Below are 144,179 nucleotides of genomic sequence, written 5' to 3' on the forward strand. Positions count from 1 at the left end.
CAGTGCCCTGCATCGCGGGATTGGCAATACAGTACCCCAGAACTGAACCGTATGGCAACCGGTGGCAAGGGAGATTGTTTGGAACGCTGGGTAGGTCTGCATGGAACAGCACCTTACCGTGTTGGGGTGGACAAAGCTTTCCGTGCTCCCGGCGTCAAAAAGGCAGGGGGTCTAGTGCTCGTTGACCCGGACGACCAGCATGTCGTTCTTCAGCTGTTTTGGCTGCGATTGGTCGAGGGTGACAGCGCTCAGCTGCGGGTAGCCTATGTGGTCGGTGAAGTCACAAGTCGTGGCCCCCATGAATTGCAGGTGCCCGGCTGGGGTGAAGGTGGTGACCACGATGGCCGCTCGCAATGGTCGCACGTGTTGGTCGGTGCCAGAGCAAGCGGCCAAGATGGCTGCCCCATGGGTCTCAAGTGTCTGTCGGTATTCGAGCCGGCGTCCAAGATGAAGCCCCCCACTGGTCGCACGAGGCTGGTAACGCGTCTGAAAGGGGCCTTCCGCGCAGGTACGCAACCACATTGTGGGGTCTGCGGGCCTGTGAGTCCATGCGTCGAGCTTTTCGATTTTGATTTAGTTTCTGGTCGTTTACGATTTCTGGGCATGAGTTCGGACCAGGAAGATTCTAGCGATGTGCCCCTTGTTCTCACAGTCCCTGCACGTCGCTGTGCGGACTGTGCAACGCTGCTGGGGGTGTTGACCCTGGCCGCAGAGGGATCACTGCGGTTCCCTCGGCTGGGCTGGCAGGCGCGTGGCACACGCATGTGACGTCATCGGCTGCGACGGCGCCAGCACTGATAGTGTCTACGAGGGATTCGCCGGGCCCGTGGGGAACGCACTGAGGCTCTGGTAAGCCACCTCTAACGAGGTAGCTAGACTTACCGTGTCCCGCAGGTCAGAGTTTTCCATCAGTGGTGCCTGATGTAGTTCAAGCAGACCCCAGCCACATAGGTCTCCCGGATCTGTAAGTTCCTGTGTTGCTCCGCGTTACATCTCAATAGCTGCTGTTCCTCACCAGTAGGGTCAGGGTTTCAGTTGCTCGTCCAGCTATTCTCAAGCACGTTGGTAGCGAGTCGTGAGAAGGTGTCGGGCGAACAGCTCGTTTGTGGGCTTTACAAAATGAGCCTTGAGGGTTGCGACCTCATATGGGTCCCGTTCCTCATTCATTACTGAGATTCGATGGCTCACCCGAGCGTTGAGGGATCGCAATTTGAGGGTCTCCATTGGAGGCGTTATGGAGGAGTCGAGGAAGGCCTCGAAGCATCAAAGCCAATGTTCGAATACCTCTTTGGCTTCTGGCTCACGCGCGTCGCGTTCAAGCTTGTCTGGCTTTAGAGCGACTTTCATGGTGCTGCCAATGATTAATGCATTGATGTAGTCAATTCACTGAGAGACTGAGAGAGCGGGTGAACATTGAGCTTTTTTAATCATGAACGTGCCTAGCTGGAGCCGGTTGTACAGATGAGTGCCACCCGCAGGTGGCCAGTCTATATATAGCCGCGATGAGGGCGGAGCCCACCGAGGTTACACTGCAGGGCCCGGAAGTAGCTCGCAGCACCACTTCCAGGTCATAGGTTTCAGTATCATGTAGACAGCTCATGCATTACGTGAATACATTCACCACACTTTCCTTCTGCTTTTATTTGTTACATGAAAATGATTTGAATAAAATATGTTAAAATGAATAAATAAATGTATAAATCTAGTATTACCAGCAGTGATGGGCACAATTCTTCTTATTTCAAAAAATATGTTTCTCCAGGTCAGGCAGTGTTTACTGCCTACCACCGATTGCCCTTCAGGAAATGGTGGTTATCTTCCACATTGATCCGCTCCAGTCCATCGACTGAAGGTGCTCATAAAGTCTTGTTATTGATGGAATTCCATGATTGTCGGACAACAGCGGAGTTGCTCTGACAGGACGCTTGAGGCTTCAAGAGAACTCATAAAAACAAAAGCATTTGGTTCACCAATGTCATTTTTGAAAGAAATCTGCCGTTCCTATGGTCTGACGTACGCCCCATATCAAAGCCACCTTATTTTATATGACCACTAAACTGGTCCGGCAAACCATTTCGTTCAGGGGCGATGGGGGATGTTTAACAGTTCATGGTATTTTCAGAAACTCCCACATCTTAGGATATGATAACATGCATAGAATATAATAGAACAGAAGAGGAATGAAGGCAAGAGAAGTGTAGAGAAGGCAAGAGGAGAGGAGGGAAGAGAACTTTCGGTGTGGAGCATGGAAGAAGTGATCACACACAAGGCAGCTCCTGCCTACGGTTGCAGAAAAGAGATCGCTTTAAACAACACTGAGTGAAATTTTGATGAAAAGGCGTAGCTGAATGTTAGAGGAGTACTTTCCCCAAGGAATGATATGTCTTTGTTTACCAGACCCGGCAGAATGCAGTGAGAGATTTGGCAGTTGCTGCATCAAAAACAAAAGCCTCTTGAACGGTTCAGGTGTGGCGGGGGGAGGGGGGGGGGGGACGGGCAAACCCAAAGGTATCAGCTTGAGTTGATGACCTTTATTAAAGCTGAATTCCAGCAGCAGAGGACAACTGTGAAAAGATCTCGCGAAGGCTATTGAAGAATCGGTGACTCCACTGAAGTGCTGATTGGAATTGGTGCAAAAGTGTCTGTAGGTGCAGTGGTCACAGATTCGAGAGATTCAAGGTGTGATATCGGACCATAGCGATCGTGTGGTGACTCTGGAAGCGGAAGTGGGGGTCATAGGAGACCGGTGTTAAACTGCGAAGGCAAATGTGGAGGAGCAGGAGATTGTACAAATAAGGCAGGGCCAACTAATAGTGTGACTGCCTGAAGTTGGAAGGTGTGAGTGCAACCAAGTTCGTCTCGATGATGCTGGAGTGGCTGCTGACAGACGGGATGGTAGATCAGGCGTCTGAAGTGGCCCGAGCGCATAGGCCGCTGAGGCAGAAGCCTAGAGATGTGGAGTCACCAAGGGCAGTCAGCGTCAGGCTCCACAAATCTGATGAGAAAAGAAGATTGTACGGTGGATCACGGAGAAGCGTACCTATGACTATAAGGGGAACAGGGCAGGGTCCTAATTTATCAGGACATTGAAGTACAAGATGGCAAAGGGACGGTAAAGCTTCAACAAGACCAAGGCGATGCTGTTTTGGCTGCAGATCAGGTTTGGGGTGCTCGAACGGCGAAGTTATGGGTGAAGTTCGGAGGCCGGGAATATTACTTCAAGACGCAGAAGGTGGCGAATACTTAATTAAGGAGCAATAACTGGGGAGAACAGAGCGGACAATACTAGGGAACCGGAGCGCTGGCACGGTGTAATGGATGGGAGCACATTTGAAGTGGAGGTCGGGATTGGGTAATATACATCTGTTTTTTGTTGGGGCGATGGGTATTTGCTCGTTACTGTTGTGAGGCGTTGGAGGATTATTTGAGGATCGATGTTCTCGTTCCCCCCTCCTGTTTTGTATGACTTTTTTCTGTTTAACATTTGTTTGTTTTGTGTTGGAGAAGGTGCTTGGAGTTCAGGAGAAATCTTTGTTTGCGTGGGTGAGAGGGAGGTAAACAGGAAATCTTTTCCTGCGGCTGAGCAGTGAGGGCGCAGGAGGATATCATTGATATGTGCTTTGGGAAGAGGCAGTTCGCTAGCACGTTATGCTCGTGAATTGAATTGAGCTGGTGTTGGGGAATTAGGGTGAGATTTATGCGACGTCGCAGGGAGTAAGAGATGGCATGATCATGGGTGGAGAAACGGACCATCTGAGATGGGCTAAGCACAGGGTTAAATTAAAGGGGCGAGAGGTAAGTGGGAAAGATGACATTCGGTAGAGGGGATTGCAAGCATAAGCCTCTGGTAAGTCTGGTAACGCGGAACATCCAGTGACTGAATAGGCTGGTTAAAAGTTTGCGAGTGTCGGCGCACCTCAGCAGCTTGGAAGCGAGGTGGTCTTTCTGCAGGAGAGGGAGCTCTTTGTTAAGGACAAGGTTAGGATAAGGAAGGAGTGGGTCTGGCAGGTTTTTCTCTAAGGGTTTGATTTGAAATCGACGGGTGAGGCCATTTTACTCAGCTAAAAACCAGGATTTCTGAGTGCGAAAGACGTGAGGGGTCGGTTGGGAAATATGTCATTGTGAATGGGGTATTGGATTGGTGTTGATAAATGTGTACGCCCCAATTTGTGATGATGTGGATTCAATGAGAGGGTTGCTGGCAGCGATCCTGGATTTGACGACATAACAGCTGATCATGGGAAGAGATTTTAACTGTCCGAGTGCCAAGAGTGGATAGGTCGAGCCCAAGGTCGATGACCAGGGTAAAAATGGTGGGGGAGCTTGCGGGGGGGGGGGGGGGGGGGGGGGAGGGGATTAGGCTGGGGGTTAACGGAGAGCATCGGTATTGTTGATCCATGGCGCTCTCATAAACCAGGAGGAAGGGAGTATTCCTTATTTTCACATGTCTATAATGTATATTCGAGCATTGATTACTTTGCAGTTCCTCTGGAGATTTTGGATGGGGTGACGGGACAGAGTATGTGCTAATATTTATGTTGGACAATGCGCTCCACTGGCTGGAGTTTCAGTTTAGATTGGGACGATAGGAAAGGCCGGAGTAGTGGTTTGACCTGGGGTTGTTGACGGATGGAGTTTTTTGTGATCAGGTGCCAGCGGCGATTAAGGAGTATGGAGTTGAATCAGAATGATGAGGTGTTGGCGGCCATTTCTTGGGAAGGACTGAAGGCAGAGTTCCGGGGGGGGAGGGGGCGGGGATTATTGCGTTTGAGACCTGTCTCGATAGGGAAAGGAGTGAGGAACATGGCCGTATCGTGAGCGAGATAGTGGAGTTGGACAGAGAATACAAGATAGTGCCTACCGTAGAGTGATTGGCCTGGACGAACAAGTTGCAGGGGCCGTTTGACAGTCTGACAACATGGAGGGCGGTAGTGCAAATACATGGGGTAAATTGGTTCAATATGAGCATGGGAGCATACAAGCTGCATGCTGGTGCACCAGTTGCGGAGGCAGGCTGCATCCAGGGAAATATTTAACTTACGGTCTGTAGCTTCGGATGCTGTGTGAGAGACAGGAAATACCATAAAATTTGCAGTGCAGAAGGAGGCCATTCGGACCATCGAGTCTGCACCGATTATTGGAAAGAGCACCCTACCCAATCCAAAACCCCCACCCGATCCCAGTAACCCCGCCCAACACTAAGGGCAATTTTGGTCACTAAGGGGAATTTAGAATGGCCAATCCACGTAACCTGCAGATTTTTGGACTGTGGGAGGAAACTGCAGCACCTGGAGGAAACCCACACACACACGGGGAGAACGTGTAGAATCCGCACAGACAGTGACCCAAGCCGGGAATCAAACCTGGGAATCTGGAGCTGTGAATCAATTCAATTCACCACTATACTACCGTGGTGATAAATGAGTCATTTAGAGGGTACTCCCCTGGAGTTCCTGAGGCGTATCCGGGAGGAGACGAGGGGGGCATGCGGTGGTGTAGAGACAAGCTGTTGTTTCCCCAGGTGGAGGAAGCAAAGAGACAAGCGTTAGAGGAGCCTTTCTGACGGACGTGCTGGATTGTATCAGTGAGATGAAACCAGGGAAGGCCACCGGAATTCTAGCAGGAGGTTGCAACGGACCTGGCACCACATCTGTTGGCGGCATTTCATGAATCACTGCAGAAGGCACGGCTTGCCGTAGCCGATGATGCAGAATGTGATCACATTAATTGCGGAAAAGGGAAAGGTCCTGTTGGAATGTGAGTCATACAGGCCTATTTCACTATTGAACACGGATATAAAAGTATTGCCTAATTTGCGGGCAGGAGGAAGGGGGAGTTTGTCCCCGAGGTCGTGGCAGAAGGACAAACAGGCTTCCCGATGAACAAGCAGCTCGTGAGTTACATGAGATTGCTGTTGACTGAGGTGATGAATCCGTAGGGCGCTCTGGGACCGGAGGTGGTGGATGCACATGGACGCTGAGAAGGCATTTGATTGAGTGTAGTGGAAGTACTTATTCTTGGATTTGGGAAGATTTTAGTTTGGGACGAGTAGAACGACACATGAATGAATGAAATGAATGAATGATTGTGGCATGTGTATGGTTGCTGTATTTGGCACCAAAAGCGAGGGTGAGGACGAATGATGTGAGCTCACCAACCTTTGACTTACACAGGGGTAGGAGGCAGCGGTGCCCGCTGTCCCCACTGCTGTTTGTGTTGGCGATAGAGCCATTAGCGATAGCTCTCAGAGGTTCCGCAGAATGACGGGTATTATGAGAGGACCGAGGGAGCATCGAGTGCTGTATGTTCCGTATCTTCTGGAGATAATGGGAAGGATTAAGGTCCTGCTTTGTTGGGTTGGAGGGTTCGTAGGGTACAAGCTGAATGAAGGGAAGAGCGAGGTATTCCCTGTGAATGAACAGGCGCAGCGGATGAATTTAGGGTGAATACCATTTACGATAGCGACGTTTCGGTTTAGTTACTTGGGGATTCAGGCAGCAAGGGAATGGACGGGGTTCCAATAGTGGCACTTAATGGAGCTGGTGGAGTAGGTTAGGGAGCATCTTAAGAGTTGGGATACACTGAACTTAAAGGTGGCAGGGAGGTTCCAAGTTATGGAAATGGAAATTCTGCTGAAGTTCTTTTTTTATCTTTCAGCTCTCCCTATCTTTATACCAAAGGACGTTGTGTCGGCGGTGAAAGTACCGCGGGTGGGGAGGATTCTGCTGCAGCGGCAGAGACAGCACGGGGGTTGGCGTTGCCTAACATGCTTCAATATTATTGGGCTGCGAATGCGGACAAGGTGTGGCGGTGGTGGGAAGGAGACGGGTTACCGTGGGTTACGATGGAGGATGAATCTTATAATGGGTCTACTTTGATGGTCACTGTGTTGCCAGCGTTGTGAATGGCTCCAAATAAGTATTCAAGGAGCCGGGCAGTGCCGTCCACAGTGAAGATATGGATTCAGTTGAGGAATCATTTTAGCATGTAAGGGATGTCGGTTCCAATGGCGCTGTGCGCGAATTATGAGTTTCAACCGGGGGGAATGCTTAGTGTATGCAGGTGTTGGAGGGAAGTGGGGCAGCTCACGGTGAGGGATGTCTATTTGGAGGAAGGGTGCGCCAATCTGGTGGAGCTAATGGAGAGGGTAGCGCTACCGACGAGGAGTAAGTTCAGATATCTGCAGGTTACGGACTTTGTGCGATACGTCCGGAGGGGGAATGGGACAACTCATCGCCGCCGATTCATCGCCGCCGACTCATCGCCGCTGACTCATCGCCAGCCCAACTCATCGCCAGCCAACTCATCGCCAGCCCAACTCATCGCCAGCCCAACTAAAAATTGTAATTCATGGTAAAAGCTGTCGGCGGCGGGTAACTTTTGAACGGCCCGCACCAAGCATTTGATAGATAGACCGGCCGGCGAACCAAGTTATATCACAGTTCAGACAGGTGGTATTTCAAATTTAATTCATGGTAAAAGCCGTCGGCGGCGGGTAACTTTTGAACGGCCCGCACCAAGCATTTGATAGATAGACCGGCCGGCGAACCAAGTTATATCACAGTTCAGACTGGATTAGAAACAAGACTTTTTGTTGACCTCTCCCTCTCAAGATAATTCGTGAATCTTTCAGGTGGTTGTTATTTCTTTAGTCGGGTTTCCAAGGCCTGGATCTTTATCCCCTCTATGCCAATTTAGCAAAATAAGCTTTGACAATTCCTTTATAGTTACGACAATTCCTTGACAGCTTTGAGAGTTCTTTCATAGTTCTTTGGCAGTTGGACTGTGTGTAAAAAGTGCATAATCATGTTCACTTTTAACAATCCCAAAGACCCCTCTGGAGGGGGCTGCCTCGGTTTACGGGACACAGACTTCTGGCGCAAATACTGCTAGCGAAAGTGGCAGCGGTTGGAAGAATAGAGGATATAGTGACTGAGCCAGCAGGCAGTCGAGTATGTTAAGGCAGTTGTAAAGTGGAAGTTAAATCGGAAGTGAAGTCAGGAGGGGAGATCAATTGGGTAGCATGGAGTGAGGTACTGCGGAGATAAATGTGACTTCTCCTGCGCAAGGATGACAGTTTAAGGTGGTGCACAGGTTGCATATCACTCAGAAATGAATGAACCCCCTGGTACTTTCAGGAGATAGCTGGTGAGTGTGAGATGTGTGCGCGGGTCAGAGACTCGCGCGCACATGTTTTTGGGTTGCAACATTTGGGAGGAATCTGGTCGTGAGTGTTCACAGTGTTAGCCAGGATAGTGGAGGAGGAGGCGGACACGGATAGATTTTTGGCGATATTGGTGGCCGCAGAAGCCTGAGCTCATGGAGATGAGGAAAACCAATGTCTTGGCCGCTTCGCTGATTGCATGGCGGCGACTTTTTCTGGAGTGGCGTTCGGCATCGCCACCAGGTGTACTGGATGGTTGGATGAACTATACGACTTCCTGCGATTAGAGAAGACGAAATATGAGTTAAGGGACTCTTCAGGGTTTTTTTTGGAAAGCTAGGGGATGTGAGTGCCCGTGTTTGAGGGACGTTCGTCGCGGTGCGGGGGGCGGGGTGGAAAGGGGAAATATCTGTACAGACTCTAACGTTCATTGTTGGGAAGAATGATTCCCCTGGTGCCTGTTCGCTGCAGCCTGTCTTGATGCATGTTTGTAATGAAACAATTAAGAAAGAAATGAGAAGAGAAGAGAATCCCAATTCGAGTCTCCAACAGAAATTTGAAAAGAATAGCCTATCTATGCCCACGATCCGACACAATCCCCGGATCACCACCTTACGTTATCATCGTCATGGAGAAGGATAGGAGCAGTCAGTATGGGAAGGTATTTAGTTTGGGGAGGGACTCGTATACAACTATTAAACAGGAGGTGACGAGCAGAAAGTGGAAACAGATGTTCTTGGCGAAATGCACAACAGTAATGAGTTGGTTTTTAAGGAGAATGTACGGCGCGTGCTGGACGTTGCTGCCACTGAGACGAGGACAGAATGGTAAGGTGAAGGAGTCTTGCATAACAATAGAAGTGGGGCTTGTAGTCAAGAGAAAGAAGGAAGCTTACATAATGTTAAGGAAGCAATGATGTTGTAGCGCTCTAGAGGGTTACAAGGTAACCAGGAAGCAAGTCAAAAATGGACTTAGAAAAGCTTGAGGAGAAATGAAGTATTAGGGAAAATACCACGGCATTCTGCACTCATGTGAGAAATAAGAAAATGATGAGAGTGAGAGTAGGGCCGATCACGGATAACGGAGGGGAATTGTGCCATGAGTCTGAGGAGATAGAGGAGGTCCTTAATTAATATTTTGCTTCGGCAAGAGAGGGAAATTTTTGCTCATGAGAACAGCGTGAACAAGGTTAATAGAATGGACCAGATTGATATTCAGAAGAAGGATGTGCCCGATTTTTAAAAAAAAGCATCACGATAGATAAGTCTCCTAGGCCAGACTGGATCGCCCCAATGTAACTACGGGGAGCGAGGGACGAGACTAACACACCATTGGCGATTATCATTACGTCCGCACTCTCCACTGGAGTACTACCGGATGGTTGGTGGAAGGCGTAGGTTGTTCCACTGTTCATGAAAGGCAATAGGACATGCCTGGGATTTACCGACCAGTCAGCCCTCCGTCTATGGTGGGCAAAATATTGGAAAGGGTTCGAAGAGACAGGATTTATGATTGGTTAGAAAAACATAGTTTGATTAAATATTGTCAGCCTGGCTTTGTGTGGTGCAGGGCATGCCTCACAATCTGCACTGAATTCTTTGAGGATGTGGCGAGGCACATTGATGAAGGTATGGGCCAGCGTAGTGTGGTGTGTATCGGACTTTTATGGAGGAATTCGTTAATGTTCTCCTACCGTAGCGCTCAATCAGAAAGTTAGGGGGCCTGGGGTACAGCGAATTGTGGCTGCCTGGATACGGAATTGGCTGGCCGAAAGAAGCAGCGAGTGGTGGTGGATGGAAAGTATTCCGCTTGGAGGTCAGTACTGTTCTATGTATGAACCTTGTGGCCAATCTACTGAACCTTTACATCTGTGTATTGTGGAGAAAATTGAGTGCTGGTGTGAAAACCGACGGGAGAAAGAGGTAAACACCACTTTGTCGCCGAGGCCAGTACCCGATCCATGGCGCTGTGAGTCAGCAGTGCCTTTCCACCATGTTCTCATTCTCGTTCGTATTTTCTTTAAACACTAATGCGGTAGAACTACACTGAAGCCACAATTGTAGATACAATCACTCAGGTAGCTTGATTTGAGATGTTGCGACTGAAATGCGTTAAATAGGACGTTTTGACTCTTAAAATGAAAACATACATAATGAGCTGAAAGATGATCTAACTGAACAACAATTTCAGAATTCTGAAAAATAAAACTTCAACGCATTAAAATGTCCTCCTGTTTCATTTTCGTCAAATGCAAACACGACTTGAAGCGGTGAACGGACATTGAAAACGACTGAACAATGTCAGCTTTCAGCAAGCAGGTGTAAACGATAGCTCACTTAAATCACGATTTTCCTTTGTGAGGGCATCTTTTTTCTAAGGACAAAAAAGAAACAAAGTTATATGTACACTTCGCTACCACATTGTCGAATCAATAACTGACTAACCTTTTTCCATGTGTAGTCATTAGTGTTACAAGAAAAAGTAGGCGATGACGTTCAGTTTCAACGGCTAAAAAGTTTAATTAATTTCATGATTACGTCGCAAAATGCTATTTTCGCACTGTTTTCGAAAACATGAATGTTTGATTTGTTTCAAAGGCTGGGAGGTAAATTGCAGCTTTCAGAAACTCGTTAATCAAAGTTTTGAAGGAATTTGTCACTGTGAAGTATACGTTGATGATTGAATGATGCTCAGTCAAAATGTGGAAGAACAAGCGCACCACTTTAAAAAACTGTTCCGCCGCTAAAAGAAGAAAGACGCGCAATGTATCTCGAAAAGGAAATTTCCCATGAGGGACATTTCGTGGGACATGGGTCAAGCGGCACCAAGTAATGCAAACATGAACTAATTCTTCTCCAGAACCCGCAAGAATAAATTAGATTTTATGTTTCAAGGAATGAGCGGACTCGATCACAGATCCATGCCAAACTTTTAGCTGTGTGGTAGCACGAATCACAGAACGCTAACAGAAGAAGAAACACTTAGATTGAACGGCAACTTGGCAAATCGCATTGATTTAAAAAAAAATTATGTTGACACTGAAAATCAATGTTCGTCACAACAAATTATAACACAAATAATTGTATCCTGGTTGTGTCTGCTTGGGGCATGAGTCTGGGCTTTTTTTTGCTATGGCAAGACGAACATGGCATTTTGAAAGGTGTTCACATATTCTCAAGATATTCATATTTTATGATTGGTATTGGCATTATAATGTTTGTAGATTTACTTTGACTGTAATTGCGTCCAAGGAATCGTATATAAGGATGACAACAGCAGAAAATTACTTTGAGGCTTTCGAGGGAAGTAAACCAGTTTGATCCAAGAGAATTTGTTGTTCCAATCATTCAATTTAAAGACATACCAAGAGGCGTGGAGCAAAAAGTTCATTGTGGAAGCTTTATCGGGAGTATAATAAGCATAATGTCAATTCTGGGTGGATTTCGCAAGGGTGTGACAAGAAATCGTCTTTCAATTTAGGAAGTTACATGCTGTAAATAGGGAGCCAGCTTTTAATGCTCTAAGTTAACAATGTTAACATTTGAGTTTGAGATGTGAATAAAAATAACAGACAACTAAGACGCCCAATAGGCCTTCAGATTCTCGACGTAATAATGCGATTCGATCTGCTCATTGACAATATTAGCAGGCCTCGAGACAGTACGTTGCTAATTTCCATATCAAAAACATTGGTATACAGTGGTCACTGCGGCACATAAATGATAACTTCCTTATTAAAGTAATTTTACAGATGTAGCCATTCAAACACAATAGGGGTTGAATGCAAAAGAGAGTAAAAAGTATAACTACAAACAAAGTCATTGGGAAAGAAGGATAGTTTTTCATTCAAGAATGATACAAGCGTGATTCCTCCGTGATTGGAACTTTTGAAGTCTGCTCTGTCTATCATTTGGAGACAGAAAGATTGGAGATAGTCAAAGAAATACGCTATTTGGTGCATTACCGAACCAGGAAGTACTATTTTCCTGACGTTGTCATCGTCAGCGGAATGAAATGAAATTAAAATCACTACTGTAGACAAGTAGGCTTCAAATTAAGTTAGTCTGAAAAGTCACTTGCCGTCACATTCCGGCGCCTGTACGGAGAGGCTGGTACGGAAATTGAGCCGTGCTGCTGGCCTGCCTTGGTCTGCTTTAAAGCCGCGATTTAGCCCAGAGTGATAAACCAGGAATTGCGTGGTTATAGTTAGTTGGATGTGATCCATAGAGTTAATTAAATTGGATGTCGCTTGGGAAAATACATATTTTTTATGTGTTAGGGGACTACTAGTAGTTTTTCAGAACGAGTGATAACATAGGAAAAGTCAATGTATTTGCTTAATCGAAAAATTATGTCTCAAAGTGTGAATTAGTCATTTGCAGTGTGCTTATTGTACTTGACTAAATATCCACGGTGGCGCAGTGGGTTAGGCCTGGAGCATCACAGCGCCAAGATCCCAGGTTCGAACCGGCTTTCGGTCACTGACCGTGCGGAGTTTTCACATTCTCACCGTGTTTGCGTGGGTTTCGCCCACGCAACGCAAAGATGTTAAGGCTAGGTGGAATGGCCATGCTAAATTGCCCCTTAATTGGAAACAATGAATTGGGTTCTCTAACTTTATATATAAATAAATATCCAGTGGTTCCTCTCTGGGGGTGTACATTTTTCGTCACATTATTTCAAACACCAATGCAATGCTCAGAACAAGTATTTAATTTTATTCCATCATGTCTTTGGGGCATTTCCGCCGATAATATTAGAGGGGTTCATAACATCCATTATTGAAATATTGGTAAATTGAATAACAACATACCATTTTTCTTCCGAAAAACTGGGCTCAACTGAATGCATGCTTTCATTACCGGTATATAATGACTCGCATATCTCTTTGCACTTCAGAATTTTCCAATCTGTCACTATTTAAATTCTGCTTTTACCATGAAAATGTTTCGCATTACAGATAGCCACATTACACAGCAACTGTCTCGTTGAAACATGTACGTTTTCTTAAGTGGTTTGTCAGCGTAAATTTCATAAGGATCCTTCCCCTCACAGAAGAGTCTAAGATCAGGCGTATTATGTCAGAATAAAGGAGTATCACGTTACGAATTATATTAGGAGGAATTTGTTCTCCCAGAAGTTTCGGAGTCTTTGGAACTTTTTATCACAGGGATTTGTGTGTGCAGAGTGCTTCAAGATGTTAAGTCTGCGTTGGAAACAAAATGATCAGTGAGTGTATGAAGGGTTACGGGGAAAGGGCTAGGAACATGGACCTGGAAATGTCAGTTCAGCCATAAAACCTACTGAATAAAGGAGCTTGTTCGACGGCCGAGCAGTCGACCTCCTGTTCCTATTTCTTATCTTGTTGTCCGTTTGTCAACACACACTCAATCCGTTCATAACAACATTCAAGTCTCTTTGCTTTGAACTCGTCAATTACAGTCCCAACTATTTTTCTGTCACCAGGAATCTTGGTAAATTATATTTCAGTGCCTCAACTGAAACGTGCAAAATAAATTTCAGTAGCTGCTCTTGTTTTCATGTGGTACTCGAGAAATAGATGTTGTTTTAATTGCTCTGCAATTCCTTGTAACATTTTTGTCCCTTCCATTTGTAAAGAGAAAGCGTCCGACATTTTGCCTTCATTTTTTACCAGACAGAAGATTAGTTTATAGGTCAAGTTGCGGGCCTTGCAGGTTTACGCTTAGATGCTATTAATTCATGCTTAAATCTAATTTTTTCTGAACATTGTAACTGCTCCCAAATCGTGCGGCTTGGTAAATTTCTTGCATTTTTGTTTTCATCTTTCCTCTTTGGATTCCATGCTCGCAGTGTTCACATTTGCTGCCTATGTTTGGATCACTTACTTGTTCATATGCCGCCAGAAATATATTAGCAATTTTAACCTTACAGGCAATAGCTCCTTATATAATCGCCATTGCCTACCTATTGTTATAGTATTAAACGGATTTAGCCAATCAGCAATACATGACTGACACGCCCTAGTACAGTATGTAATCTTCTTTCTGTCGAAACAGAAAATTCGTTTCCGATGACACAGCGAAAACGCCGCCATGACACATAGGTCAGGAACAGAAACTGTCATCGGAGGCCTGGCTGCATTCGATGCTGGCCGCTAGCAAGCACATTCAAGTGAACGCATTAATACGTTACCACTTTATGGTTGTTATGATTACCACTCACGTTTGCACAAAAGAACACGTCCAAACTGTGAAGATGCAATGAACATCACCCGACACAGCTCATCAACTTTGCACAGGACGAAGAAAAGAGAAAATAAGCCATCTGTTCAATCCTGAAAACTGCTGTTTCACCCAAGTGCATCCGATTGAAGAACAGGCTGTTACATATGAGTATCGTGTCAGCTATAATTAAAGATTGGGAAAGGCAGATCTTGGTTTCCTTAGATAAGAATACGTTGAGTTGGGATATGATTGAGGTGAACACAATGATGAACAATGCAGATAGGGTAAAATAATCTGAACGTTTCCACTTGGTATTGAGTCCACAACCAAGATGTGTAGGTTCCTGATGAGGTGCAGGAGTTTTTGGGTGAATGCGACAGAACACCTTTTCAACCATGAGTGTTTGTGGAACTCGCTGTCAAATGGTGGTACATGAAATGACCGTCACTACATTTCAGAAGCATTTCGATGGGCACGTGAAACGCCACAGCATATAGACTATGGACTAAGTTAGATTATCATAGAATTTACAGTGCAGAAGGAGGCCATTCGGCCCATCGAGTCTGCAGCGGATCTTGGAAAGAGCACTCCACCCAAGGTCAACACCTTCACCCTATCCCCATAACCCAGTAACCCCACCCAACACTAAGGGCAATTTTGGACACTAAGGGCAATTTATCATGGCCAATCCACCTAACCTGCATATTTTTGGAATGTGGGAGGAAAGCCGAACACCCGGAGGAATCCCACGCAACATGGGTAGGATGTGCAGACTCCGCACAGACAGTGACCCACGCCGGAATCGAACTTCGGACCCTGCAGCTGTGAAGCAATTGTGCTATCCAGATCGCTACCGTGCTGCCCTTAAGAACAAATTATTCTACATTCCATCATTCTACCATAATCCATCGATCTATCCAATAGCCGTTTGACTGCCACCAATGTTTCCGACTCAACTACTTCCACAAGCAGTGCATTCCATGCACCCACTACTCTCTCGGTAAAGGACCTACCTCTGACATCCCCCCTGTATCTTCGACCATTCACCTTAAATTTATTTCCCCTTGTAATGGTTTGTTGCACTCGGGAAAAAGTCTCTGATTGTCTACTCTATCAGTTCCCCTGATCATCTTATACACCTCTATCAAGTCGCCCCTCATACTTCTCCGTTCTAATGAGAAAAGGCAAAGCACACTCAACCTATCTTCGCAAGACCTACTCTCCGTTCCAGGCAACATCCTGGTAAATCTCATTTGCACCTTTTCCAAAGCTTCCACATGCTTACTCAAATGAGTCGGCCAGAACTGCACACAGTACTCCACATGTGGCCTTACCAAGGTTTTGTACAGCTGCATCATCACCTCACGGCTCTTAAATGCAAACCCTCTGCTAAGGAACGCTAGCACACCACAAACCGTCTTACAGATGTATCCACTTCAGTGGCAACTTTCACAGATCTATGAACCTAGACACCATGTTCTCTCTGCTCCTCCACATTGCGACGAACCCTACTGCTAAACCTGTATTCCGTATTCATATTTGTCCTTCCGAAATGGACAAGCTCACACTTTGTCCTAATTGAAGTCATTGATGAAAATCACAAACAGCAGAGGACCCAGAACTAATCCCTGTGGTACGCCACTCGTAACTCGGCTCCAGGCTGAATATTTGCCATCCACCACAGCTTGGGAAGGTGGAACTTCTATTGGTTAGCCAGTGCGTTATCCAACTGGCCAAATTTCCCGCTATCCCATGCCTCCTTACTGTCTGCATACGCCTACCATGGGGAACCTTATCAAATGTCTTACTAAAATCCATGTACATTACATCCACTTCTTTAACTTAATTCACATGCTTGGTCATATCCTCAAAGAATTCAATAAGACTTGGAAGGCAAGATCTACCGCGCACAAATCCGTGCTGACTATCCCTAATCAAGCAGTGTCTTTCCAGATGTTCAGAATACCTATCACTCAGTACCCTTTCCATTACTTTGCCTACCACCGAATTAAGACTAACTGGCCTGTAATTCCCAGGGTTATCCCTATTCTCTTTTTTGAACAGGGGTACGACATTCGACACTCTCCAATCCCGTGGTACCAACCCTATTGACAGTGAGGCCGAAAAGTTAATTGCCAACGGCTCTACAATTTCATGTCTTACTTCGCATAGAATCCTTGGATGTATCCCGTCTGGCCCGGGGGTTTTGTCTATCTTCAAGCTTTTCAAAATGCCCAACACATCTTCCTTACTAACAAGTATCTCCTCGAGCTTACCATTCTGTTTCACACAGTCCTCTCCAACAATATGCCCCTCTCATTTGTAAATACTGAAGAAAAGTACTCGTTCAAGACCTCTCCTATCTCTTCAGACTCAATGAAATGAAAATGAAAAAATGAAAATTGCTTATTGTCATGAGTAGGCTTCAATGAAGTTACTGTGAAAAGCCCCTAGTCGCCACATTCCGGCGCCTGTCCGGGGAGGCTGGTACGGGAATCGAACCGTGCTGCTGGCCTGCTTGGTCTGCTTTAAAAGCCAGCGATTTAGCCAAGTGAGCTAAACCAGCCTCTTAATACACAATCTCCCGCTACTGTCCCTGATCGGACCTACCCTCTCTCTAGTCATTCTCATATTTCTCATATATGTATAAAAGGCCTTGGGGTTTTCCTTGATCATACCCGCCAATGATATTTCATGCCCTCCCTTAGCTCTCCTAATCCTTTTCTTCAGTTCCCTCCTGGCTATAATGTATCCCTCAAGCGCCCTGTCTGAACCTTGTTTCTTCAGCCTTTCATAACTCTCTTTCTTCCTCTTATCAAGACATTCAACCTCTCTTGTCAACCATGGGTCCCTCACTCGACCATCTCTTCCCTGTCTGACAGGGACAGACATATCAAGGACACGTCGTACCTGTTCCTTGAACAAGTTCCATATTTCAGTTTTGTCCTTCACTGAGAGCCTATGTTCCCAACTTATGCACTTCAATTCTTTTCAACAGCATCGTCTTTCCCTTCCCCCAATTGCAAACTTTGCCCTGTTTCACGCACCGATCCATCTGTATTAAGAAAGTGAAAGTCACAGAATTGTTGTCACTATCTCCAAAATGCTCTCCCACTAACAAGTCTATCAGGTGCCTTGGATCATTACCAAGTACAAAATCCAATATTGCCTCCCCTCTGGTCGGACAATCTGCATACTGTGTGAGAAAAACTTCCCGGACACACTGCACAAACACCACCCCCTTCAAACTATTTGATCGAAAGAGTTTCCACTCAATGTTTGGGAATTTAAGGCTACCGATTACTAATACCCTGTGACTTCTGCACCTTTACAAAATCTGTTTCCCAATCTGTTTCTCCAAATCGCTGCTGCTATTGGGGGCCTATATAAAACTCCCAACAAGGTGACTGCTCCTTTCCTATTTCTGACTTCAGCCCATTCTACCTCAGTAGGCAGATCGTCCTCGAACTGCCTTTCTGCAGCTCTTATACTACCTCTAATTAACAATGCCACACCCCATCCCTTTGACCACCCTCCGTAATCGCATTGAAACATCTATAACCAGGGACCTCCAACAACCATTTCTGCCCCTCTTCCATCCAAGTTCCCGTGATGGCCACCACATCGTAGTCCCAAGAACCGACCCATGCCTTAAGTTCACCCACCTTATTCTTGATGCTTCTTGCGTTGAAGTATACGCAGTTCAACCCATCTCCGCCCCTGCAAGTACTTTCCTTTTTCGGTGCTCCATTCCCCACTGCCTCACTACACGCTTTGACGTCCTGATCATCGGCTACCTTAATTGCTGGACTGCAAATCCGGTACACATTCCCCAGTCAAATTAGTATAAACCGTCCCGAAGAGTAGTAGAAAACCTCCATCCCAGGATATTGGTGCCCCTCTGGTTCAGATGCAACACGTCTTGCTTGTACAGATTCCACCTTCCCAAGAGTGCGCTCTAATTGGCCTAATACATGAAGCCCTCCCTCCTACACCATTCCTGCAGCGACGTGTTGAACTGCACATTCTACCTATTCCTAGCCTCGCTATCACGTGATACCGGCAACAAACCAGAGATGACAACTCTGTCTGCCCTGGCTTTAAAATTCCAGCCTAACTCGCTAAACTCGTTTCTTACCTCCACACCCCTTTTCCTACCTCCGTCGTTGGTACCAATGTGCACCACGACTTCTGGCTGCTGACACTCACCCTTGAGGATCCTGAAGACACAATCCGACACATCCCTGGCCCTGGCACCCAGGAGGCAACATACCTTCCAGCAATCTTGCTCGCGTCCACAGAATCTCCTCTCTATTCCCCTAACCATTGAATCTCCTAATGCTATTACTTCTCTATTCTTCCCCCTTCCCTTCTGAGGCCCAGGGCCAGTTCAGTGCCAGTGACCTGGACACTAGGGAATTCCCCCGGTAGGTCATCCCCCCAACAGCATCCAAAACTAGATACTTGTTTTGAAGGGGAACGGCCACGAGGGATCTCTGCACTGTCTGACTGTTTGTTTTCTTTCCCCTGACTGTAACACAGCTACTCTTGTCATGTGCCTAGGGTGTGGTTACGTCCCTGTAACTCTTCACTATAAAGCCCTCTGCCTCACGGATGATCCTAACTTTCATACATCTCCAGCTCCCGTTCCCTAACATGGTCTATGAGGAGCTGGAGTTGGATGCACTTCCCGCAGGTACAGTCGCCGGTACACCAGTGGTATCCCTCATCACCGCAAACCTAACAGAGGATCATGCAACTGCCGTAGCCTCCATCCCCACTTACCTTCCAGAATATAGCTGCCCAGTGGACCAACTGGAACTCCGCCGTCCGACCCCTCTCACAGTCAGCTGCACTCTCTGTAAACCCCTGGCTCCCTTCTGGCTCTTTCCGGAAATGAAATGAAAGGAGCACCTTGCTCCCTCCTCAACTAGCTCCCTCAGTCACCAAACTTTCACTACAGCACTCAAATGCACCAAATTCAGCACTCAGTGCAAACAGTGTCTGCACTGTGGCTGGATCACATTTCTACTGTGACTCTCGCCTCTGAAAACTCGCCGAATCCAATTAACTTATGAACAAGCTCCAGCTGCAAGTACCTACATCTTGAATCTTTGTTTAAAGCTGATTGAAAATTAAACTTCCTCTAAACCAAAGAGCAACTTTTAAGTGAATTAACAAAATAAACGAAAGACTAGACTTCAGATAAAAATAAACCCTCAGTCACCAAACTCTCACTGTCGCACTCAAATGCACCAAATCCAACACTCAGTGCAAACAAATTCTGCACTGTAGCTGGAACACATTTATATTGTGACTCTGATCTCTGAAAACTGGCCTCATCAAATTAACTAATTAACAAGTTCCAGCTGCAAGTACCTACATGTAGAACATTTGTTTAAAGCTAATTGATAATTCATATTCTTCGAAACCAAAAAGCAATTTTTAAGTAAATTAACCAAAGAAAAGAAAGACTAGACTTCGGATAAAAATGAATCTTATACTCCCTCAGTAACCAAACTCTCTCTGTAGCACTCAAATGTGCCAAATTCAGCACTCAGTGCAAACAAGAGGTTCTGCAAGTTGGCGATGGAACAGAGGGGTTTATCAAGGTGTTTCATGGGCGGGACAGAAGTGATCGATCAAAGGACCACTTTCCGTGCTGCACAAAGCTATGCGTCTTTGATGACCAAAATAGGATCTTACTGGAATATTGCACTAAACCAGTAATGTTGCTCTGAATGTATGGTGCTCTGATAGAAACAGTCTTGCCTATTCTCATTACTTCAATAAATTATCAGCTCCAACCTATCGTATTCCCCTTTGCATACACTGAAATGAATTAAAATAATTTCGCAACTATGTTTTCAGAACACAATGGAGTCACTGTTTGAAAACTGTACGTGTGTCAGCAAGCAAAGTGGCCATGCATCGTCTTGGATTACGCATCTTTTGCAACATTTCGGAAGTTGATGATTCGCATTTGCAATTCTTGGGCTTTTGCTTGATTCAGAATAGACCTGATGTGATGTTCATTGATACACAGGCACTGAGAGATAATTCAAAAATCCTTTTTTAAAAAAGTGCCATTGACCGCTGCAAATGGCAAGCTACATTTTTCCAAACAGAATGCCACAATTAGAGAAGTATTGTTTAATTTATTGTGTGCAACTTCGGACAATTGTTTTCAGCGTTAAAAGGTTCGAGGTTCTCCAGTCATCTACTGAAGTCAGGAATAAATCGAGCGTTCCCAACTGCTGAGTAGCCGGCAATTTCGAGGAGTCGAGTGATATTGTAATGCAGAAGAGTCACAACTGAAATATTATTTTTAAAAGTAAGTACGTATTCGATAGAACAGATGACAAGTAGCTCTTTAGATACGCAAACTTTTCGCACCCTGTAGTTTGTTCAACGCGACATTAGGCAGCTAGGCAGTCTTGCCAAGCGTCATTTGCTTTCGGGCCGATTAGCAGACCCTATCTGAGGAGTGTTTGGCCCTCCTGAACCAGACGGTGAATTGAACATAAGTATGCTTTACTGGGCCTCTAACGCTCTCCTGATAGGTGGAGATTTCTGGGACTGTACTACAGCCCGAAGAAAAAGTGTCATCGGCCGGTTAAACTGATGAAGAGGTTTGTTCCGACCAGAATCGAAGGAAAAATGGTCGAAGGACAGTAGGTGCTGCAGACCCCTGACAGGCAGTATTGAATAGGCAATGAAGGAACCAAATCACAAGGAGATGAGTGTGTGTGGCGGGGGATGGGGCTGGGGGTGGTAGGATGGGGTGCATATTGGTGCACAAACACTTGATTGAGCCTTGATCAATATCACCATATCTCATGAGAGAGTTTCAATGCTCTGACAAGTATCCTATTGTCGGTGCCATTTCGATGTTGGCAAATATGTGTCCAGTGGGAAACTTTGAATGTCAGAAGTTCCATTTTCAATTAGATACATTTAGAGTTCGACTGGAACACACTCGCCGCCCTTGAAATACAAGTTAATTCCTGACAGACAGGTAGTTAAAGAGTCATTCAGATAAAGAAGCTTGCCCTTGCTTCTCCACCGTGGGACCATCTCTTAACAGCCCAGAAAGCCGATAGCCCCCGCCTCACGCACGCTCATTACTACGCAGATGTTGCACGCACAGCTCGGTACAGATATTAAAGTGTGTTAACTGTGAATAGAGCGAGTGCTTCTGCACACCATATTTAGGAAATATATGTAAAACTTAGTCGAAGGGCGTCAATGTAACAGGAACATGAAAGATCTGTTCGAATTATTGGTCCATCATTTGAGACTACAGAAACGATTCTTGATTTCTGATTTCAATCTTGCAGTATTTCTCAGATGGCCGGCTAGTATATTAAGCCAAGTCGGAATGCTGAATGGAATTATGTTCTGTTGTTTGGGCACTTCCGTCAAAGGACCATCTTCTTTTTATTAATTCGATTGCCTGTTTATTTGTTTCGGGTTTTTTTCTCTTTGCAATACGCTTCACTAAGAAACAGGTTCGCATGGTCAATTCCACTGGGAAATGCACCAACTTCGGTCTCTCGTGTTTAGCTGCAATAATGAATGAGATTAACAACAGGCGTGATCCTGCAAATAACAAATAACCTACTGCTTTGCATTTATGAAGGCACATTCACATCCTCGAGAAGATGTAGCATGTGGGCTGGAATGACACAGGGCTAAATCGCTGGCTCTTGAAGCAGACCAAGACTTCACGGTTCAATTCCCGTCGTAGACTTCCCGACAAGACGCCGGAATGTGACTACCCGGAGCTTTTCACAGTAACTTCATTTGACGCCCACTTGTAACAATAAGCGATTTTCATTTCATTTCATATTGCCATTCCACCTGAAACCAAACAGAATTACGTGATAAAGATGAATAAAATAAGACAAATATTGTGCTGTATTATTTTCCTTAATTGTTTTGTTTCGCGGACCGTCATCCACCCGCGGCAACTTAAACAAATGCTCTTGGATACATATCCTCTAATCGGATGATCAAAATATGAAAATATATAGCAAATCTCATTGAATTTCAGGGCATCCGCAAACTACGTCCAAATAATGTCCATTAACGTGAAAAGCAAAGACATGCTTAAAATACCTGTCTCTGCAGCGAGGCATTTATTCACTGTAATTCAGTCACAACATAAACAAATCCGTCAGCAAACTGAGATTTACAAAATATGGCCACAAATACTGTTCTACATTATTTGCTCGTTTTTTCCCGACAGTTTTAGCCTTTGATGATATAATGCAACTGCTGGGTATGGTCCGTTGGTATTATTTGCATTCAAATTAAAATATGTCACGTCGAAGGCCCTATTACTACACGATTTCAATTGGACAAAGTCATCACAAAATTAGTTACCTATGTCCTTAATGAATTCTTCCTTATCTGTGCAGTGCAGATTCGTGAGAATGTATTTAACAGATATAATTTCAAATCACACGTTCAGAGGTGAAATGAAATGCTCAGGAGGATAATTAAAAGCGATATTTGAGAGTCACAACACGCCGGCTCATCAGTGAACATACGGATAGTTTTATCCATTGAATATCGGTATGGAGAACCTTCCGCGGTCTTTGTGATGATACATTAAGAAACAAAACATACTGAAGCATTATTGACATATCACTGTGCCTGATTTCAGTAACCAGAAATGCCGCGAAGAGGAGACCCACATACTCAATGCCAGTTGATGTCTGCATTCACATATAACACCTTTGGAGTATGCTAACGGTTTTATCAGTCGTTGGCTAAATTCAGTGTCGTTGAAGGTTGTTAAAACAGCGTGCGTAACATAGGAGAGATGAAGAGGCAGTGGCGTGAGGTTTCAGTGATTGTACTATCAATCCCGTCAACAAAGGTAATGCAAAAGCTTTATTAGGGAAATTACATTGGTGGGGAAAAGAAAATAAAGCACGTAAATGTAGATGAAAACCAACATAAATTGTGTGACGGAGCAGATAATATTCAAAAGTCACGGGCAATGGAAAGCTGACAATTTTCGCATTCATACACGATCACTTTTTTATTCACACACCCTCACTTCTCTGCATTCATAATACTTTCACTTGGTTCTGTTCACATTATCGTTTTCAGTCGCTGAAATGGATTAAATGCCATGAATTCCATAGCATTCGAGCACCTCTATGTGTCAGTTGATACGAGAAATTCGCTCGCTGGGGTGTCAACACACATTTAACTGATATTTTGCCTTTAACTGGATTACCTTTCTCGCAATCTTTAAGTTTTTTTTCTGTCGAAAATATGTAACGGAATTAGAAATGTATTGGCAATAATTTATGCCCATTATTCCTGGTGTAAATCTGCGGAGTACAATCTTTGGGGCCATTTGCAGTTACTCACATTCAAATTAATTAAAGAGTTAACAGCTGTTACCTTCCTTTGAAGCATGTCGGGGATTCAACAAATAATTGAACGATCTTCCGTCAGCTCGGAGATTATAGACGACCAATGAGGCACTGTCCAGCACATTCTAATGATTTACTGTGCTCGATCTGCTGACCGATCTTTATCTTTCCTATAACTGACATTATGCATAAGTATGTTTCATCGATATTAAATTACACGTGTTAAGGTAACATTTATGTTCGTTTAAATGCATTGGAACACTTTACCTGGCGTTGCCTATGTTTGACTACAGATGCAAAGCACTTCAATTCTGTGGAATTGCTTGAGAAGGACACTGCGCTCACATAGCTACTTAAGTTCCCTTCTTGAATTGTCTGCCTCAACTATATACCTGCGAACATTTATAAGTGATTCTTTACGACGTCCCTCGCCACGGGAACGCATTGTCTCCAAAGCTCCGGTCAAAAGATTTTTTTCCAAACATCCTCAGATTCGGTGAATTTACGATTGGTGCAAATTCTCGCAAAAATATCTAATTGTCCGAGCGAGCGAGCTGGGTTTGCTTGAGTTTCCTGTCGCTCAGTCCAGCAAGGCTGGTAAAGCTATTCTACGCCAATTGGTCCACTTAACGAGGCCTCACGGGCGTCTCACCTTAAATTCCGGCTCGCCAGCTGATTCGCCAGCACTGCCCTCGCCAGACGCCTCCTTGCAACCCCCCCCCCCCGCCCCCACGTCTTACGAGGTCGAGCACCATTAAAGTTGTACTTGCATGGTCAAACGCAGCCATCTCGATACGATGGCGCCGAGCAGACCAGGACCAGAAGTCGGGGATACTGACTTGGAGAAGCTCGCAGATGCGTTGGTGGACAAGACGGATGTCCTGTTCCCAAGGGCTCATGTAGGCTCAGTCATAAGGTAGCCAGATGTGCCCGGGGCGAGGTGGCAGCAGCAGTCAGCTCGGGGAATGTGACCAGGGGCATTGGCCTCCCGTATCAGAAGAAGGTCAACGACCGACATCGGGCATCTGAGTAAGTAGTCAAGAACGCCGCCTCGCCACCCCCTCCCCCACCGGGTGTGTATCCACTCTACCAAACCCCCACGCGACTCCAACCCTCCCTTCATCGCCTTCATCCCTCCCCACAGCTAGCCCTTCAAACATCCCTCCACCTCAACACTCACTTCACGCACACACCCAAACGTATGACTAACGATGCCCTCTCTATGTCACCTCTGCAAAAGCTCTCCCATGTTCGACGGGGGGGGGGGGGGGCACGCTGCCGGTGAGGTTTCTGACTACAGAATCCTCACCCGCATGGAGTTGGCGGACGGCACAGAGGGGAGGAAGCACCGGGCTCCACCCGGAGGACATGATAAATGTGAGCACGGATTGCATTACTTGTTGACCTATTCCTGCCACTGATCAGATGTGCATTCTCCTGCAGGTGCTCCCCCAGAAGGAGCTGGGCTATGCCGGGCGGCATCCGCTGATGTCTCCCATGTAACCGCTTGGAGGACGGATCCAAGGATGCGGCCGTTACAGTCGTATCACAGCTGTCACCCCACCGTCCACCAGCGTAGATAGACGCACCTCTTTGGACAAATTCGTTGACAGTCTTCTGTGGCACAACACTGGTGATGATGCATATCTGCTGAAGGCAGGAATGCTGTGAAAATCCAGCAGTCAAAAGGCTACTGGATCATTGGAGCCAGCCGGGTTCCAGCCTGTGGCAGACCCTCTGGAGCAGGGTTACGCAACGCTGATGGAGACGATCGGGAGCGACAAATACAGTCATAGGGAGATCTCATCGACACTCTAGCAGGTCCATGACCGACTGGAGGAAACCCTGACGTAACGGGCGCAGGATATGGCACTGTTAATAAATTACACTGAGGCCACAACTTTTGTGGTGGCGATCGAAGTCTGAAGCCTGTTTCACTTCGTGGGTGGCATTAATAAAGGTGTCCAAGGTATCACTCAGTCGGTGTACGCCATGGCCGGGGACCTCGACTGAATGACCTCCTCGCTGGGGATGTCATCTCCCACCATTCTGACGTTGATGAGATTCTGTGGGTGATGTTCCACACTCAGATGGGAATGGCCGAGGCGCTGTGGAGCTTGTCGCAGAGGCAAATGGGCATTGCCGAGGCACTACCCTGTTCCAGTCACTGAAGTACACTGCTGAGTGGGTCGACATCAGCGTAGACATACAGGGGAACCGCCAGGGCTGGCAGAGGCAGGTGACACATGGTCGGCAGGGAATCAAACCAGTTGTGCCTCTGTGCCAAGTTGGACCCCAGGCCCCTGTCTGCATCCAGAGCAAGGAGGGGAAAATGGGTGCCAACACGAACCCGTCCCATAGGCCTACGCCGGTGGCCAGCAGCTCCATCGAATTCCACCAGTCTGATGAAGCCGCTTCTCTGGGTCAGAACAAAGGACATGGTGGCACGGCTGTGGGTGTGCCGGCAATAGGTGAGAAGGCACCCTCCGGCACAAGAGCCCCAAGAAGATGCCCGCCAGGTGCAACAAATGCGACGGGACGAATGAGCAGGTTGCCTGCCTCTACTTCTGATGTCATGCTGAGACGACACCGAGACGTGCTGGTGGGAATTCGCAGTGTTGGGTCCGTATGGTTGCGATGATAGATGGTTGCGATGATAGGCCCGGCCACGCCCTCGGTGACAGGCGAGAATAGCCCCCTGTGGTTTCAGTACAATCAAAGCAGCTTACTGTACAGCAGCCTCCGGCCTTGCCTTAGGTTGTTCGCCATTATCGTCGTCCAGCCACCGCTGGTCCGGCGAGTCATCATCCTCCTCATCTTCGCACAAATCCTCCTCCTGGGAGCTGGCCAATGGTTCCTCGTCACCAACCTACAGTTCGTCGCCCCGCTGATGTACCAGGTTGTGGGGGACACAGCAGATCACAACATTGCGGTCGGTGTGCAGCAAGACAACACCAGAGCGGTCGAGGCGTCGGAACCGCATCTTGAGGGGACCAATGCACTGCTCAGTGCAGTGAGAGCCCGAAGTGTTGCATTGGTCTCGATATACCGGGTCTCCAATTCGATCCTCAGTCTCCCTAATGGCATCATTACACAGATCCTCAGCGGATACATCTTATTCCCCCACAGTCAGCCCCCTATCTTTGGGTGCGGCTGGAAGAGGCCAGGTAATACCTCCTGCCCCATGATGTTGCTTAATGCAGCATACTAAGGGATGTATTCACAAAAGTGAGTGTGGCCAGAATTCGCCGTTCTGCGGGGTTACGTTTTCATGCTTGCAGGCCAACTCGGCTGATAAAGAAATGAGCAAATCAGATTCAGGAGCTGACCACTGTTGCCACAACTGTATGTCCTTTACCGTAATCATGGAGATTGATTTGAGCAAACAGTATGGGAAGATATTTAATTGAGCGAGGACAAATTATATTGTTATTATACAGGAGCTGAGGAGCATACATTGGAAACATCTGTTCTGGGGGAAATGCACAATGGTGATATGGTTGTTGTTTATGGAGCATTTGCTGCAAGTTCTAATAGTCTTGTCCCACAGAGACAAGGAGACAATGGTAAGGTGAAGGAACTTTGGATGACAAGAGAAATTGAGCTTCTCGTCAAGAGGAAGAAGGAAGCTTATGGTAGGTTGAGGAAGCAAGGACCATGAACGGCTCTAGAGGGTTGCAAGATCGCCCGCAAGGAACTCACAAATGGTCTATGGTGAGCTTCATTGAGCATAACAAGTGCTGGCGGAAAAGTTTATGGAAAACCCCAAGGCGTTCTACACTTATGTGGGAAATAACAGGACGGTCAGAGTGTGAGTAGGGTCGATTAGGCATGATGGAGGGAACATGTGCCTCGATTTTGAGGAGGTATGGGCGGTCCGAAATGACTATTATGTATCAGTATTCACGACAGAGAGACCTTTTTGCTCATGAGCACAACGTGACCCAGGTTAATAGACTCGAAAAGGTTGATATTAAGAAGGAGTATGTGCTGGACATTTTGAAAAGCATGAGGACAGATAAGTCCTCTGGGCCATACGGCATATACCTTTGGTTGCTCCGGAAAGCAAGGGAGGGAATTGCAACGCCATTGACGATGATCTTTGTGTCCTCATTCTCCACTGGATTATTGCGAGCGAGGCGAATGTTATTCTCCTGTTCAAGACCGGAAATTGGAAAATCCCTGGGAATTATAGACCAGTATGTCTTACGTCTGTGACAAGCAACATAATGGAAAAGATTCTGACAGATGGGATGGATGAATATTCAGGAAAACATAGTTGGATCAAAGGTAGCATGGTTTTGTGAGGGGGAGGTCATACCTCACAAGCCTCATTCAATTATTTGAGGATCTGACGAGACACGTTGATTGAGGTCGTGCAGTGCATATGGTGTATATGGATTGCAGTAAGGCATTTCATAAGGCTCCACATGGTAGGCTCATTCAGAACGTCGAGGGGCCTCGTATACAGGGAAATGTGACTGGCTGGACACAGAATTAGCTCGCTGAAAAGTGGTAGTGGAAGTTAAATATTCCACCTCGGTGTCGGTGACCAGTGGTGTCCCGCAGAAATCTGTTTTGCACCTTTGCTCCTTGTGTTTTTTATAAATGACTTGTATGAGGAAGTCGAAGGGTGGGTTAGTAAATAAGACACGAAGGTTGGTGGAAATGTAGACAGTGTCGAGAGCTGTTGCAGTTTACAACAGGACATTGATAGCATGCCGAGCTGGGCTGAGAAGTGGTAGACAGAGCTCCACCTAGATTAATGTGAACTGTTTACTTTTGGAAGATCGATTTGAATGCTTAATACATGTTGAAAGGCGGGATTCTTGGAAGTGTGGAGGAGCAGAGCCATCTTGGGTTCCACGTGCATAGTCACTCAATGTACCCATTTCGGTTGATAGGGTTGTTAAGAAGGCGTATGGTGTGTTGACATTCGTTAAAAGGTGGATTGAGTTTAAGAGCCGCAGGGTTTTGCAGCAGCTTTTTATTACCCAGGTTAGACGTCACTTCGAATATTGTGTCCAGTTGTGGTCGCCTCATTATAGACAGGATGTGCAGAGGATGCAGAGGTGGTTCACCAGGACGCCCCCATGGCTGGAGGACATGTCTTATGAAGAAAGGTTGAGAGAGCAAGGATCTTTCTCACTTGTGCGAAGAAGGGTGAGACGTGGCATGATAGAAGTCTGCAAGGTGATGCAATGCATGGATAGAGTGGATAGCCAGAGACTTTTATCCATGGCGACAATGGCTGCAACGAGGGGACATAATTTTAAGGTGATTGGAGCAAGGTATAAGGGAGATGTCTGAGGAAGGTTCTGTATACATGTTAGAACATAGAGCATAGAACATTACAGCACAGTACGGGCCCTTCGGCCCTCGATGTTGCGCCGACCCGTGAAACCATCTGAAGCCAATCTGACCTACACTATTACATTTTCATCCATATGTCTATCCAGTGACCACTTAAATGCCCTTAAATTTGGGGAGTCTACTACTGTTGCAGGCAGGGCGTTCCACACCCCTACTACTCTCTGAGTAAAGAAACTGTCTCTGACATCTATCCTATATCTACCACCAATCAACTTAAAGCTATGTCCCCTCGTGTTGGTCATCACCATTCGAGGAAAAAGACTCTCACTGTCTACCCTATCTAACCCTCTGACTATCTTATATGTCTCTATAAAGTCAACTCACAGCCTTCTCCTCTCTAACGAAAACAAACTAAAGTCCCTAAGACTTTCCTCGTAAGACATTCCCTCCATACCAGGCAGCATCTTAGAAAATCTCCTCTGAACCCTTTGCAAAGCTTCCTCATCCTTCCTATAATGTGGTGACCAGAACTGCACGCAGTACTCCAGGGGTGGCCGCACCAGAGTATTCTACAGCTGCAGCATGACCTTGTGGCTCCAAAACTCAATCCCCCTACTGATAAAGGTTAGCACACCATATGCCTTCTTAACAGCCCTATTAACCTGGGTGGCAACGTTCAGGGATTCATGTACCTGGATGCCGAGATCTCTCTGTTTATCTACACTACCAAGAATCTTGCCATTAGCCCAGTATTCTGCATTCCTGTTTCTCCTTTCAAAGTGAACCACCTCACACTTTTCCGTATTAAACTCCATCTGCCACCTATCTGTCCAACTCTGCAGCTTATCTATGTCCCCCTTTAACCTATAACATCCTTCAGAACTATCCACAACTCCACCGACCTTCGTGTCATCTGCAAATTTACAAACCCATCATTCTATACCCTCTTCCAGGTCATTTATAAAAAATGACAAACAGCAGTGGCCCCAAAACAGATCCTTGCGGTACACCACTAGTAACTGAACTCCAAGATGAACATTTGGGATCAACCAAAACCCTCTCTCTTCTTTAAGCTAGCCAATTACTGATCCACGCCGATAAATCACTTTCAATCCCATACTTCCGTATTTTCTGCAATAGCCTACCATGGGGAACCTTATGAAACGCCTTATGAAATACATATACACAAAATCAACTGCTTTACCCTTTTCCACATATTTGGTCACCTTCTCAAAAAACTCAATAAGGTTTGTGAGGCATGACCGACCCTTCGCAAAACCGTGTTGCGTATCGGTAATCAACTTGTTCTCTTCAAGATGATTATCGATCCTATCTCTTATAGCCCTTTCCAACGTTTTACCCACAGCCGAAGTAAGGCTCACAGGTCTATAATTACCAGGGTTGTCTCTACTCCCCTTCTTGAACAAGGGGACAACATTTGCTATCCTCCAGTCTTCCGGCACTATTCCTGTCGACAAAGACGACATAAAGATGAAGGACAAAGGCTCTGCAATCTCTTCCCTGGCTTCCCAGAGAATGCTAGGATAAATCCCATCTGGCCCAGGGGACTTAGCTATTTTTACACTTTCCAAAATTGCTAACACGTCCTCCTTATGAACCTCAATCCCATCTAGCCTGGTCGACTGAACCTGAGTATTCTCCTCGACACCATTGTCTTTCTCCAGTGTAAACACTGTCGAAAAATATCCATTTAACGCTTCCCCTAGCTCCCCTGATTCCACACACAACTTTCCACTGCTATCCTTGGTTGGCCCTAATGTTACTCTAGTCATTATTTTGTTCCTGATATACCTATAGAAAGCTTTAGGGTTTTCCTTGATCCTATCCACCAACGACTTTTCGTGTCCTCCCCTCGCTCTTCATAACTCTCTCTTTAGGTCCTTCCTGGCTAACTTGTAACTCAAAAGTGCCCGAACTGAGCCTTCATGTCTCATTCTAACATAAGCCTTCTTCTTCCTCTTGACAATTGCTTCAACTTCCTCAGTAAATCACGGTTCCCTTGCTCGACAACTTCCTCCCTGCCTGGAAGGTGCATGCTTATCAAGGACACGCAGTAGCTGTTCCTTGAAAAAGCTCCACATTTCGATTGTACCCATCCCCTGCAGTTTCCTTCCCCATCCTATACATTCTAAATCTTGACGAATGGCATCATAATTGCCTTTCCCCCAGCTATAATTCTTGCCTTGCGGTATATACCTATCCCTGCCCATTGCTAAATTAACATAACCGAATTGTGATCGCTATCACCAAAGTGCTCACCTACATCTAAATCTAACACCTGGCCGGGTTCATTAACCAGTACCAAATCCAATGTGGCCTCGTCCCTTGTTGGCCTGTCTACATACTGTGTGAGAAAACCCTCCTGCACACATTTCACAAAAACTGACCCTTCTATAGTACTCGAACTATAGTATTTCCAGTCAATATTTGGAAAGTTAAAGTCCCCCATAACAACTACCCTGTTACTCTCGCTCCTGTCGAGAATCATCTTTGCAATCCTTTCCTCTACATCTCTGGAACTAATCTGAGGTCTATAGACAACTCCCAACAGGGTGACCTCTCCTGTCCGGTTCCTAACCTCGGCCCATACTACCTCAGTAGACGGGTCCTCAATCGTCCTTTCTACCGCCGTAATACCTTCCTTGATTAACAATGCCACACCCTCCCCCCCCCCCCCCCCCCTTTAACAATCTTCTCTGTTCTTACAGAAGCATCTAAATCCTGGAACATGCAACAACCATTTCTGTCCCTGCTCTACCCATGTCTCCGAAATCGACACAACATCGAGGTCCCAGGAACCAACCCATGCTGCAAGCTCACCCACCTTATTCCGGATGCTCCTGGCATTGAAGTAGACACACTTCAAACCAGTGTCTTGCTTGCCAGTGCCCTCTTTCGAACTTTTAACATTATCCCTGACCTCACTACTCTCGACATCCTGTACACTGGGACTGCAATTTACGTTCCCATATCCCTGCTGAATTAGTTTAACCCCCCCCCCCCCCCCGAAGAGCAGTAGAAAATCCCCCCCCCCCCTGGATATTGGTACCCCTCTGGTTCAGGTGACGGCCATTCTTTTTGTAGAGGTCCCACCTACCCCGGAATGAGCCCCAATTATCCAGGAAACCAAAACCCTCCCTCCTGCACCATCCCTGTAGCCACGTGTTCAGCTCCTCTCTCTCCTTATTTCTCACTTCGCTAGAACGTGGCACGGGTAACAACAAAGAGATAACAACTCTGTTTGTTCTAGCTCTCAGCTTCCACACTACCTCCCTGAATTTCTGTCTCAAATCCCCATCTCTCTTCCTACCTATGTCGTTGGTACCTACGTGGACCACGACTTGGGGCTGCTCCCCCTCCCCCTTAAGGATCCCAAAAACACGATCAGAGACATCACGAACCCTGGCACCTGGGAGTCAACTCACCAAACGTGAGTCTCTTTCGTTCCCACAGAACCTCCTGTCTGTTCCTCTAACTATGGAGTATCCAATGACATGTGCTCTGTTCCTCTTCTCCCTTCCCTTCTGAGCAGCAGGGACCGACTCTGTGCCAGAGACCTGTGTCCCATTGCTTACCCCTGGTAAGTCGTCCCCCGCAACAGTATCCAAAACGGTATACTTGTTATAGTGGGGAACGGGTCCCTGCACTGCCTGCCGGTTCCCTCTCTCTCCCCTGACGGTAACCCATCTACCTTCTTCTTTTACCTGAGGTGTGACTTCCTCCCTATAACCCCTCTCAATAACCCCCTCCGCCTCCCGAATGATCCGAAGTTCATCCAGCTCCAGCTCCAGGTCCCTAACGCGGTTCTCGAGGAGCTGGAGTTGGGTACACTTCCCGCAGGTGTAGTCAGCAGGGAGACTCGAGGTGACACTTTCCTCCCACGTTCTGCAGGAGGAACATTGAACTGCCCTAGCCTCCATTCCCACTGAAAACTTCCCAACTTCTGAAAACCAAAAACTAAAAAACTTTTTAAAAACTTGTTAGTTTAGACAATGTATACATACTATGAATAGCAAATGTTCCGGCATTGATGCAGGCGAAATATAACTTGTCACAGACCTCTAATCAAAAAAGCACCCTTACATTGCTACTCTGTGCCTTCCATGACGTAGACAGTTCTGAATCCATCTTACCAGCTCACCTCTGATCCCGTGTGACTTCCCCGTTTGTACCCGTCTGCCATGAGGCACCTTGTCAAAGGCCTTTCTAAGTCCATGTAGACAATATCCACGCCCTAACTGCATCATTCGTCTTTATGACGTCTTCGAAAAACTCTAAGTAAGTGAGGCCTGACCTCCCCTTGAAAAAACCGCTATGTCTCCCGCCAATACGTCCACTTGCTTCCAAATCGGAGTAGATCCTGTATCGAAGAATTTTCTCGAAGTAATTTCACTCCCACTGACGTAAGTCTCACAGGCCTGTAGTTCCGTAGATTATCCTTGCTATCCATCCTACGCAAAGGAACAAGATTGGCTATTCTTCAGACCTCCGGGACATCACCTGCATAGAGTGAGGGCCTCAGCAATTACCTTGCTTTCCTCATTCAGTATTCTGGGGTAGATCCCGTCACACCTGGTGACTTCTGCACCTTAAGATTTATCATGAGGTCCAACACATTTTCTTTTTTTATCTCAATGTGATGCGGGCTATGTACACATCCTTCCAGACTCAACATTCACTAATTAATTATCTTTGGTGAAAACTGATGCAAAGTATTCGTTTTGTTCCTCGCCAATTCTCTCTGGCTCCACACATATATTCCCTCCCCTGTCCTTCAGTGGTCAACCCTTTTGCTGACTACCCCGTTGCTTTTATGTACGTGTAGAATTCCTTGGAGTCTTCCTTAACCCTGTATTCGAATTACTTCTCGTGACCCCCTTTAGTGCTCCTGACTCCTTGCTGATGTTCTTTCCTAGTGTCATAGAACATAGAACAGTACAGCACAGAACAGGCCCTTCGGCCCTCGATGTTGTGCCGAGCAATGATCACCCTACTCAAACCCACGTATCCACCCTATACCCGTAACCCAACAACCCCCCCTTAACCTTACTTTTTAGGACACTACGGGCAATTTAGCATGGCCAATCCACCTAACCCGCACATCTTTGGACTGTGGGAGGAAACCGGAGCACCCGGAGGAAACCCACGCACACACGGGGAGGACGTGCAGACTCCACACAGACAGTGACCCAGCCGGGAATCGAACCTGGGACCCTGGAGCTGTGAAGCATTAATGTCCTTATATTCTATACAGGCTTCGGCTGTTCCCAGCCTTCTCTCCCTGACAAATGCCTTTTTTGACGAAGCCTACAATAACTCTCGTTCTCCAATGTTCATGAAAGTTTCCATATGTATCACACTTCCTGACAGTAGAGTGCCGTCCCTGAATTTATTTCCACTGACATTAGAATGCCTCCCACATGGTTGATGTTGATTTACACTGAAACATCCGCCCCCAATCTAGGTTTTGCAGTTCCCATCTAATATTGGTATAATTAATCATCCCACAAATTAGCACATTCACCCCAGGACGACTCTAATCCTTGTCAACCAGCACTTTAAAACTTACTGAATTGTGGTCACTGTTCCGACATGCTCCCCTACTAAAACTTCTACCACCTTGCCGGGCTCATTGTCCCCCCCCCCTCCCCTCCTCAATACCAGGTGCAGTCTCGCCCCTTCCTAATTTGGTGTATCTACATATTGGTTTTAGAAGCCGTCCTGGAGTCTCCTCACTAACTGTGACCCGTCAAAGCCCCTCGCACCAAGTGAGTCCCGGTAAATACTGGGGAAGTTAAAGTCTCCCATCACAAGAACTCTGCTGCTTTTACCCCATTGCAAAATCTGTCTACCTACATGCTCCTCTACCTCACGCTGAGTGGTAGGAGGCCTGCAGTAAACTCTGAACATTAATACCACTGCCTTTGCATTCCTGATTTATGCCTATATATCCTCGCTACCCTCTGAGGTGTCGTCACGCATAACAGCTGTGATATTCTGTCTCTCAAGTAGCTCAACTCCTCCACCAATGTTAGATCCACTCTATCCAGTTCTTAGCCTCCTTTCGAACATATCTTTTTCACAGTTGCCCTGGTCTCCTCCATCAGGAAGGATACCGTTATGTGTAGAGCCTCCTATTTTAATGATTTGTAAATTGTTCCACCACAATATATGCTGTGATGTGGCAGGACCTATAATTAGGAAATTTTGATTTTTTTTTTTACAAACTATCCTTTTCTATGTTTATGTTGAATTTTTGTTCTGGTAACTGAACTTATTAACTGAACAAGAAATAATCGGAACATTTGTGTGTATTACAAGAAATCTATAAGTTTAATAAAACATAGTGACATGTGTTCGAGTATTTCATTGACGCCATGTCTGATGGTTAACACCAATGCAAGCGGAAAGATTATATCATGATGAGAGCACATGCTTTGATAAAAATATTCTTTAAAATACTTCCTGAGCTAGAAGTAAAACAAATCGCATTCCTTGATCAGTTCTGCTGATGTTGATCATCTTCTGCTTAATCTAACTCATTTAGATCTTCATTTTCCTATCTTTTGGCAATGTGATCATTGTGCACTTGTGTCATAGTTCAAATGTTGCACATCAAAGTAAAAGCATTTTGTGCCGCACGTACCATCAATTGTCTCTGTGAGGTATGTTTAGCAAAATAAAATTAATCATAATTCATTCCACAAAAAATTGCTTCAATAATCAATTGTCTACAAGTTCTAAATCAGACCGCTGCATGAACGGTTGAGTGTGGCATTTCATAGCATGTGTCATATCCTGCAGATACATATCTTACGGGCATGTCGTCATGCTGCTTTTTTGTGACATCGTCAGAATTGGCAGAGAAAATTAGCACAGAAACATCACTGTTCGAATGTTTCAAAGAAGCAAGAGATACATCCAACATCCTAATTTTAGCGCAATGTGTATCCTCGTTGCTGCAGCATTAATGCGCTATTTGCAGTTTGGCAATTGTGGCATGGACGCGTAAAATAAAGGAAATATTGCCTGGATTGATAGACGGACAGAGAGTTCGGAACTAATCCCAAACCAAATGAAATGATCTTTTCTTAAATTAGAGCCACAATAAATCTGAAATACAAAGGAAGTAAAATGCAAATTAATGGTGAGGGGTAGATAATGTCTGAGACTTGTGAGTAGCGCAATTGCAAGTCTGTTTCATTGCTCAGGTCAGACTTGAGCTTGGGGGCAACAAGTAAGCAAACGTTATTTGAAGTATCCCGGTTGCGCTTTTTGAACCTGAGGAAAGCCTCAAAAATAAAGAAACCGGAGTTGTTGTCCATCTGATAATCATATCCTATGCGAGACACGGACACGCTTGTGATCAGACCCTTTTTTTTAAATCATTGTATTTTTATTTTCGAAATAGCTCTTCCATAAGGTGGAATGTGCAAGAACGTCTTGGAACGGAAAACTTATTAACAACCAAGTGATGGAGCTGAAACGCCCACATGTCAAGCCCATATCTGTTTTCTAGTCAGTATACAACAATATAGGTTTACAACATTCTCGGGCCTCAGAATATCTGATGTTTGACTTGCCGAAGTAGGAGGAAATTACCTCCCAGAATTTAAAACTTTGCACAGAATTCCGACGAAAAGTTCTACCTTGGAATAGTGCATGCGCAGGTAAAAACAAATCTGGCGCGAGTTGAATGGAGTCGAAATTCCGTTGACCAGGATGAGCCGTGCAGTGGACAATCAGGTGGCTTTCACACATACAACAGAAGAAAAGGTACATTTGGCCGAATTTACTCTGCAAAATTGGAGTTAAATATCTTTTCAAACAACAATACTACGAACAAAATGATGCCAGGGAGCAATAACTCGAAAGGCCGCACGGCCACCTGACTTTGCAGCAAGGTACAGGAGCGGCGAACAATCGGGTCAGCGGACCCACTAGGGGGGCTCCACAACCTCTCCCGAGAGAGGCAGACCGGCGGCACAGAAAAGGTCGGTCCCGTGTTCTCCCAGTAGGCGATGGATAGAGCATTACCCGAATCAATAAACTGAACGCAATTAAGGATGATGTGGAGATGCCGGCGTTGGACTGGGGTGAGCACAGTAAGAAATCTTACAACACCAGGTTAAAGTCCAACAGGTTTGTTTCAAACACGAGCTTTCGGAGCACGGCTCCTACTGAGCACGGCTCCTTCACCTGAAGAAGGAGCCGTGCTCCGAAAGCTCGTGTTTGAAACAAACCTGTTGGACTTTAACCTGGTGTTGTAAGACTTCTTACTGTGCAATTAAGGATGACATTCATGCTGAGGTAAAGGTAACCGTCAAGTGGCGGTTGCGGAGGCGGTGTCACAGCATGGGGAGGAAACAGGACGCCGAGGGAAACATTAGTTTTGAGCTGGAAACGGCGTTGACAGATGAGGGCGATCGATTCGTCCCATTTGGGGCCCAGATCAAAAGGGTGAAGGGACCCAGTGGAGCATGAAAGGACATGTCGTTCTCCAGGAGAGTCTGTCAAGGAGGTAGAACATTCGGATCGTGGGCGTTAGCTAGGTGCTCGAGGGCAGGGACCCTGCTAAATTTGTATGCCACATTCTGCGAAAACTGTTCAAGAGGGACAACTTACCCAAACTGCGAGAGATCGACAATGCTCTCAAGTCTTTTCGATCGACGGCCAGGTGCGGGAACGTCTACGGTGATGATGCTGCACAAATATTAGGACCGAGAAAAGATCAATCGCTGCACTCGACAGACGAAGGTGTGCAGCTGGGAGGGACATAAAATAAGAACTACCATGGCATTGGGCGGACATGGAAAAATGCAGAGCTAAATTTAACCACGCTAAGGTGACCCTGTGCAAGAGCAAGTTCAGATTCGTGAAATTGTTTCCAGCGAATTTCTAGATCACGTCCCAAGCCAAAGAACGTTATTTTAGACCTGGCAGAGGCGGACGAGTTCCACCGTAAAAAACGTTTTGGACAGGCAGCAAGAGAGGCAGCCGTGAGGAAGACACTGATGAGGCACAGGGAGAAAATGTAATCTATATTGTGCACGACCGCTTCGCCTAGTTATGAATGAGGGAAGTAAACATAGAATTGAGGTGGTGAGTGAATGAGAGGATGAGAAGGAGAAAGTTGTAATACGGGCATGAGAGGGAGCCAGATTGACCACGGGGGCTACCACACTGGCGGCAAATCTAGTGCCAGGAGGTATGAGAGAAAAACCACGGCACATCTGGCACATGGGAGAGAACGTCTGCCAGGCAGGGCGGGTGGAAGGTGTGTTACGTTGCTGCACAGTGGTGCGAGAAAACGGGTGGTAATCGTAAGAGGAGGAGTATGGAGGTGTGGTTTGTTCTGGGGTCAGCGAGCGAGGCATCAGTGGAAGTCAAAAGCACGGTTCGAAGGAAGCAGTAAGGGTCTGGACTAGCTTCAGCATGTCAATATCAGAAACGTGGCTCAAGACGCCACTTCAGGCAACCACTTCGGAGGTTTCGTGATAAAAGAGAACCGCCGGAGTAGAGGGGCTCAACACACTATGTACAAACAGTTCGTGGCCATATTGCCTGGCACCTATATAAAGGGAAATTACAGAGCACAGGGGCCCGGCTTCATTATGGGAACGGTAACCGCGGCTATATTGGATGCCCCGGTACAAAGGGAAGCGCCTAAGTGCTGGAACACAGCCATAAGGTCAGTATAGTTTAACTCATAGGAAGTTGGGGCATACCCCCCCCCTTTCCTATGAATGGTCACATTGAAAGTCAGGGGACAGACCGAAAGTATCATCTCATCTGAAATGTATGAAATGTCGAATATTCTTCCTCCACGAAATGCATCTGAGGGCGAAGGACAGAAGGCGGTACGGAACGCCTGGATTGGACAGACCTACCATTCCTGTTCTGGGTTGAGAGCCAGCGGATAACAATACAGGTAAATAAAAGGGTGGTTATGGACCAAGCCGGATGTTTCTCCATGGTCAACGGTGTCCTGGATGTGGTACCGTTAGATCTGCTGAATATGTATGCATCCAACTGGGATGACATTGCATTTTTGAAAAGTCCCTCGGAGGAAATCCCCGAAATGTACCAACTGATTATGGAGAAGGGGGAGCTCAATTGGGTCCAGGACCAAAAGATTGAAACCCTAGAATGGGGAACACGTCAGGCATGGATAAAGGACTGTCAACGTTCATGAAACAGATTGGGGCCGTGAAGGGGGGGAGGGGGGTGCGGAAGTTGACCGCTGGCAGTTCATTCACCCGGTGAGAAGGATTTTTCGTTTTTCTCTCCATTGCATTCGGTCTTTACTCGCATTGAATTCTTTGAAGTGTAGAAATCGCTGCTTCCAGAAATAGTAAGACCAGAATAATTCGCGATTTTAACTCCGACCATGCTCCGCGTTACATCGTTATCAGGTTGGAGACGGTTCAGGCACAAAGCCCCACATGGAGGTTGGACACGACCCTATTTGGCTTCGGGCCCTGGCAGGATCTCGTTGAGGATCTACAAAAAAATGTGCGACAGCATTGCCCTGCAGCTGCATGAAATGTTTGTAGACTCACGAGCGAGGCCACTCTGCTTCCAATGCGAGTGCAGGTCATCAAATCGCTGATACCCTATAGGAACAAGGACCCAATGGAGTGAAGATCATACAGGCATTTCGCTGTTCAATGTGGACGAAAAATGCACTCAAAGTTCCTGGCCAAGTGACTTGAGAGCGGAGTTCCAGGGGAGATCTGATTATCAAACGATCGTTTTTAAGTTTAGACAGATAACCACTGTCATCAGGCGCGTGCAGAATTTGATAATGACTCAATCTGGTGAGAGAAAACCAGAGATGTTAGTTACTGTAGACGTGGAAACGCCTTTGACACAGTTGAGGAGAAAAAAAGTATTGTGGTCTCAGGGCAAATTTGAATAGGTACAGCTTTCACCTCATGCGTGAAACTCCTAATTAAAGCCTCCAAGACTATACGATCAATGCTACCAGCTCTGAATGTTTCCAGCTAGACAGAGACAGAAGTCAGGGATTCACGCTGTTCATGTTCCTGTTCTCCATCGCAGTTGATCCACTGGTGTTCCCCCAGAGAGACGTAAGAGGTTGGAATTAATGCGATGTGGGGAATACAGAGATCGCAGAGTTAATCTATGCGAATGAGCTTCTCCACTACATCTCCTGCCTGCAACGTGACACGAAATACGTCATTGAGGACCTGGGAGTGTTCCGAGTCTTCTCGAATACAAACTCAACCTGGGCAACAGCCAAGTGTTTCCGCTGAATGCAAGAGTGGGAGGGAAAGAGCTGGAGGGTATGCCATTCAAAATACCCTGAAACAATTGCCACTAAATGAAGATCTAGATTGCCCACGACTGGAAACGGATCCACAAGTGAAACCTCACGAGGCAGGCAGAGGAAGGAAAAAAGGGACTACAGAAATGGAATACACTCCCGCTTTCATCGGCAGGGAGGGCGCAGCCGAGCAAGCTAAATGTACTGGACAGCTTGCTCTTCCTCTTTGGACCAATAATTATTTATATAGCCAAGATTTTTTCCCATTCAATAGATAAGATAATAATGGCTTGTGCATGTGTGTGGGTGGCGGGAGAAGAGGGGGGGGGGGAGAGGGTGGAACATGATTGTGACGTTTGGGTGTGATTATCTGTGAGTTGATTATTGTGTTGGAGCGAGTGAATGGGAGGGAAGAGTACAAACATCCCCAAAACAGTACTACAAATGTAGGAAATATGGGACGCCCGGCTCTCCAGGACTTTCAATATTCCCAGTGGTCAGCCTCAGCAGAAAGAATAAGGGGTGTGTACAGGACACAAACTCGGAGTAGATGAAGCTGGAGGAGTCCACAAATCCAGGTACGTCGCTGCGAGAACACGCCGTTGCAGTCCTCCCATCACATCCAGCAAACCGTTCCATGTGTCCATTAGTGGCATTTACCCTGAACACCTGGAAGCAGATCAGGCAACATTTTACGTTTCAATCCTATGTGTCGTTCAAGGTCTCGAACTGCGGCGGGCAGAGGTCTGCAGCAGCCAAGTTTGAAGCCACCTTCAAGAGTTGGACACTGGACTGTCAACGCTGTCGGTTTGGTACTCCTCCATCTGTGACAGACTAACAGCCTAATTGAAGCTGACAGAGGGACTGAACTTATCAAATGTGAACCAAATTCCGACGCCTGCAAGTGAAACAACGTTTAGTCCAAGGGTCCGACAGCATACACACGAACCTCGAAAAGCAGAATGCTGCAAGATTGACTGGACACATACAGTATCGTAAGGGGAAACGTTGGGAGAATTTGCTGATGCATTTTAGAAAAAATGCACTTCCTACTGAATGACACCGAGAACAATGAGGGAAAGAGATAGCGAGACAAAGAGCATTATGTCTCGCGAGAGAAACACTATTTAGAGTCACCTTTATCTCTTAATGCAGAGAACTAATCATCATACAGCTTGAAGTGGCGCACAGAGTGCACCTGACGAAGGCCCGAATGAGCCCGTTATTCCTGTAGTGAAGGACACATATTCACGGTGCCGAATTTGCGGGGCCAACCACGCCCACATGTTCTGGGCATCTCTCCGACTTGCCTGTCCTGGACAGCCTTCTTCGAGGCAATGTCCAAGGTTCTGGGGTGAGCGTGCTGCCATGTTCAAAAGTGTCAGTCATCTTGTAATGAACCAGCCAATGCTATTCATGGGAAGATTGCCGACGGCCTAGCATTGCTTCTCTAATCACCCGTGGAAATTCCTGCTCTATTTGCGAACAGCACAAATACCCACAGCTGCAGTCTGGCGATCAGAAGTACCGGACCTTCTCCACCTTGAGAAGCTCGAGTTCATGATGCGAAAATCATAGGACTGCTTCCACATCGAGCGAAGGACACTTACTAAATTGTCCATGGACCTGTCTGAAGCCAAAACCCTGGAGGAATGAGGGAGTTAATCACGGAATCACCGCATTCAGAGAGGGAATAGTGAGGCGGGGAAGGGGCTAACGTGAAAACGAGGCGGAGGCCAGAAAACAAGGGCATAAACTGCAGAGAACCAAGGCGAAGACCAGAATATAAGTAATTTCACAAGTTAAGATCCAATGCACGACAAGGAGGGTGGTGAGGGGAAAGTACAAAAATAAAAGGGGAAGCCGCCCAAGTCTGAGCAATGAATAATTGCCTGTGATATATTGAAGAGCCCATGAAAGGCCCCTGAAACAATGGGGGAAGGGGGCACCAACATAAAGGATATTAATATGTACACGGTAATCGGTACAGTTGCCCTTGATGCTTGTGCCATGAGTATGTAAAACTTTGAATACATTGTTAAAAAAATCCATACAGGCGTGACACCCATTACATTAATTACAGGAAAACGTAAACTCACAATCGCAGTGCAGAAACGTGAGTCATATCCAATGGCAACAACATTGATGCTGAATTTCACAACGGAGAAAAAACCCGACTTGATTTGTCTACGTTCAACTAAAAAATCGACGCCATCGCTATAAACGAACAGTGTTAATGCCCTGTCATTTCAGCAGTATGCAGTTTAGGGAATCATCATGACCCTCCGGCAGATGTTGTCACTCACGGTAACTCCAATTCAATAAGAAACTGTTCACCACTTGGATTTGCAATCTTTTTTCATCAACTCATGACTTGCAAAACAAAACTGAATCGATTCTTTTGTCATGTCGATGGCTCAAAAAAATGAAGCTTCGTCCCCAACACGACTGAAGAAGGTGCCGCATAACAAACATCGATGCAGTTCAAGAAAACAATTCATCACCACCTGATCGACTATAATACGAGCGGGGCAAAGGTGCTGGACGGGCCAGTGACATGCACATCATGCAAATGAATTCATTTTATAAATAAACTACTGTTGGCATGATATTGTTCATATTTCTCATGATGTATACCAAGGTACAGTCAAAAGTACTGTTCCGCGTGTCCAGTGCAGGCAGATTGTTCCATACATGTAAAACATTGGATACACGATAAATTTACAATGAAGAAACATAGACAACGGCAACGGATGAAACACACATAGCAGATACGTTGCGTGGAGAGATAAATTCAGTCCATAAGAAGGTCATTCGGGAATGTGGTACCAACGGAAAGAAGCTGTTTTCGAAACTGATATTGCATGTTCTCAGACTTTTGCTTGTCCTGCCGGATGGAAGAGGTTAGAAGAGAGAATAACCCTGATGTTAGGGGTCTTTTGCTTTTAACGCCAGCTTTCCCAAGGCAGCATGGGGGGCGTGCATTGTCAATAGATGGGACGTGGATTGCAATGTGTTCACGGCTGTCTGAAGTTTCCCAACGTCGTGGGCAACGCAGTTGCCATACCAGCTGTGATGCAACCAGAGAGGGGGGTTCCAATAATGCTTCTGTAAAACCCGAGAAGTGTAAATATGAACATGCCGTATTTCCTTCGTTTCCTGAGAACACATAGACGCTGTTCGGCGTTCTTGGCCGGAGCGTCGAGGTGGGTGGAAGTGTACAGGTTGTTTGTGACAGCCATACCTAGGTATTTGAAGCTGTTATCCATATATGCCTCTGCACAATTGATGCTAATCGGGGGGCGGGTGTATACAATACTTTGTTTACTGAATTCATGGTGCGGCCACTAAGTTGCGCTGCCACTGACGGACAGATTCTCGTCCTCACACCACACGACTGGATTCGCTTTCTTCCTCCTGAACTCTGGCTGATCTTTTTTGGAATTGCGATGGACTACGGTCGTGTCATCTGTTGGCGGCAAATGTTGTCACGTGGCGCTGTATTAATCTGAGTCGTGGCTGGTTTTGCAGAGGGCTAAATTGGTGGCTCTATTGCAGACCAAAGCAGGCCAATAGCGCAGGTTGAATTCCCGTACCAGCCTCCCCGAATACGCGCCGGAATGTGGCATCTCGGGGCTTTTCAAAGTAACTTCATTTGAAGCCTACTTGTGACAGCCCAAAGGTTGCGGGTTAGGTGCATTTGCGACGCTAACTTGTCCTTAGTGTACACAAATGTTAAGCGGGGGTGATTGGGGTATGAGGGATAGGGTAGATACGTGGGCTTCAGTCGGGTGCTCTTTGTAAGGGCAGCTGCAGACTCGATGAGCCAAATGACGGCCTTCTACATAGCAAATTCTATGACTCTGTGAGAATAAGCGATTTTCATTTCATTTTCATTTCATTTCAAGTATGGTATGTGATTGAGTACACAGACTTCAGGGCCCCCGGTACTGAGGGCTACGATGGAGCAGGAGATGCTGTTCATCAGTTTGCATTGTATTCTATGTGTCGGCAATTAGACCATCCAGTTGTAGAGGGAGGAACAAAGTCCTAATTTTTGGAGTTTTGATATGAGGTTGGCGGCGATAACAGTGTTGAAGGCAAAGTTGCTGTCAATGAATAAGACTATTTTTGTTGCCCAAATGCTTCAGGGATGAGTGTAGCGCCAGGGAGGTAGCGTCTCCTGTTGCCAGGTTTAGTGGTATGCGAATTGCAGTGGTTCAACGCATTCCGGGAGCATGCAGTTGATGTAGCATTTCGTAATGATAAATGTGAAGGCTACTGGACGGTGATCATTGTGGCACATTGCCTGTCTGACGTTTGGCAAAGGTATGATGTTGCTCTTCGTTGAAGCATGGGGAAACCTTCCAACGGTGTGGGGATATGTTGAAGATGTCAAAGAACACTCTGGGCATTGGTCCGTACAGGATGTGAGTGCACCACGAGGAACTCTGTCGCGATCGGTTCCTTTCCGAGCATTCTTTTTCATGGAAGCTGATCTGACCTCGGAGAATTTGGGTAGGTATGTTCAACGATGCGAGCGGAGTTGACAACGTACAGCGAGTGATAATGGATGAAAAGCTTTCCGCCTAGAGGTCTGTGACTAGTGGTCTGCCGCAGGGATCTGTTCTTGGACTTCTGCGATTTGTGTTTGTTGCAAATGACTCGGATAAGGAAGTGGAAGGCAGTGTTAGTAAATTTGCCGATGGCACGAAGAGTGGTGGAGCTCCAGTTAGCGTCGAGGGCTGTTGCAGGTTACAACAGGACAGTGACATGATGCATTGCTGGGCTGAAATGTGGCAGATGGAGATCAACCTAGATAAATACGATGTGATTCTTTTTGGCAGGTCGAATTTGAATGCTGAATGGAGCAGCATTCTTGGAAGTGACGAAGAAGAGAGAGTTCTCAAGAAGGCCTCTGGTGTGTTGTCTTTCGTCAATAGTGAGATTGAGTTTAGGATACGCGAGGTTTTGCTGCAGCTATTTTCAAACTTGGTTGAACCATACTTGGGATATTATGTCCAGTTCTGGTCGGCTCACTTCTGGGATGACGTGGATGCTTTGGAGAGGCTGCAGATGAGATTTAACAGGATTCTGCCTGGACTGGAGTGAATGCATTATGAAGAGAGGTTGGGGGGGGGGGGGGGGGGGAGTTAGTAATTTTCTCACTGCAGAGAAGAAGGAAGAGAGGTGACTTGATAGAAATGTACACGATACTGACAGTCATGGGTAGGTGGATAGCCAGACAGTTTTCCTCAGTGTGGAACTGGCTGCCATGACGTGACACAATTTGATGATGATTGGAGGAATGTATAGAGGAGATGTAAGAGTTTGTTCGGAGTGCTGGGTGCTTGGACTGCACTCCCAGCTGAGGTGATGGAGTCAGATTCATGAGGGACATTTAGGCGACTCTTGGACACGCACATGGACACCAGTAAATTGAGGTGTTGATCTTGTGTTAAGATAAGTGGTCGGCAGAACATCGTGGTCAAAGCACTTGTCCTGTACTGCACTCTTCTCTGATCTATGTGTTCTACATCACACCACTGTTTAAATTCAAATAAGTCCAAAATGACGTACATTTATTCTTCTAAATGCTTCAACAATTGACAATGTTTTAATCACATTTTCTCAACTGAGAACTATCGGTGCAATCAACGGAACTGCTCATTTAATGGTTTTTATGCAAATATCATGATTCTGCATGTAAAGCGCATTTGTCCGATTATTGAAAAGGATCAGTGTGTTTTCTTGCAAACAAATGTCTCCAATCACATTTGATAGCGCGACAACTGTCAGTATTGGCGCCCTACATTTTCGATCTGTTTCGGGACATGCCTGAAATTTCATCTCGTTCCTAAAATGGGATATTTCACAACGAAGTTTACAACAATCCATCACTGTTGCGCATTGATGCGTGTTACTTAATTTTCAAAACCACCCTTCACTACTTTTTCACAATTACACTTTTGGCAAGGAAGCCTAAAGCAACCGCCTGTTTTTTTGCAAATGACATCACCATTAAAAAAATTAATACTCGTTAATGAACTGGCCACAGATCTAAACCTGTCTAAGGTTTTGAATCAAAAAATATTGTGGACAGAGGAAAACAGCACTGAGCAGCATTGAGCAGCTGGAATTCTGATGCCAATGATTTGATTGGGTTTTGTTTATTGTCACGTGTGCCAAGGTACAGTGAAAATATTTTTTTCTGAGAGCAGCTCAACAGATCATTAAGTACAGGAAAAGAAAAGGAAATAAAATAAAATACATAATAGGGCCACACAAGATACACAATTGAATACGTAACACGGGCATCCGGTGAAACATACATCGGTATATTGCGAGTGAGGTCAGTCCATAAGTGATCGTTTAGGTGTCGGGGGAAGAAGCTGTTGTTCAGTCTGATCGTGCGTGTTCTCAGACGTTTATATCTCCTGCCGGTGGCAGAAGTTGGACGAGTGATTAACACGGAGGGAAATGTTTTTTATTATGCTGCCATCTTTCCCCAGGTAGTGTGGGGTTTAGTTGGAGTCAATGGATGGGAGGCAGGTTCGTGCCGTGGACTCTCTGTAGTTTCTTGCGGTCTCGCGCCAAGCAGTCTCCACAACAGGCTGTGAAGCAACCAGATATGATGCTTTCTATGGTGCATTTTTAAACGTCTGTGAAGACAGTGGACTAACAAAGGTACTTGGAAAATATTCAAGCCAAGCTGAGGAATGGACAGATGACACAGCTGTGTAGTGCAACCATTGCTCCGCCGCTATCAATAATGTAGATTCATGGCAACATGCTGTTAGGGCAACACACACGTGCTGGAGAACAGGGGTTGTGTACCACTACACAAATATTTTCGAAACAGTATGCTAATATAAAATTGTTTGCATACCTTGATGTCACAAGGTTGAACCGAGAAGTTTGTGTTCTTGGCGACTTCCGGAGGATCCTGTGTAGTACATTCACTAAGTATTTGCTGTATGACATTTTTTGAAAGTTGTTTGGCCTCATACTTTGCAAGGATTGAATTTCCTTCCATCATTGAGGATGCAAATCTGTGTGGACACACACTTTCACTGATTGGTTCAATATTCCACCGTATTCCACGAAATTGATATGCAAGACTGAAGAATTGCGAACTTTGGCAGTTAATTGCATACTGTACATTTTCATGTTGAATAATACCCCCTCCCTGGGCAATGGAGCATACTCAACTAAATCAGGAATTGTCGTTCCATTTTTAGCATTCACATAATTGTACTGATATACCGCTGGAAATTACCTTAACGTAATGCCGGATGGTTATCAACAAATTTACAACTGAATAGTAGTATTGTGTTGAATGCGGATCACATTTCAAAACACTTGTATAAATTAACTACATTCCTCAAAAAGAAAAACAGAACTGTGGTCCATCACCTATACTTTTAATTTGGTAATTAATAAATGCACAATTTATCTATCTTCGAGTTGCATATCCTTTTCTGTCGTCAACGTGTTCAGAACTGAATTTAATTGATGAAGCACCTTTCAAGTGACGATGCGTTCAAATAAACAAACAGACATGTATTTCGAACAGTTTTGGTTAAATAAGGAGCTGTGGCAAAAAAACTAATTCCTTGCAGCGGCAATCAAACAACAGGTATTTTAAGGCAGTGTTACGCTGACGCACGCCTGAATGGTGACAGAATTGTGCGCTGCATGATAATTGGAACTCCAAAGATTTTAATACGCTCTCAATGTTGCAGTACTTGTAACTGGCTGCCATCAATGGGAAATGTATTCAGAAGGCTAATTTGGTTGCCCAGGTGAGACGCTAGATCAAATGAGCAAATATCTTGAAAACAAAGAGTTGAAAAACAGTGGAATGTTTTTGCTGGCGAGCCACACTCTACGTATCATTGCAATTTAAGGAAGTTGTGTGTCACCAGTGTAACAAGCAGGGCAATTTGGTGAACAAATGCTTCTTGAACAGCATGTTTAATGTCCTCCGAGAAATGTTAACCTTAACGAATGCTCAAGGCACCAAGTAGGTTTTATGCAAGTTAGAGGTAGAAATGGAGGAACTTTACGGCTTGTTTATTGTACGTTGAGCCTCGACCACAGTGGTGGACCATGTTAAGAAATCACATCGGAGTTGGCACAGAAGTGACCGCGCTTGTATTTATTGAAGACAATTTAAAGATACGTTCGCTATTACGCCAGCAGAGCATAATATAAGGTTTACACAAAGAGTCCATGGTTTTGTTCGGAGTTTAGTAAGAATAGTAAGAATTCGGAGAAGAATAATCACAATACCTCCTTGTGGCAAAAGGCTCCGTCCTGCGTTTGCCAGGGTGTAACTAGTTCAGCAAAATTCCATTCAAGTAGAGTAAGGTGAAGCGCAAGGGCGTGACCGAGGATGGTCTCACGAAGTCTGCAGATTGTTTTCAAGGATAACATCCGTACATAAAATTGTACTAATTTAAATTGGCATGTTGATCGCCAAGCTAATCCTTCCGCTTTTTTAGCACTGGATATTGCGCTGTGCCAATGGACTGAAGTGTCCGTCAATTTAGAACGGCTGCAAAGGCTGCGCAATCATGAGTCGATTCTGTCTTCTCGATGGGAACCTCATTCACTGATGTCCTTGAGTGAGATAGTACAGTAAACGCGTCTCGTAACCACAAGCTTACTATTCGCCAGTTTACCAATCTGATGATTATGCATTGCATCAGGTCGGAGATATGTTTTTAACTTTTGCAGCAGGCAATACGGTTTCCATACTGGAAATGACCAAGGCTCATCAGCTATTCTTGCCAGGTGATTTTGAGCATTGTTTGAGCCACGTTTTTTTTCCTATGAAAGGCAACTGAGCGTGGACAATCGAGCAGTGGGTGAATATCACTACACGAAAATCCATGCCCAGGCACAACCCTTTGTTTGGTTTTTAACGTATCCTCCAGTTCTGTGATGTTGCGAAGGATTGTACAAAGGTTGCTCCACGATATTGCTGAGTTTTCGGTCTACTTCGATGGCATTCTAATTACAGTTCAGACTGAACATGAGCAACTCAATAATCTGAGTCAAATTGAAGAACCATGGCTTTGCGCCTCGGACGCGGAAAGAAGCTCAACGTGACCAGTGCAAACCAATGATCAGGGTTACATTCAGAACTTTAGCAGAAACCACAGCTGGTTTCCAGGAATACATTCAAGACGAAGTGGTCCAATATCTGTTGTCGGCAGAATGCAGCACTCTAGAGTTGTCCACAGACTAAAAAGATTTGATTTTTTTCAGATTATTACTCCGAGTGGGAAATAATTTGACATAGAAAACGTTGCAAATAACATAACAGAACGTAAAGCTGCTTTGGGCGTTCAGCACGTTAACCCTGCTGGGAGAGTGGGAGAGGAATATCATTATCGCTGTTGTAACATCACCAGTGCTTAACTGAATTGGCTAATGCCTGTGCCGAACCGACATCAAGAACTTGGCTCAATGCCAGGATGCGTTGACGAGTTTACTCATCACATTCTCGGTTTCACAAACCTATCCTTTTCTAGAGGTGTGGCAGCTGTCAAAGGGGATAGCAGACTTTGGCCCTCTGTGACTGTCTAAGCAATTATTTATTTATATTTGATTGTTTTCTTCTCTGCACCTTTTTGTTGTGACACTATCTTTGCAAAACCTTTTTCTTCCTCCTGGTATCCAAGCTTCCATATATCATATTTCAGGGACTAATTCATGTATTTTCTTTCTAACATCCGCCAACTCATTCATTTTTGCTTTAACTATAAATATATTTTTAGTTTTATTTTCATTGATTTGTTACTTTACGCTGCTTTTCAAAATAAAAGGAAACGGCATTATATGCACATTGCAACGTTCATATTGTTGTTTTCCGCCTCATAGAGAAGTATTTCCTCTGTTTAGACATGCAAATTCCAATGATTTACCTTTCTTTGCTAAATTCATATCAGCCACTGAGAAGCAAAACGACACATTCATGTTAGACAGCGTCGACAATTTACGTAAGAACTACAATAAACATAGCATAGCATAACAATAAATACTCGGTCCATGAAATGCAGCACAACGAAACAAGTTAGGACATAGTAATACGTTACCCCTAATTTTCATGGTCCTTTTGTGGAAAATACAACAATCGTAGACACTCTGAATTATGGGTGGGCAATCGCATATCAGAAGTCAAGAACGGTGACGAGTTCCTGCAGTCAGCATCACAGTGAATCAGTCTCTGAATAGTCTCTCACTTGCACCGTCAGAGTGTAGCAGGCCTAGAAGGGGGCCTGCATTTAGCATCAAAGCAACACTGCCTAAAAACTGTCCTCGACGGCAGTTCTAATTTTAAAAAAGAGCAGCGACGCAGGAGAGATGTTTTAATAAGGAAATAGTGCCAGCACAATAAAGGAAAATTATAAGTATTCGAACGTTAAGTATCTTAGTGTAGAAATTTAGCTCAGGAAATCAAAGGAACATAGTAAAGAATCATTATAACAGGCAGTGCAAACGACACTTGCCTGCATTGCAGTAGTCCCCTCGGATCCTGATGACAGCGACCCATTCTAAACCGTCCTGCAACTGTTGCATAGCCTTGTAACTGAAAATCGCATATTGCCAGAAGTCGGCTTCAAATTAAGTTACTGTGAAAAGCTCCGAGTCGCCACATTCCGCGGCCTGTTCGGGGAGGCTGGTCCAGGAATTCAAGCCTGCTGCTCGCCTGCCTTGGTCTGCTTTAAACGCCAGCTTTTCAGCCCAGTGTGCTAAACCAGCCCCACATCTCAGAGCACTTGATTTGCAGTTTGCAGCATTTAAGTAGTTAATCACATTGGAGTAATGGAGAGGAAGAACTAATGATGAGAGCTTCTGAAAGGTGTTTCAGAGTTTGGGAACAGACGGGGCTTCGGCGCCCGCAGAAATTACTCCAGGATTGTGTATTTCTGTGTGTTTTTCGGGGTGGTCACTGAATGGCTGCAGACCATTTGTCGCAAGCAGTCTGCACCAACACAAGATTACACCACCTGTGAGCCACTCTGCAGAATTGGTCCAGATCCCGTGGCTCTGTGATGCAGCAGTTTTAACCACTGTGCCACTGTGACCCCCAGATTCTTAATGGTGAGGATGATAAAATGAAGCCCGCAGGGCACGGTGTTGCCAAGGAAAAGTGTACAGTGAGCTGGGCAGTAGATTGATAAGCACGACCTCAAAGTTTGTAACCTCTGGATTAGTCCTGCTGCCACTTGCTGGCAGAAAATGAGTAGAAGGACAAATGAATGTGTGGCTCGAAAGTTGGAGCAGGAGGGACGCTGGTCGATTCGTTGATCACTGGGCCGTTTCTGTGGAAGAGGCGGCATATACAAGAGGTGTGCACCTGATCCAGAATGACAAATGCACTTGCTGGTCGAGATGCGGATAATTTTGGGATGCAGTCAACATATTGTAGCGGAGAGGATGGGCGGAGCAATGCTGCTGGAACGAAGATATTGAGAACTGTACTTGGCTGCAGAGTTTCGGATGAAATCGGCGACAGTGTCTTACTGGCAATGTGTGGTGGGCACTAATGCACCACAACAGTTAATGAACAAAAGACAAAGCAAACATGTAGACTATTCGATGTAATGTGTAATAACTTTAATGATTGGATTATCATATTAGGGTTTCGAAACTTCTTCAAAATAATGGATGGTCATAGCGAGCAAATGATCCTGATGTAAATGGCGTTCTTTGGAATGTATTCTGGAGACAGCTGATCTGCTTCAATTTTTCAAAAAGGACGGAGGACAGAGAGTTAACAAGGAATTCCTGAACAGTGAGTCTCACCTCAGTCATACAGAAATCAAAATAGAAAATTGTGAAACAGAAAAATAATCTTCTGTCTTTGACAGAGGGAGGTCAGACCGAAAAACTTAAATTAGCCAAGGTGAAAGAGTTTGGAGATCACGTTATTGCAGTCGATGTATTTCTCCTGGTTTTAAGCACATCATTTGACAAGGAACACACAGGACACATATAAAGAAGGTACGAACAAATGGGATGCACGCTAACTTGCCAATATGGATCAAGGGCTGGCATAGTGATCGGGGAGAGAGGGTCATGGGAGAAGATCAAGTTATGATTAGAGCCCTGCGTCTATTGGCAAAGCGCAGGTAGCACTGCAAAGCTCATTCTTGTTCCTGGTATGTACAAACAATATAGATAGCAATGTATGTTAGGCATAGGGGTGCGGATGGGAGAGAGAGCAGGATGAATAACTTTGCTGAAGACACGAAGATTGGAAGGCTGGTTAACAGTGAGAAAGAAGGCCTGTATTTGCAATAAGTTAAAGATGGATTGGCCCGATGGACAAATGAGCGGGAAATGAAATTTAAACTTTGTTTGGAGCGAGAAGATGAACGAGTGGTTAAATTATTTAGCAATACGGGGAAACAGGAAAATATGGACTTTTGGTATATTCCATAGATCTCTGAACAGGGTCGTAGAGGTTCTCTGGTGCTGAAGAAGACATACGGGACACTTGCCTTCCGCAGTATTTGCATAGATTATAACAGCATGCTTTTCATGTCATGTTATGTTATACTACGTTGAAGAGAGGCGGTAACATAGTGGGATTGTCACTAGATTAGTGCACCAGAGACCCAGCGTAATGGCCAGGTTCAAATTCTGCTGCTGCAGAGGGTGAAATCAGAATCTAACAAAATCTGCAATTTAAAAAGTCTATTGATGGCCATGAGACCATTCTTGACTGTCGTAAAGACAAGATCTGTTTCGCTGAATCCATTTCGGGAAGGAAATCGGCCAGCCTAACCTGGTATGGCCGACAAGGCACTCCAGACACCTTGGAATTTGATCTGGAAAACTCTTAGCTGCCCGCTCAAGAGCAATGAGGGATGAGCAATAAATGCTGTCACATGCTGCGCCACCCATGCGACTCTGCACAAAGCGTTGTTTAGGCCATAGTTGAAATACTTTTTGTAGTTGTCCCTACGTCCGGAATGGAAGGATGTACAGCGGCACAGGGGCCCAATGGCGCAGTGGTAACCAGTGCAGTCTCAGGGTGCCGACGAAGCAGGTTCGAACTCGTCACGCCAGTCACTGTCCAAGTGAAGTTTGCACATTAAATGGTGCCTGCGTGGTTCGCAACCCACAACCCAAACTGCGATGATTAGGTGGAGTGGCCACGATAACGTGTTCCCTTAATGGAAACATGAAAAAATGGGTTTCCTCCGGGTGCTCCGGTTTCCTCCCACAGTCCAAAGATGTGCGGGTTAGGTGGATTGGCCATGCTAAATTGCCCGTAGCGTCATAAAAGTAAGGTTAAGGGGGCGGTTGTTGGGTTTACGGGTATAGGGTGGATACGTGGGTTTGAGTAGGGTGATCATTGCTCGGCACAACATCGAGGGCCGAAGGGCCTGTTCTGTGCTGTACTGTTCTATGTAAAGTGATTGGATTGGGAAACATGGAGCTGAGATTCAGCAGGCTATTCCCTGTAGACGAGAATCTGTACCATGAAGGGAGAACGGCGAGGCTCTCATTGTTTCATTCCGTGCATATAATGATGAATGAAGGGAACGCGTTGTGGAAGAAATGAGTATGAAGCAACAGTTCTCCTCCTGTGTTTGTATACTTTGGAGGTTATGATAGGATCTTTTAATTAAAAAAAACACCCAAAAATCTACTGCCCTGGAGGGGTTATCTAGCAACATTTAAAAAGAACAGACTTACATATTCTCCCTTTATCGCACATATAAAGCGGTCAACACACCACAGTGCGGCATGGCAGCACAGTGGTTATCAATGCTGCTTCACAGTGCCAAGGACGCGGGATCGATTTCTGGATTAGGTCACTGCCTCTCCGGTGTCCTCAAATCGTGCTTGTTTGGTGAATTAGAAATTGTGAATCCAACCTCAGTGTGCCGGCACAGGCGATGTAGTGAAGCTTCTCGGGTTTTTTACAGTAACTTAATTGCAGTGTTATTACTAGTCTCCTCGTGACATAAACGCATATTATGATTATGACGGGACTTTTCCAACCCGTGTACATTGCGCTGCAATGAGATCGATATGCATTGAGCGGTGTCCTCTTGGAAAGCCAACTGACTCAGTTATACCATCTTGATTCCACCTGTCCTTGCCATCGAACACGAAGTCCTGCTTTGGCAGTGATTCCAACATATAACCCACGGACCACCACCTGAATCAAGTTTCCAGACGCAAATGCAGCCTTCAACCGTTACGATTAGTTTCCTATTACTTAGTCCCGTTTCAATGCAGTTCGCCACAACAATCTGCATCCACTGGACTTTAGGTTTTCTGCCATTTGCGATCTTACTAAAATCCATGGAGTCAAAATGCACTGGACTACCCTCATCAATCAAAAACGTCACTTCCTCAAATAATTCAATCAAATGTGTAATGCCTGACTTTCCCGTAACAAAGCAAAACAGACTTTCCTGATGAATCGATATCTTTCCAAGTGACAAGTTATCCGATCTGTAAGGATTGATTCTAAAAGACTTCCCACCACCAAATAAGACAAACTATTAGAAATTGTTTTGCATTTCCTTCCTATCGTTTTTAAAACAAGCTAACTACATTTGCATTTCACAAGTCTTCGAGAGTCACCCATATGTCTAGTGAGGTTTGGAAAATGATCCTCAGAGCATCTGCTGTTTCCTCCCGATCACGTCATGACGTCTGATCCAGTTTCAAAGATGCCAACACCCCTCACACTTCCTCTCTCGTTGTGATTATTTGATTCAATAATTTACATTGCTCCACTTGGATAACTGTATCCTGTTCATCGATTGACTTTTTGGATAAGAAGCCGAATATGATTTAAGTCTCTTCCGATATACCGTGCATCTTTGAACATAGAATATGCAGTGAAGAAGGAGGCCGTTCGACTTATTGAGTCTGCCCGGACCCACTCAAGCCCCCACCTCCCCCCTCTCCCAGTAACCTAAAACCCCTCCGAAACCTTTTGGTCATAAGGGCAATTTATCATGGCCACTCCACCTAACATGAACGTCATTGACTGTAGGAGAAAACTGGAGCACCCGGGGGGGGGGGGGGTAGCCACGAGACACGGGGAGAATGTGCAGACACCGCACAGTGACAGAGCGGGGAATCGAACCTGATACCCTGGCGCTGTGAAGCCACAGTGCTATCCACTTGCGCTAACGTGCTGTTCTTGTGCTAAAGGGCTGCCCTTCAGGATAATCTTCACACACGTTCCCTTCTATATCTCATTTTGGTCCCCTGTTCTCCTTGGCTATGTTATCCTTCTTTTCGGGCTGTAAGCTATCTTTGCAATGTCCTTTAATCTTGCTTGCTGGTATTTCTTCATGCCTTCTATGTAATTTTCTATTTTGTTCTTAATCCCTGTGCTTCTTGAAGTCCATCAACCTCACCGCAGTGTTGACTTTTGGTGACTACCTTATGCTTTCTCTGTCTTTCTTTAATCTTCCAAGTATTTTTCTGCACAACCATTGTAGACGAGATGTGCTGGCAACAATCTTGTTTTTGTAGGTGACCTATCTTCTTTGAACCCCCAGGGTTATACTTAACTGTGGTTCCAACTGCTTTCATGCGCGTTTATCACTGGGAGCTTGCCTTATCCTGAAAATGGAAATCAATTTTCAATATCTTATATTTAGCCCTTCACCATTTTAAAATATGTATTCCTGATTTATCCTGCCCTTCTTCAATTATCATACGAAATGTAGTTAAACTGACATCACCATCCTTGATATGGACGTCCACTGTCACTACATTCACTTCCCTCCCTTAATTTCACAAGACTAATACCAAAACTGCATGTCACTTACTGGACATACCATGCGTTGGAGAAAAACACGTGGAGAAGTATATTGTTTCACCCTCAATTTAGTTGTATTTTTGAAACCCAGTTCATATCCGCATAGTTAAATTCTCCCACAATTAATGCGCTATTGTACCTGCCGGAAGGAGTTTGTCTAGATATATCTTCTTCAACTCACTGTTTGGGGGTCTGTCGCACGCTCCTGATCGTGAGATGCCTTTTAAATTTCCAAATCTAAACACATAAAATACAATTTGTTCATCTGTTTACGATTGCATTCCTTCTCTGACCTGTTACTGCTTCTTTACTCAATAAAAAACCCTATAGTTGTTTTCACCCCCTCGACACTGTCAGTGAAATCAATATCGAGAAATTATTACCTGCCGTCGTGCTGCGATGAGTCTATCTGCGCGGTTCGTTCGTCTGCACTGAACATCGTCAATTTTCGAAACGGGGCGCGTTTCAACCTGTGTTTCTTTCGTACTTCCGAGTCGCTGACTACATGAATAAGTAATATTCCACTTCCTGTTTCCTCAACTGACCCTAGCCCATCTAAGCCTCAAATTGTGTTCGGAACCCACTTCCATTCTAGTTGAAAACGTCCCCAAAGTACCGACAAAATAACCCACGGTATATTAGTCTCAGCTCTCCCTGGCTTCAGTCAGACGTGTACATTCGCAACTTTCGCAATGATCTCAATGCCTGAAGAATCGAAAACTCACCGTCGAACAAAATTTCTCTAGCCACAGCTTTCTCAGGTCTATCCTGTTCGCCCTTCTATCGCTTCTTCGGTGTACCATGCTACAGCCTGGGAATATTGCAATTGAGAACTTATATTTTAATTTCTCTCTGTTTTAGCTATCTCTAATTTGCAGATCATCATCATTTTCTTTACTTATGTCCCCGGTACCTATTTGTACCCGAACTACATGCTACACTGGAGAATGCCTTGAAGCAGCTCTGTGACATGTCTGTCTCTGGCACCAGGGCACAGACATGCCATCATTGCTTAATGGCTGCGCCGCCGCTGCCCCTGTCTGCCCCCCTTACGATAAAATCGCCTCTATGTTTAGCCCCGCCGCACGTTTGTCTCCTTTTCTTTGCAGCAGAGCCATCCGTGTGGCATGAAGTTGGTTGTTGGTGCTTTCAACTGGGAGACCATTTTCTGTCACACTGTCCGAAGCGGAATAGCTAAGAGTACTGGATAGGGGAATGAACGCAGTGGACACCTGCTCCTCCTTGCAGCTCCTCTTATGTGTCCTGATGGTGACCAATACCGTTTCTACTTATGAAACCTCTCTTGCCCCCTCTAATAAAATATGAATCTCCAAGCAATGTACCATATAAAGGACGCTCATAATTGTGTACACTTCGATAAACTTTGCCCCTCGTCCCACTACAAATCCCAGCAGTTGCTGCTCGAAGTAAAACAAACCCAGCCGAACAAGGCTCTCTTCATAGCTAAAATGTTCAAGCCAAGGCAGCATCCTTTGCATACTTTCTCGTGCAATCAAATCCATCCTGAACTGTTTTGTACAGAAAATGACTAGCTGTTGACGACGGGGAGTTTTCGAAATCTCTCTCCCAACTGCTATCGTATTCCATGCGTCCGCGTCTAAAGGTAAATTGCTCTTCTGCCTTCCCAAGAAGCGTAATAAACTGTACTGCTGCCTTCAAGGAAATTTGAACATAAATCCGACGGTGTCTGGGGGAATGTATACGTCCAAGTGTTGATTGTCGAAATATCTGTGTGTTTCCTCAATCTTTCTGTCTATTCGTCTGACTCTCGCATGTTTTTTTTCATTTCGCTTTTAATTAACCAATTATTTTATTTCTCATATCGTCACAACTTTTGTTCTTTCATCTCTCGCGCACCATACACAATGACGAACTTTGCATTGCAACCACACATTTTGTCTTCCGTCTGTCATGCGTCTTTTAAACCATGCCCTCTTCAGTTTCATTAATGAGATGAAACCTAAAATGCGAACAATATTTCCGTCTCGGTATCGCATCCTGGATGCGTTGAGTCTTTAGTGCAATTTATTGTGTAAATTTCAGGAATGTGCAGTATTTTCCTTTGTTTTGTTAACATCTCTGTACCACTGAGGCTGGATTTTTGAATATTTACTTTTGTTTTCATGTTGCCAATTCTGCGCACATTTTGCATTGCGAAATTGTTCGTCACGACTGGTGTACAGATCCATCTAAGTGAATTTCTGAACATCCCTCAAGGACTAAAATAGCTCGACGTATGAACTGAAGCTATACGTGTTGTTAGATAATTACTTCCGCATTTTATTCCTCTGAAATGCATGTATGGCAAAATAGATATTAGATTAACTAGTTTATGTTGACTTTTTGTGTTGCAACATTATTAAAAGAGTTACTGAAACATATTTCAATGCTATATGTTTATGCATATGGAAGAAACTCACGAATCTTAGCATCGGTGACACAGCCTTAAAATTAATTATGGCAATGACATGTATTTATGGCTTGTGATTCAGAAAAAATAAACATTCTCGTCCAATTATCATTCAATCACTTGGGGAGGCACGATGGCCTAGTGGTTATCACAGCTGCCTCACGGCGCTGAGGTCCCAGGTTCGATCCCGGCTCTGGGTCACTGTCCGTGTTGAGTTTGCACATTCTCCCTGTGACTGCGTGGGTTTCGCCCCCACAACCCAAAAATGTGCAGATAGGTGGATTGGTCACACTAAATTGCCCCTTAATTGGAAAAAAATAATTGGGTAACCTAATTTGTTTTTAAAAATTCAATCACTTCTAACGACTGTTAATTTTTTTGTGAGCTTTACGATGCTGCAGAAGCCACGTGCCTCATTTTGCTCAGTTGCTAGGTTGTGAGGTTGTATTTGGAATTCTTCACAGTTATCGTTATGCTGCTCTGCTGAAATGCATCGGATTGCAACTGTTGTGCCGAGCGTTAGAAGGTTGGAGAGTTTGAGAGTGCTGGGAACTAAGGGAGAGAGGTCGGTGTCGGCTTATGCAAGGGGATATGAATTTACAAACATGAATGCTTCTGTACGTGGACATGAACATGTTATATATTTTCCAATTTCATGGTGCTAATATGTAATCTAAAGACGTGAGTCTTCAAAAAGTTATCTGCTTTAGATTCTCATGAAATGGCGCACATTTATTCCAACAGTTCCCATTCCACATTAAATACAAAATCTCTGGTTCATTGCAAAGAGCTTCAAATCAGCTTTCCCATTCTGCGCAAGAGAAGTTCAGTTGATGCAGTGTGTTGCTATGGAAACTCGTTTTTCCGTAATTGCATTGTTTCATGGAAGGACGAATTTGTGCCAAATTCGACATTTGCAAAACGCAGTTGGAATTTGAGCAGTGAACTCAACAGTCCAGTGAACGGACATTTTCTCACACTGAAGGATTTTCCAACATCCCAGTGGAGATAGATTACAGTTTGAAAATGGGAACCAATGGGGTTCTGCTACTGCTTGAGTTCAGTGTTATTACATCTAAATAGAAACACATTGCAGCTGCCGATAATTCGTCATGCCATGTGGATTGCCAACCTTGGGAATAAATGATCATGCTTCTGAGCCCGCTGTGGTAGCTGGACTGTGATATTCTCTCCTCGAATTGGACTTACATCCTATCACTGCTACCGTCTTACGTTGCACCTCGCAGTCTACCATCAGCAACGTATTTCTTCATGTATTTGGCTACCAACGTGTCGACAGATGTGCCTGCTGCGAAGGTCTGTCATTTTGATTGAAAAGCAATGTAGCATGATGAATGTCGGCAGGGAACTCTTTCAATTCCGATCTCATTTTTGCCAGCATGACGGTCTGACAAATTTGGGCAGCACGTCACTTCAGTACTCTCTGACATCATGTTAATTTATTTGAAAATCTTGAATTATATTCCTCATTACATCGTCGTGTCTCCGCGTATCACAGCATTGTGTTTATTGACGTAATTATTTTTGTGAACTCCGAATTGCATGAATACTCAACTGAATAAACGTGAAGTAAAAAACCGTTGTCACAAAACTCGCACACATTTACCAATATCATGAAAATCGATAAAATAGATAATGCACTCTTGATTACATTTTTCATCAAACGATTAACAGAACAATAAGTTATGCACGGAAAGGCAGTTTATTCTGGCTATTAGTGATTTTATGATTGAATCGATATGATGTTGAACGTTTTCACTGTGAGACAAATGGAATTTACATACTGATGACAAATGCGGATGTTTCTGCGGCGGTTGTATGTAATATCTTACAATGTTATGACCATGCTTCTTGTAGCCGTTCTGTGTTTCCGGAAAATATTATTAGGTGGTCTCCACGACACACAGAAATGCAAATATAGCACCTGTATTTGGTTTCCGAAGGTTTAACACTGAACAACGAGGTGTCATGGAAATCTGAGCACGACCGTTGAGAGTCGAAGGCACAGAGACTAACATCAAGAGTAATGCAATCGGCCCACATTTGGTAACTTTAAGATTACCTACGAGAAGGAACGGAGTTTCTGATTTCCCCGGACGGGGTGGCAGCAGAAATTGATAGGACGAAAATCATAAAATACATCCAGCTAAAAGAGACATCCATTCCATTGACTCATTCCAATTTCATGATCACGAACAAATCCAAACTGAACCTTGGTTCAGAAAATGTTTCCATCCATTCGTTATTTGCGCCATCACGAACGAGGACCTACCTCTGCAGTGAATATGGGAATGGGCAAACGTTTTCTTGTGATCTGCGGTCAACATCTGTACAAGTTTTTGTCGTTATTTGTTGCCGAATACCTTGTCATTGAAGTCTTTGCAATTATGTTCTCTTATCCTAAAGTTTGTTTTGCATATTTTCCAGCGATTGCATACGGCGAAATCTTTAGAAATGTTATGGGTCGTATGATTTGTGTGATAGAGTCAGAGAGTCAAAGATGTTTACAGCATGGAAACAGGCCCTTCGGCACAGCTTGTACGTGCCGCCCAGTGTCTATCACGTAGCAAGTCCCACTTGCCCACTGTTGCCCCATATCCCTCTGCACCCACCCTATCCATGGAACTAGCCAAATATTTTTTAAAGGAAAACAGAATACCCATTCCTACCACTGCCTCTGGCAGCTCGTTCCCGATGCCCACCACCCTCTGTGTGAAATAAATGCCCTTCTGGTCTCTTTTGAATCTCTCCCCTTTCACCTTAAACCTGTGCCTTCTCGTTCTAGGTTCTTCTATGTTGAGTCAAGATGTCCACTTTCTATCTGATCATAGCTCCTCATTATTTTAAGACCCAAATAAGAGTACACCTAAGCCTCCGACACTCCAAGGAAAACTGTCCCAGTCCGTCCAGCCTCTTCTTATAACTAGACAATCGCGTCCTGGCCGTGTTATGGGCCAGGGTTGATGAAAAGCCGAAGCGAATCATGGAGTTCACCTGACCCAGTACTTTTAACAGATTATGGTTATGGGGAGCACACTAGCCTACCCTGCAGGTGTGATACAACATAGATCTACAGTACTTTTTAAATTAAAACAATGTTTATTTATGAATCCACTTGACGCATTATAACCCAACAGTAAACATATTAACAACTATCATTGTTATCCTTACAACTATCATTATTAGTTAAAAAATAAATCAATAAATCCCCCAAAGAATACAGTACTGTACAAGTAACTCTTAATCTTTCCTTGAAACATCCGCTAGACAAAAATAACATTTTTTACAGAAAGACATAAGGTTTAACTTCTTTACTGAAACAGGTATAATTCTAAAATCACCAAAGCATTTGGGGAAATTCTTTAAATTGCAGAGAAAAATCCTTGCACAGCTGCTTGCTTTGCCTGCAACATCTCCAAATTTCAAAACGAAACTAAAACACACCCTCTAGCAGACAGCCCAAAGCAAAAGGAAAAGCAGAGAGACAGCCAAGCTCCACACCCTCTCTGACATCACTGCAACCATCCGATAAACACCCGTTTCTTTATGGTACACCGACTACAGCTATTTTATAGACAGACATTCCTTAAAGGTACTCCCAATGCAGCTGCCAGATAAACACTCATTTCGTAAAGGTAGTCTCACATGACACCTCCCTTTAGGAAAAAAAATCAACTTCGACATTGTTTCATTTTTGACCATTTTCACATTCCTTCAATAAATATTGACAGTAAATATCTGTTTGCTATTTAACAAACAAAACACGCAAACATTTATAATAACATAGTCCATTTTAGTTCTTCTTCCTTCAACTGAACTCCTTCTAGATTGGCAGTCTCGATGAAGAAGAAGGTCTCTGCACGATCCATCCATTTCTCTACGCCTCGGATATCTCTTCAAAGTTAGACACTTAATTAAATCTGATCACAGAGTAGCTTGTAATTCTCCAACATAGGAGCATTAGTTATCATAGCTTTCAGGCAGTCAGATATCTGTTGAAACTCCGCAGTCTACTGAACGTTTCTGGGTTTCTTCAGCAAATCCATCTGTGGAGCAACCAAAGTGCTAAAGATCGGCACAAACCTCCGGGAGAATCTGCTGATACCAAGAAATCGCATCATTTCCCTTCGTGTCGAGGTTATTGGAAACGACCCATTAATCTTTTTATTTCCACGTCCACTGGGGCCATTCGACTCTGTCTGCTTGTGTGGCGAAGGAAAGTGACGAGGGCTTTTCCAAATTAACTTTTTGTTCGGTCTACCACCAAACCCGTCTCCAGAAGTCGACAAATAACACCATCAGATGTTTAAACTATTATTTCCATGTCTGGCTAAAAATGACCAGATCGTCGATTGGGTAATCCTGAAATGGCTTTGTCCGTTAACCGTTTAAATGAAGCTGGACCGTTTGTCATGCCAAATGGCAGAACTTTGAATTGGTATATACCATCTGGAGTCACAAAAGCTGAAATTTCCTTCCCCCTTTCCGATAAAGGGACCTGCCAGTAACCTTTAAGTGAATCCAGTTTGGAAATAAAAGCTTATTGTCCCACTTTCTATTGCAATCCTCCAAACGTGGAATAGGTTAAGAGTCCGTTCTTGTAATTGCATTAACCTTTCTATAGTCCACACAGAACCGTTGGGTACCGTCTGATTTAGGTACCATCACTATGGTTGAGCCTCATATGCTGCAACCCACTTCAATTATGCCAGGTTTAAGCACACTTTCAATCTATTTGTTAACCCGTGCCAATTTTAAAGTCCATATGAATGTTGTTTCATTTGGGCTGCATTTCCCACTTCTGCAGCATGTATAACCATTTTAGTACTTCACAATTTGTCTCCACAAACTTGCCCATGCGATATCAAGGACTCTTTTAGGTCAGTTCGATTTTCCCTCTGGAATGTTACTCAACAATTTATCCCAATTTTTAAAAACATCCTTGTTTTCTTCATTTAACATGAGATATGTCAAATTCAAAATCATCTGAATTTGGTTCGTCACTTTGAGTTAGAATGATGAAAATCTCATTTTTCTCTCCTTCCGTTTGAGAAAACCATTTAATCGTATTCACATGATACACTCCGTGAGTTTTCCTTCTACCGGCGTTCGTACTACATCATTCACCACACTTAATTTCCGTTCACTCTGATCAGGTCCACAAAACCATGCTTTTAACGGTTCACCTACCATAGGTAACAATACTAAAACTCATCACCACGGTCAAAACTACGAACTTTGGATTTCTTGTCCGCTTCCCGTTTCATCACATGATGTGCATATTTTAAATGCAGTCCAAATAGCCAATTCACCTGCTCTATTCAATCCTTCCCTAAAATTTGACACGTAGTCCAATAATGTAAGCTCCAATTTCTCACGCACCGTTTTTTTCGGAATCAATGTAAGTTGTCCTATTACCTCATGCCCAAAAATTAGTTGAAAAGGACTGGATTCGATGCATCACTGCTTGCAAATAGGACGAATGGAATCCCATTATCCGAAACGACTGGATAACCTTGAAAATAATCCCTTAACGTTGTCTTTAATATATGATTCCACCTTTCTAGTGCTCCCTGCGATTCGGTGTTGTACGCAGTTTATTTAAATAGATTTACTCCGAAACTATCCATAACCTCTTTGAATAACCTCGAGGTAAATGTTGAGGCACAATCCGATTGTATTTCTGTGGGTAGTCCACATTCAGTAAATAATTTATGTCACTCCTCCGCAATTGTTTGAGCTCCAATATTGCGTACTTGAAAGGCCTTTGGAAAACTGGCATACATATCCATTGCAGTGAAAAGATATTGATTCCCACGTTTCTTTTTCGGAAGCTGTCCACCGCAATCAAATAAGACTTTGAAAAGGTTGCTTAAATGCTGAAATGGGTATTAAGTACACTGGTTTCATCACTGCTTGAGGTTTCCGTATCACTTGTCATGTGTGACACGATCGACAAAATGTAACTACATCTTCAAATGTTTTTGAATTTTAGCTTGAGTTTTTGTCACTCCCAAATGGCCTCCCATTGGTACCTCATGTGCTACTCTCAAAACCTCCATTTTATACCCGACCAGCAATTCCACTTGATGAACTTCTGCCCATTTTTAATCCGCGTGCTTATGTCAAGGTCTCCATTTTCTCATCATGACATCACTTTTACGGTAATAAAACTTCGGTATATACCCAGAATCCTCTTCCGTATATGCTTCCTGATACATCCGTTTTATTTATATATATGTCTGTGATAACTGCCCAAATTTTCCAGAACTAACAACATCCGCAGCATCCTCCACCTGTTCTTGTTCTTTTTCAAGCATCTGATCAAAACCCGTTACTGCAAATTGATCTTCAGGTTTATTTTCACTCTCTCAGTTCTCCTCTTGCCTTCACCTCTGACGTTGCGATCTTGTTACTACATAATCCGGAAAAATCCCAGGATCTTTGTCCTTCAACACTCCAGTTGTCTGATTTTCCACTGGCTTATCAACCACAGTATACGTCATTCCAGCGTGCGATCCAGCGAACTCATGACCCAAAATAAACTGTATTCCTGGACAAGATATTTTCTCTCTTACTCCGACGTTCAATTCACCACTCTACATAAGATTTTTCAACCTTACCTTATTTAATGGAATACGAATCTTCTCGCCCTGATTTCCACATATTACCACCTTTAATGGCAATATTATTCCCAAACTGCATAACTCCTCATCTCTTACCATTAAAGATCGACGAGCTCCTGTATCTCTTATAATTGTGGATGTTTTACTTGATCCTTTTTGACGAGACCTGATACCTTCTTCTCACTCACCGCTTGATCAGACTGTACAATCTTTTGCACCATCTTCGCTTCACTTGTGCTTTCCTTTGCCACTTTAACAATCCCCACTGTCTTATCATGTTTTACCACATCAGCCTTCCCAGTACTTTTCTTCAACCACCAATTCTGTGACTTTACACAATCTAGTTTATAACAGTGAAAACATTTGAAACTTTTCATTTTTCTTCCACCCTCCTGGATTTCCTTTTTAATCAGAGACGCTCTCCTACTTATCTCCCATTAGATCTCCTTTACCCCTGCCACCTGAGTGTTTCTTTCTTCCCCAGTTTCCATCCCGCCCAGGCGGAAAATGATGGCGGAAGCCAAACTTTCATTTATGACTAGTTCATAACCATCTGCCATTTCTGCTGATGATATCGCAGTTTTAACACTCTGCTCTTCCAAATGAATTATCAGTACATCAGCAATTGAATTTTTAAACTCCTCCAAAAGTAGAATTTATCTGAGAGCTTCATACGTTTGATCATTTACAATGCCCTTATCCACCTCTGAAAATTACTCTGTTTGGTCCTTTTAAATTCCATATATGTTTGACCAGGATTTTTCTTTAAAGTTCTAAACCTTTGTCTGTCGGCTTCAGGCACTTGTACATATGCATCCAAGATGGATATTTTCACCTTCTCATACGTCCCAGATATCTCCTCCAGCAATGATGTAAACACTACACTGGCCTTATCGACCAGCATTGTTTGAATCATTTACATCCACATGTTCGCTCGCCACTTCATATTTTTAACGACCTTCTCAAATGAAATGGAAAAGGCTTCTCCCTACTTCTCATCAAACCATGGCGATGCTTGTATATATTTAATTAGATCCCCACCAAGCGTTCGACCATGACGCTCTTTTCCACTATCCTCATCACTGTCCTCCAATCTGCGTTTCCCTTTACATAAGAACATAAGAACATAAGAACATAAGAACTAGGAGCAGGAGTAGGCCATCTGGCCCCTCGAGCCTGCTCCGCCATTCAATTAGATCATGGCTGATCTTTTGTGGACTCAGCTCCACTTTCCGGCCCGAACACCATAACCCTTAATCCCTTTATTCTTCAAAAAACTATCTATCTTTACCTTAAAAACATGTAATGAAGGAGCTTCAACTGCTTCACTGGGCAAGGAATTCCATAGATTCACAACCCTTTGGGTGAAGAAGTTCCTCCTAAACTCAGTTCTAAATCTACTTCCCCTTATTTTGAGGCTATGCCCCCTAGTTCTGCTGTCACCCGCCAGTGGAAACAACATGCCCGCATCTATCCGCGAATTTTAATTTACTATCATGTTTCATGACCATTTTCTAACGTTCAAACTCTCTCCCTCTTGTTCCATTTCCTTTCTCTATTTTTCCCTTTCTTCTCTCTCTTTTTATGTTTCCTCTCTGCATTTTTCTTTTTCCCTGATCTGTATCTCCCTTTCCCTTTCTATTTCTCTCATTGCGTATTCATGCTGCTTTAATTCTTTTTCATGTTTAAGTTGCTTGAGTTGTAACTGGATTTTTGACATTTCTAATGAGCCAGACTGTATGTAAGGCAATTCCAAATGCTCAGCTCGCACCGTAAGTACCTCTTCTTTTCGTATTCCGGCAGCTCATGTTAACTGCAATGTTTTGCCAAATATAAAAGCCTGCTTTTATTTTCATTTCGTAAGGTACAGCATCTGACTGGCTGCACCCCAAAAACCTCAGAGGCTCTGAAAAAGCCTTATCCACAACACACTCTCTACTTAAAATAGAATAGCACACCTGAAAAGCAACCACTATATGCTCACTCTCACTGTTTTTTAAGTTCACGAAGTCAACCCAATAGACTTTTATCCAGGACGAGCCCCCAATTTGTTATGGGCCGGGCTTTAGAGAACCACAAAGTGTATGATGAAGTTCACCTGACACACAACGTTTAATAAATTGTGGTTATGGAGAGCACACAGGTCTGCTCTGCAGGTGTTATGCAAGAGAGGTCTACAGAACTTTTAAATTTAAATAATGTTAATTTATGAAACCAGTTGACTCTCTATAAATGCACAGTAACAATTTTAACAGCTACCAACACAAATAACTCCCCCGAAGAATACAGTATTCTATAAGTAACTGTTAATCGTTCCTTGCAACGTCCAGAAGAAAATAAAACGTTTTGTCGAAAATCTTCAGGTTTAACTTCTCTCCAGAAAGAGGCATAATTTTAAAAATCACCAAAGTGTTTATATTGCGGAGAGAGATCCTTATACAGCTCCTTGCTTTGTCTGCATCTTCTCCAAATCTCAAAACGAAAATAAAAGGCACCCTGTCGCAGGCAGACCAAAGCGAAAGTAAAAGAAGACAGACAACCCCCCCCCCCCCCATGGTATCGCTGCAGCCATTCGATACACACCAAGTTTCTAACGGTGCACCTACTATAGCTATTTTATAAAAACAGATTTCTTAAAGGTACACCCACTACAGCGCTGTGATAAACAAAAGTTTCTTAAAGGTACTCTCACATGGCAGTAGCAGCCTCGTAAATCTCTTTTGCACTCTTTCCAGTTCAAAAATATCCTTCCTACAATAGGGTACGCAGAACTGAATGCAGTATCCCGTGTGTGGACTTGCCAATGTCTTGTGCAACTTCAACAAGATGCTCCAATTCCAGTATTCAATATTGTGATCAATAAAGCCTCGAGTGCTGAATGCCTTCTTCACCATCCTGTCCACCTGTGACTTTCTAGGAGCTATGAACCTGTACCGCTAGACCTCTTGTTCCTGAAACTCTCCCCAGCACCGTACGATTAATTGATTCGATCCTACCCTGGCTTGACCGACCAAAATGCATCTCCTCAAATTTTACCAATTTAAACTCCATCTGCTATTCATTGGCCCACTGGCCCAATTGGTCAATATCCTGTTGCAATGTGATATAAGTTCTTCAGGATCCACTGTGCTACGAATCTTGGTGTCATCTGCAAAGTTACTCACCATGCCTCCCACATTCTCATCCAAATCATTAATATATATATAACAAATAACAGTGAACACAGCACTGACTCCTGAGGCACACCGCTCGTCACTGGTCTCACGCTTAAAGAACAAGACTCCACAACCACCCTTTGGCTTCGGTGGCCAAGGCAATGTTGTATCAAATTGGCTACCTCACCCTGAATCCTGTGAGAATTAACCATTTGCAACAAACTACCATGCTGTACGTTGTCAAAAGCCTGGCTAAAGTCTATTTCGACAACGGCGACTGCACTGCCCTCGCCTACCAGCTTGGTTACCCCTTAATAATACACAATAAAATTCGTGAGACATGATGTTCCCCTTACAAAGCTATGATGACTATCCTTAATTAACCCTTGCCTGTACAAATGCCGATAGATGCTGTCACTCAGAATACGTTCTAATAATATACCCAATACAGAAATAAGGCTAACCGGTCTGTAGTTCCTAGGTTAATGCACACAACAATTCGTAAAACATTTGCTACCTACAATCTTCAGGTACCTCACCAGCGTCCATAATTAAAATATATCAGCAAGGGGGACGATAACTTTCTCCCGAGCCTCCTACAATGCCTTGGGATACATTTCCTCAGGTTCGGGGTTGTATCTAACTTGATGCGCTTTAATATCTCCAGCACCACATTCTCTCTATGCACACTCCCCTCCTTAAAACATCAATTTTTATTTCCACAATTTCCCTCGCACACGCTGATGAGATTTTTCTATTTAGGGCCTCTCCCACCCCTTGTGCTTCTGCACATAGATTACCTCTTTTGCATAAGAGGCCGTACCGTCTCCCCAGTCACAGATTTATCCTTTATGTATCTGTAAAATGTATTTTAATTTCCCTTTGCCTTATCTGCCAAGGCAATCTCATGTTCTCTTTGTGCCCTCCTGATTTCTCTCTTAATGCTACTCCGTCAAACACGATACTCTTCAAGGGATCCACTTCATCCCAACTGCATATGCATGTCATATACCTCCTTCCTTTTGACCATGGACTCGACATCCCGTTGGACATCCAGGGTTCCTCCTATTTATTTTTTTAAAATTTAGATTACCCAATTATTTTTTCCAATTAAGGGGTAATTTAGCGTGGCCAATCCACCTACTCTGCACATTTTTGTTTTGTGGGGGCGAAACCAACGCAGACAAGTGGATAATGTACAAACTCCACACGGACAGTGACCCAGAGCCGGGATCGAACCTGGGACCTCAGCGCCGTGAGGCGGTTGTGCTAACCACTAGGCCACCCTGCTGCCCTCAGAATTCCTCCTATAACCAGCGTTTCACTTCACTCTCGGAGCCATGTACTCACCCTGAACCTTAGTTCACACCTTTTTGAAAGACTCCCACTATCTTGCTGACCCCAGTCTGCAAATAAGTACCACCAATCAAGTGTTGAAAGTTCCTGGCCAATAGCTTCGAAATTGGGCTTGCCCGAAGCTAGACTGCTAATTTTTGGTTCAGAACTATCATTCTCCATAGGTATCTTAAAACTAACGGCAATATAGTCACTGGTCCCAAAGTGGTCCCTCACTAAAACTTCCGTCACTTGCCCTGTCTTATTCCCCAAGAGGAGGTCAAGCTTTACTCCCTCTCTCGTGAGGCCATCCACATATTGAATGAGGAATTCTTCCTGAATGCAATCGAAAAATATCCCTCCATCCAAACCCTTAGTGCTGTGGCTGTGCCGGTTAATATTGGATAAATTAAAGTCCAAAACTACTCACCACCCTATATTTCCAGCAGCTATATATAATTTATTTTCATATATGCTTCTCAATATCGCGCTGACTATCTGGGTGCCTATAGTGTCATCCAATCAAAGTTAAATCACCCTTCTAATCTTTCAGCTCTCCCCATTTAGACTCTGTGGGTGAACCCTCGGATATTTCCTCACACTCATCTGCCGTGATATTCTCCCGAATCAAAAATGCAACTCCTCCTCTTATATCTGCTGATCTATCTTTTCCATCGCACCTGTACACCGGAACATTGATCTGCCAGTCCTGTCCTTACTTTTGCCATTTTTCAGTAATGACATAATATCCTTGTACCAAGTATCTATCCATGCCTTGAGTTCATCTGCCCTGCCCGTTAGGCTTCTTGCATTGGAACAAATGCAGTTCAATATATTTCTCTGCCTTTCACTATTGTCCTCACTGAGTTTTGTTTCTATCCTCTCTTTAACACTCTCGAAATTTCTGCATTGGTCCCCAGTGTTCGAAGTAATCAAAGTAAATTAAATTGTATGCTGGGTCGGGCGCAAAGCTGGGCGCTGCAACATTCCGTCTTAGATTGCTCTGCCCACAGACATGACATTGCACATACACCGTGAACACAGTAAGAAAATAAGATCGTAATAAACAATTTCATCTCAAATTTGTATCTCCGATCTCTCCCACTATTGAAAATGAAAAGTCAACGAGATTGTGTCGATACTTACCTAGATGGCACTTTAAAAGCTCTGATGGACAAAACGAAATCCATAATACATACTGCAATTGGATGTATCGGTGTGAAATGACGAACGAACGGCACACCAGAAGTAAAACAATGATTTTCGATGGAATGTGTTGCTTATATCGCTTTATAATTTATATGGTGGAAATCTATTTCACCTGTCCCGTGATACTGGTGGATTGGATTCTTCAATAAAAAGGCAAGGAGACAACAATATTACATTGGGCCATTTAATTTAAATGCTGTCGTTAATGTGTAAAAACGTGCAACGTCGCTGGACATTTGAGTTCACAACACAAAGTTAACACGTAATCACATACATGGGTATTGCTTTGAAAAGCACGGGTGAGAAACAGAACGTCTAGAACTAAATGTCTTGGAAAGCAAGCACCACCAAAAGAAAATGTGGTTGACATTAAACTGAAAGTTCTGAAAATGGCAGAATATTTAAATCATATGGATATTAACAGTTTAGAAGGAGCAGTACTCGGCAGTATGCCAGCTTATATTATCAATTCGTAATACTTAATGCAGGAAAAGAGTTTGAGGCTGCTGAAATCAGTTCATAAATAATCGGAGTGTAATATGGACACAGACATCGTCACTAGCTCCAGCTGAAAGTCATGCAAGGACATTTGAGCTCCGCGATCAAAGATTGTTGTTGAACAAATTCGGTGCAACATCTGTCGAAATATCTCTGGAAGCCAGTCGCTGTCAGCAGCCCAATTGATGAATTTTACGTATTATTCGGTTTACTTTACGTACTCAATTTTTATTTATTTTCTAACACCAGAATTACATTTGATTCATTGATCTATTCGAACGAATAATATGACTGCTTGACATATGCAGCTAAAAACTACAGTACTGCTCTCAAACGGAAATGACAAGATCTAAATGTTACCGGAGTTTTATCGTCAGTTTTCTCATCTCAATCTGCCATCTTAGCTCTATTATCCTAATCATAAGATTACTTAGTTTGTCTTAAACCTCGCTACTGTTCAGCAGTTCTAAGGATTACTCTCAAAGCAAAGTGAACTTCCACACCATTTTCCGGAGAGAAATGTAATATCCTAATAATTAGATGCCTTCCAGGACATGCGCCGGAATGTGACGACGAGGGGCTTTTCACAGTGACGTCAACTGAAGCCTACTCATGACAATTGCGATCTTCATTTTCATTTTCATTTCAATATCAAATTGCGCTTCTTTTTGCAAGTGAAAATGTTTTCGCTAAAGTAACTCCGGAAACACGCTTCAAACGAGCAATAAAAACCCTGTCCGCAATCCACCTGCGCTTTGTGGAACCGAAAAACGAGATCCAGCATACTTATTTTCTGCCGATTTGTAATTGAGTCGCAGCAGCTTTCATGGGGACATTTGCAGTTAACGAAAATTATCCCGAACGTGGTTGCCAAAGAAATAATCACACGATGAATCGAGTGGAAGAGTAGACTGGAAAAATCAAGAACAAAGTAAAATGCTATGTTGTCAGACCAACCAAACATAGACATGCAAGAGTCCAGGAATTCAAAACAGTTTTCCGATCTCGGCGGGGAGGGTGCGAAACCGGGGGTGTTGGTCGGATGGGGGCGTTCTCTCCCAGTGGGCACAGTAAGAAGTCTCACAACATCAGGTTAAAGTCGAACAGGTTTATTTCGATTCACAGGCTTTCGGAGGACAGCTTGTTCCCCAGTTGTCTCACCAGGTGTTGTAGGACGTCTGACTGTGCCCCACCCCAGTCCAAAGCCGGCATCTCCACATCATGCGTCACAGTGAGATCAGCAGAGAATTATTTTTTTTTTGGCTCTTTGCTGAAATGTTCACTGTGTTGTCAGTGTTTACCTGTTGTCAAGAGGTAAACTCAGCATGTTGAAAATCCCATATGGATTAGAGAAGCGGTCGGAAACATTCAAATTTAGATAATCGAATTGCGATCTGGCAAAACCTCTCATATTAACATCAGGCAGCATGTGGCTGTGACCGATTTTGGTTAATAGATGCTGGTTTAGCTCACTGGGCTACATCGATGGCTTTGAAAGCAGACCAAGCAGGCCAGCAGCACGGTTGGATTCCCGTACCAGCCTCCACGGGCAGGCGCCGATTGTGGCGACTAGGGGATTTTCACAGTACCTTCATTGAAGCGTACTCGTGACAATAAGCGATTTTCATTTCATTTTCATTTCATTTTTCATTTTACAAAGTCGGAATTGTTTTGCTTCATGTAAGGGGACGCAGAATGTGTCAGGAAATGCTTGGCAATGGCACACAGAAAATCTGCCAGCAATGAAGATGCGGAGCAGAAATATCCACACGAACACGACTGATTGACAGTCGTGGTGAAAAATTTGGGTAACAGTTTTTTCGGAACTGGTGAAAATGAGATTGTTGACGTGATGAATTAGGACTTAATAAATCGACAAGGTGTAAGCTCGGGTGGAATTTCGATAACAATTTCCATTCCTGAGAAAAAAAACATCAAAAATGAAGAGAATCTATATCAATTTTCTTGTTGTTTGATTAGCTATTTAGTTCGAAGTTGTAGATTTTAAATAACCACCCATCAGACGGGAAATGTGAGCCATCTGTGCGGTCATCAGACGACCACTGCAATCTATTGGGAAATGTTCAGTTGGTACTAGTATACATGTTTTAACACCAGAGGATTCCTAATGAAATCCAAAAAATTATGTTTCATCCGTAATTTCGATTAATCAAAACCTGAAACCCTACGTTACGCGCCTCTTGCTGCTGCTTACTTTAATGTATGGTGCTTTCATGAATTCAGCGCATCCCCACTTGGTCTAGGTTAACTTGATTCTGGCAACTAATGCTGAATTAGTCAGCAACACCACACCTTGTAAAGAATGTATTAAAAAATACAAAATATTGTGAACCTAATTTCCATCAGCAGATAATTGGCGCATCTTCAAAATGCGTTTCTGAAATGCCAATAATCTCCGTCTCTAGTTGTCTCATGCAACTTTGCGAAGCGGTTAGCTCCCATTCCTTAAGGCATGGTCTGTATCTTTATTACGAAACCTGCCACTCTGTTGAAATGTTAGTGCACAAATTCATTTGTTTAAAAAATATATTGTTTTATTTATATTTTCAATTTCTACACTGTAACACTGTGACACAGTGGTTGCATTGCTGCCTCACTACGCCAATGTACCAGGTTCTATCCAAGGTCCGGGTCACTATTCCTCTGGAGTTTTGCACATTCTGTCTGTGTTCATTGTGGGGTTGGCACTCACAGCGCACAGATATGCAGGGCGAGTGAATTGGCCACGCGAAATTGCCCCGAATTGTAAAACAATTGAATTGGGTACTCTGAATTATATATTGTCTGTCTTGGTATGCCCTCCTCAGCTTCTGCCCGCCCTCCTTCCCTTTATATTTTTCTGATGCCTGCCGAACTCTGTAGTTCCCCCGAGCTCCCTCCTCGTTTTCTCCCCCCCTCCCCCCCCCCCCTTCCCCCAGAGATGTGTGTCTCCTCTGTCTCCTCGCATATCTCACTTTTCCGCCTACTCACTGTTTGGCTCGAACATGTCTTCGAAAGGCCGACGAATTGCCTCCGTGCTTTGAGGAAGCCTTCCTCGGACAGTGTTTTTATTCTTCTCCAAATTGAGAAATTCCTTCAGGCCTGCCAATCAGTCTGCAACCGTGGGGAGTGCTGCGGGTCGTTAGCCGAGCGGAATTATCAGGCTTTCGATTATGGAAGAGAAACCTCGGACTGGCAGTTCGGATATCCCTATTATTGCCACTCTCGGCACGGCTCCATCCTTACCCCCACAACCTTTGTCATTGCCTCGAAAAAGGCTGTCCAGTACCCTGTGCGTTTGGGACATGCCCAAAACACGTTGGGTACCGTTGGCGGGGACACTCTGACACCGATCAAATTCACCCTCCACCTCTAGAAAGAACCTGTTCATTCTTGTTCTGGTTAGGTGCGGTCTGTCCACCGCTTTGAACTGTGTGACGCTGAACTTTGCGCAGAAGGAGGTGGAGTTGGCCATGCTTAGTGCTTCGCTCCAGATTCCCCAGCCACTTCTGTCCCCTGCTCGTCCCTGCATTTTCGTCTGACTTTATCCAGTGTCACTCGTACCCTGTCCAATAGCTTGTATAGCTTTTTTCGCAGTTTCTCCCTTCCTTCCCGTCATATTTAGCAGGTCATCTAGTAATGTTGTCTCCGGGGCAATGGGGATTCCAACTGCCTACTTGCTCATAAAGTGCTATACCGGTAGGTGTGATAGTTCCCGTATTGTACGAATCTCCAGCTCGTCAGTCAGTTCACTCAGTGCCGTCAGTCTGTTCTGCATGTAAATTTACCTTGACAATCAGTGTCCCCCCCATCCTTGTCGCAAACCTGGTATTCACTCGGAAAGCAGTACACTAACTCTACCAGAGACGGGGTCCTTCTACTAACAAGTAAAAAAGGCAACCGCTACTGGCTCACCAGCGGATAAAGCAGGCACATACGAGAGAATTAGTGCCGATAAATGTAGAGCCAGCCTGTGGATAGAGCCAAAAGTGATCAAGCGAGCGTCTCACACCGTCCATCGTGGGCCGTGTACCTCAAAAAACTCCGATGGTGATCCTGGAATTAAAGAGAGTTCCTAAAAATATTTGACATGCCGATTTTGGGGGAGGATAGACGCGGTGCACTGGACATATAAATAAATCTGGGGAAATACATAGAGGCCACCAGCTCCATGGAGGCGGGAATGGCGCCAGAACGAATGGGTGGCCTGCGTACTACTTCACAAAATTTGCACCGGGCCTGGCTCGACATTTAAGGGAATTGTTTTGCCGATTCAATGGCGAGGGACACCCTGCCTCCAACGTTAGCACAGACCACGATGTCGCTTACACAGAAAAGATACAAAGACCCGAAGGAACACGGCTTTAAAGACCCATTACACTGCAAATTAGGACGCGAAGATACTCGCGAAGGTCCTGGCGAAAAGGCTGGAGTATTGTGTACGAGTGGTGGTCACATAGGACCAGACGGACATATCCAAGGGTAGACACCTTACTACGAACATCAGCCGGTTTACGAATATAATAAAACCACCCCCCACCGCCCGCCCTAGGATAGAACACCAAGGTGAACGTCTCCCATGACGCCAAAAAAGGCCGACTACAGAATCAAATGGACCTTCGTCCTCGAGGTGCTGGAGCGGTTTGGCCAATGGCAAGATTCACCTCTTGGGTAAAATCCTGTAAACCTCCGCTCGACGAGCGTATAAATCAATACCACCAGCTCTGAGTAACTCCAACTGCACAGGGGCACATCTGATGGATGTCCTCTCTGCCAGCCTCCAGTGTGCCCACGCAATTCAACAACTGGCGGTTGCTCTGAGAGACGCAAACAGCTGGTGGGTCATCTATTGGGGAGGGAGAGAGCCCAGAATGTCGCTGTATGCGGATGAACTCTGTGTCTCGGAGCCGCTGGACGTTCTGGGAGCAATCGTACAGCTCTGAAGAGTTCGGAACCTTCTAGTGTTATAAACTGATCATGTACAAGAGCGAGACATTACCGGTGCACCCAAATGGGGAGGGGCAAAGTTGATGGGACTCCCATTTCAAGGTAGACCAAAATAAATACAGCGACCTGGGGATCTAAACAGCCCTGGACTGGGTACACATCCATCAGGGCAATCTGCCAGCCTGGGTGAGGAAGTCAAAACGACCTCCAGAGACGGCACACGCCACCGGTCTACCTTGGGGGAGAGGGGTGCAGACTATCAAAATGATCGTTCTGACTAAATTCATCTTCCTGTTCAAATCAATACCGATTTTCATCCAATGGCCATTTGCAAACATAGATCATGGCACGTATGCGTGTGTGTGTGTGTGTTGGGGGGGGGGGGGGGTGCACAAGGGACACGATTGGTGTCCAAATATACACGGGAACTACCCAATGTACAATATTACCACTCGCCGGCCACGGCAGAGAGCGTGAGGGGATGGATACGTGAACCCACCACGGAATGCTTCCGTCTCCTGCACGGAACCCTCCGTCCATGCCCCCGCTACGTCAGCATACCCCCCACCCCCCCGCGTACGAAACACACATCCTGCCCAGTGGTGGTAGCCACACTAAGCAAATAGGTTCAGAGGTGGCAACATTGTGGTCTGACCAAGGTGTCCCTTTGACATCTTCTAGTAAAGGTTTACTTTTATTGGTTTCTTTCGCATTTACCTGCAGATAGGTGGGGGTTGCATAAGACATACTAGACGATATCAATATTGTGTGCCGAAAATGTATTTGCATGTGTTCATCAAATAAACTGCAGTTGTTTGCAAAGGATCGAGCTAGTCTTTCTCTGCTTTCGGGTCAAAAAGTCTGTATCTGTGCCGTGACATTTAGATGTGTTTCTACCCTTGCATTAATCTAATCTTTTTCGAAACAGGCGTTCCAAACAGTTGAATACCGCTAATAATCAAGAACAGCGTCACCCAAACGCATCTCTTTACGCCACCGATTTACTTCGGAACTTTTTTTTGCTCTTGCCCACGAAGTCCCAAATGTCAAATTTTCTGTGTGAAATGCCGATACCGAACAAAAAGTAATACATGTGATTAAAACAGCCTCAGATATGAAACTAGGAATGATTTTGAATCACTCGTTTATGCGGTTGGTGGAAAGCACCAGGTGTCGCTTGCATGAAATTAAGCCATCAGGATTCTGACGTTGAGCAACAGCAGTGGAGGAAGATTGATGTAACGGAAGTATTTCACCTGTGCAGCGACATTGAAAGGGAATACCACTGTACTAGTTGCAACATTGCCGGGTCGTTTATTGATGTTGTCACTGCACTGGACCAAAGTCTAATGATAATGGCCATGATATTCAACGTTTTTGACCGTCCCCAAGATACACCTTTGCGGAATCTAGCAAATGATGCTGTTCCTGAATGTGAACTGGTCTCAGGCAAATTCGCGGAACACTGACACCTGCAAGTATGTCGACCACGAGAGAAGAGGATCATCTACTCCGAATTGCATGCTAAAAGATTTGGTATTGCTTCAATTTTCGCATTTGCTGCTCTCGTCCATCAGCGAATATGGGAATTTCTGTCAAAACTCATTTCCATTGATTTGTTGATTTTTTTGTGAAACGCTGCTGCGCATTTTAGAATATTAGATGGTATGAACATTTTGGAGCATTAAAGAAATCCCAATATTTCTCAAAAGATGCTGATACATGTTTAAAAATCAGGTTGACAGACATTTGGATTGTTTATAACACTTAGGCAAGTGGAAGAATTTTGGCTTAGTCAATGTTCATCATTCGCATGAATGCTTCTGTAAAATATTTACTTTATCGCAAATAGAAACATCGCAATACATTATTAAAAGAGTTGATCCTGCCATCTCCCTATGGAGAAACTATCTCAATTGTAAGTTAATTTTCTTAGTGCATCGCAATATGTTGATAGGGAACTCGTGCCGTAGTCTAAAAGTTGCACAGCGTACGAAAAGCCGTCCTCACCATCATTTGCCTTTTTAAGTTCTGCCCGTAAAATTAAAATATAATTTAACGAATCCTGCAAATATAAAGCCATATAAACACAGCCAATTACATGCATATTAGTTATAAGAAAAGCACACCGATAGTTTGATGTGACATTTCAAATCCAGTGCATCATCATTAGCAGTTCGTGACCTTCCAGCCATTTTTTGGTCACGCTTCTTTCTTGTAACGTTATGAGGATTAACAAATCCATTTAACACTTTGAATGTTGTAAGCAACGAAAACACCCAGCAACCTCATTTTTTTCCGAATGTGTATCTCTGTTGCGCAGGCTATCATGTGGTTACTGATATACGACTTTCATGGCAATGGACGTATAGACGAAATGAAATAGCATATCAATTCAGAGACTGCCGGAGAGGTCTGGAGTACTCACAAAGTAACCCTGTTTTATTCCATTTGATTGCCAGAAATCAGAAGTGTGAACCGTCAACATTGCAAGAGATTTTATTGATTTGGACGGAGCCTTGGGTGAGGTGGGTATGTCTCTGCTGAGTTAGTGAATACATGCGGCCTTTCTGTTTTGTGGCTCAGATCTGTATGGTGTTTGAGGGCGCAGGTAAACAAAAATGATAGGGACGCTCCTTTGCATCTTCGAACCGAAGGATCACCATCAACGTGTAGATAATATGGTTGCTGTTGGTTGAAAATCAAAGCTTTAAGGCAAACTCTTTCAGGCATAGTTTATGATCGCATTTATGGCAAATGATTTTGTAAAATTTGGAAGAATAATAGCTCCGGGAAAAATGTGCCATAAGTCACAATTAGTCAGGCGCAGCTTGGAACAGGCAAGTACACAACCTGTGAGCAAACAATTTATGGGGCAGAAGTATCCGCAGGTAAAGATAGTTTCTGGTGGACATTCATTGCAGAAGTAATTGAGAAAAACATATTTCTTAGGTTTATGAAAATCAAACTGTTGGTTGACGTGATAAATGAGACTAAATAAATTGCCAAAATGAAATTTCTAGACACAATTCTGACGAGTAATTCCCCCTTGGAAAAGATATGAAAATGAAGACGTCTGAACGAATTACATGGAGTTGCAAAACTCAATTATTTGGAGACTGGGGAACTTACATTATCACACAGGAACTGGATCTCGAGCTATGCGCATTTGCAACAACATGAAGAGACTTTCCCAAATCCACGAAAGAAACACATCGCTTGCTTAGTATGTGTACCAGAAGCCAACAAGCGCTAAGGGACGCTGGCAGAATTGCGTATAATCAACAAAATGCACTGCTGGAAATAATGAAGGCCACTTCGCCTGATGCTTACATTCCACGCCGGAAGGCTGGAAAATATTTGCCATCCCGTCGACGTCCAGGAAGTTTCCAATTCGTTGGATAACTTTATTGCCTGTGCACCGAGGTACGATTTATCACATGAAAAGAATGGAAAAATACACAATACCGCAACACAAGGTATACAATTTAAATACATAGACACCGGCATCGAGTGAAGCATACAGGAGTGCAGGATTAATAATGTTAGTCCATAATAGATCGCTTAGGAGTCTGGTAACAGCGGGGAATAGCTATTCATGAATCTGTTATTGTGCGTTCCCACGCTTTGGTATCTCCTGCCAGATGAGGTTGGAAGGGTGAGGAAGTCCGGTGCAAGGGGTCTTTGAATATGTTTCCCACTTTCCCAAGGCAGCTGGATATGTAGATAGTGTCAATGGATGGGTGGTGGGTTCAATTGATGGAGCTAGCGTTGTTCATGACTCTCTAGTGTTTCCTGCAGTCTTTGGCCGAGCAGTTGTCATACCAGGCTGTGATGCAGCCAGATAGAATGTTTGCTATGATACATCTGGAACAGTTGCTGAGAATCAATGTGCACATCCCTAATTTTCGTCGTGTTCTTGAGAAAGGAAAGGTGCTGTTGTGCTTACTTGATGGCGGTATCGACGTGGGCGGACCAGGACAGATCTTTAGTGATGGGCATACCGAGGATTGTAAAACTGTAAACCTCTCCACCTGTAGACACAAATACGGGTGTGCACAGTACTTAACTTCCTGAAGTCAATGCCCATCTCTTAGGTTTTGCTTATATTGAGGGGTAGATTGCTTTCTTTACCCCACTCCGGAAGTATATCCCCCCTGTATTCTGACTCATAGTTCCGACCCATTATGGTGTTGCCATCAGCAAATAGGAGTTGGAACTTCGTTTTGCCACGGACTCGTGTGCGTATCGGTAGTGTAGTAGGGGACTGAGTATGCAGCCTTGTGGCGAACCGGTATTGTGGTCTAAAATTAAGGAGGTGTTTTTGTTTCTTCTTACTGTAGTCTGTGGGTCAGAAATTCGAGGATCCAATTGCAGATTGAGGTGTCAAGTCCGAGGTTGTGGAGCTTTCATACGTGCTTGGCTAAGATTGTGGTGCTGACTGCGGAGCTGTAGTCAATTAATAGGAGCATGATGTAGGAGTTTTGTATCGAAATACTCCTGAAATGAGTTTAGATCCAGGTAGATGGGCGTCCGCTGTGTATCGGTTGTGGTGGTTTGTATATTGCAGTGTATACAGGCATTCTGGGAGCATGGAGTTTTTGGCTTCATGACCAACCTCTCGAAGCACTTTATTACGATAGACGTCAGGGCCAAAGCACGGTAGTCATTGAGACATGCCGCCTCGTTCTTCTTTGGCACCGGTGTGTCTTGGAGCAGGTCGTGAACCTGGAGAGAAGGAGGGGCTAGTTGGCAATGTAGGGGAACCACGTTTCAACTGGAACACGCAGACTCTGAGTGCACGACGAGGGTCCCCGTGCAGGCCCGTCGCCTCCGACGGTTCACTTTCAGCAAGACCGATCTGAGTTCGGAAGCTGTGTTGGTGTGTATTGCTATGTCCAGTGCTGCTGCGGCACCCGTCAGCAGATAGACGGCTTCCTGATTGAGTTGAATCTGTCAGAGGTGTACTGCAGCCAGAGATACTGCTCGGCTTGCGTTTGTCGCCAGTTATGCCGCTTAGGGATTGCCAAAACCAGCAAAAGTCTGTAACGCTAGTCTGTGACTCTATCTTGGCCTGCTATTGTAACTTGGCGTCCCGACGTATTTGCAGTTATTATGGCTAGACTTCTTGCAGAGTTCAGGGTCGCCATGACTTGAACGCCTCATACCTGTCCTTCAGCAGGGATCATTCTCCATATTTAGCCATGATTTCCGGTTGGGAACGTAGGTACTGTTTTCTTTGGCGTGCAGTCGTCCACGCATTTTCTGAGTATGTCTGTGATGGTTGTGGCATACTCATTTACGTGGTCGCTGAATTCGTAAATATGGAAAAGTACACTATTTACAAGCAGTCACGTCGGAGCTCTTCTCTTTCCTAGGACCAGCACTGCACGACCTTCTTTGCCAGTTCTCCTGCTTGAGGCATCTGCTTGTATGTCAGGTGAAGGACCACAGTCTAATTCGTCTGGTTTTCCAAAGCACGGTCATGGGGTGGAACGGTATCCACCCTCAATGTTTGTGTCGCAGTGGTCAAGATTGTTGTCGCCCGTGATGGGACATGAGACGTGTTGGTGGAATTTATGCAGGAGACTCTTGAGGTAAGCCTCGTTGAAGAACCGGCCACGATGAAGAAGGCCAACGAGTGTTCCATTTTGTTGTTGTTTATAACTGTAAAGTTTGTTCCACCCCTTCTTCACTTCTGCCAGGGGTTGGGTGTATTCCCGTGTGACAATGGCGGAAGTGAACCCACAAGGATGGTAATAAGGGTGCACTTCACGGTCAGGTATTCCAGGTCTGCCGAGGAGTAGGTTGCCAACGTCGCCTCATCCAAGCACACGGGGGATTGAGGAGGGTGCAAACCCCTACACCCTTTGCTGTACCTACTAATGTGGGGTGATTCGCCCTTATTTAACAACATTGGGGATATCGGTTGCATTCTAATAATTGCTTCTTTTTCTGATGGCAACTCAACAAGGGATCAAGTGTGACTAGTGGTGGGCTTGATTGTTTGATATTTTACACATTCAGTAAATTATCTTTTTAAGAGATACACATTGCTAACATCCTTTTCGTTGACAGATGCTACGTAAGGTTTGCTCAATTTTTCTTAATGCAGTTTTGAAATTCCCAAGTATGTCAGTTTCTCTACGTTTATGCAAATTTGCGAACAAGCTTTTCATAGAACATAAACATTAAGTGCAGAAGGAGGCTATTCGGCCCATCGAATCTGTACCGCCCCACTTGAGCACTCACTTTCACCCGACCCCCCCATAACCCAATAATCCCTCGGAATTTTTTTTTCCCGTCACGAAGGGCAATTTCTAATGGCCAATCCGCCTAACCTTCAGGTCTTTGGACTGCGGGAGGAACCGGAGCACTTGGATGAAATTCACGCAGACACGGGAAAATCGTGCAGACTCCGCACAGACAGTGACCCAGCAAGTGAGTGAACCTGGACCCTGGCGCTGTGAAGTCCCAGTGCTATCCACTTATGCCACTGTACTTTGTGTCATTGATTGGAGTGGGAGAGCATTTAGAAATGGACATGCAACTGTGTTTAACGTCAGGCAATGGAGACCGAAATTACTTTTAAAACGTCTCGGAAAAGATTCAGGAAATGCTAATTATTCGATGATCCACATTTTCTGCAGTTGATAATTTTTCATAAAATTCAATGGAGAATCAAATGTGTGCTGGCTGGTATGAGACCTATCAATTGATATCATCAACTGCAGATGGAATGCTCTGTTTTTACCTTTACATAAAATGAGCGGTAGGTTTTAAAAACAAAAAAATCAGACGCCAATTTCTTTACGTATCCAGTCAAATTGTATACTCATCTGTCCAAAAACATCGATGTGCAATGGTGCTTAAGCTAGAAATTCCGAAAGGATGACCCATCACGTTCTATTTTAGCGTTCATAAGCAGATGCCGGTTTTTCAACCAATTCGGTTGAACTCTTGCACATTATTCACAGAATGTACATGCTCCAGGAGACCATACAGCCCATCGTTTCCGCACCAACTCTCGGAAAAAGCACCCTAACCAAGCCGACACCTACAGCCTCCCTGTAATTCACCCCAATTTTTTGATAATAAAGCGAATTTAGCATGCCCAGTCCACCTAAACTGCACATCTTTGAACTGTGGGAGGAATCCGGAGGACCCGGAGGAAATCAATGCAGACACGGGGACAATGTACAGACTCTGCACACAGAGTGACCCAAGTCACGAATCGAACTTGGGATCCTGGAGCTGTGCAGACACTGGGCTAACCACTATGCTAGCGTGCTTCCGTCTGTGAAGGAACTGCTGAAACCATGGAGACAGCAGCGCAAATGCAATCTGACAATAATCTAACAATTGTACTGAAGAACTCTGTTCCATAACTTGCAGCGCCTCCAGCCAACATGTTTAGGTACAGCTAAAATAAGATCATAGTATAGCTTGGGAATCTCCATTTTGAGGAACTCAGGAGCAGCCGAGAGTCGCGGTACCACTGCCCAGTAAGCGGAGCCATGCGACGGGTAAGTGCTTAAATTGAGCGCGGATCGGATTTCGGCCCATATGTCGTTCGTGAACTTACCTTTACAGGAAAACCAGGAACAACCGGATGCGCGGGAGCATGATAGGATGGCAGAGCCTAGCGAGCGGTTCACAGGGCAGAATATCAGCTCAATTCTGTAAGGTGATAGTTGTTGTTCTTTTTAAGGGAACGCCAAGCTCTATTTCCATTATTTAGCATATTCACCAATTTTAGAGGTTAACTTGATATACTGCACCCGCAATGATTTAACGGTCTGACGGGTGTTTATTTTTTTTTAACTTTTAAATTCTTCGGGAATTCAGATCAGAGGGGATCGAAATTAAGGCACTTCCATGCTCCTCCTGTACGGATGTGGGAAGTTAGGAACACCAGTGGTGTCCCCACTGACGTCACCTGCGGAAAGTGCACCTAACCCCAGTACCTCCCGAGACCGCGTTAGGGAACTGCAGCTGGAGCTGGTTGAACTTTGAATTACCGGCAGGCAGAGGGGGGGTGATAGGGAGGAGTTACAGTGAGGGAGCCACATACAAAGGTGATGGGCAAGAGTAGATGGGTTACAGACAGCGGCAGAAACGGGAGCAGGCAGATATTGCAGGGCCTCCTGTTGCCCTTCCCCTTCAAAACAAGTATACAGTTTCAAGGAAACTCCAAGCTCTATTTCATTATTTAGCAGAATCACCATTTTAGAGGATTAACTTGAGAGAGTACACCCACATTTATTTAGCAGCCTAACGGGTGATTATTTTTTAAAAACGTTTAAACCTCTCCGGGAATTCAGATCAGAGGGGTTGGAAATTAAGGCACTTCCATGGTCCTCCTGTAGGATGTGGGAAGTTAGGAACACCACTGGTGTCCCCACTGACGTCACCTGCAGGACGTGCACCTGACTCCAGAACCTCCGAGACCGCGTTAGGGAACTGGAGCTGGGGTATGTGTGTCAGTGTGTGTGTGTGTGTGTGGGGGGGGGGAGCATAGCAGGGCAATGCTATAATGGCCAGGACTGACACGCAGCCCGGCTCTGCGGCTTATAAGGGGAGGGGAGAATAGAAAAGCGATAGTGATGGGTGACGGGATGGTTAGGGAAATGGAGAGGAGATTATGTGGTAGCTAGCGAGACTCCCGGATTGTATTTTCTTTTCCGGTTGCCAGGGTCAGTGATGTCACTGATCGAGACATCATCACTCTTAATGGGGAAGGGGTGGGACAATCAGAAGTCCTGGTGCAAATTGGCACCATCGAAACAGCTACGAAAATAGACGAGGATCTGAAAAGTGATTTTAGGGAGTTACGTCGGAAGCTGAAGAGCAGGACGAGCAGAGTAGTAATCTCAGGACTGTTACTGGGACCCCATGCTAGTGACTCAAGGAACAAAGAGCAAGTGCAGCTCAACACGGGGTTCCTGGGCTGGTTCAGAAAGGAAGGCTTCAAATGTGTAGACCATTGGAATTCCCTTTTGGGGCAGGTGGAACTTGTACATGAAGGACGGATTGCACCTAATCTGAAGTGGCACCAATATCCTCAGTGGGAGGTTTGAATGGGTTCTCCAGGAGGGTTTAAGCTAGTTTGGTAGGGGTTTGGGAACCAGCGCTGTGTATTCGAGGATTGGGTAGCTGTTCAATGGCCAGAAATATTATGCAGCGAATCTGTGAAGAAGGATAGACAGTTGATAGGCAACGTAGCATTCAGTAACATGGGTTAAAAAGTGTCTGTTTCAATGCAAGGGGTGTTAGAAATGATGGAAACGAACTGACAGCAAGAATCAGTATTTGGAAATATGATGTTGTCGCTATTACGGAGACATTTGCAAGATTGGTTGTTAGATGTTCCAAAATTTCAATATTTTCAGAAGAATAAGAAGGGAGTTAACATAGAAGGGAGTGTTGTACTGTTAGAGAGAGCATGGCAGCTTCAGAACAGGAGATAAGCTACAAGGGTTTGTCTACTGAGTCAGTAAGGGTGGAAGTCAAAAACAAGAAATGATCAGTCACTTTATTTGGAATTTTCTGTCGAACCCCCTCCCCCCGATGTCAGCGGGAGATGGAAGAATAGATTGGGCGGCAGACCCTGAAAATAAGCAGAAGTGACATAATTATTGTCATGGGTGCCTTCAACTTCTGTAATATTGACTGGAACCTCCTTCATGCAAATGGTTTGGATGGAGCTGATTTTGTCAGGTCTGTAGAGGAAGTATTACTGACTCAATGTGTTGATAGTCTGACTAGAGGAATGTCATATAGGATTTGGAGCCTGGGAACGAACTAGGCAAGTTGTGAGATGTCTCGGTGGGATGCCATTTCTGTGACGGTGACCCCAACTACATGATTTTTAGCACAGTCATGGGGAGGAATAGGAACAGGCAATATGGGAAGGTATTTATTGAGGGAGGGGAAATCATACAGCTATTAGATAGGATCTGAGGAACATTATTTGGGAACAGATGTTGTCATGAAATCCGCAACAGTAATGCGGGGGTTGTTTATGGTCTACCTGATGCGAGTTCTGGGTAGTTTTATCCGACTGAGACAAGGATATAATGGTAGGTTGAAGGAGACTTGGATGAAAAGGTAAGTGGTGCTTCAAGTCAAGAGGAAAAAGGAAGCTGTGGTAAGGTTGAGAAACCAAGGAACTGTCACGGCTCTCGAGGGTTAAATGGTATCCAGGAAGGATTTCCAACATGGAATTTAGAGAGCTAGAATGGGCCTGAATAAATCCTGGACGGAAGCATTCGGGAAAACCCAAGGCGTTATATACTTCTGTGAGATATAAGTGAATTATCAGTGTGAGAGTTGGGGCGATCAGGGATAGTGGAGGGAACTCGTGCCTAGAGTCTGAGGAGGTAGCGGATTGCCGAAATGAATATTGTGGTTCAGTATTCACCAGAGAGAGGGACCATGCTCATACTCAGACCAGCGTGAACCAGGTTAATAGTCTCGCACGGGTTGAAATTATGAAGGAGGCCGTGCGGAAAATTTTGAAAACCATCAGGATGGATAAGTCTTCTGGGCCAGACGAGATAAACACAAATGTTCTACGTTAAGCGAGGGAGGACAGTGCTGCGCCATTCCGGGTGATCTTTACGTGCTCACTCTCCACTGGAGTAGTGCCGGATGACTGGAGGGAGGGAAATATTGTTCCGCTGTTCAAGAAAGAGAATAGAGAAATCGCTGTGAATTGTGAGCAAAATACTGGAAAGAAATCTGAGAGAAATGATTCATGCATCTTTGGAAAAAAAACATTGTTTGAATAAAGATAGTCAGCGTGGCTTTGTGAGGGGCAGGTCATGCCTCACGAGCCTCATTTAGTTCTTTGAGGATGTGACGAGACACATTGATGAACGTCGGACACTGGATGTGGTATATATGGATTTCAGTAAGGCAATTAATAATGTTCCCTATTGTACGAAATTCAAAAATGAGGGGGCGTGGGAAACATGGAAATGTGAAAGTCTGGAGAGAGAATTGGCTGGCCGAAAGGAGACAGTGAGTCCTAGAGAGTGGAAAGTATTCCACTTGGAGGTCGGTGACCAATGGTGTCCCGCAAGGATCTGTTCTGTGACCTCTGCTCCTTGTGGTTTTTATGACTGTCTTCGCGTGGAACTGGAAGGGTGGGTGAGTAATTATGCTGATGACAAGTAGTTTTGGGAGTTGGAGATGGTGTTGAAGGTTGTTGTATGTTACAACACAGCATTGGCAGGATGCAGAGTTCGGCTGACAAGTGGCAGATAGTGTACAAACGAGAGCAATGTGAAGTGATGCATTTTGGAAGGTTGAATTTGAATGCTGACTACAGGGTTAAAGGCATGAGCCATGGAAGTGTGGAGGAACAGAGGGATCTTGGGGTCCACGTACAGGGATCCCTCAAAGTTGCAAACCAGGTTGATATGGTTGTTGAGAAAGCGTATGATGTGTTGGCTTTCACATTCTGGGGGATTGAGTTTAAAAGCCGCGATGTTTTACTGCAGCTTTACAAAGCACGAGTTAAACCAAACATGGAATATAGTGTCCAGGTCTGGTCGTCTCACCTGTCCTGGTGAACGGACTGTCATGAGGGGCATAATTTTAAGGTGATTCGAGGAACGTAGAGCGGAGATGTCAGACGTAGGTTCTTTACACAGAGTGATGCGCGTGTGGAATGCACAGCCAGCAGAGTTAGTGGAGTCAGAGTCATTAGGGATATGTCAGCGACTCTTCGACAGGCATATGGACAGCAGGGAATTGAAGGGCTGTCGGTCAGCTTCGTCTAAGGTTTGAATAAATGGTCGGCAAAATATGGTGGGCATAAGGGCCTGTGCTGTGCTCTTTTATGTTCTATGGTGGCTTTGCCACCCCGACCCTAAATAATGGCGCTGGACAGCATGGCAGAAAGAAAGAGGGGATGTGTGAATAGGCCAGACGGGAAATAGGTGAGGATGACGGAGACCACCTGTACAGCATGGGCACATTGACGCTGCACGCAGGAGCGCTCAATTCCCCGCCAACAAAACACAGAACATGTCCAGTAATGTTAGCTGTCCTCAGAGCATGGAACAAGATGAGGCAATGCTTCCGTCTGACTGAAATAGCCACCATGGCTGGTCTACTGTACACATAGGTTGGCAACAGCCATGCTTGACGCCACATTTGCGACATGGAAGCAGGATGTGAGGGCACTGATGGTAAGAAACGTTGACACTGAGGGCAGAGCACTGAAGACAGAGTAAGCGAAGGATAGACTAGAATTGCCAAACAGATATGAACTCCGACATCTCGAGGTCAAGATATGATGACAACCTACCTCATAAGCACAATGCTAGAGGTTTGATGGACGTGGGCACTCTGGCGAATGGTGTCTATGGGGGACATGTACGGATGATTATTTCTAAGGTCACGCTCCCCACGAGATGAGACGTGGGAAAATTGGGAGTAAGTACTCGGATCGATAATAGGGTGGAGATTCTTGAGCGAAGCACTGAGCAGGAACAACACCATGTCCTGATGCAGTGCGCTCAGGGCCATGCAGCTGAAAGTGCTGAATATAGCACACCTGACAACAACTCGAGTGAACAGATTATTTGTGGAGTTGGTATATGATTTGAATGTTGAAATGGAGGTCCGGTCACCCAAGCCAACGTTTATGGGCAGGTCCTAAATATGTCAGGTTTTTGAAAGCCTTCTTCATGCCAATGTCCTAGGATTGGTGGGCTTGAGATTTGGAGCCGTGCCCAAGTGTATTGGTGTTTCGGACAAGCCAGAACGTTTCATGGGGAAAAAGGCCGACACCCTTGATTTTGCTTCGCTACTTGACATTTCGAAAATCCTGTTCAGCTCGGGAGATGCAGCGGCACCACAGCTACAGACTGGCTGGAAGACCTACTGGAAATTCTCCACCTGGAGAAGATCATATCACGATCCGAGGGTCAAAGGATGTTATCCGGAAAGCGTGGAGATCAATAAAACAACTTGGTCTAGGATCTATTCGAGCTCAAAGGACAATGGACAGGGGAGCAGTGGAGGGGGACGCACGGGAGCAATCATAACCGCAGGGAACAGGCAGGGAACGGAGGAACGTGGGTACAACAGAGTCAAAGAAGGGGAGGATCACCAAGGGGCCTGCAACAAGGACATCAGAAATGGTGCCGCAAAGAAGGAACAAAAACAGGATGGGGAGAGGCGGAGAGATGGTGGAGGTGAGGCCCGTCGGAAAAGGGGGGGGGGGGATGTGCAAGGACTGCATCGACTTAATTAGCAGATTTCTGCCGATTATACAGCAAGTGACCTAGGAAAGGTCGGGCAATTATGGGAGAGATGGCGCGGGACCGGTACTGTGACTGTGACTCTAAAATGACTTGTATATTGTAACCGATGCATATATATTTGCCGAATGTGCAGCCCATAAAGTGCAAAAACTTCAGTAACAGCATTAAAAAGAATATGAGATCACGAAAAAATGCTGTCAAGAATAGAATATGAAAGAATGTGGGTCCCTCCTCGTGTTTCTGATTACGTCGAAACAAAACGTGGGGGGGAGACGTAATGTCGTCCATTTGCAAACGTTTACTCCGCCTCTTTTCAAACGAGCAGGGCATTAACCCTTGCGTGTTAACTGCTGAACATGTATTTATGTTTTCAGAGGAATTTGGAATTTTAGTGTGCATTATCAGCAATGTTCTGACTTATTAACCCATTTCCAACACCGGGTTTGAATTCAAATTTATGTAGACATTGGCATCGTCATTATCACATGATAAAACGGCATTAATGTTATAACGTTCCTTTCTAAGATCTTTGTAATTCATCGTTATTAACACAACGGTGACTTATCACATGATAAAACGGCATTAGTGTTATAACGTTCCTTTCTAAGATCTTTGTAATTCATCGTTATTAACACAACGGTGACACGTTCCATAATCTTAATGTATGATTCATTTTATAATCTTGCACGAAGCATTTTAAAATAGTATGTGAATTAGCAGTGGTGACATTACATTATCGTTTGCATTTAAAGTAAAATGGAATTTAGCAGCTTCTTGGTTCGTCGTCAGAAGCTAGTGTGCGCTCATGGATAGACAGGTGATAAAATAGATCCTGACCCTTTTGTTATGGGAGGAGGTGTTGAGGGCAGAGGAAAATATTTGGCAGCCATACATCTGTCCCCTATAGGATGATGTAGGCTTCGGCTAGTAAACATGTAGGAACCTAATCTATTGTTAGTTCTATCATTTCCGCGAAACTCCTTGGCTATTATGGATAAAAGCCTCACCATGGAGATTTTGCGTGTCTTGAATGGACATTACTTGTTAGTAAATTGCAAAGCTATACGATAACTGGATGAGCAAAGGAATGTGATAAGACCATTTAAAAATGTACATTATCTGTGTGCTCGCGTCTGTAAACCTCGATCAGTTTGGTCAAACGTGTTACTCAGACGTCTGAGCAGACTTCTTCGCACGGCCGCCGCGAGTGTCTAAAAAAAGTCCATCAAAATAATTCGCAACGCCTGATCCCTGTTTTCTTTTTCGAGTCCAACAACGGTAATTTGAGCTCGGCAAACATGCTGGACAAGTTCGTGACACTCACATCATGCAAACGAATTTAATTTTTAAAAAACAATATAATGGGAATCTCTTTTTCAAGGTTATATGCAACCTGCGTTTTCATGGCGTCGGTCTAAATACATTGTGAAATTCACAAGCATTAGGGGCAATGCATTTTGTTGAAACATGGCGATCCGGAATGCACAATTCCGTATGGTGAGCTGTTCATTTTAGAAAATGGATCATGCCATTCTGTTCAACTTAAACATAGAGTCCGAAATTACGTTTTCATCGATACTAGAACATTTTGTTTTTGAAATGAGTTAATTCATGTCCCCATCTTTTCTCAATGGAGAATATATCACAAGCACTCTCCGTCAAGAGCCATACAAACTTTCAACGTGCCCTAACATTTCGATGTGTTTGGAGTCTCGCCTTAAATTGCATCATTTTCCCAAAGGGCACGTTTCACATAGAATGGTGTAATAATCCATTAGAGTTGCCCATAAATATGTTTTTTTAAATTATTGTTATTATCATGACCATAATTATTATTTATTGCATGCTTAGCTATTTTTGACCTATATTTTGGCGCTTTGGCCAGGAGGACAGAAGCAACCCTCTATATATTTTGGCGCTATTTAAACAAACCATGGAACTAATCCTTCTACAAATTTGCACAACACTACATTTTCTGTATGTTGGACAAAACCAGGATCCACTTGCTTAATTAGATTGGATTTATTTATTGGCACGTGTACTGAGGAAACGTGTAGCGTACATTTCTGCAGGCAGTTGAGACACAATATTCCATATATTGAAAAAAACAAAGAGCAAACATGAAGACACAATGTAAATACATTGAAGCAGGCATCGGGTGAAGCATACAGGACTGCAGTACTACGTATGGAGAAGATGCGTGAAATTATCTGATCACTCCATAAGAAGGTCGTTTTAGAATCCGGTTACAGCAGAGCAGTCTGTTTTTTGAATCTGCTACTGTGGGTTATCAGAATTCTGCTGTCCGATGGAAGGAGTTGGAAAAGTGAATACGCCGAGTGGATGGTTCAACTGACGGGTTCGGGTGATAGACTGATCCATTAACATGGCTTGATGCAGTTTTCATTGCCTTGTGCTGAGCCATTTCCAAACCAGGCTGTGATATGACGTTTTCGATGGTGCATTTGTAAAAGTTCGAACGAGCCAATGGGGACATGCGAAATTTACTTTCTTCCCAGGAAAAGCAGAGGGGCTGTTGCGCTTTCTTGGTGGCAGCATCGACGTGGATGGTGAAAGCTATCCACCTTGGAAGTTTGACCTGAACACAATCTGTACATATGATACTTTGCTTCCTGAAGTCAATAACCAACTGACATTGAAGGAGAGATTGTTGTCGTTACAGCACTCCACGAGGGTCTCTATCGCCCTCTTGTATTATGACTCAACGTTGTTCGAGGTCCGACCAGCTACCGTCGTGTCGTGACGCTGAGCAACCAGGTACTTCACATGAAGGAAGACAGTGGAGGACCAATTGGTGCTGGAAAAATATAACCCGAGCAGAGGAATGGCAAGAAGACCCAGCTGTACTTCGTTTCTATTGCTCCGCGAATATCACTTTCGCAGTTTCACTGCAGAAAATTGTGTAGGGAATAATCAAACCCAGGAGCACAGGGTATATGTACAATTACGGAATTATTGGCACAGAGAATATGCAATAGCAGAATAAATAGCTCTTGCTGAATCTGCACGGGACAAAAATGAATGGAATGAGAAGGAGATTGCCGAACCCGGATGAGGCTGACCAGATCATCAAGCAGCATTTCTGATTAAAGGCTCTTCGGAAGTTTTCGGCCTTATTGTTTGCAACGATGTGGTGTCATCAGACAGGTGCATATATATGTGGAGAATGGATTTCCATTGATTTGGTTAATTTTTCACCACAATTAAATACGTTGACTTGACAGGACCGAAGAGGTACGAACTTTCGAAATTTGTTGGAGACGATCCATTACTATGCAATATAATTTGTGTTTTTACCCTGTCCTCTCGACAATTTAATTTAACCACTGAATGAGGAATAGTTGGAGCATTTGCCAGAATTTACAAGAAAGTCCCTGTATCGAAGAATTATGTTGACACGTGGCTCTATGGTTAAAAACACTCTTGCAAGTGAAAATATTTCTATCTTGATGCATGCAGATCATACTTAAAACGCTTCTATGAATTATTTCCTTCCGTCGAGGTGGCAAAACTGCACTCCTTCATTAGTACTGTTCAGCTGCATATCATCATATGCACAACTTATGTGATGTCAGGCAGCATTTCCTTAAGTGGTGAGAACTTGTTAATAGCGCATTTGTGCCATATTCTAAACGTTGTTCATCAAAATAATACAATTTTCTGCCTCTCTCAGCTCCATGTGAATGTAACGTAAACACAAAGGAGTACCATTAATAATGCCGCCTATAACTGACACACGCACTGTACATTTTGTGTAGAAAAGATGACACATTCAAATCGCTTGGGATAAATATGTGTTTTTGTTATGTACAGTTAGAATACCCAATTCGTTTATTCAAATGAGAGGCAATTTACCGTGGCCAGTCCATGTATCCTGCGCATCTTTTGGGTTGTGGGGAAAAGGTCACGTAAACACGATGAGCATGTGCAAATTCGGCAGGGACTGAGGCCCAGAGCTGGGATCGAGCCTGTGATGTCTACGCTGTGAGGCCATAATGTTAACCACAGCGCGACGGTACTGCCCTTCTTCGGATAAATAATGGCAGATGGAAAAAATGTAGTTCCAGACAATCATGTACCGACGTTGGAGGACAACATTATTTCAAGAACTGAGACCACATCGTTGAGTATTCTGAAACAAATGAGTTCGTTAACCTAATGATTCAGAAGTAAGTGCTGAACCGAATGATAGAATCACGGAAAGGTACAGCACATAAGAAGTTCATTTCAGCCCATTGGATTCTGACATCCCGCGGACACCCAGTTTCCCTTTCTAATCACAACATTCGGCACCCAGCCCATAGTCCTGTAACTTCCAGCACTTAAGGTGCAGATCCAAGTACGTTTTAAACGCGTGTTTCGTGTCTCTGCTTCCAGCAGGAATCGATTGGTGACTTCCAGATTCCCACTATAGAATTTATAGTGCAGAATGAGGCGGTTTAGCAGTCCTGTCGGCACCGGTACTTGGAAAGATCACCCTACTTAATCCCACACCTACACCTTATCCCTACAACCTAGTAACTTCACCTAGCCTTTCTTTGGTGGATACGAAGGGAAATTAATCATGGCCAATCCACATCGTTGGACTGTCGAGCACTCGGAAGAAACACATGCACAAATGGAGACAATGTGCAGACTCCGCAAAGATAGTTACCAAGCTGCGAATCGAACATGGGACTCTGGAACTGTGAGGCAACTTTTCTAACCACTGTGCCACAGTGCTGCTAACTGAGTAAAGAAACCTCTTCCCCATGTCCCCTCTACACCTTCTGCTACTTATCTTAAATCCTTCCTCTCGAATTCTCCTCCAAGGCAAACAATTTTATCGTTTCCACTCTACCTCTTCCCCTCATAATTCTGTTCACTGACTTAAGTCACAACTCACCTTTCTTTGTTCCAAGGGAAACACCGCAACTCTCCAATCTATCATTACGGCTCCACTTTTCTTGCCCTAGCAACATTTTTGTCAATTCTGCTTCACATTTTCCAGAAAGGTTACGGAATTCCTTTAATGTTTTAAGCAGAACTGCAACAATGCTCAGTTTTGGCCTCACCAGTGTTTTATACAATTACTTTTATGTTCAATATCTCCTTCAAGGAAGGATGGTAATTACATGTGCTTTCCTTTGAGCCATATGCACGAGAGGTCTATGCGTTTTGGAACCTGGTACTTGTACACCAAGATTTACACGTCTAAAATACTTTTTAAAAATAATTACGAAATAATTTTCATAATGTCAGTATGAAAGGAACGCAAGACATGTTTTTTATTAATTGACTAAAAACAGCAATGTTTGGAAATTGTTTAATTGTTGAACATCAAAATTATATATTTGGTTTATAAATTTTCAGTACCCAGTTATTTTAATTTCAATTAAGGACAATTCAGCGTAACCAATTCACAGACCTTCCAATATTTGTGGTTTGCGGGGGTGAGACTGGAAACCGAACATGGCCAACTGGAGCATGGTGGGATATCTGACATAAATATTCAAAGTGTCCCATATAATGTGCTGCAGTTACCTCATGAATTCAGTCAGCAGACAAAGGGCCCCTTGTAAGTGATCACACTGTCGGGAATTTAATGGTTTCTGCCGAGATCATCTTCAACTTTAGTATTGTGCAACACGCACCTTTTGTCCATAACAATGTCATCGAAAGCACTGGCCGTCAATCGATTACCTCGGCCTTTTGTATTGCTATATACTGTCTCTGGTAGAATTACCGCAGAATGACTTTGACATCATCGAATCACCTATCCTTTGATTCGATATGACACCTTTGTTCTTAATCTCAGCCAACCGAACGGCTCAGTAACTATCGATGTTACTACCTGTGTGGGGATGGTTTCCTTTTACGTGCACAAAGTATCTGTCCTTTCCCTTTGTGCAGCAGAGTGTGCCTTGGTGACGCCACTTTGATTGCAGGGTCACTCTCCTTGTGATTGTAAAACTTACTTAACTTAACTGTGTTGTTCCCCGTTATATTTTCAGTCTAAAAGTTCCGAACTCGAATATCCATGTTTTGTATAGCTAACTGCACACCTTTGTGCGTTGTGCGGACTGAGATTAACCCAGATTATGTTGCAAATCTAGAGGGGCAACTGGGGACATTGAACAGTTCCTTCGGCGGTCGTGTTGCAACAGTGCAAAGTCGTAAGAACTGCGCCATCATTCCGCCCCTGAATAGCAAATTTGTAACGTGTCCGTGAGATTACCGTCTTCTGTCATTGGAGAGAACGGTAAAATTTCAAAACCTTGCGCTTCGTCATGATTTAACTGCGAGTGAAGCAAATGAAAAGATTTTGGATTTCTGCTTTTTAAATTATGTATTTTATGGATGTGTGACTGCAGCATTTCGGGGGGGGGGGTCACTGCTGTGCAGTCGTCACATTGTTCCTACACACAGTGCCCCCTCTGTAAGCACAATCACTTTAACAATATATCTTATTTGAGCTCCTCGTTTTCCAAGATCGCCCACAGCCTAAAATTCCACACCTGATATCTGAATGGCACCATATTTCACTGTGTGCAAATAAAACTCGGGCATCCATGTAAATATTTCATGGTACGTAGTTAGCAGATGTATATAGATATCTGATCCTTCTACTGAACATCAGATATCAGAAAATGTAATCATATTACAATAAATTTCCCACATAGGTACTGCATGTCATATCGTTTGTGGATACTATTGCAGGTTGTCATTTCTCCGAAAAGCTACGTCATGCGGAAGATGACAATCATTTACACAACATTAGCAGTTGCAGGTCAATATTCACCTGTAGACATTTTCAGCTGCTTTATCATATAGCATGCAAAAACGGAGAAAGGCAGACGTCTGAACATCCAAGAGTGTTGCTCACGGTGTCAGGCAAAACGTATGGTGGATTTTGCAAATACGAAAATATCACATAATCTACAGTGTAGAAGGAGTTTATTATTCCCATAGAGTCTGCACCGACTCTTGGAAAGAGCATCCTACCCAAGGTCCACACCTCCACCCTATTCCTCATTACCCAGTAACCATCCAAAACTAAGGGCAATTTTGGACACAAAGGGGAATTTAGCATGACTAATCTACCGAACCTGCACATCTCTGGACTGTGGGAGGAAGCGTAAGGAGGAAACCCAGGCACAAACGGGGAGAATGTGGCAGACACCGCAGCAGACACTGACCAATCCGGGAATCGAACCTAGAACCCCGGAGCCTGTGAAGCAATTCTGCTATCGACAATGCTATCGTGCTGCCTTGCATATCAGGCAAACACATGTGCTCACCGATAATGGTCAGCCTCACATAATCTCGTTATCACTTTCAACGAATTTCCAAATTGATATAGTCCTACACATATGGTGGCATTGAATGTATTTCCAGTCCGTATATTCCAGACTCTTCTTATGCTCTGTCAGGAACAAGAGAACACTATTAATGCTTCCATCTCCATTTTCAGATGGGAAAAATGTACAAGTCAGGGGACGGACAATCATTTCTTTTCAACTGATTTTATGCAATATATCGAACGTTTTTGTTAATCTGCGAATCAATTGGAATACAGGTGTATAGCAGGTCGGCAGCTACAGATGACAGACGAAAATTATGCTTCAGGATGAGGTTTCGCGCATTCGTACGGAAGAAAAGATCAGAAATACCAGTATTTGGAATTGATTGACGATTTATATTTCACAATATGATAGCTGACAATAAATTATACATTTGCCAATGTCGTTTCCCAACTTAGGCTGGGTTGTCAAGACATCCTGAATGAAATTCTGAGAGTTGGTTTTCATGAAGTTCTGGAATTTGATTAATGTTCTTTCATAGAATCATAGAATTTGCAGTGCAGAAGGAGGCCATTCGGCCCATCGAGTCTGCACCGGCTCTTGGAAAGAGCACCCGACTCAAGAACAAACACCTCCACCTAATCCCCATAACCAGTACATCCCACCAACAATAAGGGCAAGTTTTGGACACTAAGTGCAATTTATCATGGCCAATCCGCCTAACGTGCACATATTTGGACTGTGCGGGGAAACCGGAGCACCCGGAGGAAACCCACGAACACATGAGGAGGATGTGCAGACTCCACACAGACAGTAACCCAAGCTGGAATCGAACATGGGACCCTGGAGCTGTGAAGCAATTGTGCTATCTACAAGGCTGCCGTACGAAAATAGTGGCCTCAAAACTGGCTTAACAATTCACGCAATGGTCTCAATTCTCAAAAAGTCAATAAAAATGACTTGATAACACCCGCTTCACTTCACCTCCCAACCCCTAGTCGAACTATGCATTTTGAAAGCGCAGTCATCCTTATTTATACCTGGGGACGTGTGGAATATCTTCAAACAGACTCCTCAAACAACAGAATATTACCAGTACATCGATATGATGTGGAGATGCCAGTACTTTCATAGACAGAGGCATTAAGATTTAAGCTCCGCTGTCCAAACCATTGAATAGTACGGACAGTTAAACACGTGGGTTTTGGGAAAGCAGTTCGCAGAAATATCCCCCTCACCCTTTATATAGTGGAACAGAATATAATTCCAATATTTCTAGTCCAATGGCCAAAGCTTTCGCAATAATCTTCAGCCAGACATGTCGACTGGCTTATCTATCGCAGTCTCCTCTGGTGTTCAGACATATATGCCAGTCTTCTGCCAATTCATTTCACATTGCCTGTTATGAAGAATCAGCTGAAGGCAGTGTGCACATAAAAGCAGTCGGCAGCACGGTGGCAGAAATTCTAAGCACGGTGGCCTCACAGCCACAGGGTCCCATATTCTATTCCCTGCTGGATGACTGTCTGTGCAGAGTCTCCACGTTCTCCCAGTGTTTGCGTGGATTTCATCGGGGAGTTCTGGTTTTCTCCCACAATCCAAAGACGTGCTATTGAGGTGGATTTGCCATGCTAAATTTTCCTTCGTGTCCATAAGATAAGCAGGGGATATTGGTTGCGGGGATCGGGTGGAAGTGAGGGCTTAAGTGAGTCGGTGCAGAATCTATGTGCGGAATGGCCTCATTCTGCACTGTCTGTTCTATGTAAAAAAAAAGCCATTGGAACCAGACAATACTCTGCTAACTGCCCTGAAAATTGTGCTCCATAATTGCCGCGAATGTAACAAAGCAGTACCAGGACAGCCACAATATTGGCATCTGTCCGACAATGTTGAAAATTGCCTATGCCTGACGTGTACACAAAAAGCAGCACAAATCTAATGCTGCCAATTACCATTCATGTGTCTATCTTAATAATCAGTGAATTGATCAATAGTGCAAGAAAGTGGCACGTATTTCAAACAACCAACTCGTTGACTCTCACGTTTCGTTCTGCCCGTGTCACTCAGCTCCTGGTCACATTGCAAACTTGATTGCGGTATGGAACTCCAAATGTTAGCACGACTAAAACTGGAGATAAGGGGACATTACGAAAAAATGAACATCTCCATTATTAAGACGCAACCTAATACAAAGAAACATAGTTGTGCTTTTGATGGTCAGTCAACTCGAGCCCGTTATTTAACTGCAGGCAGTGGCGGACTGGGTCTAAAAATATTGGTTGCCAGGAGACAAAGGGGGCCCACCCACAACTACAATGCTATCATTTAATTTTCATAACGAATAAATAAAATTTTCAAAAAATACATATGGAAAAAAGGGTACAATTAATTATTTTGTGGAAAAAATGTGTATTTTTTTAGTAATTACAGTGTACATTTACTGTACATATTACTGGCAGTAGAAACCAAATGTAAATACAGAATGTTATGATTACATTTTTATTTATTATTTTTAATTTTAAGTAATTGTTTGATATTTTTTAATAGTTTACTGCACAATTTACACATTAACAGATAGTTCAAAAGCACAATAGAGCATTGCATGCAGTCCACTATATTAAGAGCAATCGTTTGTGTTCGCTAGATGATTGTGCGAATCTGCCAATAATTGCTTCTGCATCCAATTCATCTAACAATTCCTTTTCAATGCATAGCAACATGTATGATTCCAAATTCTCCTCAGACAGCGAATTTCTTAAACTTGTCTTTATGATCTTTAGCTTTGAAAATGTCCTCTCACATTGGACTTGAGAAACTGATAGTGTGCAGATGACTTTACAAAGTTCATAAATGTTATCATATGCCTTGTCATGAATTCTGTTGGATGCCAGAATTTTTAGTGCACTCGATGGGCAAGTGCTGCAAATTATACAATTGTTGCAGCAACTGGAATCCATATTCTCACCATCATTAAGCAATAGCTTTAATACATCAAAGTTTGAAGCAAAAGAAAACAATTCCAATATTATTTGATATTTGCTGATTTTTGAAAACAGCTTAATAATCCCTTCCAATGCTTCATCTTCAAGGCCCTTCTCTGCAATAGTTTTAAACGTTGCTGGGTCCAAGCAGGACAAATCTTTATACAACTGTTTGTGTTGGACAAAGCGTGATTCTAGTGACTGGACAATGCGATCCATTATTAGGTTAAACACATTTACTCGAAAATCAGCTGGAGGATCTGAGGAATTTCTTTCATCATCAATACGCTCATCTGCCATTCTTTTCTTCTTCCTCTGCCTCTTAACTGGCAATGCTGTTTCCAACGCATCAATTTCCAATGTTTGATTTTCATCCATATTCATCTGTGACATCCTGTCATTACATTTATTTACACATTCTAAAGCCTTGCTGTGAACGTTATCAAATGCTATTGTCTCTTCCTTCAACTTTGTTGTCGCTGAATCTACCAAACTCCATGCAGTAAACATATTTAAACCACTTGTCTGTAGATAACTTGATAACGGGGTTGTAGTTTCAAATATATACAAGTAAGTAAATGCTGTCAATATGGTTTCAAACTTTAGAAGACTTTGAAGTAAAACATTGCTTCATGTTTTGTTTTTGCATCAAACTTTTCTGAATCTTGTATCATTGATAAGCATGTCAATAGATTTACGAAAGTACTGGCAGCGGCATCATCAAAACGTCCAAATATAGTTGTTGTTGCATTGGATTTCCCTGACCATCTGGTTTCACCAATTAGCTTTAATCGTTTCATTTTTTCTTGTCCTAGATGTTTTCCAACAACTTCTATCCATACAGCCATTCTCTTGTATGATGCTTTCACAAATGTTGCTATATTCTGGAACAAATTGAAAAAATAAACTACAGGCACACATCATTTTGTTGTTTCAGTTATCACCAAATTCAAGACATGGGCATAGCACCATCTATGAACATGTTGATCAGCCACATCAGCAATTTTATTTTCTAAACCATTATACTGGCCATGGTAGCTTGCAGCGCCATCTGTGCTATCAGAGAAACATTTTTGGGGGTCAATTTTAAAATGCTGTAATGTTTCAATCAACAGATCAAAAAGTCCCTGTCCTGTACCATCATTACTTGGCACAACTGAAAGTAGTCGCTGACAGATGCTAAACTGATCGATGGATGAATTATCTTGTGTTGAATCAACCTGAATAGAATAATATTTTGATTGAGAAACGTCATGACTAATTCTTTCTTGTATCATGTTCTTCATAATTTTGATTAACATGTTTATAGTTGTTTTACTCAGGAATGTAACAAGTCCACCACGGCCTTTACTTTGAGCCTTTCCTTGTTGCTCTAATCGTTTGATTCTTTGTTTAGACTTGTTTTGCACTGCAGAAACATGAGCTGCCATAATGGGGTCATATTTTGCCATCAACTGCACTGTAGCTAAAACATTGCCTCATTATCTAGAGTGTAGGCCGATTCATTTCTGTGACCTCGAAAAGGACGTGCTTGCTTGCCTAACATCTTTATGATGTCTATAATCCTCATGACAATACATCTCTGGTTGAATACTTCTTCTTTCCTTTTAATTAGTGATGCTGCAAAAAATCATCTAAGGTGCCATCATTAACCAAACTGATATATTGCTGAGCATTTCTGACATGTGTTGTTTTCGATTCATGTAAAGTCAAGCTCTGGCTAATACGCCTGTAGCCACTGAAGCCACGTACAAAGAGTGATGGATTACATGTGTTGGGAAACTCAAAAGCTAAGCAGTATGAACAATATAAGCATCAATTTTCTTTGTTATATGTCAGCAATGTTCTTGGGACTGAGTCATTCATAATTTTCCTCTCAAACAGACGAGCATCAAATGGCAGATCATCAAGTGGCTGAAGTGGATGTTCAGCAAAAAAATGTTTTAGCTTTGCTCGTGGTGGACATTGGAAGATTCCAGTAATTGATCTTTCATTTTCTTGCGTAGGTTCATTTACAGGATGTGCTTCAGAAACAAAGTAATTTATGCTTGAAGGAATATCTGATTCCCTGTCACCAGTTGAATCTATGTGTTGAGATGTTGCAACTACAGGCAGTACAGATACCGGAACAAGGAAGAGAGAAGAAATATTTTGCCTGGGTTGATTAGTAATGGATGCACTTGTATATGTCTCTACATTCAAAATAGCTCTTCTCTGTTCTTGTAACTCGAATGTCATTGCATTATCACCATGAGCATTGTTTGTTACTTCTTGATTATTTGTTGTAGAACTGGATATTATTGTGGATTGTTCTTGTGGTATTATAAACTCTGTAATAGGCCTGCATCGCTTGGCTAATTCCTTCCTTTCTGTTTCTTTTTGTTCTTTGCATTTTAGTGACCCATATTATGCTTTTTCTTTTCCATGCTGGTAGGGGTAATATTCCTGAAATAAAAACTTAATTAAAATTTGCCCACATTGGGAAAAATGAATATTGATGATTGCAAGAATAACTTGAATAAACGCCAGATAATACTTGATAAAAAATATAATATAACTTACTTACACTTCAATCGGCTATGTTCATTAGTCAATACTACTGTGGCCTATGCAGCTTCAGAAGAGGAGACAATCCACTGTCCAATGTTCACACCAACAAGCAACTGAGACAACTGTAGAAACTTAGAAGTTTGGTCAGACTATAGTAAGACATTAAGAATGGTGCCACGACCAAAATTAACATGTCCAGTTTGATACCAGTGTAGTGTTACAAGTCGCAACCCTTTGAGTTTACCGATCATGGCTTATCACTTCAATATCTTTTCCCTCATGATTCACGGTCAAAGGTACCGCTTCTCCTTTTCGATGACCTCACGACCCTATGTACTGCTTGATATCCTTTCAAGTTGCCGACCATCTCAAATCAGGAACTGCAACTTTATCTTTAAATTCACACACTCTTACTGAAAACGTGGATTTCCAACTATGTCCGACCCGGGTGAACCATCCCCTCCACTCCTTTTCACATCCGTTTAACACTGCTTCGTTCCTTCATACACTGAGTGATTATTTATTTGTTTCTTTATTGCATTTTCATTCTGTATTGCTCTTTTTAAAAACAATTATATTTTATTAAGTTAGAATACAAATCTCAGGAAAGAAGTTGGAGATTTATTTATCTAATTAATTATAATTTGTAAGGGCCCTTCAGAGATTCACGGGCCCCTTCTTGACTCTCCGGGCCCAGGACTGATGTACCGGCTGAACCAAGACTGCTGCTTGATATCCTTTGAAGTGGCCGACCATCTCAAATCACGAATTGTAACTTTATCTTTAAATTCACATACTCTTGCTGAAAACAAGGAATTTCCTTAGTTATGCCCGACCCGGGCCCCCCTGTTCCACAGCCTTCCACTCCCTCTCCTGCTTCGTTCCTTTTCATGCACTGCTTATTTGTCTCCTGTTCTCTTTTTTAAATTCATTTTTATTACTAAAACAGTTGTCTGTGTTTGTTTCTTTATTGCATTTTTATTTGATATGGGGGGGGCACTTCATCAGGGGCCCACTTGCCATCGGGCAAGCTGACACCCTGGCCACTCCGCCATTGACTGCAGGAGTTACTCTGCGTGGAGTACGACTCCACTTCGCTTTCAACTGCTTTTTCAATTATCTTACTTGCAAAACACTGTCAGTTGTGGTGGTGCTCGCTGGTCGTTGTTCGCTGTTCGGCACAATGCTTTATTGCTCAGGCAGTGAAGCATTCCTCTTGCAATTGCGTAGACGCTGCTGATGTGAATCCTCCTGAAGCAACTTTCAATTCGAGTCATTAGTTTGTCGTCTGAAGTGACCATACAATTTTAAGCGGAGTAGAACACGACAGGAAACAGACGACGGCGTTCAATGTTTTGAGTGGCAACAAGACACTCCATGCAGTGCGTACCTCCTTATTCAAATGAATTTCGAGTTAGCAGCACCATTGAAAGATTTAGAAGACAGAGCGAGGACGTCGATATATTCGTGGAGGGCTTGCAGCAAATCCTTTTTTCGCTGATGATGTAGAACATGAGGCAAAACAGCGGGCGATTCGCCTCCGTACGTGAGGCGAAGATTAAAGTTGATTATATAGAAAACAAATGGCCTCGCAACAGAAGCCAGTGCCGATTTCATTTCTGATGTAATTCCTAAGCTCCGGAGTCACAATAACCAGAAGGTTTCAGTGATTGCTAAAAAAATCAGGTTCAGAGCCATTTTCGAAAATCGTCCCAAGGTTAACTAATGCATTAAGCGTTTGTTTGTTTCATTGATGTATCATTGCAGTTGGAGAAAACATGCTCAGATTTTGGCGAGCGTGTAGCATTTCCGGGGAGATCAGTGAGCGTCCGCTGTGGGCCGACACCGATTATTCGAGTCATAAACACTTTGCAGGAGACGTACATGACTGCCGGTAATGTGAAAGGTATTCCGAAGGCTAATTTGTTTGTAGAGGTGAGACGCTGCTTAGAATACAACAAGAGATTGGAAGCAAAGACTTTAAAACAATGGAATGTTTTATCTGTGGTGGACTCCTCTGTATATACCATTGCAAATTAACGGATGCAGTTTGTCGCAAGTGCAACAAAAAAGGGTATTGAGAGAACAGACTCAGGATTTTTAAAGGAATGTTGAAGGTTGTGCTACGATTGATCAATTTCACAATCCTCAATGAGCCACGCATCATTTAGACAGCTTATCGTAATAAACGAAGCAATGTTAGGGCTTGGTCAATATGGATGAAGCTACTTTTAGAATAGTCGTGGCCGATCTGAAAAAAAAAATGATGCAAGTGGGAGAAGGAGCGTCCGCGCTTGTAATTAATGAAGAAACATAGAAGTCGTTGTGTGAAACAAACGCAGCTTTAGCTAATATGCCGTTAGAGAACAGTCTTCGGAGACACTCAGAGATTCCATTCCGACTGTCTTGTTGTATGTAGATCCCCAGGCACAGCCACGCATTTTACAAGTTCAGGACATTGTCAATTCCCAATTGAAGAGAAGTGATCGAACAGTTGGAATAGCTGCAAAGCTTTTGAAACAATGGGCTTCTTCATCTCGTTTGCAGCTCAGTCGCTGTAGTGCTTGAAAATAGGGTACCTTGCATGCATGTGGTAACTAAAAGTTTACGATGTCGCAGGTTACCAAGTAAGATACGTATCGGGGTCCGAAGTTTTTGGAAATCGAACATTTCATGCAAGTTTGAAGAAGACAAGACGTTTTTGAAACTTGATAAGAGCCAAGAATATCTACAATTTTCGTAAGATTATTTCGCACAGTATGTGGTGATCAAAACTATAACGAGAGGTTCACGATGAATCGTTGTTTTTTGTCGCATGCTCCAGATTGGTGGTCTTTCAAACGAGCATGAACAAAATCATGAGGTTTTGATCGAATTGGATGACATCCCAATGTTAGTGAAGTCCGAGCTCCATCAACTCACCCATTTGGATATATTTTTTTAAAGTTCTTTTGGCGGCGGCACTGCCAAGTACCAAGTACATTTCCCATCCATAATGTACTGATTATCTCGGCTTCCGAACGATTGCACACGGCTTCCGTCTGTGGCGGAACATTCGATCTATTGACGAAGTTCTAGTGCCATGGAAATTACCACAGCACAGGTCAATTGTGTACTTGATATATTATTATCGAGACTTTTTGTACGACCAGTCGACACTTTTGTTTTCGCTCCACCTGCTTCTGCACAAAACAACAAATAGCATTCCAACAGAAACATATTTTGAAGGATGCGAAAGGACAGTAGCAATCGAACTTTTTCGCTAATGGAGACCTTATCGTCGCGTGAAGTGCCTTGTCTTATGGAGCCATTACTTACATATTCAATCGCAGATGGGTCTAAAAAAGCCATGGGGTTTCCATTTAGGACGTTGATAAAAGCTGAAAATGGTCAGTTCAAACCGAATTATCAGGTTTACATCAGGAACTTTCGTAGAAGCCATAGCTATTTACCAAAACTAATTTCGAGAGTATGTGGACCTGGTCTTGTGTCGTCAGGTTGTAACACTGAAAGGTTGTTGACAGAAAATAAAACAGATTCCTTGAGGTTTTGAGATAGTGCCGTGAAAGATGTCACAGTCAGCAACCGTTTCAGATACCTGAGGAGAATGCAGTCCAGCTTTGGGTTTTTAACAGAAAATGGCACCTCCGTTCCCATGTTTGTTATTTGACTCTTCTGGCTGATGGGAATAGCAACGCTAATGTTCGGCACTTCAATGTCAGTCTTCAGCTCCGAATCCAGATAATATGTTGCAAGCTTCACCAGCGCTTAGCTCAGTTCGCTTAATGGCGGGATCGTGATGCGAAGCAACACCAATTGGATGCCTGAATTCCGGCATCTGTTGATTAACTTCTTAATCAAAGTCCCAACATGGCCTTGAAAATTAACATTTTCCGTTTTCACCTTCAGTTGACTCATTGGTTTTTGCATAAACATTGATTTTAAAAAATAATTTCATTATTTGATTTTCATTTGGTTTATTTATTACAGGTGCTTTTTCAAAATGATGATAACGACACAATGTTTAGCACTGCAATGTTCATATTGTTGCAGATGTACATCTTCTTTTCATATCAAAGAGTTGAAATATATTACCTTCGTTTGCTATTTTCAGTTTATCCACTGAGAAAAAAGACGTTTTACCCAGGTTAAATAGTGTCCGAAGAATAGGCGAGCAATTTGGTACCAAAAGTCAGGTCTGGTGCCATGCTCAACAGTCAGTTTCGCAGGAAAGGGGTATTTGAACAGTCTCTTACGGACAGCATTGCAGTGCAACAATATAAAACTGTCTCACGCCAGCAGTTCTAACTTTACAAAATTTAAGAAGCACGGGAGCTAACTATAATACACAGCAAGCATTATAAAGAAAATTGTTACCAATCGCAATTAGCATCACATGAATATTAGATTGACAGAGGAAATAACACAGAAAAAAATTATGATAAGAGGACCATCTTTCAAGTGTAGTAATTTGAAAGTTACCAGTGTGTTCAATTTTAATACGTGGCATGTGTAATCTAACAAGAACAATGGGTGATTTGCCACATTTGGGAAGACATTGACCCGACCGGCATCCTAAATGAAGACATGAGAAGGGAAAACACAAATTACAGAAACTTGAGCTATGAGTTCCAGGGCTAGAACCACGGCTGTTAACACGCTCGAGGAATTTAAGAATATAAGGATTACCACAGGCAGTGAAGACGAAATTTCCCCTGCGATACTGATCACAAATGTGTGTTCCATGTTGGCAGCTAACGGGAGCGCCTATTCCTCAGGGGATTGCAGCGAGCGCCAGACATTATAATCTACAAGTAGCTTTACGCTACAGTTCGGGAGGAAGAGGAATGAAGAGTCAATATGATTTAAGGTAAATGGTGGACGATATAGCGGGGGGGGGGGGGTTAGAGGTAGGTTCATTACCCAGAGAGTAGTGGGGGCATGGAATGCACTGCCTGTCGAAGTAGTTGAGTCGGAAACGTTAGGGACCTTCAAGCGGCTATTGGATAGGTGCATGGATTATGGTAGAATAAGGGAGTGTAGTTTAATTTGTTCTTAAGTGCAGCACGGTAGCATGGTGGATAGCACAATTATTTCCCAGCTCCAGGGTCCCAGGTTCGATTCCGGCTTGGGTCACTGTCTGTGCGGAGTCTGCACATCCTCCCCGTGTGTTCGTGGGTTTCCTCCGGGTGCTCCGGTTTCGTCCAACAGTCCAAAGATGTGCAGGTTGGGTGGATTGGCTATGATAAATTGCCCTTTAGTGTCCAAAATTCTACGGTCTATGACTAACCTATGACACAAGTTCGGCATAACATCGTGGGCCGAAGGGCCTGTTCTGTCCTGTATTTCTCTATGTTCTATGTCCTATGTTAAGGTAATGTCCAAAGCACGAGAGGGTGGGGATGGGTAGGTAGAAATACCAAAATCAAAAGGGGATGCCGCCGAAGTCAAGATAATGAGTTCCGAACTATTCTACAGTGAAGTGCCCTGGAAAGGGCCTTCAAACAAAGAGAAAAGACGGCAAGGGGACGGAACACGGACAGCAAGGAATTTTATATGTAAATTGTAATCTGTACAGTTATCCTTTATGCTTGTCAAGTGCACAATGTGTAAAAACTTGAATAAAAACATTTCTAACAACGTATATTTGTGACACGAATTCATACTTACAGTAGAACATTAATGCCCATTCACCTTCCAGAAACCGGAAACGTATACAATGTCAACAACATTGTTGCTGATTTCTGCAACAGTGAAGAAAGCAACCGACTTGATTTTTTTTTTGAGAAATGCAGCACAGAACAGGCCCTTCGGCCCACGATGTTGTGTCGAAAATTTTGCCCTTGGTTAATCATAGATCATAGAATTTTGGGCACTAAGGACAATTATCATGGTCAATCCAACAAACCTGCACATCTTTGTACTGTGGGAGGAAACCGGAGCACCCGGAGGAAACCACGCACACACGGGGAGGATGTGCAGGACTTTACACAGACAATGACCCAGCCGAAATCGAACCTGGATACCTGGAGCTGTGAAGCAATTGTGCTATCCACAATGCTACCGTGCTGCCCTTAAGAACAAATTAATCTTCACTTCATTATTCTACCATAAGTATGTTACCTATCCAATATCCGCTTGAAGGTCCCCTAACGTTTCCGATTCAACTACTTCGAGAGTCAGTGCAGTCGATGCCCCCACTACTCTCGCATAAAGAATCTACCTCTGATATCCCCCCTATATCTTCCACCATTTAACTTCAATTTATGTTGCCTGGTAATGATTTGTTCCACCCGGGGAAACAGTATCTGGCTGTCTAGTCTATCTATTCCCCTGATACACCTTATAAACTTATATGAAGTCGCCCCTAATCCTTCTCCGTTCCTCGTAGAACATACTCTCCATTTCAGGCAACATCCTGGTAAATTTCCTTTGCACCTTTTCCAAGCTTCCACACTCCTTCCTAAAAGGAGGTGAACAGAACTGCACACAGTACTCCATGTGGCCCTTACCAAGGTTTGGTACAACTGCATCATCACCTCACGGCTCTTAAATTCAATCCTCTGCTAAGAACGCTAGCACACCACAGGCCTTCTTCACAGCTCTATTCCCTTGAGTGGCAACTTTCAAAGATTCAATAAACATAGACCCCAATATCCTCTGCTCCTCTACATTGCCAAGAACCCTACCGTTACCCTGTAGTCCGCATTCATATTTGTCCTTCCAAAATGGACCAACCTCTCAGTTGTCATCGTTACACCTAATCTTGCCACTTCTCAGCCCAGCTCTGCATCCTATCTATGTCTCTTTGCTGCCGACAACAGTCCGCCTCACTATCCACAACTCCACCAATCTCCGTATCATCTGCAAACTACTACTGACCCCACGCTTGAACTCCCTCATCCAAGTCATTAATGAAAATCACAAACAGCAGAGGACCCAGACTGATCCCTGCGGTACGCGACTGGTAAATGTGCTCCAGGCTGAATATTTGTGCACGTTCCAAAACCGGCTCCCTCGGCATGAATAAACATTGTCAGCAACATGTAACTTCAGAAGCATTCCCAAAGTGTGTCACAATGCCCTGCAACATAACCTTTCCTCCACGACACTACAATTCAGCAGGAAAACTGTCCACCACTTGGAATTACAATCGTATTCATTCTTCATGACTTGCAAAATAGAATTGAATAGATTTTCGCCGTAATGTCGATTGCTCATAAATCCGAATCAAAGTCCATAACATGACTGGTGCTGGTGCAACATTTAAAGATTGCTGCATTTCATGAAAGCAATTCACCACCACCGGATCGGGGTTACAAGAGCTGGGCACATATGCTGGACTGGTCAGTGGACATCCACATCATTCAAATCAATCCGTTTTGTAAGATAATATACATTTGATTTCTTTTAATTTGTATTTAGTTTTAGTATAGCCAGCAGAGTCAAATGTAAGTTCCACACGTACAGTCCAGGAAGATTATTCAACACATGAAAAGCATTGGACATACCGAAATTCATGATGCAGAAGAACAGGCATCCACATCAGGTAGCGCATACAGAGTGCAATGCTACTCAGTCGATACGTTGCGTGGAGAGAAGATTTCAATCCATAACCGGGCCATACAGGAATCTGATAACAACGGAAGACAAATCTGGTTTCGAAACTGATAGTGCGTTTTCTCAGACATTTGTACACCCTTCCCGATGGAAGAGATTGAAGAGAGGAAACCTTGTGTAAAAGGGGCCTTTGATTATGCTGTCCTATTATCAAGGCATCGTGAGGTGTAGTCATATTCAATAGATGGGACGTGGGTTCGCGTGCCGGATTACAATGTGTTCACGGCTGTCTATAGTTTCATCGGGCCTAGGGCAAAGTTGTTGCCTTACCAGCTGTGATGCAGCCAGAGAAAATGCGTTTGATAATGCTGTAGTGAAAATGCATTTCCTTCCTTTCCTGAGAACGTCTCGGCGCTGTTTTGCGTTATTAGTTGTAGCGTCGACGTCTGTGGAGCAGGACAGATTGTTGGTGATGTGCACACCTCGGAATTTAAAGCTGTTTTCCACATCCGCATCAGCAGCACTAATGCTGACAGGAGTGTGTACGATCCTTTGCTTACTTACTTCAGTAATCAGGTGCGTGGTTTTTCTGCCACTGAGGGACATATTGTGTCGTCACACCATGCCACGAAGTTATCTATCTATTTCCTGAACTCTAACTCACCATTGCTTGCTTTCTGACGAACTACGGTTGTGTCATTGCAAGCCATCTACATGGGGTTGGAGGCAAATGTTAGCACACGGCAGATGTGTATATGAAGTACAGCAGTGAATAAGCGCACAACCTTCAGGACCCCCATTTTGAGGACTATAGTGGAGAAGGTGATGCGGTATATCCCTACCGATTGTGGCCTATCTTTCAGGATGTCGAGGATCTAGCTGCAGAGGGATGAAGAAAGTCCTAGCTTTTGGAGTTTTTATCTAAGCTTTGCTGGGATTATGCTGTTGAAGGCAAAGCTGCATTCTATGGATAAGCGCCTGGTGATGGCCTTGTTGTTCTAAAAATCCTCCAAGGTTGAGTGTAGGACCCGGGTGAGCGTCTCCTGCTGACCGGTTTTGGTGGTATGAGAACTGCAGTCGATCAACGCTTTCCGGGAGTATGCAATTAATGTGTCTCATGAACAAATCTTCGAAGCACTTCAGAACGATAGATGTGAAGGCTAACAGACGGTATTCGTTGCGGCACGTTGCCTGGCTCTTGTGTGGCACAGATAGGATGATGGCCTTCTTTGCAGCAGGGTAAAACCTCCCAACCAAATAGGGGTATTCCGAAGATGGCCACGAACACCCTGGGCCGTTGGACCGTGCAAGATCTAAATGCACCACCAGGAAATCTGCCGGTACCAGTTGCCTTCCGATGGTTTGCGTTCATGAACGCTGATCCGACTTCGGAAGCTTTGTCGGTTGGAAGAGCTGTGTGCAAGTGTACTGGCACAGTTGACAACGGTGTTTTGGTCTCCTGATCGAAATGACCAGATGATGCATTTGGTTTATCGGGGAGGTTTGCACTTCTGCCAGCGATTCTCATTTATAGTCCGCTTCTTGTGAACTTCCTTTTGATCCCCACATATTGCCTATGCTTTGAGGCGGATTGCAGTGGTGAGGAATTCTTCATCACAGCGCCAGGGAGTTTTGTTCAACTCCATCGCTGAGTGGCTGGTTGTATGGGCCTCTCCATTCACCCCGTGTCTGCCTGGGTTTCCTCCTAGTTCTCCGGTTTCCTTTCATAGTCAGGCGATTTGAATTTCAAATGGATTTGCCATGATAAATTGCCCTGTAGCGTCCAAAATGTTTTGGGCAGGGTAGCGGAAGACTGCATGGATCCTGCACTGTCGGGATAAATCGTTCTAAATTCATTTCACAAGCACCTCAGTCACTCTATTTTCCTGAAACATGGTGAAATGATGTGAACAATTTCCTGAGGGTGAATTCTGCATTTCAGTTCATAGATCACTTTGTTTAAATAAAAAGAAAAGTCCAAAATGACGTTCATATTTTCTTTGAAAAGCTTTGTGAATTGAGTTAATTTTTTAAATCACACTTTCTTAGTTCAGAATTATCCATGCAAGTTAACCGAACTGCTAATTTATGGTGCATGTGCAAATGTCATCGATAGAGCATACATCCATATTTCAAATGATTTGTGGGTTTCCTGCAACAAAATGCCGCCACAATCATTTCATAGTCCGATAAACGGTCAGCAGTGAGGCTCTGAATTTTCGATGTGTTTCCAGGCTTACCTTCTAATTCTCATCGTTTCACATTTGGCATATTTCAAAAAGAATTCTACGAAAAATCATCACAGTTGCCCACAGTGGGGTGTTACTTATTTTTCCAACCATGCTTTGCTGTCTTTTCACCACCACACATTGGCGACGAAGGCGGAAGCTACCGACTTATTTTTTTCAAATTACATTTCCTACCACTAATTCCCCTGTTCCTGCACACCATTTCACCTCTGCAATCAATATTACATTTAATAATGTATCTTCCTTCGTCCCCTACCCAAACAGCTAATGATTTTCACATAGCCCAATTTCGCACCACTAATTTTTCACTGGCACAATATTTTCACTTTATTTCAATTAAAACTGGTGTTTCCATATAAATAATTAATATTCACTTTTTAAAAAGGCCACATATGTAAAACTATCTGAGGTTTTGAATCAATAGTTATTGTAGACCGTGGAAATGTAAAAAGTGCAACGTTCCTGCCCACGAGCAACTATATTTTTGACGCAAATGAAGGGAATGGAGTAACAATCCATATTTTGAAAAGATACAACCCCAGCAGAGGCATAGCTTGATGACACAGTTGTGCAATACAACCATTGCTCAGCGGATATCAACATCGTAGATCCACTGCAGAATTTTGTCTGGAGAAATAGACGTGTGCTGGAGAACAGTGTTTCTGCACCACAACATAAGTGTTGTCAGGAAAGATATGCAAATACACTATCTTTTGCCGCTTTCTGGTGTTATAAGGATGAACCGAGTTTTTTGAAGACTGGCATTTGTGTTCCTGGCGGTTTCCGAAAGAGAAACCGAGCAGCACATTCACTCAGCATTTCTTGCCTGAAATTTTGCGGAATTCGTTCGGCATCAGACTTTGCAAAGATGTGGAGTTCCCGTGCATCACTGAGGATGTAAGTACAGCTAGAGATCCCATTACTATTGATTTGTTCAACATTCCTCCGCAATTCACGACATTGATTTTGCAGGTCTGAAGGGTTTTGAACTTTCGCAGTTTTTACACACTGTTCATTTTGATGTTGCACGATTTTGCCCCTTGGGGCAATGGAGTGTACCCTACTAAATCAGGAAAATTCGGTACATTTTTCAGCATTCATCTAATTGTACTGATGTATGCTGAAAAGTAACTTCATGTATTTTTAGATGGTGAACAACAAATTTGCAAGTGAATAATTTTATGTAGATGAATGTACATCACATCTAAAAACGCTTCTAAAAATTAATTAACTCCCTCAAAGGAACAGAACGGCATCTGTACTTTTAATCTAGTCACCATCATGCGCACACATTATCTAACTTCGGGGTGCTTTTTCTTTTCTGTTGGCAAGGTGTTCAGAATGCGATCCTGCCACATTCGGATTGTGGTACATTTTCGCCGCACTTCCCTTCATTTTTTTTCAAAGTTCTGTTGAGCAAGTAAAAATACAACGTAATGAATCCTACAAAACATATTCACGCAATCAATTGATGGAATTGTCGAAATCATGTTGGCATATTGATGATGAATGTGGCATCTCAAATCCAATGTATCTTATCCCCAGATACAACATTTCCAGCCTTTTCTGCTGCTACAATTAGCTCCTGTTACGTCCTCAGCATTTCCAGATGAATCTCACTCTCTGATTGCATGAAGTGTGGACAGCAAAACAGAGTAATAATGAGGGTGCTTTATGACGTTCCCTATATTTGTACGATGCGTTTGGATCTCAATGTAGTTCGAATGTCTTGAGATTTGAAGATCAAAAAATAGTTTTTGCAATGACATTGATGAAAGGTATTGAAAAGCACATAAAACGCAGACGAAAGTAGTTTATAAGGCAGAATTCAAGTGACAAGTGCACTGCACGTTCAAGTAAACAATAAAACATGTATTTAGAATTGTTTCGGAATAATCAGAGGCTATGGAAAAAAAATATTGAAAAAATAATCATGTATCGACTTTGGAGGAAAAAGTCCATTCAATAATCGTGATTACATCTTCGAGACCTCGGAAATTAATTAGCTCTTCACCCAACGTTTCAACAAGTAAGGGCGAAATAGAAACGGAAACGAATTTTTAAAAATCGCAGAAACACATGTTTTTTAAATTATTCGTCGTCTATAATTAGCAATGTTAGTAAGAAAAATAATTATTGAACATCAAAGTTATAAGTTGACTGTAGGATGCCGTCTTCTGCCATTGGAAACAACGGTGCAATTGTAAAACCTTGTGTTGCGTCTTTACTGAACTGTGTGGGCAACAGGCACATTTGTATTTTATTTTTAAATTTTATTTTAACAGATTTGTGTTTGTAATAGGACTTCAATATTCTGTCTGCGGTAGATCTATCACACTTTCTATACAGTGTCACCTTGATCAATAGCTTTTAATAATTTATCTTACTTGGGCCCCTGACCCAAACAACTACTGGCTTTCACGGAGCCATTTCCCATACCTAATATCTGATTGGCACCATATTGTGATTCTGTGTGCATTCTATGTGAATTATAACTCGTGTTTCAATATTAATGTGTTATAGAACGTAGTGGGTATAGATTCCGCCATATTTTTTCTGAAACGTTCGATAACAAAAACACTAATCGTGTTTACATCAATATTTCAAGTGTTCTTTTCCCGCAACTCGTGCAAACTTTGAACGCTTTATGAGATCGTTTGAGGATCGTGCAAAATCTGAATGTTGTATCACATCGTTTGAGGATAAATATTGCACTTTACGCTTTTTCCTTACTGTAGATAATGCCGATCAGAACATTAATTTCCACCATTTAGCAGGCCTGAGAACATTGACAATATTGACCTGTGAACATTTCCAGCTTTTTTGTTATGCATAATGCATAATAGAAGAAGAAATACGTCTGATCATCCAAGATTGCTGCTTGCGATGGCATGTGAAAAGTACGGTAGATTTTGCAACAAATAAACACAAAGTCACATGTGTTGTTTAGGGAAAGGAAAACGTTACACTGATAATGGTCACCCTCAAATAACCGATGCATCCCTCTCGGTGTATTTTACATGGATTTCGCCCAGAAATGATCCCTTAAAAAATTATGGCGTTCAGTTTATTCCTATCCATACCGTCCAGGAACTCTTAAGTTCTGTTGGGGACAAGAGAACATTTTATTAATGCTGGGAACTCATTTATCAGATGTAAAAAATGTACACCTCGGAGATGGCAAAGCACAAATTGAAACCATTCGATGGAATATTTGGAAATGTTCTGTCATCCTGAGAATCAATTTCAGTACAGTGCTCAAACGGGGAAGTCACATATCGCACTGGAAATAAACAACGTTCTCAGGAATAAGGGTTCGAGCAATCGTGGGGGTCATCGAATGAAAACTAACATTATTGCAAATTGAATGACGTTTAAAATCTCCACTGTGTGATGTTTGTGATTGAAGTAAATATTTGCCAACACAAATTCCAAGCAACTACTGGGTTTTGGCGAAGAATGCCTGAATTATATTTGGAGATTTGTTTTCGAGAATGGTGTGGTATTTTATGCAGTTTTGTTCTGTGGCCGATATCATGGCGTGGTGTATTGACATGGACATGAATTCAGGAAACCAGGGTCCTAATCCGATCAACCTAATGGTAAGTGTCACTGAATGCCCTGTGAACGGGCATAACAAATCATTGGGTCGTTTCAACCGCTGCAAAGCCAAAAAACTGATCCACACAGGCTTGATCCTGTCTGTGTCCGAACCTGACTACACTTCCTGTGTCCCAACCTGACCACACTTCCCATCATACTATGCCCCCCCCCCCCCCACCTCCACTCCATTTCTTTCATCGCACTTGTTCTGAAAAAGCTCCATTTCTTCTTCCTAACATCTGGCGTCTTGTGCCAAAATAAGCTCAAACACTCGTTAAGCTATACAAAGAAGCCCAGGACATCCCCATCCCAGATTATCCATTATGGCAGGAAAGTAAGTCCATCGATCCCATTCAGTAGTAACGGACAAAACACTCATAATAATCTTCAAACAGAAATGCCGAGTGGGATGAGGCACCGCGGTCCCCTCTAACATTTTATAATCCGATGCCAGTCTTCAGCCAATGGAATTCACCTCGTGTGTTATAATGGAATGAGTCTTTGCGCTACACACTGAAACGCCTCTGGAATCTGGAAACATTCTCGACAATTGTGCTCTTCAGATTGCCCTGCTCCAAGCCCAGTCTTCCGGTACAATCGCACTACTATAATTAACCGGCGATGCAGTGAATGTCCTGTGCAGATAAAACAGGACAAATAAAAAGCAGGCAATTACACTTATCAATCACAGTCAATCATCAATAAAGTGATGACACGGTCAACAACAGTGTTATAAGTGGAACCTTCATGAAATAACCAGCCCACTGATTCTAATTTTTCTTTCCTCGCGTGTTACTCAGCATCTAACCTCTATAGACTACTTGTTGTAACGAGTACTCGATAGAATACTTGGGCAATAACAGACTCAAAAACAGCGTATGCCCCGCTGTTACCAGACTTTAAAACCGACGCTCTTTTTGGACTGTCCTGATTACACTACACCCCTGCATGGTTCTGCTGATGCCGGTGTCTATGTAGTTACATCGTTGTACCTTGCGTTGCCCTATTATGCTTTTATCATTTTTCCTTATTTTCATGCAATTAATGATCTGTTGAGCTACTCGCAGAAAAATACTTTTCAACTGTACCACGGTGCACGTGACAATAAACAAATCCAATCGGATCCAATCTCACGCAAAGATGTGTGAGTTTTGGAGCATTAATTGCTTACAATTTCAAGGACACGCAGTATTTTATTTGGTTGTTATCCACACTGTATACCAATGAGGCTGGACGTTTTGATTCGTTCATTTTTTCATATTTCCATTTCTGCCCGGAATTGCGTTGGTAAAATTGTATGGCGCGACTGTAATGCTGTGACATTAGTGATCATTTATTTTCGTCACTCAGGAGTGAAATTGCTCGACGTATGTGCATCCCCGACGCTATGTGCGTGTTAGTATTATTTCCGCCATTGCATTCCTCTTAAATGCATATATGGCAAAATAAATATTAGATTTACTGATTTATGTTGACTTTTCTGTGTTGCAACAGTATTAGTAGAGTTACTTAAACAACTTTCAATGCTATCTGTTTCTGCAAAATTATAGGAAACTCACGAATCTTGGCATCGGTTGAGCACAAACTTTAAAAAATCAATATGACAATGGCGTGTATTTCTGACTTATCATTCAGGAAACTTAAACATTCTCGTTCAAGTATCAGTAAATCACTTCGCAGTGAATGTTCACTTTTTTGAAAACGTTTGCAATGATGCAGATGCCACATGCCTCAGTTTGATCACTTGCTACGTTGTATGCGCAATTCGTTATCATTATCGTTATGCTGTTCTGCTGAGCATGCACGGAGTGGAACTGGAGTGCCGTGGATTCGTGGAGGGAAGGGTTTGAGAGTGTTGGGCACTAAGGGTGAGAGGTTGGTTAGGTTTTGCAAGAGAACATGAAGTTTTACAAATACATCATTCTGTCTGTGGACAATAAACAATTTATATTTCTTCCCAGTTGGGTGTTCGTAATATGAACTCTATATATCTGTGTCATTAGAACATGATCTGATTCAGTTATCAGGGGCGGGCTGTGGATATATTCCGATAGTTCCCATTCCACAATATATACAAACTCCGTTCACTGCGAAGAGCTTCGAATCAGATTTCCCACCATGCACAAGAGAAGTTCAGTTGAAGCGGTGCACTGCTATATAAAGTGTAGTCTTCACGTAATTGCATTGTTTTAGGCAAGCGCACATTCCTCCAAACTTTGACATTTGCAAACGAATTTGAATTTTGAGCAGTCAAGGCATCAGTTCAGTGTATGGAACATTCCTTCACACCGAAGTATTTTCACGCTACCAAATGGAGCGATATTAATGTTTGAAAATGCGAAACAGTGAGGTTGACCACCTGCTTGATTTCAGTGTTATTGCATCTAAGAAAAAAACATATGTGCACGGGCGATATTTCCTCAGATCATGTTGATTGCCACCCTGGGACGGCATGACCATTGTTCCGCTTGTGAGAGCGCTGTAATAGCTGAACTGTGCCATTCTCTCCTGGAATTGGATTTATGTCCGATTCCTGCTGAAAACATTAATTGCAGCTCACAGTTTACCACCTGCTCTGCCTTTCTTCATGTATTTGGCTACCAACCTGTCGACAGATGTGCCTACTGCGAATGTCGGCCATTTAGATTGAAACGCAATGTCGCAAAATAAATTTGAGCTGGGAGCACATTCATTTTCGACCACAATTTGAAAGTATGTGTCAGTTAATGATGGGAGGTGCTTGTTGTTTCTGCGTCATTATGGTATATCCCGGCTGCAGAACACTTTTTTGAAAACATTTTTTGTCTGCGTTCCAAGGCTAGGCCGACCTTCTGACCAATTTGGGGCAGCACTTCACTTCAGTTCTGTGTGACATTCTGTTAATTTCTCTGAAAATCTCTAATTAAATGCCTCATCATATCATCACGTGTTCGCGCTGCGTAGCATTGTATGTATTGACATAATTCATTTTGTGAATTCCGAATTGCAAGAATATTCACTTCAATAAAAGCGAAATAAATAACCGTTAGGACAAAGTAGAATACATTTACCAATATCATCATCGATATAGCAGCTAATGCACGCTTCATTACATTTTGCATCAAACAATTAATAGATCAATAATTTATCCAGGGAAAGGTAGTTCATTTTGGGTATTAGTGAACCCCTGATTGAATCAATGTGACATTGACCGAATTCATTCTTAGCCAAATGGAATTTAATTTCCGACGACACATGAAGATATTGCTGAGGCGGCTGTATACGATCTCTTACAATGTTCATTTCCACGTTTCTTTCAGCAGTCCAGTGTTATCGGGGAGCGTTCCTACATTATGGGATTGTTTCCACGACACACAAAATCGGAGCACTGGCGTTGCGACCCGAAGGTACAGATAGTAACATCAAGAGTAATGCAATTGTATCAGACTTGGCGACTTTCAGATCACCACGAGAATCTGGTATCCGTGGGTGGGGCGGTAGCAGAAATTGATAGGATGTGATATCATAAAATTCATCCAGCTTAAAGAGATAACCATTCCATTCACGCATTTCAATTCAATGATCACGTAACTAAAGTGCATTTCAAATCCATACTGAACCTTCGTCCAGAAAATATTTCCACCAATTCAGTAGTTTGTGCCGTCGCGGACTAGGACCTAACTCTGTGACGAACATGTGAATGGGCGAACGTTTTTTTCAGTGCTGCTGTCAACATCTCTTCAAGCTGTTGTCATTAAATCGTTACATTTTATTCTTTGCCTGATACATCTTCAGTGACATTTTCACGAAGGTGGTCTCTTATCCAAAAAATATGTTTTCCAGTGATTGCACTGAGCAAAAGCTTTCGATATATCATGGGTCGTAAGACTTATGTGATGTTCGAAGCAATCAAAGTAAATTAAGCCGTATGCATGGTGGGCCTCAAAGATGTGTGCTGCAACATTCCGCCTACGATTGTTATGCCCATAGTGACTAAAATGCAGATGCATCGTGTACATAATATGGCCTTAACATCGTAATAAACAATTTGCCCCTCAACTTGTATCCCCGATCTCATCCACAATTGGAAATCGAAATTCAGCGAGGTTGTGTCGATACTTACCTACTTGGCATTTTAAAAGCTCTGATGGACAAATAGAAATCCATAATACATACTGCATTTGATTTATCGACGGACGACATATCAGAAGCAAAACAATCATTTTCAATGGAATGCGATGCCTCATCGCCTTATAATTTAAATGGTAGAAATCTATTTCGCGCGTTCATATTGGTATTCTGGAAAGTTAGAATAAACCGGAAAAGTGAAAAAATTATTAACATGGGCCATTTAATTTGACTTCTGTCGTTACTGTGAAAAAACGTCCAACACCGCTAGACACCTGAGCTCACCAAACAAAGTTAACACCCAGTCACATGAGGAGCATAAACTGGTATTGATCTGAAGAGCACGGGTGAGAACCAGGACGTCAAGAACTAAACGTCTTGGAAACCTAACTATCAAACAAATGTGATTGACATTAAACAGTAAGTCCTGGTAATGTCATAATGGTTAAAAGCATGGTCAATCATATTCATTTTTATCGTTTACGAGTTACACTACTCGGCAATATGCCAGACTATTTTATTGATTCATAATACTCTATGCAGGTGAAATGCATTGAGGCTGCTCAAAACTATTCAGAACACGGAGGCATGCAGTAGCTACAGCGGAATTGAAGGTCCATGAAGAAGATTTGAGTTCTGCTATCAAAGATTGTTGTTAAACAATAAATATATTCACAGCAATATTAAAATGGAAAATCCGTTGCAAGATCTGTCGAAATATGTCTAAAAGCCAGTCGCTGTCTGCAGTCAGATTTATCAATTTAAATATGGCTCGATTCACATTACGTACTCATTTTTTTTACTTAATATCTAAAACCAGGATTATATTTGATTCGCTGATCAATTTGGACGAATAAGATGGCTGCTTGACATATACAGATAGAAACTACGGTACTGCTCTCAGACGGGCCACAGCCAGATTTATAATTGCAGGAGTTTTGGACGTGAGTTTCCTCATCTCAGTGTATCATGTCATCACTATGCCCCGTTTGCTTAGTCTCCCTTAAACCCCATGCTTCCCGTCGTTCCAAGAATCACTCATGCATTATGCATTTTGTACACCCAGTTTCCGGCGAGCAACTTGAATTCCTAGTAATTGTGATACCGTTTACCGATCTCAAATTGCGCATCTATTAAAAGATGGAAAATCTTTCTCTTAAGGACCTTTTCACCACCCTTCAAAATACAAAATACACCGTTTGCTCAGTCCTAAGCGCTTTGTAAAACCGATAAAACGACATCCAGCATTCTCATTTTTCTCACGATTTGTATTTCGGATTTCATGGGGCTATTTGCAGTTCACAAGCAATATTACGGAAAGACGTTGCCAAACAATAAATTACTCAATTATCGATGTGCAGCGAATACTGAAATGATTAGAACAAACTGAAAATGCTGTTTTTCAGAGCCATGAAAAATAGAAGTGAAATTCTTTAGAAACACAAACAGTTTCCCCTGTCTCTTGGGATGAGGTCTGTCTCAGAGGGATCTATTTGTTTTTGATTTATTGCTCAGATATTCACGGTGGTAGACAACAACAGGTAAACGAAAAATGATTGAAAACCACAGATGGATTTTAGAACCGGCCGAAAGGGCAGCACTTGTAGCACAGTGGTTATCACTGTTGCTTCAAAGCTCTAGGGTTCCAAGTTCGATTTGCCGGCTTGGTTCACCATCTGTGCGGAGTCTTGCGCTGTCTCCCCGCCTCTACATGGGTTTCCTCCGGGTTTTCAGGTTCCCTCGCACAGTGCAAAGATGTGCAGGATAGGTGGATTGGCTGAATTGCCCTTTGTGTCCAAAAAATGTTACCTGGTGTTACAATGGTACGGGGATAGGGTGGAGGCATGGGCATAAGTGAAGTGCTCCTTCCAAGGGCCGGTGCAGACTCGATGGACCAAATGGGCCCCCTTCTGCACTGTACCTACTATGAAATCCTATGACATTCTATAAAATTCTACGAAAGCATTCAAATTAAGATAATAGAATTGTGATCTATCGGAAGCCTTGTGTCAACATCAGGCAGCCATATGGGTGTGATCAATCTGCCAGCAATCAAGACACGGAGTAGAAATAACAACACGAATATGACTAAATAACAGTCCTTGTGGAAGAGTGTGAATAAAAGTGTTTCTGACGTTTGTGAAAATCAGATTGTTGACGTGATGCTATAGGATTTAATAAATCGACAACATTCAAGCTACGGTGGAATTTCGACAACAATTTCCACCTGATAACAGAACAACGAAAATTCAGAGAATCTGAGTGAATTCTGTTGCGTTTGGTCAGCAATTTAGTTAGACTATGTAGATTTCAAATGACTGGCCATGCTTCTGAAACGGAAATGTGTGTCATCCACGCGGCCATTCCACGACCGCCACAATCTAGTACAAAATGTGCAGTAGAGATTTGGAAACATATTCACCACCAGGCGATTCTAATGTTATTCGTTCATCTCATGACTTCAAAAAATGACCGCTTTTTCCATAATTTCGATGGGTCGAAACTCTAAACACCTCCCTGACACGACTCGTGCTGCAGCTGCTTTTCATAGTTCACGGAATTTGAAGAAGGCACAACACCGCCATTTCATCGAGGGTAACTTGAGTTTGGCGAAAGATGTTGGAATAGTAACCAACACCACGTCAGGTAAATTATTGTATTTTAAAAAGATAAAATATTGTGAACATCCTTTTCATCGCCTGATATTTCGTGCATTTTGGCAGCACCTTCGGAATGCATTTCTGAAATTGCCAAGCATCTCCGTCTCTCTTTAGTTCATGCAAATTTGCGAAAGGGCTTGCTCCCATTCCTTCAGGTGCGGTCTGAATGTTGAAATGAAACGTGTCACTTTATTGAAATTAAAACAGTTAGTGCCCTAATTTATTTTATATTATATATGATATATATATATATATATATATATATATATCTTTTTTGGTACTTTCAATATATTTCATCCCTGCAGCGGCATGCGAAGGGAACACAACGGTAAAAGTTCACCATTGCACCGTTGTTTAATGAAGTTGCCGTTGCACTGGAAGAAAGCGTTACGATAATGGCAAAGATGTACAACGTTATTCACCACTGCCGACGATACGCGTTTGCAGCATCTAGCAAATGTTGTCCTTCCTGGATGTAAACTTGACTCAGGCGAATTTGCGGAAGACTGACATCTGAGTATCTGGCGACCGCTATGGAAGCGGGTCATCTGCTCGGGATTTATGACTAAAATATATAGCGATTGCTTCAATTTAGACATTTATACGGATTTGCTGGGATCGGCTATCAGTGAAAATGAGAATATGTGTAGAGACTCACCTTCCGTTGATTTATTCAATTGCCGCCACAATTAATGACGTGATGAAACAGTACTGGAGATTTTTGCACATTACATGGTCTCAACATTTTACAGCATTAAAATAACTGCCTTTATTGAGATTACAAAAACATGCTGACACATTTTTGCCTGTCAGGTGAACAGACTTTGCATGGTTCAAAACAATTTGGCAAGCGGAATGATGTTGTCCTTATGAATGCCTATCAGGACAGCAAGGTGGCGCAGTGGTTATCCCTCCAGCCGCACGGCACGGAGGTCCCAACTTCGATCCCGGCTCTGGGTCACTGTTAGTGTGGAGTGTGCACATTCTCCCCCTGTTTGCGTGGGGATCGCCCCCACAACCCAATGATGTGCACGTTAGGTGGATTGCCTACACCAAATTTCCCCTTCATTGAAAAATATGAATTGGGTACTCCTACATTTATTTAAAAAATGAATGCTCATCAGTCGTATGAAAGTTTTTGTGAAATATTTACCTGATCAGAAGTAGAAGCATCGCAGTCCTTCATTAGAAGTGTTGATCGTGACATCAGTCCATGGAGAAACTATGTCAATCCTAACTTGATGTTCTTTTGTCTTCGTTATATGTTGATAGGCCACTCGTGCCATTGACTAAAAGTTGCGCATGGTAAGAAAAGCTGTCATTACCGTCATTTGTGTTTTTAAGTTCTGCCCGTAAAAAATAAATATTTTGCAATTAACCCACCAAAATTAAAACTATACTATCATAACTGATTCCAGCCATTATAGTAACAAGAAACACGGATAGCTCGATGTGGCATTTCAAATCCAGTGCAACATAACTAGCATATCGTGACCATCCGGGCATTTTGTCACCACGCTTCTTTCTTGTAACGTTATCAGGATTGACAAATCTTTCTTAAATTCGGAATACTAGTAGCTCCGAGAAACACCCTGGTGATCAGTAGAATGGTGGATGGTCTGGAGTGTAAGGCTGTGTATTTAAATTAGTTACCCTGAGGTTTGAAGTGCTTTTATTTCTTCTAAACGTTTGCGAATAAGTATTAATGCATTATTGTCATCACCATTCGGAGTTAGATGATTTAAATCACTTTGCCGGACGTTGCCGAGCGCAGTTTAGATATCCAGGGTAGATAGGACATCTGGACAACTGCTGCGGAACCTTTCCCTCGGAACTTCCTAGAGGGATTCTTCAGTGCATCATTGGAGCAACCCCAACATTCAACGCTTAAAACCCAGGGGATTATGGGCTGCGATTATGTATTGCTCAATTACAAACAACTAATCCCATCTGTAAAAATGAGGACAGAGCTTGCAATCTGAAATAATTAAACCCAATGCTGAACCTAAAAGGCAGTAAAGTGCCTGAATTAAATGTGTTGTTTCTTGACCTTACTTGACCTTTATTAAAGCGAGAAACGCCTTTGTCTGTACTCCTTGTGTTCTTCTGCATTTTCTGTGCTGTATAAAGCATGAAATATCTGATGGGCAGGATACATAGTCCATTTCGGAACCTCCTTGAGTTTATTTCCATTGAAATTAATAGAAGAATCCTGTGAGAGTCATGCAATCTCCCCAAAAGATTCCCTTACATCCCTCCGTCGGAAGGATTCTTAGAACCAGACAGGCGGAGAACCTTTCAGCAACTAAGTGATGGGACAAAAATATAAGCAGGAAAAGGAATCCTCTGGTTGACATTTAATGGAGAAGAATGTGATAAAAAATATCATTCTGACGTTAGTGAAAATCAAATTATTGGTTGACGTGATGGATCAGACTAAATTAATTGCCACGATGAAAGCTATGGAAACGATTCCGACCAATAATTACACCTTAGAACAGAATGCTGAAAATGAAGACAATCTTGCGAATTCCGTGGGGTTGCGCAACTCTATTGTTTAGAAACAGTATCGAGAGCTAAGGGCAGATCAACTGCACTGAAGGAACTTTAAAACATCCATAAAAAACACACTATGGTACGTTTACCACAAACCATCAAGCCCTCCATAATCAAAATGTTTACAACCAACAACATGCACTGCAGGAAATCATCAAGGAAAATTCGCCTGCCGATTGCATCCAAACAATCCGGTTCAAGACCGGAAAAGTATTTAGCAACTCATCGACCAGAAGGAAGTTTCCAATTTGTTGGAACTTTTTATTGGCACATGTACCGAGGAACAGCGAAAAGTGTTTTTCTGCGAGCAGCTCAAACAGACCATTTAGCACATGAAAAGAAAAGAAACTACATTTTAGGGTAACACAAGTTACACAATGTAAATACGTAGACAGCGGCATCGGGTGATGCCTATAGGAGTGTAGTATTAATCAGGTCACTACACAAGAGCGTCATTCGGGAGTCATTTGAATGCGGGGAAGACGCTGTTTTTGAATCTGTTCGCTTGTGTTCTCAGACTTTTGTATCTCCTGCCCGATGGAAGAAGTTGAAAGAGTGAGTTAGACGGGTGCGAGGTGCCTTTCATTATGCTGCCAGCGTGGAAGATGTAGATAGAGTGAATGGAAGGCAGGCTGGTTTGTGTGATATACTGTGCTGCGTTCACAACACTCTGAAGTTTCTTGCGTTCCTTGGCAAAACAGTTACGATACTAGGCGCTGATTAAGCTATATAAGATGCTTTCTATCGTGCATCAATTAACGTTGGTAAGAGTCGGTGTGGACAACCTGAAATTCATTAATTTTCTGAGGACGTAAAGGCGCAGCTATGATTACGTAGCGGTAGCATAACTTGGGTGGATAAGGGCAGCTTTTTGGTGATGTGCAGAACTAGAAATTTGAAGGTGTCAACGATCTAAACGTCAGCCCCGTTCACGGAGACAGCGGTGTGTTCAGTACTTTGCATCGTGAAGTCAAAAAACAGTTCTTTATTTGTGCTGCCATTTAGGGATAGATTGTTGTCGTTACACCACTCCAGTAGGTTATCTATCGCCCTACTGTATTCGGACACGTCGTGGATCGATATCCTACCCAATATTGTCGTGACGTCTGCAGACTTGTAGATGGAAGTCGAACCAAATTTTGCCACGCAGTCATATGTGAAGAGGAAGTATAGTAGTGGGCGTCGTACGCAGTCTTTCGTGGACCCTGTATTGAGGAATATCGTGAAGGAGGTGTTGTTGTTCATTCTTACTGTGGTATGTGTGCCAGCACGTCGATGATCCAGTTGCAGGGTAAGGGGCCAAGTCCAGGTTTTGCATCTTTGATATGTGCATGTCTGGGATTATGGTGTTGAAGATGGAGATTTGTGATGAAATCAGAGTTTGATGTGCGATTCTATGTTGCCCTGGTGCTCCAGGGATGAGTGTGGATCCAGGGAGAAGGTACCTGCTGTGCAACAGTTTTGCCTGTATGCGAGTTGCAATGGATCTAGGCATCCTGGGAGTATGAAGTCGATGTGCTTCATGACTAATCTCTCGAAGCATTTCATTACAATTGGTGTCACGGCCACGGGGTGGCAGTCATTGAGACATGTTGCCTGGTACTTCTTTGGCACTGGTATGATGGTGCTCTTCGTGAAGGAGGTGGGGACCTTAGAGCGGATCACTTACAGGTTGATACAGCTGCTTTGCGCAGACTCCGATTGTACGATCAGTACGGGCATGTCGCCTTCCGAGGGTACACTTTCAGGAAGTCAAATCTGATTTTTGAAGCTTTGACGGTGGGTGTTGCTGTGTCCGAGGCTGCTGGGGCACTCGACAGCGAATTGATGAATTGATGTCATGGGGAAGGTACGCAATTCATTTTTTCCACTTAAGGGACAATTTACGATTCACATCTTTGTGTTGTCGTGGCGAAACCCACAAAAATGCTGGGGAAAAGTGCACACTCCACACGGACAGTGAACCAGAGCCGCCATCCACCCTGGGACTTCGGCGTCATGTTATAGCAATGCTAACAACTGTGCCACCATGCTGCCATCTGGTAGCATTTTTCTAAATGCAGTTTTTTAATTGGCAAAAATATCAGTTTCTCCATGTTTATGCAAATTGAAGAACAGATTTTCTACCATTGTTTAGAGAGGGGACTGCATTTTCGAAAATGGAACATACCATTTTGCTTCAATTTCAAACAATGGACAGCGAAATTCTTCTTATATCTTCTTGAAAATGGTTGAATATGATAATAATTCGGTGATCCACATTTTCTGCAGTTGACCATTCTTCATGTAATTCAATGAAGAATCAAATGTATGATTTCTCGTGTGAGACATATCAAAGGATATCATTAACTGAGCCTGGAAATATCTATTTGCACGTTTGTATAAAATGAGCAGTCGGTTTTCGTTGAAAAAAACAAATTACAATTTATTTATGTTGCCAGTGAAATAGTCTGCATATATGTCCTAAAAAGTCAACGTGCAATATGCTTTTTAAAAAATAAATTTAGAGTACCCAATTTTTTCCAATTAAGGGCCAATTTAGCATCTTCAATCCACCTACCCTTGCACATCTTTTGGGTTGTGGGGGCGAAACCCACGCAAACACGGGGAGAATGTGCAAACTCCACACGGACAGTGACCCCGAGCCGTGATCGAACCTGGGACCTCAGCGCCGTGAGACTACAATGCTACCACTGCGCAATATGCTTTTGCCAGAAATGCAGAAAGGATGATCTATCGCGGTCTACCTCAGTGTTCATAAACAGATGCTGGTTTTCTGACAATTCTGTTTACTTTGGTACTCGATCGACACTGCTGTAGACATAGATACTGCAAAGCATATGGAACCTGAAAATAATCTGACAATTGTCCTGAAGACGTGTGCTCCATAAATTCCCGCGCCTCCAACCAAAATGTTTCAGTACCGCTAAAATCCTGGAATATATCCTGCATTTCGGAATATTGCCCACGTATGAAAAGCACAGAGACATCAGAACAAATCCAACGTAGCGAATTACCACGAATAAGTCTACTCTCAATCATCAGTAAAGTGATGGCAGAGTTCAGGAAACATTGATCTTAAATAGCACTTGCAATAACCATTCCGCTGAATCTCAGTTTGCATTCTGCCAGTTCTAGTCAGCCCTTGACCTCATTACAATCTTGCTCCAAACATGAACAATAGAGCTGAACCCCAAAGGAGATCCCTGTAAAAACGTTCCAAAAACTGGGTACCATAGTATGAAAAAAAATATTTAAAGGCATACCTGACAGAAATGAAATTGATTGTGGTGTTTCTCCTCCTACAAATTCCATTAGAAAAATGCCCTTCTGCTTCTACCATTTTCATCTGTGACTGAGCCAGTTCTGGATCCAGATTCCCACCTCACGCCTGATCCCGCATGACTTCATATGTTTTCCCTGTGTGCCATGAAGCACATTGTCAAAGGTACACGACATCCACAGCCCTCTTCACATTAATCATATTTGTCACCTCCTCAAAAGACTCAATCAAGAAGTGAGGCATGACTTCCCCTTCACCAAACCATGCTGTCGACCGCGAATCGGTCCATTTATTTATAAATGGGTTTAAATTATGACCCTGAGAATTCGATGCAATAGTTTACCTGCTGTCGACTTGAGGCTCAACGGCGTACAGTTACCTGTATTATCCGTGCTACCTTTCTTAAACAGCGGCAGCACATTAGATTTTTGCCAATCCTCTGGGATCTCAACTGTAGCCAGTGTGGATGCAACGACGTCAGTCTAGGCGCCCGCAATTACAACCTTGCTTCACTCTGCATTCTGGGATAAATTCCATTCGGCCCAGGAGAATTATAGAACATAGAACAATACAGCACAGAACAGGCCCTTCGGCCCTCTATGTTGTGCCGAGCAATGATCACCCTACTCAACCCCACGTATCCACCCTCCACCCGTAACCCAACAACCCCCCACCCCCTTAACCTTACTTTTAAGGACACTACGGGCAATTTAGCATGGCCAATCCACCTAATCCGCACATCTTTGGACTGTAGGAAAATTATTGGACTGTAGGAAAATTATCTACTTTTATATATTTTAAAAGAACAAATGCCTCCTCCTTTTCGATGTCAACATGACCAGACTTTCCACACACCCTACTGAAGAATCATCTTCCTCAAAGTTCCATTTGTTGAACACTGATGAAAATGTCTCCCTTTGCACAACAACCATTTCCTCCAGCTCAACACATAGAGCCACACCCCACTGTCGTTAACTGACCCAATGCTTTCCTTGGCCACCCTCTTGCACTTTAAACATGAATACAAAGTTTTTGAATTCATCTTAAGCCTACTTACCAAGCACTTTCCATGACAGCTCCGAGACCTCCTAATTTCCCGCTTAAGTAGCTTCCTTCTTTCTAAAAACGCAACGCTTTCAACTGTCCGATCCTTCAGAAAAGCCTCCTTTTAAATGGCCTCCTTCTGCACGGCAAATTCTGTGAATTCTTACTTTTAGCGAGGTTCACGAAATCCATTGTTATCCAAGGCTCCCGTAACTTCCCCAACTTATCCTTCCTTTGCTCGGGAACCTGACTTTCCTGTATCCTAATCAACTGTCGTTTGAGATTCTCCCTCATGTCAGATGTTAATCTATCCAAATTCCTCAATTTCGGTCCAATGTTATTGTAATTTGCCTTTCCCCAATTTAGCAGCTTAACGCCACGGTTGCACTCATCCCTACTCAAAAGTATCCTAAAATGTACGGAGTTGTGGAAAACTACTTCCAAAGTACTCCCCACCCCCCGAAACACGAACCACATGTCCATGCTCATTCACAATACCAGATCCAGTAATGCACCTTCCCTCGTTGAACTATCTACATATATCATCAAGAGGCCTTCCTTGAGACACCTTACAAACTCTGCCCCATCCACGCCCCCAGCACTAAATGTTCCCACGACACAGTAGGTGAAATAAAAATCCGCTACCACAGCAACCATGTTAATCTGGCACCTATCCAATACATCTGGCTGTTGGGGCCTGTCATAAACTCCCAGAATGGTAATGTCCCCCTTTCTGCCCCTAAGTTCTACCCAGATTGTCTAATTGTAAGGGATCTCTCAGGTGTCCTCCCAAAGTACTGCCATATATTTCCTGAACCAGTAATGCTACTCCTTCATCGCTATCACATCTCCCTCTGTCTCTCCCGAAGCATCTATATCCTTCAACTGGCAATTCTGCCGTTCATTTGGCAAAGTTTCTGTGATAGTCACGAAATCATAATTCCAAGTAATATGTGCTCCCAGTTAATTTGGCATAGCTGGCATACTTCTGTCGTTGAAACAAATACATTTCAAACGACTGTGTTTGCGCAGACAGGGTGATGTTCTTCACTTATTTTTGGTGTTTATTTCCCCTTCAGTTATAAATCCTTCTGAGTTAGCTCACTGGTTATCACCGCTTCCACACTAGTTTAAATCCTTCCGAAATAAAATGAATGAAATGAAAATCGCTTATTGTCAAAAAAAGGCTTCAAATGAAGTTACTGTGAAAAACTCCACGTCGTTGCATTCCGGCGCCTATTTGGGGAAGCTGGTAACTGAATCCAGCAAAAACCCCAGGTAGGGTATTGGTGCCCCTTTAGTACAGACAGAACCCATTTTTCTTGCACAGGTCACAACCTCCTCGGAACAGATCCCATTGGTCGAGAAATTGGAAAAGCTTCATCCTACACCATCAATTTAGCCACGCACTTATCTGCACTATCATATTTCTATCCTCACTGGCACGTGGCACAGGGATTAATCAATAGATTACATCCCGAACGGTCCTGCTTTTTATCTTATTGTCCAACTGTTTGAACCCCTTCTACCGAATTCATCACTCTTCCGACCTATGTAGTTAGTACCTATGTTCCTATGTTCGCCCTCCCACTTCAGGATGTCCTGTATTCTTTCAGAAACATCCTTGACCCTTGGACCAAGGAAGTACAGTACCATCCTGAATTCTCTATCACGTCCGCAGAAGCGCCTACCTGGACCCCTGACTGCAGAGTCCCTTATAACTAACGCTCCCCTGCAGTTTGCACTCCCCTGCCAAGCAATATAGCAAGTTGTGGAGTCCCTTTTGTGGTTGCTGTTGTTTTCCCCTTATAGGATTTCCCACCAACAGCATCCAAAACGGCATACCTGAGAAAGAGAGGGAGAGCCACAAGGAATTCTTGCGCTGTCTACCAGCTTTTTCGAGCGGCCACCCAACTGTCTGCCTGCAACTTGGGTGTGACCACATCTCTCTGACTATGACACTTTCAGCAACCTGCATGCCCCTAAGTGCTTCTAACTGGTACTCTAACTGAACCACGCTGCCTGTGAAGAGATCCCTTTGATTGCATTTACTGCAGCCGTAGTCGACCGGAACGCTGGAAGAGTCACCAATCCCCCACATCTCTCAATTAGACCACTGCACCCCGCTGAGTGGCATTTGAACACTAGTTACTTAATTGAAAATATATACCTAAATCGGTACTAGATGAAGTTAAATTTCATTATATGGTCGTGGGGCATCGCCTCAATATCAGGGGAAGTAGATTTCGGACTGTGCATCGGAGGAATTTGTTCACGGAAAGCATTGTAAATCTATGGAATTCTATGCGCAGTGAAGCAATTGCGTCTCCTTCATTAAATGTTTTCAAATAAAAATAGATAGTTTTTTGAAGAATAATAAGAATGAAGGATTATGGTGTCAGGGCGCGAAATTGGAGTTGAGTCCGCAAAATATCAGCCCATGATATCCTGGAATAGCGGAGCGGTCTCGAGGGGGCTATTTAGCACAGGGTTAAATCGCTGGCTTTGATAGCAGGCCAGCAGCACCGTTCGATTCCCGTTACAGCCTTCCCGAACAGGCGCCGGAATGTGGTGACTGGGGGCTTTTCACAGTAACTTAACATAGCACAGAACAGGCCCTTCGGCCCTCGATGTTGTGCCGAGCAATGATCACCCTACTCAAACCCACGTATGCACCCTATACTCGTAACCCAACAACTCCCCCTTAACCTTACTTTGAAAGGACACTACGGGCAATTTAGCATGGCCAATCCACCTAATTTGAAGCCTACGTGTGACAATAAGCATTTTTCATTTCAAGTGCAAATGGCATACTTCTGCTCACAGTTCTCATGTTCTTATGATACGGTTTCGCAAGCTTATTATTTTCTATTCAATTCCACCTTCGTTAGAATCCCTAGAGTGGAGAAGGAGTCCATTCATCCCGTTGAAACTGAACCGGCCTCTAGATAGCGCACCCTACCCATGCCTTCCCCGCCCCCAACGAACCCCCGGTCCATCCAACCCAATCCCGTAACTCAAACCGCACATGCCTGCATACTAATGCGAAATTTATCATGGCCCATCCACAGACGCCGCACATTTTTGGACTGCGGGAAATAATCAGAGCTCCTACGTGAAAGCCACTCAGACATGGGGAGAACATACACCTCCGCATAGACAGTGAACTCAGGTCTCTGGCTATGCACTGTTCCACTGTGCTGCCCTTCAATCGATACGTTAATTCATGGTTTATGTTATAAGACACAGCATAATTTATCATATATTGTGTGTGGAAGGTTTTACTTGTACCTTTGCAAAAAGGTTTTTCGCAAGAAGTGTATCGCCCTTGTCTCACTATTTCCGGACATAGTCTCTGTTTAGCACAGTGTTAAATTGCTGGCATTGATAGCAGACCAGGCAGGCCAGCAGCACGGTTCGATTTCCATTACAACCTTCCGGAACGGGCGCCGGAATACGGTGACTGGGGACTTTTCACAGTAACTTTATTTGAAGCCTACTTTTGACAATAAGTGATTTTCATTTTTTCATCTGTGTCCTGACATTTCGATGTTTTTTAAGCATTTCATTGAACGCAATATTTTTCTATGCTGGCATTCCTCACAATGATCAGTATAATAATCAAGCATAGCTGCATGTAGATGCGTGCTTTTTGTTTCTCTCCGCATATTTACCTTTGACATCTTTATGAAGCCGGAAGGCAGATTTTCTTTTAATTGTCCTTGCCAAACAGAAAATGACTCACGCAATAAAAGCCGGGCCAGTGACTCAACATATGCTTTCATTTAATATTACTAGATCATGCGGACACTGGAAATTACCAGGCGTCACTTGCATGACTATGAGCCAGCTGTTATACGACTTTGAGCACGAACAGTGGATGGATACAGATAATGCTGAAATAAATTAGCCTGAACCAATATGGTGTTGTAACCATCGCAAGGCATGGATTTTAGGCCTGATAAAATTGGACATTTTAAATGAAATTGGTCATTTTGCATTCAAGTGGATATCTAGCGTGGCCAATCAACTTACCCTGCATATCTTTGTTTTGTGGGGGTGAGACACACTCAGCAATGAGGGGAATGTGTGGACTCGACACAAGCAGTGTCCCGGGGCTGGAATCTAACCCACGTCATCAGCTCCGTGAGGCAGCAGTATTTACCACTGTGCCACTGAGTTAAAATTAAAACGTAACTGCAATCAACCTCAGGCAGGCTGATGGCAATTTAGTATTGACCGAAGTAAAATACATAACACACAGACAAAGCAGCAGGAGATATCTGGACCGGGCCTGTCAATCACACGTGAGGACATCGATTCTATTGACACGTACCAATTTTTTTTGGGTGGCGCATTCAAGCCGGACTTTTTGTTTCAATATAACTTTAGAATACCCAATTATTATTATTATTTTCAAATTGAGGGCCATTTTAGCCAATGGCCAATCCGCCTAACCTGCACATCTTTGGATTGTGGGGATGAAAACGACGCAGACACGGGGAGAATGTGCAAACTACACACGGACAGTAACACGGGGTCCGAATTCGATCCCGGATCCGCAGCGTCACAGCCCCAGTGAAGCCACATGTTTTGACACCCAGAGTCTCCGTAATTACCTTAAATGGCATCAGGTTATTATCAAGTAAGGACACGATATAGGGAGGGTCCAGGTGTCCTGTCAAAGGGCAACTAATGGATTGTGTGTTGCGAGCCATTCCCGAGGCCCCATTTGCCGAAATCTAGACAGGTTTCTGGAAAGATGCAAAGGGAAGTAATAAATGTCGATAACTACAACACATCCCAGTGAACACATACGTGCTGGGGAAGTTGACTGTGCGAACACTGACAAGTGAATCACGGAATCAATCAGCGAGATGCGTCTTCACAACGACGGACGTGAGAGACCTAGAGAATTGGGACCCATACCTCAGATGAGCCCATCAATGCGGGTGGTTTAACAAATCATGGAATTCTTTAGTGTATGTATTTGGATTAATTTAAGTGTAAATATTAGTGTTGAATACAATTGGTTTGACTTCATACTTCTGTTCTTATTGTTTTCCTGGCCAATGAAATATATCTTGGAAAGCATTTGAATAATAAACTGATCTAATTTGGGCCAGAAACCCATCTGTAACATGAAGTCAACAAACTACATATTCAGAGCTAGGATACGCATGAGACCAGGGAAAATTCTCTGGGAGGAATTTTAATGGAACGCAGACCCGATCTTGACAATTACCACACGGCCAGGACAAAGCGATCGAAAGAAAATAATCAATGCCAAGAGCAGTGGATGGAGTAGGACAATGAGGAATTGGTCCAAAACTGTGGAGTGGGGTGAAAATCTCGTATCGGGTCTGGGATCTGAAGGGAAATATTTCTGCAGCCACGATTTTAAAGTTTGAAAATATAGAATCATGAACATTAGGATCAGGAGGAGGGAATTCGGTCCTTCGAGCTTGCGGCAACAATCATTATTGTCATGCATGGCCATCCAACTCAATAGCCTAATTCCACCTTCTGCCCATATCCTTCACCCCAAATTGCGAGATCTTTTAAACAATTAATTTAGCGTATCCAATTATTTTTTCCGATTATGGGACAATTCAGCGTGGCCGATCCACCTACCCTGCATATCTTTTGGGTTGTAGGAGCCATACCCAGACAGACACGGGGAGAATGTGCAGACTTCAAATGGACAGTGAACCTTCGCCTGGATTAAGCGCCGGGATTTGGGTAGCACGGAAGTGCAGGTGGCTGGCACTGTGGCTTTACAGCGCCCAGTCCCAGGTTCGATTGCCCGCTGGGACACTGTCTGTGCGTGGTCTGGACATTCTCCCCGTGTCTGCGTGGTTGTCTTCCGGGTAGTCCGTTTTCCTCCCACAATCCAAGACGTGCAGGTTAGGTGGATTCGCTATGTTAAATTGCCCTTCGTGTCCAAATGGTATAAGAGGGTTTATTGGGTCACGGGGATAGGGTGGAACTGAAGGCTTAAGTGGTTCGGTGAAGTCTCTATAGGCCGAATGGCCTCCTTCTGCACTGAACGTTCTCTGTTCTATCTATGTTCTGGGTCATCGGCCCCGGCCATTTGTTCTACCTAACTTTTTTTTAAACATATGATGCTTTGGCCACAGAAACTTTCAGTGGTATTGAATTCTGCATGCAGATCGCTCTCTGAATGAAACATTTCTCGTGATCTCTGTCGAAAAGTTTCTACCCGCACCATCAGATTATGACTCCCTCAGTATCGACGCATCCACCACAGAGGACATTCTTCCTGCATCTACGCTGTGTACTCCGGTTAGTTTTGGATAAATAGGTTCCCATTCTCAGCAACTCGGTAATGAATGTCGATTGCCTGGAGGAGCTGCGTAGAGGACAGGCAGAGATAAAACTTTTAAATGTACGTCCAACATAATAAAGTAAGATGTCATTGGCGCTAATTGTGCATAGAGGAAACTGGAAACGAATTAGCGATGGGGGAAAAGAACTAACTAACCCAGCATAATACACATGAGCCAGTGCCAAGCTGAGTATGATTACGCATACCAACAGGCAAAATGCGCTGTCAGAACGATGGTTACCGTGCGGCAACTATTCGATGAATATACAAACGAAAAGAATCAACCTACAGGCTGAAGGGAAAGTCATGCACCAGAAAAAAAGAACAATAGAACCCGTGCAACAGATCACTCCAAGTGCCAACGCAATATTTGGGAGTTAAAGTCTCAGATCATTATCAAACGAAGTGTAATGCTCCCTTTTACGAGAAAACGCGGGGTCAGATACCACGGTGTAGACTGGGCGGTTGGTGCCTGCCCATATGTGGCATCTGATGCCGATAATGACGGGTGAACCCCCCCCCGTTTTCGAAGCAGCAGAATCGACCGCATGGACCGACCCTACACCCGTCCCTACGAAACACGTTACGAACAGGGATGCACAGACAGAATCCAACGTGACACCCCTCAAAAAAAAAACTGTCGGTACTGCTGTTTATGTTCAGGCAGCCGTTCTACCTGTCATGGGGTGCGACAGAGAAGATCCAGTGAACATCCTCAATAACTACCAGCAGAAAAATGGGGAACATACGACGCCATATGACAGTCAGATCTACATACAACTTCGGTTATTTTTCGGTCAAGTGAATCGAGTCCACATAGACCCACGCCACTGATCAACGTGGATCTATACCTTGATCGCGCATAATACTAATTGAAATTGCAATGCATGCGATAGCACCCAGAATGATGCATGGGTCTTCGGGATAATGACATCTACCTGGGAACGGGATGTGAAGTAGTTATTAACACAAACCTAAAAAACCAGTAAAAATGTGACCCGTCTGCCAAAACCGGAACCAGAGCGCGGTGCCGCAATACGAAGGGGGCACGAACAGGGGATACGGGAGTGCCGTATACCCACTTCCATTTTCTCCGCCGACAAGAGGACCAGGAACACCACGCCGAATCGACCACCGATACATCTACGCTGGACACCGAGGACATCCTACAGTTCAGTGCATATACTCCTCTAGCAGCTGGGTTGTTGTGCAGAACAAGGCCAGCAGTGCATGTTCAATTCCCGTACAGGCCCTCCCCAAACAGGCGCCGCCAAATGGCGAGACGGGCTTTTCACAGTATCTTGATTGAAGCTACTTGTGACAATAAGCGATTATATTTGTGTAATGTTACAATTGGGACCAGTCTGCCCAAATCTTGAGGGAAAGCAGGGCGCCACACAGCCAACAACCACAGTCAACGAACAGTTTCCGGGCGGGGAACGCGGACCAATACCACTGGGGGAAGCTGCCCGACAGGGCACAGTAACCGCGGTGAACTAATTAAAAACGCCTACCCGACTTGGGTGTGGAACACCAATTGCGATAGTGCAGGCTGACCCCTGCTGTAAAGCGAGGGAGGATGTCACAGCACCGTGTCCCATGGGTATAGAGGTTCATCCCACATTATCCTCAAGACATACTGATACCTGAACCGTACATGGCACTGTGGGAAATCAAATAGTATCAACACAGAAACCTCAGATTGAGGTGGGTACCGGGAGATCGGTGTACAGAACTTCTACCTTTGGCACCTTATGGACCAAGACCATCGAAATCACTCATGATCTGGGAGCAGTCGGAATATTAACAAGACTCACAAATGCTTTCACAAACCACAAACAGGATTGTGGTCAAATGAAAGGGGACTTTACCATAGAAGGACCCGTTCCAAAACGCCAAAGAAAGTACGGCCTCCTAAGCAAACTGAGGCGTAATTTCAAAGTAATTAATAGTTTGATACAATAGGGAGTCCTGCACAGCATAGCTTCCACCAATAATTCCCCGTTATGCCCTATAAGAAACCCGAATTGGTCATGGAGGCTAACTATGAACTACCGAGCTCTCAACTCAACGACACAAGTCACAGCAGCGCAGTAGCGACCAGTCTGAAGCTATGATGAGACTAGCCTCCCATGTCGATTATTTAACAGTACTGGAACTCAGCAACGACTTTTGATCTCTCGCTTATACCGCCAGTGCCAGCCCCAAATTTGCCTTTACATCTGAGGGCAGCAGGGTACTTCGAGTGTCGCCTGTATGCTTACGCAACTCCACCTCCATATTTCACACCGAATACGCAAGTGGTTTGAAGCATTTTCTACACCGAAATGGCTAATGCAGTGTGCAGGCAACCTCTTCCTACTGACAGAACAATATGGAAACATCTTAATTATTGGAAGAACAGCTGAACCCTCCTCACTATGTAAGACTATAAGGAAATCCCAAGAAAATAAATTAATAAACGATTCACAGTTCTCTTACTTGGTTAGTGTGCCGAGGGGCGAACGAGATTGACAGGAATCCAATGGAGTCTGTAAACAGCTTCCCATACCATGAAGTTGAGCTCGTTACACTTCTTTCCACGCTTGGTGGGGACTACCAGAAACCAATACATTTTTAATAGTCCACCGCGGTTACTGTGCCCTGTCGTGCAGCTTCCCCCAATGGTATTGGTCCGCGTTCCCCGCCCGGAAAACTGTTTTGGTTTTGTCACCAAAGCTGCCCAATTCCGATCTTTTCTGCAAAAATCCCCATGGAACATTCAACAAAAACTAGCACACACAAGCTGTCTCAGATCTAAACAGGTCCCAGACCAACAAAATAATTAACCCTAATCCTCACTTATGCATTTGAGGAGCGGCCACTGTGCCAGACACTGGCAAGACATGCTCTTCCCCGAATGTCGCGAGGCGACTCGGGCAACCGTCGCCGACCATCTTGCATTCTGATTCAAAAGGAAACATTTCTTCACTGTCAAAAACCATCAATTTTCGCTTGTTGGTCAGCACGGCGTTCTATCTGTATATTAGAAGTAAACATCCTCTGCATCCTCTCAATTAACAGTCCCATTGAACTAACGACGAGTGGGCCGACCATAGATGGTCCAGTTAGCCCAAAACACTTAATGCCTGGACGCTCGTGCTTCAGGCGGCAACCTCGCCATAAAGCACACCGGAGCCAAACCTTCCGAGTGAACAATGTGCTGAGAGGGAAAAGGACCCGAATGCCAGCTTCTGGCAAACAATTATGTTATTTCTCCTGAAACAAATGGCTGATGGCCAAGCAAGTTTACCAGTTCGAAGAATGACGGCATAAGATCCTGTCGAACTATCCTCTGTGGTGGAGGATGGGAACAGGAAAACAATGTGTGTCATTAACATTGAAGACCAGCGCAACAAGCACAGAGGGCGAGAGACTTTAAAAATTTCAACCATTTGACTGCGCATGCTACAGAACTAGTAGCCTGCTTGACCAGTTCTCACACCAGCAGCTTTATAATAAGAAAGTTTGTTACGTGAGAAATCATTTTCGAGAAGTCCTGCCACTCTGATAAGCGAGAAATTCCATTCTCATTTGGGCAACTTCTGTCATAACACCTGCCCTAGGGTTTATTTCCCAAACTGCCTAAATCTATGAGTACGGCATCATCAATTTCAAGGCCCATTGCCGCACCTCCCCACTTGGGAACGTAAAAGGAGGATGAAATATCTAAACAAGTCGTCCGGGAGGGAGAAACGTGGCAACGTCACATTACCAAACGCATTCAGGCTATGGCAGTCAAACCGACGATTGTTGAAGACCGTAAGCAGGCCCAAACTACGACCAGACCTGAAACAAATTCAGAACGTTACACGACCCCGCCTGCCTTGATCAATGGCGAACATCCATCACGACACAGCACCGGCTAGTTATCAACAGCCGCCAGTAAGTGGTCCAGTGCCGGTTCAACAATCAAGGAATTCGCAAAACCACTATTTTGAGAGCCTCCAAGAGACAGTGACCGAAGGTGAATGCATTAAGCGATTCTGCTGGTTGCAGAACCAAGAGCAGGATCTACGTCACTACTTTAAGAATTGTATCATCTATGCACATAACAATACAGACACATTTGCTCACAAGGGAGAATATTGACTCAATAAAGGCACAGATAAAAACATCGACTTCATTGGTCACCGACTGCCTGACACTGGAGTTTACAAAATGCCCTGGTCATTGCAGACTGTTTTAGTAAATTAGTGGAAGTATTTTTAACTCGTATAAATACGGACGACGTTACGGCTGACATCCTCCTGCAGCAAATGGTAAATAGGTGTCGTCTCCCCTGCAGCATCGATTGAAACCAGAAATCCCACTTCAATGCACAGACACTGACTGGCTAACGCTGTTTTCTGGGATAAAACAAAATTTACACATGGCTTACCACGTCTATTCAGGGGAAATGTGAAGAGGATGATCAAACGAACATAGAAGTTAGGAGCAAAATTAGGAAATGTGGCCCTTCGATACTGCTCCTGCATTCAACCGAGCATGACTGATCTCTTCCTCGTCTCAAATCCACCTCTCCACCTGTTGACTATTTCCCTTTATCCATTTATTATATGCGAAATCAATCAATCTTCTCATCGTGCGGATGAGCCGCATATTAGAACATAGAACATAGAACATTACAGCGTAGTACGGACCCTTCGGCCCTCGATGTTGCGCCGACCTGTGGAACCATCTGAAGCCTATCTGACCTACACTGTTCCATTTCCATCCATATGTCTGTAAAGGGACCACTTAAATGCCCTTAAAGTTGGCGAGTCTACTACTGTTGCAGGCAGGGTGTTCCACACCCTTACTACTCTCTGAGTAAAGAAACTACCTCTGACATCTGTCCTATATCTACTACCTCTCAATTTAAAGCTATGTCCCCTCGTGTTGGTCATCACCACCCGATGAAAGAGACTCTCACTGTCCACCCTATCTAACCCTCTGACAAACTTATATGTCTCTATTAAGTCACATCGCAGCCTTCTCCTCTCTAACGAAATCAACCTCAAGTCCCTGAGCCTTTCCTCGTCAGACCGTCCCTCCATACCAGGCAACATCCTAGTAAATCTCCTCTGAACCCCATTCAATGCTTCCACATCCTTCCTATAATGTGGTGACCAGAATACACGCAGTACTTCAGGTGTGGCCGCACCAGAGTTTTGTACAGCTGCAGCATGACCTCGTGGCTCCCAAAATCAATCCCCCTACTGATAAAGGCTTTGTCTTCATATGTCTTCATAACAGCCTTATTAACCTGGGTGGCAACTTTCAGGGATTTATGTACCTGGATGCCGAGATCTCTCTGTTCATCGACACTACCAAGAATCATGCCATTAGCCCAGTAATCTGCATTCCTGTTACTTCTTCCAAGTGAACCACCTCACACTTTTCCGCATTAAACTCCATCTGCCACCTCTCAGCCCAGCTCTGCAGCTTATCTATGTCCCTCTGCAACCTATAACATCCTTCAGCACTATCCACAACTCCACCGACCTTCGTGTCATCAGCAAATTTACTAACCCATCATACTACACCCTCTTCCAGGTAATTTATTAAAATGATAAACAGCAGAGGCCCCAAAACAGATCCTTGCGGTACACCAATATTAACTGAACACCAGGATGAACGTTTGCCATCAACCACCACCCTCTGTCTTCTTTCAGCTAGCCAATTACTGATCCAAACTGCTAAATCCCCTTCAATCCCATACTTCCTATTCATACTATTTTCTGCCATAGCCTACAGTGGGGAACCTTATCAAACGCCTTACTGAAATCCATATCACATCAACTGCTTTACCCTCATCCACCTGTTTGGTCACCTTCTCAAAAAACTCAATAAGGTTTGTGAGCCATGACCTACCCTTCACAAAACCGTGTTGACTATCGCTAATCAACTTGTTCTTTTCAAGATGATTATAAGCCCTATCTCTTATAAACTTTTCCAACATTTTACCCACAACCGAAGTAAGGTTCACTGCTCTATAATTACCATGGTTGTCTCTACTCCCCTTCTTGAACAAGATAACAACATTTGCTATCCTCCAGTCTTCCGGTACTATTCCTGTCGACAAAGACGACATAAAGATCAAGGACAAAGGCTCTGCAATCTCCTCCCTGGCTTCCCATAGAATCCTAGGATAAATCCTATCTGGTCCAGGGGACTTACTTATATTTTCCAAAATTGCTAACGCCTCCTCCTTGTGAACCTCAATCCCATCTAGCCTGGTCGACTGTACCTGAGTATTCACCTCGACAACACTGTCTTTCTCCAGTGTAAACACTGACGAAAAATATCCATTTAAAGCTTCCAATATCTCCTCTGATTCCACACACAACTTTCCACTACTAACCTTGATTGGCCCTAATGTTGCTCAAGTCATTCTTTTGTTCCTGATATACCTATAGAAAGCCTTAGGGTTTTCCTTGATCCTATCCGCCAATGACTTTTCCTGTCCTCTCCTGGCTCTTCTTAACTCTCCCTTTAGGTCCTTCCTGGCTAACTTATAACTCTCATGTGCCCTAACTGAGCCTTCATATCTCATCCTAACATAAGCCCTCTTCTTCCTCTTGACAAGTGTTTAAACGTGCTTAGTAAACCACGATTCCCTTGCTCGACAACTTCCTCCCTGCCTGACAGGTACATAATTATCAAGGACACGCAGCAGCTGTTCCTTGAAAAAGCTCCACATTTCGATTGTACCCATCCCCTGCAATGTCCTTCCCCATCCTTTACATCCTAAATCTTGCCGAATAGCACCATAATTGCCTTTCCCCCAGCGCTAATTCTTGCCTTGCGGTACATACCTATCCCTGCCCATCGCTAAAGTAAACGTAACCGAATTGTGATCACTATCACCAAAGTCCGCGCCTACATCTAAATCTAACACCTTGCCGGATTCATTACCCAGTACCAAATCCAATGTGGCATCGCCCCTTGTTGGCCTGTCTGCATACTGTGTCAGAAAACCCTCCTGCACACACTGCACAAAAACTGACCCATCTATAGTACTCGAACTATAGTACATCCAGTCAATATTTGGAAAGTTAAAGTCCCCCATAACAACGACCCTGTTACTCTCGCTCCTGTCGAGAATCATCTTTGCAATCCTTTTCTCTCCATCTCTGGAACTATTCGGAGGTTTATGGACAACACCCAACAGGGTGACCTCTCCTCCCCTGTTCCTAACCTCGGCCCACACTACCTCAGTAGACGCGTCCTCAAACGTCCTTTCTACCGCCGTAATACTTTCCTTGATTAACAATGCAACACCCCTCCCGCCTTTTACCATCTTCTCTGTTCTTATAGAAACATCTATATCCTGGAACCTGCAACAATCATTCCTGTCCCTGCTCTACCCATGCCTCTGACATCGCCACAACATCGAGATCCCAGGTACCAACCCATGCTGCAAGCTCACCCACATTATTTCGGATGCTCCTGGCGTTGAAGTAGACACATTTCAAACCAGCATCTTGCTTGCCGGTGCCCACATTTGAACTTTTAACCCTATCCCTGACCTTACTAATCTCAACATCCTGTACACTGTGACTAAAATTTAGGTTCCCATCCTCCTGCTTAATTAGTTTAAACACCCCGGAAGAGCACTAGCAAATCTCCCTCCAAGGATATTAGTACCCCTCTGGTTCAGGTGAAGACTATCCTGTTTGTAGAGGTCCCACCTACTCCAGAATTGGCTCCAATTATCCAGGAAACCAAAACCCTCCCCCCTGCACCATCCCTGTTGCCACATGTTCAACTCCTCTCTCTCCTTATTTCTCACTTCGCCAGCACGTGGCACGGGTAACAACCCAGACATAACAACTCTGTTTGTTCTAGCTCTCAGCTTCCACCCGAGCTCCCTGAATTTATGTCTCAAATTCCCATCTCTCTTCCTACCTATATCGTTGGTACTTATGTGGACCAAGATTTGGGACTGCTCCCCCTCCCCCTTACGTATCCCAAAAATACGCTCAGAAACATCACGACCCCTGGCACCTGGGAGTCAACACACCAACCGTGAGTCTCTTTCGTTCCCACAGAACCTTCTGTCTGTTCCTCTAACTATGGAGTCCCCAATGACAAGTACTCTGTTCCTCTTCTCCCTTCCTTCTGAGCAACAGGGACAGGCTCTATGCCAGAGACCTGTGCCCCATTGCTTCCCCCTGGTAAGTTGTCCCCCGCAACAGTAT

The sequence above is a fragment of the Scyliorhinus canicula genome, chromosome 12 (assembly GCF_902713615.1).
Source record: "Scyliorhinus canicula chromosome 12, sScyCan1.1, whole genome shotgun sequence".
Lineage (NCBI taxonomy): Eukaryota > Metazoa > Chordata > Chondrichthyes > Carcharhiniformes > Scyliorhinidae > Scyliorhinus > Scyliorhinus canicula.